The 144,179-nt window shown below is 37.4% G+C and overlaps 1 protein-coding gene and 2 non-coding genes across 3 annotated transcripts; 2 read left to right on the top strand and 1 right to left on the bottom strand.

The window, feature by feature from the left end:
• Positions 1-33,570: 33,570 nt before the first annotated feature.
• ITGB8 (integrin subunit beta 8) lies at positions 33,571-113,680 on the top strand. The gene is made up of 14 exons (XM_064380551.1): positions 33,571-33,697; positions 64,953-65,038; positions 68,322-68,496; positions 80,204-80,450; positions 81,811-81,976; positions 82,565-82,723; positions 92,010-92,105; positions 95,472-95,561; positions 97,047-97,181; positions 99,865-100,270; positions 102,779-103,004; positions 103,917-104,029; positions 107,777-107,940; positions 108,039-113,680. The coding sequence occupies exons 1-14, from the start codon at positions 33,571-33,573 to the stop codon at positions 108,159-108,161; spliced, it is 2,313 nt and encodes a 770-aa protein (XP_064236621.1). The 3' UTR covers positions 108,162-113,680.
• On the top strand, positions 78,496-78,563 carry LOC135276585 (small nucleolar RNA SNORD56). Its single transcript, XR_010344143.1, has one exon. It is a non-coding gene; the product is annotated as a small nucleolar RNA SNORD56 (small nucleolar RNA).
• A 20,490-nt stretch (positions 113,681-134,170) lies between the features above and the next one.
• LOC135276565 (U6 spliceosomal RNA) lies at positions 134,171-134,277 on the bottom strand. Its single transcript, XR_010344126.1, has one exon. It is a non-coding gene; the product is annotated as a U6 spliceosomal RNA (small nuclear RNA).
• Positions 134,278-144,179: the final 9,902 nt, after the last annotated feature.

The following is a 144,179-nucleotide window of genomic DNA, read 5'->3' as shown; positions in this document are numbered from 1 at the left end:
CACTGCACTCCAGCCCGGGCGACAGAGCGAGACTCCATCTCAAAAAGGAAAAGAAAAAGAAAAGAAAATACCATTTAAGACACAGATTAGCCTCAACCTAAGTCTTTCTCCTGAAGTTAATTCGAGGGACATGAGATAATTGAAAAATTTTTTTAATTATGTGACAATATGATTTCATGCTTCATCCTCATATCACCAAATGTTATTTGTAAATGAGTCTCACACTTTGTGAAGCACTAGACTATGGTATACAATTCAAACTCAGTAACCTGATACAATCTTATTTTTTTAATATATGTATATCTGATTGCATTGTAGGTTCTGGGGTACATGTAAAGAACATGTAGGATTGTTGCATAGGTAAATACATGGTAATGTGGTTTGCTGCCTCCATCCCCATCACCTATATCTGGCATTTCTCCCCATGTTATCCCTGCCCAGCTCCCTATCCCCGACTGTCCCTCCCCTAGTCCCCCCACCACAGACCTCAGTGTGTAATGCTGCCCTCCCTGTGTCCATGTGTTCTCATTGTTCAACACCTGCCTATGAATGAGAACATGCGGTATTTGATTTTCTGTTCTTGTGTCAGTTTGCTGAGAATGATGGTTTCCAGATTCATCCATTTCCCTACAAAGGACACAAACTCATCGTTTTTTATGGCTGTATAGTATTCCATGGTGTATATGTGCCACATTTTTTTTGTCCAGTCTATCATTGATGTACATTTGGATTGGTTCCAAGTCTTTGCTATGGTACAGTGCTGCAATGAACATATGTGCCCATGTGTCCTTATAATAGAATGATTTATAATCCTTTGATATATACCCAGTAATGGGATTGCTGGGTCAAATGTAATTTCTATTTCTAGGTCCTTGAGGAATTGCCACACTGTCTTCCACAATGGCTGAACTAATGTACACTCCAACCTACAGTGTAAAAGTGTTCCTATTTCTCCACATCCTCTCCAGCATCTGTTGTCTCCAGATTTTTTAATGATCGCCATTCTAACTGGCGTGAGATGGTATCTCAATGTAGTTTTTATTTGCATTTCTCTAATGACCAGTGATGATGAGAATGTTTTCATATGTTTGTTGGTGTCATATATGTCTTCTTTTGAAAAGTGTCTGTTCATATCCTTTGCCCACTTTTGAACGGGTTTGTTTTTTTCTTACAAATCTATATTAGTTCTTCGTAGATTTTGGATACAAGTCCTTAGTCAGATGGGTAGATTGCAAAAAATTTTTCCCATTCTGCTGGTTGCTGATTCACTCTAATGATTGTTTCTTTTGCTATGCAGAAGCTCTGGAGTTTAGTTAGATCCCATTTGTCTATTCTGGCTTTTGTTGCCAATGCTTTTGGTGTTTTAGTCACGAAGTCCTTGCCTATGCCTATGTCCTGAATGATTTTGCCTAGGTTTTCTTCTAAGGTTTGTATGGTGTTAGGTCTTATGTTTAAGTCTTTAATCCATCTGAAGTTAATTTTAGTGTAAGGTGTCAGGAAGGGGTCCAGTTTCTGCTTTCTGCACATGGCTAGCCAGTTTTCCCAACACCATTAATTAAACAGGGAATCCTTTCCCCATAGCTTGATTTTGTCAGGTTTGTCAAAGATAAGATGGTTGGAGATGTGTGGCATTGCCTCCAAGGCCTCTGTTCTGTTCTATTGATCTATATCTCTGTTTTGGTACCAGTACCATACTGTTTTGATTACTGTAGCCTTGTAGTATAGTTTGAAGTTAGGTAGCATGATGCCTCCAGCTTTGTTCTTTTTGCTTAGAATTGACTTGGCTATGCTAGCTCTCTTTTGGTTCCATATGAAGTTTAAGGTGTTTTTTTCCAGTTATGTGAAGAAGGTCATTGGTAGCTTGATGGGGATAGTGCTGAATCTATAAATTACTTTGGGCAGTATGGCTATTTTCACAGTATTGATTCTTCCTAACCATGAGCATGGAATGTTTCTCCAACTCTTTGTGTCCTCTCTTATTTCGTTGAGCAGCTGTTTGTAGTTCTCCTCGAAGAGGTCCTTTACATCACTTGCTAGTTGTATTCCTAGGTATTTTATTTTCTTTGTAGCAATTGTGAATGGCAGTTAGTTCTTGATTTGGCTCTCTGATAGTCTGTTATTGGTGTATAGGAATGCTTGTGATTTTTGCACACTGATTTTGTAACCTGAGACTTTGCTCAAGTTGCTTATCAGTTTAAGGAGATTTTGGGCTGAGATGATAGGGTCTTCTAAATATACAATGATGTTGTCTGCAAATAGAGACAATCTGACTTCCTACTTTCCTAGTTGAATACACTTTATTTCTTTTTCTTGCCTAATTGCTCTGGTTAGAACTTCCAATACTATATTGAATAGGAGTTGTGAGAGAGGGCTAGATTTAAAAGGGAATGCTTCCAGTTTTTGCCTGTTCAGTATGATATTGGCTGTGGGTTTGTCATAAATAGCTTTTATTATTTTGAGATATGTTCTGTCCATACATAGTTTATTGAGGGTTTTTAGCATAAAGAGCTGCTAAATTTTGTCAAAGGCCTTCTCTGCATCTATTGAGATAATCATGTAGGTTTTGTCTTTGGTTCTGTTTATGTGGTGGATTACGTTTATAGACTTGTGTATGTTGAACCAACCTTGCATCTCCTGGATGAAGCCGACTTGATCATGGTGGATAAGCTTTTTGATGTGCTGTTGGATTCGATTTGCCAGTATTTTATTGAAGATTTTTGGATCAATGTTCATCATGGATATTGGCCTGAAGTTTTCTTTTCTTGTTGAGTCTCTACCGGGTTTTGGTATCAGGATGATGTTGGTCTCATAAAATGATTTCAGGAGGATTCCCTCTTTTTGGATTGTTTGGAATAGTTTCAGAAGGAGTGGTACCAGCTCCTCTTTGTATGTCTGGTAGAATTTGGCTGTGAACCCATCTGGACCTGGGCTTTTTTGGTTGGTAAAGTATTAATTGCCGATTCGACTTCAGCCCTTGTTATTGGTCTATTCAGGGTTTCGACTTCTTCCTGGTTTAGGCTTGGTAGGGTGTAAGTGTCCAGGAATTTATCCATTTCTTCCAGGTTTACTGGTTTATGTGCATAAAGTTGTTTGTAGTAATCTCTGATGGTGGTTTGTGTTTCTGTGGAATCTGTGGTGATATCCCCTTTTTTGTTTTTTATTGCATGTATTTGATTATTCTTTTATTTTTTATTAATCTGGCTAGTGGTCTATTTTGTTGATCTTTTCAAAAAATGAGCTCCTGGGTTTATTGATTTTTTGAAGGGTTTTTAGTGTCTCTATCTCTTTCAGTTCTGCTCTGATCTTAGTTATTTCTTGTCTTCTGCTAGCTTTTCAGTTTTTTTTTTTATCTTCCTCCTCTAGCTCTTTCAATTTTGATGATAGCGTGTCGATTTTAGATCTTCCTTGCTTCTCATGTGGGTATTTATCACTATAAATTTTCCTCTAGACACTGCTTTAAATATGTCCCAGAGATTCTGGTATGTTGTGTCTTCATTCTCGTTGGTTTTGAAGAACATCTTCATTTCTCCCTTCATTTCATTGTTTATCCAGTCAACATTTAAGAGCCAGTTGTTCGGTTTCCATGAAGTGGTGTGGTTCTAAGTTAGTTTCAGAATTCTGAGTTCTAATTTGATTGCACTGTGGTCTGAGAGACTGTTTGTTATGATTTCCATTCTTTTGCATTTGCTGAGGAGTGATTTACTTCCAATTATGTAGTCAATTTTAGAGTAGGTGTGATGTGGTGCTGAGAAGAATGTATATGCTGTGGATTTGGGGTGGAGAGTTCTGTAAATGTCTATTAGGTTTGCTTGGTCCAGGTCTGAGTTCAGGTCCTGGATATTCTTGTTAATTTTCTGTCTCGTTCATCAGTCTAATATTGACAGTGGAGTGTTGAAGTCTCCCAATATTATTTTGTGGGAGTCTAAGTCTCTTTGTAGGTCATTAAGAACTTGCTTCAGGTATCTGGGTGCTCCTGTATTGGGTGCATATATATTTAGGATCATTAGCTCTTCTTGTTGCATTGATCCTTTTACCATTATGTAATACCCTTCTTTGTCTCTTTTGATCTTTGCTAGTTTAAAGTCTATTTTATCAGAGACTAAGATTGCAACTCCTGCTTTTTTTTGCTCTCCATTTGCTTGGTAGATCTTCCTCCATCCCTTTATTTTGAGCCTATGTGTATCCTTGCATGTGAGATGGGTTTCCTGGATACAGCACACCAATAGGTTTTGACTTTTTATCCAATTTGCCAGTCTGTGTCTGTTGATTGGGGCATTTAGCCCATTTACATTTAAGGTTAATATTGTTATGTGTGAATTTGATCCTGCCATTTTGATGCTAGCTGGTTGTTTTGCCTGTTAGTTGATGTAGTTTCTTCATTGTGTCGATACTGTTTACCATTTGGTACATTTTTGGAGTGGCTGGTACTAGTTGTTCCTTTCTATGTTGAATGCTTCTTTCAGGAGCTCTTATAAAGCAGGTCTGGTGGTGATGAAATCTCTGAGCAATTGCTTGTTCGTAAAGGATTTTATTTCTCCTTTGCTTATGAAGCTTAGTTTGGCTGGATATGACATTCTAGGTTGAAAGTTCTTTTATTTAAGGATGTTGAATATTGGCCCTCACTCTCTTCTGGCTTTTAGGATTTCTGCCGAGAGATCCACTGTGAGTCTGATGGGATTCCTATTGTGGGTAACCTGACCTTTCTCTCTGGCCACCCTTCGCATTTTTTCCTTCATTTCAACCCTGGTGAATCTGACAACTATGTGTCTTTGGGTTGCTCTTCTTGAGGAATATCTTTGTGGTGTTCTCTGTATTTCCTGGATTTGAATGTTGGCCTGCCTTGCTAGTTGGGGAAGTTCTCCTGGATAATATCCTGAAGAGTGTTTTCCAGCTTGGATTCATTCTCTCTGTCACATTCAGGTACATCTATCAAACTTAGATTAGGTCTTTTCACATAATCCCGTATTTCTTGGAGGCTTTGTTCATTTCTTTTTACTCTTTTTTCTCTGATCTTGCCTTCTCGTTTTATTTCACTGAGTTGATCTTCAACCTCTGATATCCTTTCTTCTGCTTGGTCGATTCGGCTATTGAAACTTGTGTATGCTTCACGAAGTTCTTGTGTTTTGTTTTTCAGCTCCATCAATTCATTTGTATTCCTCTCTAAGCTGTTTATTCTCATTAGCATTTTGTCAAACCTTTTTTCAATGTTCTTAGTTTCTTTGCATTGGGTTAGTATATGATCTTTTAGCTCAGAGAAGTTGGTTATTGCCTACTTTCTGAAGCCTGTTTCTGTCAATTCATGAGACTCATTCCCCATCCAGCCTTGTTCCCTCGCTGGTGAGGAGTTGTGGTCCCTTGGAGGAGGAGAGGCGTTCTGGTTTTGGGTGTTTTCATCATTTTTGCACTGGTTTCTTCCCATCTTTGTGGATTTATCTACCTGTGGTCTTTGTGGTTGGTGACTTTCAGATGGGGTCTCTGAGTGGACACCCTTTTGTTGCTGATGAAGTTATTTCTTCCTGTTTCTTATTTTTCCTTCTAACAGCCAGGCCTCCCTGCTGTAGGACTGCTGGAGATCCACTCCAGACCCTGCTTGCCTAGGGATCACCTGCAGTGGCTGCAGAACAGTAAGGGTTGTTGCCAGTTTCTTCTTCTGCTATCTTTGTCCTAGAAGGATACCCGGCAGATGTCAGCCTGAGCTCTCCTTTATGAGGTGTCTCTTTGGTTATACAGGGGTCGAGGAGCTGTTTCAGGAGACAGTCTGTCCCTTATAGGAGCTCAAGTACTGAGATGTAAGCTCCGTTGTTCTGTTCAGAGCAGCTGGGCAGGTATGTTTAAGTCTGCTGCAGTGGAACTCATAACCACCTTTTTTTCCCAGGTGCTCTGTCCCGGGAAGGTGGGGCTTTATTTATAAGCTCTTGTCATTCTGCTGCCTTTCTTCAGAGATACCCTGCCCAGTGAGGAGGTACCCTAGTCACAGTCTGCCAGCAGAGGTATTGCTGAGCTGCTGTGGGCTCTGCCCAGCTGCTGTGTGAACTTCCTTCCAGTTTTGTTTATAGAGGTATAGTTAGAACTTCCTTGGTAATGGCAGTCTGCCTCAGTAATGATGGACTGTCTCTGTAATGGTGGACTGCCTCCGTAATGGCAAACTGCCTTGGTAATGGCGGACTGCCTCGATAGTGGTGGATACCCTTCCCCCTGGGATGGTCCAGCTGTGCTTGCTGTGAAACTCTCAATCCAGAGCATTTCAGATTGCTGGTCTTTGTGGGGGTGGGACCAGCAGCACCAGATCACCTGGCTCCCTGTTTCAGCCCCCCTTTTATTCAGCTGAACAGGTGACTGTGTCTCCCAGGCATTCCAGTCACCAGTTGAAAGGGTGCCCGGATTTGTGAGAGTTTTGTGTGAAGACCTGCTGCGCCAGCTGAAACAGTCACACTGGAGACGAGACTCATGGTGCTTTTCTGCCCAGGAATCTCCTGGTCTGTGGGCAATAAAAATCTGTTTGGAAATGCAGTGATCACTTGCCCTCTGCATTTTCCCTAGGAACTGCAATCCAGAGCTGTTCCTATTCGGCCATCTTCGCCTGATACAATCTTACTTCCTTTGATCTTATTTCTTGCCACTATACAAGCCGTATTTACAATTCTATTCCTGCTAAAGGGCGTATCATTTGGCCTCACTCATTTCTCTGTGTCTACTGAGAAACCTATTAGGCCTCTGAAGAGGTTTCTGATGTGAAGTTTTCAGAGGCCTCACCCAGGCACCTTTCTCCTTAGTATGAGCAAAGATTATCACCTTGACTAAGGGTTAGTCAGGCTACTCTGAGTTCTCTTGTTGACTAGGCCTCAAGCTTAGCCTTTCTAGGTTGAACAAACACTAAGACAGTTTCTAACAGCTCAGCGTTGTTTCCTTAGTATCAGCCTACCCCCATCCCTGCTTTAAATGCCAGCCTGATAACATTCAAGGCTGCCAAAAGAATTTCCTGTTGTTCCAGCCAACACCTGAAGACCAGGCCCCTGTTTTCCAGTTTCTGTGGGAGGAGAGGGGCCAAACTTCGATAAACACCAGTGAACAAAGCTAGATGGGTTTCACATAGACTAACCTCTTTTCCTGATTTTTGTGCTTTTTCATTTTCCTGAAAAATTCCATATAGAGTCCCCACTCACCCTTCTCCCTGCTCCTTCATTCTACCCAGTCACCTCTGTACAGGTCAAAGTTGAACTTAGTTCATGTTGCACTCTTTTCCCTATTGTAATCATATATATTAATTCTCACCATTTTATTTAGTGTCCAGCTTTGTTTATCTTTCACAGCATTTCATACCTACTCCTAATGCACTATATTGTCATTATTCATTTAACTATCGCTCTCACCTACTACGTTGTGTTCTGCTTTGTAGTCCGAGTGCTGAGGTCAGCCCCAGTACTGTGCCTCCCATATTAGAACTGACAAAAATTCTCTTTACTCACAAGTTAATAAAGTGAAATAATAAACAATGTATTTTGTCAGATAGGTACCCATCTACCACTGAGGTGGCATTTTGTTAAGAGCAATCTTTGTGCTTAAATAACTCTTAAGAGCAATCTTTATGTTTAAATAACTTATGTTTAAATGTGCTCAGAAAGAGGGAACTAAGTTACCTGACTACTCTGAACAGGGTCATAAGGAGAGAATCTAACACATTGCTTTAGATTTGTTTCAACTTCCAAATCATAAGAGGGACATTACACATTGTATTAAATTCTATACTGTAAAAATAAAATAAAAATATCAGCTTATTTTCCTTCTTTCTTAGTTTGTCTGTATGATTTTTAATTCCAATATTTTCTTAAACCTCACACCTTCCTCTTTTGAATTTCTACTTCCTTTTAAAGTGGCGACTGCCAATTTTTTGTGTGTCCTTTGTCTTATATTAGTAAGCGCATTTCTCTAATTATAACATGGGGAATTTATGTGTGGGTTACAAGGGAAGACTAGATTTTTACATCAAAATTAATTTTGTTTTATTTGCTTCTAATTTATAGGTGAAAATGCTATTTTACATGGAAACCTATTTTATTCCATAAAACTAAATGAACCGTAACCCAGAAGTGCAATGAGACACACACAGCATGACCACATTATTTCTGAAAGCTGAAGAGTTGCCAGTCTGCTGATCTCAGACTTCATGAGCCACACAGTTCAGTTCAAATTGTTTCCCTGCAATAGCTTTGAGCCTCTGCCAAACAGCCACCACAGGACTCTAAAAAATACAAGGTAAGGAGATGGCACCTAAGAACATTTCTTAAAAAGTGTTAGCTCTTTTATTGAAATTTATTTCACTGCTTTTATCAAAGAGACTGATGTCACATCAGACATTTTCTCACCTCAAGGTAATATGCAGTAATTGCTATGATAGCATACTATTGAGAATATGGAACCAAATGTGTGGCCTGCATGGGCATTCTTCCTTTGCCAGTGAATTGCAAATGCTTCTTTTGATGTATAGAAAGTAGATAGTGTAGTCAGTACACTATCTACAAGTGTACCAATGTTAAACGTTAAATGTAGAGGTCTTATTGTGGGTTAAACTTCAGCAAATCAGGTCTTTTTATTTTCAGTTGCTGCCAGCATCACCTATGCTCTGAGTCAAGGTTAATGATGTTAATGCAACCAGGCAATATATTAAAAGCTCTACCCACAATCATTAACTAGAGACTAGAGTAAACCATGCATTCCAGAGCCCAGTATGCAGAGCGTCTGTGGGGTGTCAGCAAGCTGCAGCCACTTCCCTATCCAACAATGCTGTTACCTAAACTTCCCTGTTAGATGCCTGTTCTTGTAGGCATCCACACTCCACACTCTAAGCTAAACCACCACCTGTTGGACAGCGGCCCTGCCTCATGACTAGTATTTGGCCTTGAACTTCACAGTCTGTTCCCTAGACACTGGCTGGAGCTGTGCTTCCAACTAAATGGGTTCTTTCCTTCTCTTGCCTAGCACTAAAGCCCTAGCATTGCCTGCAATTCCTGTTGTCATATCCTCCCCACAAGATTCCAACCCTTGATAAATCATTCCTGACCCAGAAACGCAGTTCCACTACCCTGGGATATAATGATTTGGAATGCTGGTGACTCACCCGACTTTTAGACCCTTAGTCCTAACCCCTTTGTTCTTGCTTACTTCTTTTTCCCTGACTTAAGACCCAGCACATCTCAAAGCCGATATGGTATGTAAGATCCTGTCAGCGTGCAAAAAGTGCTCATCATATGAGGAAACTTAAATGTATTTTTTTAGTCAATGCAAATAATTACCACAATTAATATGTTTTGTGGTTTTTAACATTTTTCATGAAAACAAAACTTTGCATTTTCTCTAATGAGAAAACAGTATAGTTTCCTTTTATTTTTCCAACATTTGATAAGGCATAGGGTCAAGTTATTCTTTTTGAGATGCCATAATAGCTTAGGTATTGGAATGCCCAGCTAGTACTTGCATTACATAGTCAACGTTGTGCTATAAGTGTGGTTCTTCCTAAAAGCTTTCAGTACTGTTTACATTCTGTGCTACCCAGTTCCCATGGTAACGTGTTTGTTCCCATGGAGAAACAAAAGCGAACACCTAACCAGAGTTGAACTTGAAGATTTAAAACTTCACTCAGTAGATAGTTCACTCAGAGGCTATTAAGGAGGAGGAGGAGAAAACAGAAGAACAGAAAATATATCTAGTTTCTAGTTCCACTTCAAAGCTAAGAAACTACTGATTCATTTTGACCTGCTAAGTAACAAATCATTCGTGGTGTCATTAGTTGCAGCTTTAAGCAGACCTTTTTTTTCTTCTCAAAATCAATTTTATAAGTGACTACTTAGTCACAGGGTCCTTTTAAACGGTGACTTGATAGTTTATTTTAGCAATTTGGTCCTTGTAGTTGCGATCTGTATTTCCATACTTTAAGAATTTTTGGAATTTTCATAAAACCATCTAAATTTAAGTAAACGATTTAAAAAAAAAGACAAACTAAGGCAATAAGAATGTAAGCAAATGAGCATAAGATTATCTTTAATGAAAACAGATTCTTTTTCTTTTTTTAATGCCCAGAATTTTTTCAAGCCTAGCTATTGCCAGTTTATGCCATTTGAAAAAGGCTTGCAAGCTGCAAAAGGTTGTAAATTCAGCTGCTTTGGTTTAACGTGAAGGAAAGTTGATAGCTTGTGTTAAGGCTGCCACTACCATGCCAAATTCCTGACAACCTTACAGCAGGACTTTGAACGCCAGTAAAATAATTCACACCCATTTGCAAGCTCCAGTCAAGTGGCATAAACTCCACTTGCAGAAGACAAAGCAAAATGACTGGGCTCCTCCCGCTGCTCTGGCTCCTCACTCTGCTGCCGCCTCCCTCCCCACTGCTGTTGTTTTCTGCCCCACTTTACAATCCAGACACTTGCTCCCTTTCCATTTGATACTACTTCTTTGTTTGCTGTTCTTCAGCCTTCTTTGTGCTTTTCTGACCTCCTTTTTTCCATTTTGTGCCGCTTTCCTTTTCTACGTTCATCTTTTTTTCTCGAGCTTCACTTTTGTGCATTACACTCTTTCCCACTTCAATCTGTAGCATTTTTGTATTGTCCTGACTTTCACTCTTTTTACTTACTTTAGTTTATTTTCATTCTGACCACCTTTTCTACTTCTCTTTGCAACCCCTCTGTTAGAAGTTTGGCATTTTGCTCCAACTTTTTAAAAAAATGCATTGTTCCTGGATGACATTCTTTCCTCACTCCTTCTATGTATTATTTTTCCCTAGTTGTTTAAATCCCAGTCCCACTGACTTCATGCAAAGGTATTAATTAAAGCAATTTCAAGTATTTCTTTAATATAGTAAAAGGTGAAAAGAAAAAGTTGCCTTAGAAAACCGCATTCTAAATAGCAGACTGCCTTTTAAAAAAAAATAATAAATATCTGTCCCATTTATAGGTTCACAGGAAGTAAAATCAGTGAGATCTGCCATCTCCTATACATGTCTACCTCAGGCATCATTCACTAACTCACATCAAGTAGTGAAGAGTGAGACTCAAATCAGCAAGCCCATCCTGCTGAATTGCTGTCACTCATAACTTTCTCACATTGTATGGTCTGCTAGCAAGTGGCAGAACTATGGTGTATCCAAAGATTAATTGTGGTTTCGGAAGCAATTGTAGCAGGAACACGGAACACAAAGGTTTTTTTCTCTTATTTAGTTTTGTGTGGTATGGGAGACAGAAGGCATTTCCATCATTTTATATAGCTTATTTCATATGAAAAACAGAATAATGAAAGTTTTCACAATATGAAGGTTTTCTTTAATTTCTTATCATCAAATAGGCATATGCTTTGAATCGATTTTTTTTAAGTTTTGAGAATTGGATGTTCATCTTTCTTTTATTGACTTTCATCTAATTTTCAAAAGCGTGCATGGTAGATTGCATGTGAAGGTAAACGGTCCACTCAGATTTAAATGAATTGCTTTGAACTAAAGAGATATAAATTCTAATATCTTAATTCTTCATGGCTATATACATATACACTATATATTTTTTGCATAGTGGTAGATTCTTTATGCTTTTGGCATATTTGAAGTTACATTTTAATTCAAATTACATTTATTAAGTGCTAAAAAGACACATCCATTATTTTAGAATTTTTGACAAATTTTCAGTCTCGTAAGTTTATTAAAAAAATATTGACACATTGTAATATATACTGATGTCATAGCACTTACAGCCTTGGTAAATTATGCCTACAAGAAAATCAGTTCTTTGTGTTTTTCTCAGTTTACTGTTTTTGCATTTAACAGTTTTTACCTTGATTAAAGACTCCAGATTTTCTGGGGACAGTGTAGTTGACTCAAAAACTAACTGCAATCATACAAAATTTTATTTGACAGAAACTACGTATATCTTCTTTTTTTATTATTATTGCTATGATTATAGAGCCAACACACACAGTCATGTAGGTTGAGCATTGCTTAGGTACCATTCTCAACTTATGTGTGGGGCTTCATAGACAGTGGGAGTCATTTTGCAATTTTCACTGAAACTACGCCATGAGTTTACTTATCAGATGGAAAACAATTTATGCTTTGACAATGTTGAATAAAGTCTTGCTTTACTCTGTCAAAGCATAAAATGTAACATTTTAGGTTTGAGGGGACACTTAGAGATCTTCCGGTTCTCCTCTTTGGTTTTACAGAGAAGAAAAATGCCTCCAGAGAAATGACTCCTTACCACAATTTTATCACCATATATATTCTAAGAGTCAGGATTAGAGATGGCTCTCCTGATCTCTGGCCTTGGGAATATCATTTTCAAAACATTATGGCAACATAGAAAAATATTACATTTCTGTCACATAATTCCATAGCTGCAAACTTCTAAGATTTTAGCCTAACTTTCTTCCTAGACAATTTTGTATTGTAAATTACTAGAGGGCAGAAATAATTTCTGGATAATTCTGTGAGCAGCTTGCCATGCTATTCAGCAATATTCTAAATAGTTTTTTGTTTTGTTTTGTTTTTTCTCTTTTTGAGAGAGAATGTCACTATCTTCACTGATTAATGTAGTGAAAAATATTTAGAAAAGAAATTGTTCCATGCTGCTCTGGCATCTATATTGTGAAAGTATAATTTTGGAATATTTACATTAAATAACGGAACTAGAGTTTCTTAAGAATTAAAATCTTTACTTCCCATTAATGTATTGGGAAACTTCACTAGTTTATTTATATTCCCTATGGAGCCTTTCTTTATTACTATCAACCCACACTTTCTCATCTCTTTTATTACTCAACACTGACACGTGGTGTGTAATATAGTATTTTGTTTCTATTCTCTTGCTGCATCTAGAGAACTTGTCAACTCTTTGTGTACAGAGTTTGGGGTTTACTTTGTTTTCTCTCCTCTGTGATGCTGGGTATGTATACAGCCAATGCTAAATGTGTACTACTTAAGGTTATAAGAATTGAACTAGAAACACTTCATCAAAAAAGCCCTGACTAATTAGAAGCAACTACCAAATTTAGTCTATGGTGTCACAAACCCTTATCAAAAAGTGTATCATTAATCTAAATGCTAAGAGAATTAATGAAATTTTTACATAAATATTACTATAAAACAATATCTAATAATGATGCCTAATTTTTTAGATTAATGCATACTGATGAAAAAAATAAACAAGGAGTTGAAACTAGTGCATGTCATCACAAAAGCATAATGCCCTTTAAAAAACATTTTAACTTTTTTTTTTTTTTTTTTTTTAGAAATGAAAGGGGCACGTGGCAGATATAATCAAAAACATTCATTTCAAGAGCAATAAATAAGGAAAAGAACATGTTGGTACTCCAACAAGCCATAGCTTCTGCCAGATGTTGCAAAAATGAGTCAGATTACTGACCTTTCTTCTAGGGCCTGTATCGACTTTGAATGGAGCTTTCAATTGCACAATAAGCATCTGGACAGTTTTGACATCTTTATTACACTCTTTGAGTTCTTAAAAGCTACCATTTTGTTTAAAGATGACATATGAAAATTAAAACAATTATTTAAGTGCTGACAGTTATTAATCCTGTAACTCAATATCAATACCATTATCTTCTTAGAACTGGGTCTCTAACTACTATTTATAATCAAGACATCAACTGCCAAATCAAATTAAAATTGAGATTTGATTGATTATTTGATGACATTAACATTCACATCTATTTCCTTCATATGCCTAATTTTGTTCTTGTGTTTGCTTTACACTGAATTATTGTGGTTTAAATAGCCCGTTTTACATGACCACTTTCAAACAAGATCATAAATTTTCATAAAAACAAACTAAGGAATTCATAATCGCAGCTCTTGGCCGCCACCTAAAGGTTTCTTTCTTGTTTTATTTTACATAAGACCTACTATGCATTCCTTTTATAATAAAACTGTCTTGTCATCACGTTTCTACATAAATACAGGGTAAAAAGACTTTTTCAAGTATGTTTTTTCACCTTTACATATTTAAATTAACAGCATATATAATTACATCCACTCTTCAATTCATTCAGCACACACAAAAAATTTAAACAAGGTCCTTTTAAATGGTCTGAAAATTTTTCATGCATTTAAGTAATAGTGTGTTTTTATTATGTATCACCCCACCAGGCCTAGGCCCATCATGAAGAAATTTAATTAAATCATGTTTACTGAACATGGTTGAATGTAATGTAATACAAAACTCCTCAAATTCTACCAAGTACATTAACAGGTTTAACTTCTTCATTACCCTTGAGAGTAAATGAGGTACCATAATTAATAATTCTTGCTCCATATCCTATTCTCATGACCTTTACTCTCTTAAATAGCATTTGATTGAATCAAGCCAAGTATCTTCATTGCCTTACTTGGACTCTGACAAAGTCAACTTTGGAGGATAGAATCATTGCCATTTACAATATCATAGGGGAAATTAGTTATGAACTCTACAAACTTCTCATCTGAAAGCTCATCATGAGCATCTATGAATCACCCAAATTCTTGTTAAACATATAGACAAGTTGTATTAGCACATACACTTTCCAATATATATCCCATGTACTTACCCTTGATTTATTTATAGAACACTATTCATAATTTTATTTTTTTCTTTTCTTTTTTTTTTTTTAAGACAGGGTTTCATCAGGTTGGCCAGGATGGTCTCAATCTCCTGACCTCTCGTGATCCACCCGCTTTGGCCTTCCAAAGTGCTGGGATTTTAGGCATGAGCCACTGCGCCCAGCCCCATGATTCTATTAACTCAAAAATATTTATTAGGTACTAACTATGTGCCAGGCACCCATCATTATCAGTGTTCAATAAAGCAGACTGGTCTTTCCCTTCATAGAGCTCATGAAGAAAACAGAAAAGGAACAAATAAATAAGTAAAACACATTAAGATACTGGCTGCAAGGAACTGAATGCTGTACTATAATAGAGAATAATTCTGGGGAGACACAGACCAGCATTAGGTAGGTAAGTCAAGAAAGGCCTCTCCTAGTAGACAGTTTCTAAACTGGGACCTGAAGAATAAACAGCTAGCTCTGCCAACAAGAGAGAAAGAAGTGGAGGAAATTATGTATGCAAAGGCCCATGTATTAACAGAATGCCAAGGGAACTAAAGTGGAGTGACCCAAGGGGAGTGTCATGGGATGGGATTAGAGAAGTGAGCAGGAATCCAGTCATGCAAGGCCTTGAACATGGTAAGGACTTGGGGTTTTATTTGAAAGAGAATGGAGAGCCATGATAGCAGGTTAAAAAAGGAACTTGATGCATGAAGAAGGAATTAGAGGCAGCCAAGAAAAAAGGGAGACAGAAGTCTATCACGGAAATACAGATGGGAGAGATAATGGTGATGGTAACGTGGACAAGGTGGTAGCAGTGGAGGCAAAAACAAGTGAACACATCTGAGATGCATTTTAGAACGAGGCCTCGGGGGTAGATCAGATGACCCTGTGGTTCTGCTACGCCTTCCCGGCTTGTTAGCGTTTGCTGATATTAACATGACTTTGAAAAGCTGATATCATTTTCCACATAAGATTTTATATCACACCCACACTTTTAATTTAGCTTTTTAAATTTTAAAGACAATATCTTAATAGAATCACCAATTTGTACATCAAGAAATAAATACTTATTATCTAGTATCTTCTGCAAATGCAGTAGTCCACAAAAATTAATTTTATAAATAATGGAAGTTTATCCATTAAAAGCATCAAAGCTTATTTTACTTTAACCACTTTGAAATAATTATTTTCTAAAATTGTTTAATATTTCCTTAATCTTTTAAAATGAATATATTTAAAATAAGTTAGGCTTTTCAAAAACTCAGACTTATTATCAAGAAATATATATATGAAACATACCTCTGTAGTATGTAGCATGGCTAAAAAGAGTGAGATGTAAAATGAGTTTCCCCTACTCTGAAAACGATCTTGCTTTGAAATTATTACATTTTATTTTGTGGCCTCAGTTTTCTATAGCTCTCATTGTGCCTGATTGTAGCTATCAACTTCTGACTCATTCTAACACACTGCTTTACCTTGGCTGTGAGCTGGGAACCCTGCTATCAGAAATGTATGCAAGTTAATAGAAAAAGACTCCAAGTAAAGGGTATGAATTTTTTACTTCTATTTTGATTGCATGGAGGCCTTTTTACACTCTGCTTTCCCAAGTACAGTTTAGGCCCCTGAAGCTGCTTGATCAGCAGCATGTAAGTCAGGGAAATGTCCCTATACTAATTTCCCACAGTTTCATAATGCTCCTTGAAAACTGAATCCACATTAACATATACATCATCATTTTTAAGTTTCTACAAAGAATCCTTCCTTGTGATACATCTTCAACTACATCATTATAAATGTTGGCTTTTCATTTGATGCCTAAAGTACAGTTTTCAAATGTAACATAAAAGCATATAAAATTTGACCCAAAAAGTAAACTAAAAACTAGTTTCAAATTTCTTGACTCAGACTATAATGTTATCTCTTTTCTTTTTTCATTTTGACATGGCATGGAAACAAGAACAGATCAAATGTCCACAGAAACCCAATCAGCAACATTGCTTTCAAAGTGTCTTTTGACAAGTAATATGTGCATTTTACAAATCCAAAGGCAATATTTGAAGTAGCTCTTCAAAAGAGCTGCATTACTCAAAGCTATCTCTGTATCACCACCTTGTCTCATGGAAGAAAATGTGGAAATGTGTTCTAAAAATGTGTAAATGATTAAAGCATCAGTATAAAGAAAAGACATTCTGAACATGAATAAAAATTATAACGAGGGCTTATTGAAAAATCAAACACCAGATGTCCACGGCTGACTTGACAAATGAAAATCCTTGAAAGAAAGGTCCAGAAATTGGCATTTCAAATGAATATACCCCAGCTGATTGACACGGGCATTCCTTTGAGCAATCCCAGATAGCACTATGGTAGACCCCAGGTAAGCAATCTTATGTGATCTGCTTTTTCTACTTTGTGGTAGATTGTATTTTCCAAAGATGACAGCACCAGTACATACCATCCCATATGCTCTTCCTACAAGGTGACATTGACATTTCTCCACCAAATGATAGCATTTACATTACCTCCTCTTGGACCTGGGTGAACTTTTGACTGCAGTAGAAGTGACACTAATGTGACTTCTAAGACCAATTCATAAAATGCAATACAGCTTCCTCCTGGCTCGCTTGGGATGCTTGCCCTAGGAATCCAGCCACTATGCTGTGACAAAGCCAAGCAGCCCACGAAAAGGCCACTTGTAGGTCTTTCAGCCATAGCTCCAGTTGAAACCTCAACTGACAGGCAGCCTTTAACCACCATGTGAGTGAGACTTTAGATAATTCTAGCCCCCAGCTTTTGGGCCACCCCAGTAGACAAAAGACAAGCTCTTTCACCCAATCCTGGTCAAATTTCAGATTAGTGAATAAAATTAATGTTCTCACTGTTCTAAGCCACTAAATGGTATAGTGGTTTGTTACATGACAATAAATAACAGAACAAACTCCAAATACTTCCACATCTTCTCCGGATAAAATGTGAAGCCCCAAGTAAACCTTCATGCATTCCAGTTTGCATTTAAGGATTTCATATTCTGTCCAGCCAGATCCACCCCCAGCCCGGACTGACTTATTGGGTCCTGCTTTAGCGAATTGGCTAAGTCTGTAGTTCTCAATCAGGAGAGATTTTGCTTCGCACAGAACGTTTGGCAATGTCTGGAGACATTTAATGTTTGTCACAACTGCGGTGTAGGATACAATGGTATCTAAGTGGGTAGAAGCTAGAGGTATTGCTAAACATCCCATAATCTACAGCACGACGCCTACCTCTGCAACGAAGAACTATCAAGCCTAAACGGTGCCAAGGTTGAGAGGCTCTGACCTAGCTCTGGCCCCCAGCAGCGAGGTACTCAGTTTTCACCACTGTCTTCATCATTATGTAGGTTGAAGGTTCTCAACCTGCAATTAAAGAAATAGTGTGTAGGGGAAGGTTGAGAAGGGATAACACGGGGAGAAATGCCAGATATAGGTGACAGGGAAGGCAGCAAACCACCTTGCCATGTATGTACCTATGCAACAATCCTGCATGACCTCTACTTGTACCCAAAACCTAAAGCACAATTAAAAAAAAGAAAGAAAGAGTGTGTGCTGGGTTTAGGGGAGGTTAGAATATCATGATTTTCAACCTATGCTATTGCTACAGTCTGGATGTTTGTGTCCCTCCAGAATTCTTATGTTGAAATCTAATCCACAATGTGATGGTATTAAGAGGTGGGGCCTTTTGGAGGAGATTAGGTCATAAGGGCTCCCACGAATGGGATTAGTGCTCTTTTAAAAGAGGCTTTAAGGAGGCTTTTTTCCCCTTCCACCATGCAAAGACAGAGTGAGAGGGCACCATCTATGAGAAGCCAGCTGGCACCAGACTTTGAATCAGCTGGTATGGTCATCTTGCATTTCTCAGGCTCCAGAACTATGGCAAATAAATTCCTACTTTTTATAAATTATCCAGGCCAAGGATTTCTGTTATAGCAGCCTGAATGGACTAAAACAAGTGAGCTCATGGTGCTCAACCACAGTTACAAATTAGAATAAGTTGGCGAGGTTTTTGTCGTTGTTGTTAGTTTGCTTGTGTTTTTTTTTTTTTTTTTTTTTTTTTTTTTTCCCAAATATCACTGCTTAATCCCCAACCTGGAGATTCTGATTTTAAAAATACCGGATGCTAGTATTTTTTTAAAGCTTCTTAGGTTATTTTAATGGGTAGCTAAGCAGGAGAACTGAGGCATTGACCATTTTTCACCAGGAAATTGTGACTCCTAACCTGTTGCAGGTTAGGTCCAAAAGGGGACATTGGGGAAATCTAGAAAATCAAACTGAAAAATCCCAATGGGTGATTCTGTTGGCCCCCAGCCACTTTCCTTACTGAAAACCTCTGCCTTACATAGTCCTCTGCTATTAGTTTGCCATAATCTGGCAAGAAAAAGACCTGAGCCGGACTCTTCCTTCATTCCAGTGCACTCATTCGGGATGGAAGCAAATCTTAAGAGTTATTGTTTTCTGTCAAGCCAGTAAGTAGTACCATTTTTTAGTAAATGCTGAACAACCAATTCTGTCGTAATCGGCTCAGCCAGCTGTGCACTTCTTCACCAATAAAATAAGCCCTGTTTACTAGATTTTCCATTAATTGCCTAAGATGGATATAAAAACATTACTCAATATTCTTAGAATTTTACTATTGGAGTGTCAAGCTAAATCAAATAATTTATATATTTACATAGTTCAAGATGATGACAAAAGTTTACTGATAGTAGGTTATTCTGCTGAGGTTTCTCTCTCTCTGTATAGGACTTAACCTTGCCCCCAAACCAAAAAAAAAAAAAAACTGGCAGTTAGGCAACTGTACTGCCATCTGCCTCAGATGCTAAGCAGATAAAAGTCGGCTCATTAAAAACAAAAATGACTTGGGTGGAGAAGGAAAAATGTGACATAGCCTGTTATTATAATAATTACCTCAGTAAAATGTGTTATTTTATCATGACAGTGACATTTTCTGAGCATGTTATTATTACATTTGTGGTAAAAAGAAAAAAATCAAAACTATGTTTTTCTTTTCAAAATGCAGTCGTCAAAGGAAAACATCAATTTAATAAATTTCTCAATAATTATCAAATTGTAACTTTTTAACTCTTTCCTATTAAAGCCAATACCAGAAAGAATCCTTAATGTCCTATTTATGCTCATTATCTACAACAGAGAAAGCTGAATATCTATAATAGTTTTGAGTGCTAAGTGTACAGAGAAACTGCCCATGTGTGCTGGAAGGCACTCATAATTGTGAGCACAGGTTCTTAAATCATACTGCCTGGGTTTAAATTCTAAGTCCGCCATTTACAATGTGATCTTGTGCATATTATTTTCCATCTTGTAACTTATCTTTCTCCTCTAAAAAACAGTGATAATAATAGTACTGGGATCATAATTACCTTTAAGGACTAAAAGATACAATGAATAGAAAATGCTTTGCCTAGTCCATGGCACACAAGATATACTTAAAGAATGAGCATGTTTTCACTCTCAAATCTATAATGACAGCTTATACTTCCCTTTTTAAGTTTCAGAACCTAGATTTCCAACTGCCTTCTAGATGTCTCCATCTGAATTTCCTTAGGCCACTTGTAAATTATCTTTTCCAGTATGTGTTAGTTTTCCTCCAACACTCCTCAACTTATCACTAATACCATTTTACCAAGACAGAGTAAGGTGTTTGAATGATGTTTCGAGCTCTGGTATCCTTCTAAAGGAAGGCTAGATGGCAATCATGCTTCCAGTTGTTCTTTATCTCCCTTTTCTAGAGACATACTGTTTGTTGTCAATTAAATAATTTTCACTGACACCTTAAGGTCCTCAAAATATTGTTATCTTATAACCTTTTCAATATTCTAAAGAACATTTTTAATAGTTTCTTAAAGTTCCTAGGCCTCATGTCTTACTGAACATTTCATATAAACAACAGAATTTTATTTTGCCCAGTTGTATGTACATCATTTCTTGAGCACCTCTCTGATTCTGCCCTCAGCGTCCATGATGAAAAGCCACATTTTTACTTAGTTTTGAGAACTAAAACCAACTAGGCAACATCTAGGACTTTAGGACCTTTTTGATAAAAGTTGAGGCAATCGATAATGAGCATCAGGAAGATATTGCTAGGCTCAGCCCAAATGGATAAGTTAAAAACAGGTGTCCTAACAGGATTCCGTGAAATTTACTAACTAGAAGCAATGCAAGTTTTTCTCTCAGGTGAACCAATAATTCAATAAATAACACCTGAAAATCAGAAAATGTCAGTCTTATAGAGCTACAATAAGGAGAGTATATTTGGAGGATTCAAAGTCAATTGAACTTCCAGAAAAAGAGAGTTCTCAAAAGACAGGAAACTTTCAGTTTTACAAAAGCCAACTAAAGTAACAGGAGAGAAGCTATTATAACTTGAAATTTCTTTCTGTAGGATGAATAAAAGAGTTAAGAGGTACAATGGAAAGTTGTAGGACACAGATCAGGTAACAGGCAATCACTATTTGGCCAAAGAAATTACAGAGAGTTGGTTAAAAATTTCCGTTATGCCACATTTCATTGACAATAGTAATTCCTGCTGAATTGATACTAAATGCTGAGTTGACCTGAGGAAATAAAGAATCAGAGACTGGGCACTGCTCCCTTTGTCCATGAGCCACTAGAGCAGGGATCACAGGCTTAAATTCCTATGGGACTCAGGCATGTAACATACATCACTGAACTTAGGCTGGGTACATGAAAAGCAGTAACATGAGCATACACACACAAAAAAATGGTACCTGACTCTTGAGGAGACAACAGCGAGTGGTAAGGGTTGTAGCAAACTGAAGAGCTTAGGCCCCTTCTTAAGTGGGTGGAAGATAAACAGCTCTGGCTCATTGTCTTAAAGAAATGCAGTTGTGCCCAATATCCTGATTAAGGGATGCTGAAACTGGGATTTCATGAAACATCCTGATTTTTAAGTTTTAAACAAAATTGATTAATTTTTAAACCACTCTGTGGATTGATGCTAGGAGGGCCAAAATCTACTGGTCACATTTGTTCTGTGGGCTGCCAATTTGCTAGTCTCTGCAACAGGCTTTTAGAACTAAGCAATGGTCTTTGTTTATCTTCCTTCACTTTCATTCTTTGTATTTGATTCTGGGACTTGCGTTTTCCAGTCATTAAAGAAGATCCAAAAAGTCCAAGTGAAAAATTAGGAGTATATTTGGGAGCAAAGAGACCTTAGTTAGCAAAAAAATGCAAACACTTAATAATTAATCAAATATGTAAAATTTAGACTAAGGAGCAATTTTTTTGTATTTCTTTTGCTAACCTTGCCAAGATAGGTTATTGCCATCTTAATGAAAACCAATCTCTTTTCCCTTGGCCATCTGATATCCTTTAAAGCTAAATCTGTTGGATATTTTCCATTTGCTCATCCAGTTTCCTTGTCTACCCACTCTGTGCCCCCAGGAAGCTGGCTGGTATAGATTGCCTTAAAGGACTACTTTACCGCTAGCTTCCATTGAGTTTGGCCCATCTGGGAGCACTGGCAGGAGTTTGGAGGGTGGAGAGAAATGAAAGTCAGGGCATTTATTTGCCCCGCTTTCCCCCTGCTGGTCCATTGATTTAATCTCTTCTTCCTATTTGGAGGTCCTCCTTATACAGTTCACCACCCTCCTATTTGTGAGTGTATGTATGTGTCCCTTGAATACTGTCTTTTACTGTCCCTCCAAGCCAGGGATGCTAAGGTTCCCCACTATTGTTAAGTCCCAGAGGAATACACCATCTCTTGCTCCTTTTCTTAAAACCTTCCCTACAGGCCTCAACTACTCAGTTTGTCTGCTTTCTGTTTCCTGCTGGAAGCCTGACTTAAAAAAACACCTCAAAGTACACAATCCTTCCCCAGCATTGGGATCTTAACTAAACACAGTGTCTCATCAAGTCCTTTAATTGTTATTTCTTGGGTCTTTTGGCTTGCCCTGTCTTCTTCTACCTCCAGAGTAGCAACTCTCCTCCCAACCAAACCAATCACACCCACCCTTTCCTTCTTACTCGTTGTCAGAAAGTTTTTCCCGAAGCTTACAATCCTCAGGGTTTAAACTATAATGAAAAAGTGCTTTCATGGTTTTCTGGTTGCAGGATGAATTTGTACAATCTTTTGGAAAAGCAAAGCCATTTGGCAGTAAGTATTAGGAGCCTTGAGAATATATCTAACTTTTGACCCAGTAACTTTACCTTACAAACTTTTCATAAGAATCCTAAATATTAAAAAATTTGGATAAAGATGAATGCAAGTATGTTTATTAACAAAAAGGGCCAAAAACGATAAACAGAACATACTCCATCAGTGACGTATGCCAGGTGTTTTCTGTTTGCCCCACCTGCTTCTCTCTCCAATTGCCCTCTGAAATGAGAGCCTAGCCTTCCTAAGACTCTGACTATGGCTCCACTACTTTCTAGCTTTGGAATGAAGTTTACTAATGGTAGTTTTGATAGAAAATTGAAGACGAGAAGAATGAAGTAGGAGTAGTTATTTTCCCTGTCCCCTTTCTGCAATAGCCTCAGGCTGGCCACGATTCTTGAACAAAGGTAAAAGAGCCTTTCAGGTGGCCTTCTTACACAACTCAATCTCCTTAAGGTTCAGTAATAAATGCTTTCTCTTGTCCTTTGAAGCCTAAGGATACTGATGCATTCTATTCTGTGCCCTGCCCCCATGCACACTGTTTCTAACTCAGGGATATTGTGCTATCACTAACACCCTATCCCATGTTTATTAGCAACTTCTCCTCGAATTACCCAATTTGAGTACACCAAATATATTTCACTGTCAAGAATCTGGTGCAATCACACAGCATGTTTAAGTATACTAAGCAACACAGTCAGTATGGAATAATACGTAACATAGAAAGATAATCACAGAAAGTACAACAAAAAAGGTAAATCTAGTATGAACACAGGTACATAAAAATAAAGCAAATAACATTCATCATGAAAATGTAATAAGTTTTAAAACATACTACTTTTTAAATGAGAAAATGATTAGTGACTCAAAAGGAAAGACACTGTACATCATACCTAGAGGAATTTGCAAATACCTTGCAGGAGTGGCATTAGAAATGATTCTTCACAAACAAGCAGGACAAACGAGAAAAAAAAAAGTGGCAGGGAGGTGGCGAAACATGTTTGGCTGAGAATGAAGCCTGTGAAAAGGTAAGTGAAAGCGCTTGCAGAAAACCAGGATTCTCTTCTGAAAAGCCTGGGGTAAACAGAGTTGGGAAGGAGCAGGGGATTTCATAGAAAAGGGTACTGGGAATGTGATTTGGGGTCAGAATGTCCAAAGTTTCAAAGTTGATGCTAAAGTTCTCTTCATGGCCTGGGAGAAAGTTTGGGGGGTAGAATTAAATGAACCATAGATGGGTTTAAGGAGAGGATAACAAGTTTAGATTTCTGTCTCCAAATGAAAACTCTCCTCCACTGTGGAGAAAGAAGGGCTAAGAGTTCCTGGGGAAACAAAAAAAGACAAAGCCTGAACTCAGAAGTTTTACTAAGGAGTAAAAAGGGTAAAGAGAATGGAAAAGATGTCAGATGCTTCACTAAGATGGGATTAATATAATTAGTACACTAATGAAAGACAGGGGTTGTCCAGCATACATCTGTAAAAGGGAACAATGATACCTAGGGTACACTTAAAATCTTGATAAACTTCCCTGCCACTTTACCTTGAAAAGGGTTCTAATGGCCAAAAATATTTTCATTTTTTGTTGCAGTTGTATATCATGCTGAAACGCAGATCTTTATAAATAAATTTCTTATATTTCTGAACCTTTAGAGGACTAAATTCCCAGATATGGAATTAGTATGTCAACTATTCTAATGATTTTATTACACAATTCCAACTGATTGCAAAAAAAGTTATAGCCAATTTACAATTCCACCATGAGTTCCTATTTTAACCTAGCTAGCATTAAATACTGTCATTTTTAAAAAGTCTTTGAGCATTTGATGGGTAATAATAGTACCTCATTTCTTAAATTAGTATTTCTTTGATAACTAGTAAAGCTGGACTTTTTCCATGTCTTTAAGCATTTGTATTCCCTGTCCTCTTTTCACGTTTATCTATTGTAGACTAAATGTTTTCTTATACATTTGTATGTGCATATTTTATGGTATGTGTTTTTATCCATTTCTGCAATATTTATAAATACCTAAGGTTTCAAAAAAGTATCATCAAATGTGTTCATTTGTTTTCTTTAAGTTGGATAAATTATTTTTACATATAAAAAGAACTTTTATTGCCAACACCAGAAAATACTGACATATATTGTCTCCTAGTTTTACATGAAGTCCTTTAGTTTATCATGAATATATTTTGATACAAAGTAAGTTTCTAGACTTTTTGTCCAAGTAGCTAATAATTGTCCCAATGCCATTTATTATTTATCCCTTCATCCATTTTTGAAGGATGATTTACATTATATTAGATTGCTATTAATGTTGGGTTCTATTTCTGAGCTATCTTACTTTTAACAATTTACCAAATGAGTCATCTTTTTTATTATTATTACATATTATTTGCAGGTCAGATTATAGTATCTTTCAAAAAAGGGATTGAGTTCTATTGATGCTTGTGTTTTCCAAAGGGCCTATCACTTTGCACATACTAAATGTTCAATAAATATTTACATATTTATTAAATGAATGTTTAAATTGAATATCCTGTGCCTAACATGCAAAGAATTTCCTCACTGTATTAAAAGGTCACATTCTTCAAGGTGAAACATGAAGTAATTTTGAAATTGGAAAAGGGGGCTGAGAATGGCAGCATTCCAAGTATAAAAATTCCATGTGAATTTGATTAGAATAATTTAAATTTTATAGTGACTTCGCTCTCCAGAGGCTATGTGATCATGAGAAAATGCTGAAAGGGAGACTTTTAGTCATGGGCTCACTCTGAGTTGTTGAAGTTCAGAAAGACCTTTAGCTGTGTAATGATGTGCAAATCAGTCCACATTCCATGGTGGCTCAACAGATGAACTATGTCAATGGTGAAATGTTGTCTTTATAATGTCTGCTGATACCTCTATTTGAGAGAACCAGCTGTTGATCCTTCATACTGCTACCCATTTAGAAATCTGAGCAATAAAGCAATACTTAATAATTATTGCATATTCATTTACCCCCCCAACTACATATTAGTGTAAACATGTTAAATTTTAAATAAAAGGCAATATTAAGTATGCATGTCTCTGGCACATACAAGTAAGTGAAGCTTTCATACAGTTATATATCAAACTGTACAGAGATGACTTCAGACTAAAAAGATTGTGGAACAATTTTGTTTGATTAAAGAGACATAAAACTAGATTGTCATAAAGAATGCTAGGATTACAGATTTCTATAAAAAGACATGCTCACTACATCTATTAATGTGGGTAAAGAATAGTATAGTTACCAGAAAAGGAAAAGTTATGTATTCAGCAAAACCAAAGGTATTTGATGTTATTTTTATGACAATATGCAAGTCTCAAAATAAGTATTCATGTATTTTCAGTGTTGTTTATATTATGAAATTAAAATAGTCCTAATTACCATTGCAAAAATCCTTGGGATAATATATGATGAATTCTAACATGTTTTACTCACGACCTCTTTTGATTTCTACAATTATTTTACTGAGAAATTTCATGTGGCATGTGTTTGTATTTTATAGACTTGAAGTTTTAGAGCACTTTTAGATTCACAGCAAAATTAAGGAGCAAGTACAGAGTTCCAATATACTCCTTGCCCCCAAATGGGCTCAGCCACTATCAACATCCCACATCTGTTACAATCGATCAATGAACATTGACATACAATTATCACCCAGAGTCCATAGTTTACATTAGGGTTCACTCAGTATTGTACATTCCATGGGTTTTGATAAATGCATAATGACATGATTCCACCACTGCATTACTATACAGAGTAGTTTCATTGCCCTCGAAATCTTCTATGCTCCACCTATTCATCCCTCTCTCCCTCTCACAATCCCAGGAAACACTATCTTTTACTGTCTCCGTAAGTTTGCCTTTTCCAAAATGTCTGGATTCATACAACATTTAGACTTTTGTGGTTGGCATCCTTCACTTAGTAATATGCATTTAAGCTTCCTTCATGTCTTCCCTAGGCTTGACAATTCGTTTATTTTTAGTCCTGAGTAATATTCCATTGTCTGGATGCACCACAATTTATTTAGCTACTCACCTACTGAAGGACATCTCGGTTACTTCCAAGTTTGGGAAATTATGAATAAAATTGGTACAATATTCATGTACAGGTTTTGGGGTAGACATAGCTTTCAACTCCTTTGGGTAAATACCAAGGAGCACAATTGCCGGATCATTTAGCTTTGTGAGAAACTGCCAAACTGTCTTCCAAAGTGACATTCCCACCAGCAGCGATGATAGTTCCTATTGCCCTATATCCTTGTCAGCATTTGATATTGTCAGTGTTTTGGATTTGGGCTGTTCTAATAGGAGTGTAGTGATATTTCATTTTAATTTGTAATTTGATAGTTGTTTTAATATAGTCATCACAGAAATGAGTTGAGGCTGCAGAAAATTAAGTAAGTTACCTATGATTCTATAGCCACCAGGTAGCAGATTCAAACCTACTTTTTAAGACTCCAAAGTCCATGTGTTAATTTCACTGTGGTTGCATTATAGCTAGAAAAGAAAAGAATTTAAATGCATACATGCAGAACAGCAGAGGTTAGTTTCCAGTCACATTTATTGCTTGTCTTAATTTGGTTTTCTCCAGAAGAAGACCCTGACACTAGGAGATATCAGGGGTCACAAGGAAATGAAGGAAGGAAAGACAGCCAATGATGGATCTATTTGAATATAATTATCACTGTGGTCAAGTACAACTTACTCCTACAGGGGAACTTTGGAAAATGATGCTAAATATTACTCAAAAGGTAATGTGTGTGACAGTACCAGTCCTTCTACTGTTTGAGACTGGCCCAGGACAAAGAATGTATAAAAATTAAAAGTATTAAGAAACTTTTATAGCAGTTTGACATTTTAGTGATACCCAATTTTTCAATAATTAATTTTACTTTCTTTTATTTAATTCTCAACGCATGATAGATTGAAAATTAAAAACTAGTCCAAAAACAGTGTAGCACACAAGGCCTAAAGTGACTCATACAAGAAACGGGGGAGCTGGGGTATTTATACCTCACTTCCCATCTGGTCTGTACATAGTTGAGAAACCATCCAGAAATTTTGTTCATTCCCTAGCACTTCCAGCACACAGATGTCCAGCTGTGTGCGATGAAGTGGTGAGCCAGGGCAGACATCATCTTTCTGATGATGAGTTAAAGGCTAAAAAAGTATTCGTTTACTACATGCTATAAAAGGATAAAACTATGCCCAGGGTCTGTGCACAGGATTAGACTATGTACAAATAAAACGTTTCATTCAAAAGTACCATATTTTCTACCAAGAAAGCAAAAGACAAGAGCCCCTCCTCTTCTTTTCCCACACCCAGAAAGCCAGTGTACTAACACGTGATGAAGATTCTGAAAATTAGATATTCCCAACAAGGATTTTGAATCTTGAGCAAGTGATCCAAAGCAAAGGGAGGATTCAAAGCCGTTCTTAAGAATTAGACACTTTCTGCTACTGCTCATGCCTCCGTGTTTTCTGGCCTTGCTTAGTCTTAGTTTCCCAGCTTCCTGCTGATTCTACGAGCTCCCAATTTTCTTCCAATAATTTATCCCCCCCCTTTTTTTGAGACAGAGTCTCACTTTATCACCCAGGCTGGAGTACAGAGGCACAATTTCAGCTCACCGTAGCCTCCGCCTCCGAGGTTTAAGCAATTCTCATGCCTCACCCTCCCGCATAGCTGGGACTACAGGCACGTGCCACCATGCCAGGCTAATTTTTATACTGTTAATAGAGACGGGGTTTCACCATGTTGACCAGGCTGGTTTTGATCTCCTGAATTTAGGTGATATGCCTTCCTTGGCCTCCCAAAGTTCTGGGATTACAGTTGTGAGCCACTGCACCCAGCCAATAATTTCCCTTTTTACTTAGAACATCCACAAACTGACTCCTTACTTGAAACTAAAAGTCATCACAATATGAGATGATTGAGAAAACTCAGAGCTCTGATTCCTGCCTGCTCATGAATTCCCTTGAAAATGTGAGGTTGGTTTCTTTGGCAATCTTTGTCTCAGTTTCCACACTTGTAAAATGGGGCTAGCTCTCTAGCATACTTTGAAGAAAATTAATCTGTGAGATGTTCGCTGAATAAGGGGTTCTTCCTTTGGAGAATCTAATCACATGCTGGTCTATTGGGTTTCTGGGAATTCCTCTAGTAAAGGATTTAATTTGACTTTAATTCAGCATTTTAAGCTTAATCATGGAAGTCTTGTTTCAGAAAACATTAATATCTTATAGATTGAGTCATCCACAAACTATCTTGGCAAGAGACATTGGCTCCAGCAGTTCATTTTTCTTTGAATTTGCACCTGACACTGGACTTTGTCATTAAAGACTCATGAAGCCTTTGAGGAGTCTCTGTATTAACCCATTAAAGTAGGAGGCTCTTAAACTTCAAAGCATATGAAAACCATTTGAGGACCTTGGTATAATGCAGGTTGCTGAGCACCATACGAAATCTACTAATTCAGAATTTCCTGGAATAGAGACAAGGAATTAAAACTCAGAATTACTCTATGGGGGATTGCGTTATATGTAGTCTTCAGTCTACAGTATGAGAAACACTGTCTCATGTAACAAGTCAGTGAAAAGCATCTTCAAGCAACTTATGCACTTTATCATTAGAAGAAGCTAGAATTCATAGTCACAATAATATATCTCACTGCTTTGACCATTCATCATCTTCTGAGATGTCTCAGGCAAGCTCACAGATAACTTGTGAATATCCACTCAAAACCTACTGAATGGCTCTGATCCCAACTTCAAAAAGACATAACATCAAAATTCAAATGTGTCTTTAGGTGCCACTATAAGATCAATAATTTGGGCAAATCTAGTTAAAGCATGAATAGTCACAGCCGAATGTGGTGTCTTCCACCTATAATACCAGCTGCACAGCAGGCTGAGGTGGGAGGATAGCTTGAGTTCAAGCTTGAACCAGGAGTTCAAGGCCAGTTTGGGCAACATAGTGAGATAGCAAGATCCCATGTCTTAAAAAACAGTCTGGATGTCTCCCTCACTCCTGCTACCTCTCTATGGCTTATTCATTCTCATCGCAAACTAAATTAGTGAGGAATTAAGGTTAAAGGATTAAGGAAGAAATTTAAGTCATCTAATTTTATGACTTTTTAGTAACTCAGCTCAAAGACTCTAATGATAGGAAGCCTGGAATGAACAACCAAAATGCTATTTTTAGACTCTCTGTAAATTTCATTTCCTCTCATTACCACAAATGGTGAAAAAATAACTGTCAGAAATTTCAAAGTAAGATAGCAGAAAATGATAGAAAAACAGAAATTAATCAAGTCACCATCTTCTGAGACATTTTTCCTTTATTAGAATTCTTCAGGTATTACAATGAAGATAACAATATTGCATTTCTTTAAAGTATGCTGTACATTTCCTTATAGGAAAAAGGATGAGTTATGGTGACCAGTGACATTTATTGGAAACAAGCAAACTTTTTGTTCCTGGGCCAGGGCCAATAGTTGTGTTTACTTGAAGAAAACCCTACAGATGATTTGCAGTCTTTCAGGAGAATTTACTTTTATGTTTATAGCCCAAAATATGAGGATAACTTGTTTGTAAATAATTGGCAGAGGTCACAGTCTCACAGCTAGGATGTTTTATCTTATTTCGACAACCAGAGTTACAGCCTCTTTACAACTGAGAAGTGGTACTAAATGGTATTGTGCTTATTCTTCAACAACTCCACAAAACTGGCATCCTGACATATATTTGCATGGGTGTCATGTAACAAAATGTAAAAATCTTTCCTTCTAAAGGGCTTCAAAATTTCCTGAAACAGATTTTTGAACTTCATTTTATTCTTCTTGCTACATGGTTGTTTTGGATTAGTATATACAATATATCAACATCTAAAAATATAGTTACAAAAATTAGTACAGACCTCATCGATTTCATAAAGTTACATCCCTTCTTGTTTGCATACATTTATATTTTATTTATTACTGTAACTGCCACTTACAACCCAGCAACAAGGGTTGTATTTTAGAACACTATGGAATGATGATGTGATAGACATTTTAAAGTGTAAAGTGTAGTGAAATGTCTTTATGGGAATTAGAGATTTAATTTTTTTTTTAATTGGAGCACTGCACTGTCTCAAGGGTGGCTGCATTCAGTAGATCTGGGGCATAACCTCTGAAAAATACACTGGCTGCCCAGTGGAAGAGTCAGCAATCAGATACTGAATATGATACTTCTGTGTTGAAATTTTCAAGTCCTCACACTCATCCTAACTAATTTTTAGGCCTTTGCATTAAGATAACCACAAAACAAAACCATAACTGTTCAAACCTGGAACTAAGAAAATAAAAATTAAAGCTGAGCTGGATTTATTTCTATTTATTTAGAGTACATCACCTATAGTAGAATTATGTTGCTAAGGATTAAATCCTGGCTTTGGTCTCTAAAAAGGACCTGCTTTGTAGATCCACGGCGCTTTTAATTTTCCAGCTGGGTTCCTGGTTTGCTGAACTAATTCTGTGCACTCCATTGTGCAGTCCACACCTGAAAGGGGGAGTTTCGATGTTGTGGTTTATTAACCAGGTACTTTCCATTCACTCAGTCAACAGAAAGAAAAAGAGAGAGAGCGTGCCTCCTACTTTTTTTTTAACTACAAATAAGGAGACGGAAACTATTAAACAAATAAGAATGGGGGAAACTCCCGCATATTTCACCTTGACCTGGCTGGACTGGTCTGATGCCTGTAAGAGGCGGGGGTTGTATTAAAACAAGAGGTCAAACTTCTCAACTGGGAACCACTCCTGCCCCTAGTGGGAAAAGACAACCATCACCGCGTTTCCTTGTTTCCAAAGCGGGGTACTCAGTTCCCACCCTCGACTTAGCGTGGTAGTGACAGGACCCGAGGAGGCACGCTGCTTCGCAGACAGTTGCCCAGCATAACACTCGCTCCCCACTTGCACCTAAATTTCTGAGCTGCAAGCAGGCAGAAATGCCTCCCACCTTCTCTCCTTAGCTCCTCTCTCCCCGCTTTGCTGCTGTCTCTAACTATTTTGTTCCGTTTACTGGGAAGGTGACACTTAAGATCAAAAGACCCACTGTAATTTGCAAAAGCCCAGAGCCACCACCAGACCCTGGGCAAAAACAGGGCTGTCCAGCCCAGGGTTAAGGCTATGAGTAGAGAAGGAGCGGCGAGGAATCTTGGCCAGTCGCTCCAGGAACAGCCCCTGCAGACGGGTCCAACTCTCCAAGGGCTAGGGAGACCCGGGCAGCCTCGTGGCGGTGCAGAGGACGAGCTCCTAACTGCAAAGTGCTGAGTAGAGGGCGTTGGGGGCAGGGGAGGCCCCTGGACTCCACTTTGTATGCAGCAGCTGCGGGGCAGTGAGTATCTCCGAACAAAGCGGCGCGCAGCGCGGGGGTGAGAGATTGGGGTTTGCTCGCAGCTGCCGCTGAGCGAGTCTCCCACCACCCCCGCGAGCGTTAGGGTGGAGGGACTCGGGGGAGGAGGGAGAAGGGAACGAAGCGTGCCATTCCTGTTGCGCCGCTACGCTTCAGGAGTTCTTGTGAACGTTGGGAATGGCCACTATCAGAGCCAAGGGGGAAAAGAAAGAGCTCGAGTGAGCAAAACAAAGAGCGAGTGTGGGCCGCGGTGACTTCATGCCTCACCAATGTCCCGCCCACGCTGCTCAGAGCTGTGACTGCTGCTGCCGCCAGGGCTGCCGCCGCGCCTGCGGGCAGCAGTAACAGCGAGGCGCTCCGGTAGCGTGGGGAGGTTTCCTAGCAACTCTCTGCCCTGAGTGCACCCTGCTACGGGCAGATGTGGAGCCCTCCACCCCTGGGGGCAGAGCAGGACCACCCCTCTCCCGTCCCTCGCCAGCCTCTCTCGCATCCTAGCCGTGTGCACCTCCGAGCGCGCCAGCAACCCGGGCTCTGGACTGTGGGACGCCTGAGCCGCGCACTGAGGCCAAAACGACAAGGGCACGCAGCCCCCGCCCCGCGAAGCCGGGTTCCCGCACCCCGTGGGAACCTCCCCTTCTGCGCTCGCGGCCGCCGGCCTCACTCCCGGCCAGGCAGGGAGAGGCGATGTCTCGCTCTGTGCCTGCGGGTGTCGGCGGGTGCTTCTAGGGCGCTCCCACAGCCGCCTCCCCCTGTTGTTGGCATCCCGAGCTTCCTCCCTCGCCAGCCGGGACGCTGCCGACTTGTCGTTGCCCGCTGCTCCGCAGACGAGGCTGCAAGCCGCCACTAGTGGAGGTGGCCTCCCTGCCCACCTGTGGAAGAAACCGCCCTGATTGATGCGCCATCGACTTTTTCCCCTCGACCTCGCCAGCGTCCCCTCCCACAGATTCAGCATCACCCAGTGAATGTACATTAGGGTGGTTCCCCCCCAACACCAGCTTCGGGCTTTGTTTGGGTTTGATTGTGTTTGGCTCTTCGCTAAGCTGATTTATGCAGCAGAAGCCCCACCGGCTGGAGAGAAACAAAAGCTCTTTTCTTTGTCCCAGAGCAGGCTGCGGAGCCCTTGCGGAGACCTCTCTTCAGTCGCCGCCGGGGCCCTTGGCGGTCGAAGGAGGTGCTTCTCGCGGAGACCCTGGGACCCGCTGTGCCGAGCCAGGAGGGCCGCGAGGGCCCTGAGATGACGAGCGGTGCCCGGGCCCGCTTACCTGCTTCGCTTGCTCCGAGCCGTGGGGTTCGCCTGCTGGGCCTGCGGGAAACGTCCTAGCGACACTCGGCCCCCGAGGTGCGCTCGTGAGGCGCGAGCACGCGACCGGAAAGCAGCCAGGCGGCGGGCGCGAGGCGGGCTGTTTTGCATTATGTGCGGCTCGGCCCTGGCTTTTTTTACCGCTGCTCTTGCCTGCCTGCAAAAGGACCGGCGAGGTTCCGCCTTGTTCCTCTGGGCAGCCTGGGTGTTTTCGCTTGTTCTTGGACTGGGCCAAGGTGGTAAGTTGTTTTGTTTTGTTGTTTTGTTTTCTTCTCTTCCTCAAGGTGTTGGGCTGGCACGAAGAGCTGCCCGGCCAGAGCATCCCGCCCAGGTAAGTTGCAGGCATCAGAGAACTTCAGGAGGGCGGGTGTGTGGCAGGTCCTAAAGCACACATGGTCTCTAGGCCAGGTGTCTTTCTGCCCTGGAGTGAAAGCAAGAACTAAGGATCACAGGAGACACTGTGTGTTATTCCTAGGTGTTGGGGAAGCCGCAATAGAAAGAAATTTTGGAAGAGAGGGTGTCCTGTTTACAGAAGTCATTTAGGGGTCCTGGTCCATTCTTAAGGGCATCGTCTGTACAGAACGTTCTTCCCATCTTTCTAACATTTGGGTCCACTAACAACTAACGTGCCTTGTTAACTCGAGGCTGTAGGTAAGTTGGTTATAATGGGAGTAGTCTTCAATTTTTGAGTCCAGAAAAGGACAACATCCAAGTTTCTATTATCTTTAGTGCTCAGTCTGAATGAATTATACACACTGGAGGGATATTCATGCTTTAAGTCACCATCCTTTCAGCTTTTTTTTTTTTTTTTAATCTATCTAATTGATCACTCACTGAGATCAATCTCTGAGACAGAGAAGCAGAAAGAATGCTGGACCAGGATTGACAACTTTCTATCCAGGCAAGCCATTTATGTCAGAATTACCTTGATGTGGAGAGGTTAATGTTTTATAAAATTCATTGTCCTCATCTGTAAAATGAGGATAGTAATACCTGCCTTCTGAGTTCAAATCACAAAGGAAAGTTCAAGTCAAATACCATATGAGAAGGTGTTCTAGGACTTTTGATTTATGAAACAATCAAATTGGATTGTTGGAAAACTATACAACTAAGTAATAGGACTAACATCAGTTTAGGATAAGTTCTTAATGGTTTTCAATATAGGCCCAATATTTATTTTTGCTAATGCAGTGACTATTGTCATATATTTTTAAAAAGATTTCACTTTTTCTCTGTTTGGTCACCAAGCCCTTAAATTATATTAGAGCCTTTCTCTGACCTCTGGGGCTCAAGGAGAGTTTAAATAATAGTTGTAATTGTTTTGTAGGTTAAAATTTACTCCTATACTTTAATGTGCCAGGTTTTTGCCTGAAGCTAATCAAAACAGATCATAACCTTATAAACAGCTTATACGTATAAACATATGGAAACATCCAGCTATCTTTAATTAATTGTTGCATATATAGTTTTCTAACATTTGTTTCAGGGAGATTTACCTAGTTATCTGAAATGGAGAAATTAGAGTAAATCTCTTTATCTTGTGGTTATTTTTTTACTTGTTTGTTCATTTCAAAATAAGTGAAAAGGAAAAGGAAAAGTAACATTTATTATGAGTTATCTTTTAAATGAAAGAAACCTGTGTTTGTTGCAGCAAATTTTCCACTGAGCACAATTCCATCCTGTTTCAATAATAAAGTGTTTTTCTAGATTTAGTAAACACACACACACACACACACACACACACACGTAAAATGACCAAAATTTGTGTTAACGCAGTATATTTTGTTCCCAACGTATAGGCAAAGGAAAAAGTCCTACTTGCCTCTAAAATGTGCCATTTATAGTAAATTTTTTAAAAACATTAACTGTGCTTATAAACATTAGTCAGGCTTTGGTGAAAAAGCATTGTATTTCCACCCAGCGACTAAAACTGATTTGAAGGAAATATTATGAATGGGCCTCCCTGCACCTGCAGACCTGAAAAGGGAATGCTTATCTGAAATCAGAACAAGGCATCCTTTTCCCAGTCTCTGTCAATATACAAAGGTTTCTGATGTATACTCATTTGCATGGCAGTTAAAAACATGCAAAAAATGTAAATTATAGCCAGTATAACTCAGAAAATTAGAGATCAGCATAAACTGCTGTACTTTTGTGATATAGCTACAAGTCTCAAATTATATGTCTTTACAGCGCAAATTAGATGCTTAACGCAGAATAGAAATTTAGGTATCAGTTACAAAGGAAATCTTGTTCCCTTGCTCAGTAGTTTACACCAGGAAGATGTTGAGGGCAATAGAGCCATACAAAAGAGACCAGAAGCTGGGTAAGACCAACATAACTTTGGGTGTAATTTTTGAAGCAGAATGTATAGGTCTTAAATACATAGTGGACTTTTAATAACAAATATATAGTGAGCAGTGGGGGATGTTATTAATCAAATCCAAAGATTTCTGATGTAGAAAAAATTATTGCAGTTTTTTTTTAACTATCTCTGGTGGAAATTATCCACAGCTGGAGAAACAATAGCACTATAAAGTGGTTAATAAATAACTGGAAGACATAAGGAATATCTAGTGATTAATATTTGAAGAGTTAATGTAGCAATATTGTTTCCACATTTACTTATTTTAAAAGATTAAGAACTTTTGTTACCTAAATTTTTATATAGCAATATAAGTGTAACAAATTTCAGAAACCGCAATTTCCTTTAAAAAAGTGGTAACTATTATTGCAATGAAATTTCACCTTCTGTTTATTCAATTATCAATTATTTATTCTTTTCAACAACGACCAACTAGATTAACATTACTTTGTGACTGCAGCATTACTTCCTCTGAAAACATTGCATAGCATGTGTTTCCAGAATTATTTATGCTTACCTAAAGTGATCTAATATTTAAAAGAACCAAGGTATCATTAACAAAAATTGAGCCTTCTAAATTATTTGCATAATAAGCATCCAAATTAATTCTATCTTGAAGCAATGGAAACACTTTCTGATCAATTAAAAATAATACATGTTTGCCCTCTAAACTGACACCAAAGTAGCTGATTTGGTTTCGAAAATGCCAGAAAAATTCCTGTGCCCCAAAATAACTTCTCTTGTTACCAAATTATTGAAATCTCACTATTTAATGGATTCTTTTTGGTTAAACATGGTATTAACCATGATTTTTTAAGTTTGATTAAACATGGTATTAACCATGATTTTTAAAGTTTTTAACATGGTATAATGTAAATTTTCAAAAGCATACAGAATTAGAGAGAATGGTATAAGGTATACTCATCACCCAGCTTCATTAACTATCAACTCAAAACCAACTTCTTTCATCTCTGTTCCCACCACTACCCAATTCATCCCCTTCTCCCAACTAAATATTTCGAAAGAAATTTTTCATATCATTTTATTTTAAAATATTTCAGTAAATAAAAATACTACTGGAGAAGGAATACACTGTAACTAATCTTAAACCATGAATTTTTTTTAAAACTAAAACTTAGGGCAAGAAGAACGTTCACAATTTTTAAAGGAAGCAATTGCAAAAGAGAAGGACGTGGGAATGACAAAGACATAATTTTAACCATTTACTTTTCTGTTTATTTGTTTTTCGAGACGGAGTCTCGCTCTGTTGCCCAGACTGGAGTGCAGTGGTGCAATCTCGACTCACTGCAACCTCTGCCTCCCAGGTTCAAGTGATTCTCCTGCCTCAGCCTCCCAAGTTGCTGGGACTACAGGCACATGCCACCATGCCCAGCTAATTTTTGTATTTGTAGTAGAGATGGGGTTTTGTCATGTTGGCTAGGCTGGTCTCGAACTCCTGACCTTGTGATCGCCCAAAGTGCTGGGATTACAGGCATGAGCCGCCGCACCCAACCATTTACTTTTCAATAATTCTTTTGTAGTTCCATTAGAAATATTTTTATTTAAAAGGTATGGAGATGTAATAGCTTTTTGATATGCATGTATATGAAGAGGGAAAGACAACATAAATAAATCTCCTTCCCCAGACAAATGTTAATTGTTTTATTCCAGTGGAATCACAGCAGGTATACCTTGTTAAAGTTTCACTTTTAAGGATCCCCCACACTTGCATGATTAGTTTTTCTCCTTTCTACTGTATCATTTAAAGCAATATCCATGAATGTTGCAAAAGCTCTTTATCTCCTATTTTTCACTCTCCTTTTGCTATAAGTCCTTGAAAGAGTTGTCTATAACTCTTGCCTCCGATTCTTCTCCTCACCTTCTCTTTGAATCCATTGCCAGCAGGCTTTCTTTCTCACCTCTACAGTCCACATTGCCAAATCTGATGGCCAGTTGTTAATCTCCATCCTGCCTGATGTATCATCTGTTGGTGAGTTGACACTGTTGACCTTGCCCTCCTTGGAAACAGTTTTGTTGGCTTCTTGGACCCACACTCTCTTGGTTTAAGCTCCTTTTCCATCTCTGATGTTGATTCGTTCACATTTCTTAACATCCAAATGTAGGAGTGGCTCGGGACTCCCAAGAACTGCTCTGATCCAGTCTTAGGTCTTAAATACCATTTCTACACTGGCACCTCCAGAATATGTATCTCTAATCCTAACCTGTCATATGATCTCCAGAATGTGCAGCAAACTGTGTGTTCCACGTCTCCACTACACATCTAAAGGCAAAATCACCCCTAACACATTCAAAACCAAACTCTGTTTTCTTGTCCAGTCTTCGTAATGACACTGTGAGAGAGGTCCCTGTTTTTGAAACGAAGAAACAGAAGCACAGAGGAGATAGGTAACTTGCCCAATGTCACCTATCTAGTAAGTAGGAGAGATGGGATTTGAACATAGTAGACAAAGCCTGAATTAGGTTTCATATCATGAGCTTCCTAAGTCATCTTCATCATCTCAGACCTTTGTCCACATGTTCCTTTCTGCTCAGAACCTTTCCCGTGCTCCCCATTTCCCAGGCTCCTCATACAACTTCCTCCTAGCCTTGCTATGTACACATCCACTGAGACCTCCTTGAGGGGAGAAGCTGCCTATGTTTTTGTATGTCTAATGCCTGAGACACAATAGGTCTTCACAAAGTATTTGGCGTGAATGACCCTATGGATAACTTGAGGATAATAGTGAGCAATCTAAAATTGGGCAGTTAAGCAAATTATCTCTAATCAGTTCTAAGCCTCACCAGAATTTGAAATTAAAGAAATGAAGTTTTCTTTTAAAAGTAGGTTACACCATGAAGGACACTTGTTTCTGCTTTCCCAGCCCACATCAGAAAGCTGTCTCAACCTTCTGGGCAAATCATTAACAAAGATTAAAAGCTGAGACTTAGTAATCTTTAATCTTATTTTTCAAAGACTGTCTTGTTTTGAAAATTTCAGTGACAATTATTTTTATTGTTGATAAAATAGAAAAAGTAATCCTAATTATTTAAGTATTTTCAACCAAATACTTAAAAAATTATATTTAAATATTTAAGTATTTCAACCAAATACTTAAAAAAATTCTAACTCTTTTCATCACTATTCATTCAGACTTTCTTAAAGCACATACAGCTTTATGACAGGCACTATACTGAGTTCTGGAGTTAAAAAATAACATTGTGTATAATTTTCTGTAGGCCAGACACCCTCCTGGACACATTATATGAAAACATAATATATCCTTTAATGCTTACAACCCTCTTAGTTATGTACTGTTATTCCCATTGTATAGGCAAGCAAACTAATTAAAGAGGCATTGTGTGGTTTGAGTCAGCATTCTGAATCATAATTATAGACGTACAGATTGCCTTCCAAAGGTGAGAGAAATCTCTACCTTGAGCCTTGGAAGGTTCAGCTCTAGCCGTCCTCCGGACATGACCTCAACCATGGGCAGGGAGTCCATGGGGCCCGCTTATGTAGGGTCTGTCACCCCCTCTAGATCATCTCCAGAATTCTTAGCCCAAACAGCCTAAGGCTACTTTTATGGCCTGCCTTCTGGGGTAAACTGAGTCACCCCTGTGCCAAATTCTACGTGAAGATGGCCAAGGACACTGATGTAGGAGAAGTAAACAGAGCTTGGACATGCAAGCTGAAGTCTGCAGGCATGTAAACGACAGGCTACTTGTGCTGCAGAATAAATCTAGAGGTGGGAGAGAAGAGGGGACGATCATGGCTGGAGAGGCAATGCTTCACACACTGCCCAGTTCCCAACCAGAAATCTGGAGGTGACTATTCTAAAGTCAGACCTAGCCTTCTGGGTCATTATACATATATATTTATCAAGGAAGGTAGATAGAATTTATTTTACTTGTGGGTTTCTTTGCCTGGTTTGTAGCTGTTAAATATTTAGTCTGTTATGCTCACTGCTATTTGGACTCTTGCTTTTGGCCCTGAAAAAGTTAGGGACAGACTTGTCTACTAGTTTAAATATTACTGGGGGTTGGGGGGGTGGGGTGGGTGCAGTGGCTCACACTTGTAACCCCAGCACTTTGGGAGGCTGAAGTGGGCAGATCACTTGATGTCAGGAGTTCAAGACCTGCTTGGCCAACATGGTGAAACCCCGTCTTTACTAAATATACAAAAATTAACCAGGAGGTGGAAGGTGCAGTGAGCCAAGATCATGCCATAGCACTCCAGCCTGGGCAACAGAGCGAGATTGTGTCTCCAAAACAAACAAATAATAAATAAATAAACAAATATTACTGGGGGCGGGGGAGGGGGATAAACAAAGAAAGCACCAGAAACCATTGCATAAGGTAGTCTGGTAGTCTCGACTACGTCGTGTCAAAGTGCTTTTATATTTTAATAACTATATCCCTTTCGGTAATCTTCGAGATGTGTACAGATTATACAAAATTTTACTCCCTTACAAATCATGTTATAATGAGAGTCAAATGTATGCATGGTCTTAATTTAGTTTTACTTATTTCCCACTATTAATTTTAAAAATGTCTTAGGAAAGAACATTTTACTGACACGAATGACCTAATTTGGCCAAATTATTCAGCTGGCATGTATTTGACGTTTCATATCTGTAAGTGAATGACTATGTAGAAAAGCAGTGCCATACTACATTCATGGAGTAAAAGGATTATTTTTCAACTTAAAGTCAATCTTAATGTGACCTTATTTCCTCTTTTACAGTAAGTAAATTATTTAATTTACGCACCAAAACTATGTATTGAAAGTCAAAATGATTTCCGTTAGGATTTTATAATTTAATTAAAACAGACCCCCCTTTTGACAAAAGTGCTGAGATCAGTTCTTGCTAGGAGACTAATAATATTAACCATATATATTTAAATTATCTTTCTGTAGTTATTGAAAAGAGTCTTGAACTAATATTAGTTTAGGAAATAAAAGTAAGATTATTAACTTAAAATTGCATTGTTAAATTATAGTGTTCTTATCAGATATATACTTTTAAGATGATTTTAAAAGATTCTTCTATTTTGAGTGCTATTATCCAAAGTACTAAAAGTTTATTTTAGGCCAGGTGCAGTTGCTCACACCTTTGCCTCAGCACTTTGGGAGGCTGAGCCAGGTGGATCACCTGAGGTCAGGAGTTCGAGACCAGCCTGGCCAACATGGTGAAACCCCATCTCTACTAAAATACAAATATTAGCTGGGCGTGGTTGTGGGCACCTGTAATCCCAGCTACTAGGGAGGCTGAGGCAGGAGAATCACCTGAACCTGGGAGGTGAAGGTTACAGTGAGCCGAGATTGTGCCACTGCACTCCAGCCTGGGAGAGAAAAGCAAGACTTTGTTTCAAATAAAATAAAATATAAAAGTTCATTTTATAAAATAGCATATAAGATCTCATAAAGTGGCCTTTCATGCTGACCTCATCAACGAGCCAACTATCACTGCTATAATGGCTTTAGACGTGCACTATCTCTGCCAGGTGTTTTGCTGTTGTTTTGCTTTGTTGTAATCAACAAGTGCTGTTACATTTGTTCAAGACAGAATCTGCTGCTATTCCAGATAAATGTTGGTATGGTTTGTTTATTCTAGAGGGTTGCCAGAAAATTCACAGTCTCAGGATAGTACAGGGTAAGAAAGCGGAGTAGCAATCAAGGACTAGTTCGAGTCAAAGTTCACGGGAAAGACTGAGTTTGGAAGTGGAAAGCAGGGCTGGTGATGAAGACAGGAGGATGAAAAATCAGAAATACTCCAGCTCTGAACAATGTACCGAATATGTCTTATTAGGTATGTGGGATGTGTGGTGGATTTGGGCCAGGAATGTTTTGGTGTTTTCCATGGTTTTGGACTCAACTTCCTTTTAGGATGAAAAAGGTTAATATTTCAAGATCTACCCATATTAAATGAAGCCACAGTTAAAAGTACTGCTGTTTCATGTGTACATGTGGTACCAGGGTTCTTTCCTTAGAATTGAACCACAAACAGCCTCCTAGGTAAAAGCATTTTTTTTTTTCTGATTTTAGTAAGGACCATATATTTAGGATAATTCCTTAGTAACTGTTACAGGTACTAGGTAGTGAAGGGGGCTGGGTAAAAAGCTTCATCCTTATGGAATGAGGGATTACCACTGTGCTCTAAAGGGTCATTAGAATATAATGAAGTCAAACAAAGAAAATAATTAAAAGGAAAATTCAAAGTTCTACAAGGACTGGATTGATAGGATTTACATTAAGGAGTACCAAATAGGGAATGTCTTTTCTAATTGCCTGCCGGAGAGGTGGAAAGAGGCCAGGCTGGGTAGGCTTAGTCATGTAAGGTATTCATTGACTGAAATAGAACAAAGGATGCAAAGAAGTTTTGGGGTGGCCAGGACTTGCTGTAGAACTGCCTGTTCTAGCTGGAAACAAAGACGCTATTGTAGCAGAACTGCATTGTTGGCAGGAAAATGACCGGCTGGTCTCTTTCTTAGTACAAGCCATACCTCCCAAGGTATTGCTCCATTGTTTTTTTGTGCATTTGGTTTGGATTTTTATGGGGAATTGAAGACAAGTGGATCATACAGTGCAAAAGAAAATGCTCTAGAAATGACAAATGGGGCCCAATTTCCAGGAAAATTCATCCGGACAGTGTTAACACTGAGAAAAGAAAAGAAACATTCAAGAAGGGAGTCACAGTTCCAGCCATCCTCAGTTTTGGTTAAAAATGTCCCTTTTAATGAGTATGCCAGTCACTACCAGCTAGAACAAGAGCCCTAAGGTGAGGACCAATGTATATAATCAGAGAGCCTGACCTCAAGTTGGTACTGAAAACATGAGAACTAAATGGCATTACCACTGTCTTTAGTTTAGAAGATATAGCATGTTTGATGCCTTGTAAAGAAGGTGTCCAAGGCCACATGATACTTTGTTACATCTGATGGGACTGTGGTCACATGGAAGAAGGGGAGGGGGCTCCTGAGTGCGTGCCTATGGCCCACTGAAGACAGCATAGCCAGCTAGCCAGCTGGAGATTGGTCCCAGCCTGCCCTGCTAGGGCTGTCTGAGGCTGACAGTTGGCTACTTGGGAGTCAGCATAGCACTGATGCCAGAACTCACTGTTGTCTGAGGGTGGATTATCTGGTTATAGACTTGTCTGGGCAGAGACTGACTTATGGGCATTATGAAAAGTCAGACATCTGGTCTTTTTGGACAAATTCTGCCTCCTAGGGATATGTTTGAGATAAAAAAAATGTGTTGCTTCTCACTGGTTTCTACTGGTGGGGTGGAAATGTTGGGTCAGCCAGAACGATCACTGGATGTTACACTTCCTCTCACAGGACAAACGTCTAGGATATTGCCCAGATGGTATGTGATATTTTCTCCTATACTGCATAATTATCAATTCTTTTGGGTTTAATCTTAAAAAAAAAGCCTGTGTGCAGAACCAGAGTATTCTTGACCCTTTGAACAAACTAGATGCTTCTAGCATGATATGAAAGAACATCAAGCTCCAAAGACCCCCAGAATTGGCCTCCAAGTTGTATAATATAAAGCTGCCCTAGTGTGAGAGGAACCACTAACTGGTCAGTCCACTTGACAATCTTTGTTAGGGCTCTTTATTGACAAACAAGGAGCTAAATACTTTGAAAGTCCCAAGAAATACTGAATTACCTCAACGTGTTGGAGCTTACCTTTCCAGCCTAGTGGCACTCTTTTTTTTCTTTTTTGAGACAGAGTCTCACTCTTTCACCCAGACTGAAGTGCAGTGGCATGATCTTAGCTCACTGCAACCTCTGCCTCCTGGGTTCAAGCGATTCTTCTGCCTCAGCCTCCCAAGTAGCTGGGACTACAGGCATGTGCCACCACACCCAGCTAATTTTTTGTATATTTAGTAGAGACGGGGTTTCACTGTGTTAGCCAAGATGGTCTCCATCCCCTGACCTCATGATCCCATGACCTAGTGATCACCCCACCCTCACCTCAGCCTCCCAAAATGCTGAGATTACAGGTATGAGCCACTGCACCTGGCCCCCTAGTGGCACTCTTAATACATGAATGTCCTAGGAGGAATTTGGATTCCCAAAAACATTACCCTTAAAAGTACAAACTCACCTTTCTAGACAGTTGAGGATGCTGTACAATAAGTGCCCCAGGATAGTCTAAATGAGCTGGTTACATAAGACCAGATTGTCGGATCTTGCCCAGATATACAGGAAACCCTTCCATCCAGAATATCACAAGAGATGCCACCTAAACACTGGGAGACTGGCTGGAAATTACAGCATCTGAGAGGACATTACCAATAACTTCTATACCAATGGCATATTTGGTAAAAGATTTTTCATTCATTTTTTTCTAAATCGTTGGTGTGCAAAAGTGAAACATGGTGAAAATCTGGGTACTTTAGGGTTGTCCAGGAGGCAAGGAATCAAGGCCACAGATATTCATGCTGCATGTGAGAGCGCAGAAACCTAGAAACACAGAGTTTGGAGTTTGCTTGCCATTTGTTTGTGAGTAGTGCAGAGCCTTCCAGGCCAGAAGAAACAGATTAACTGAGCTGTCTCTGCATAATCAATGGATATGCAATGTGGGTCTGACAAGGTAGAGACATCCTATCGCCTCAACCATGGTGAAGGAGTAGCTCCTGTATTTCCCATTCAAATACAAATTGATTGTATATTTTGAAAGGCAGCTTGCAGGTCTGTAGTAGACACTGCAGAGTTGAACTTTAAAGGGGTTATTAAGTGTTAAAAGACAAAAGAGATCTGAGGTCCAAGGGAAAGCTAAGCAGGTAACAGAGGTCAAAGTTTAGACCTGGGGGATGTTGGATATTGGCAGATAATTTATGTCTCTGAACAGGTTTGCTGCTGTTTGGCCAGTTTTTATTGATCCGGCTGCATGGGCTGACTCTCAGTAGTAACCTAACAATACTGCGTGGTTTTTAACAGATAGGGTATATTTGGGAGCCAGACAGAATAAAGATGCGATCATGTAATAAAACGGGCCAGAAATTCCTTAAGGAAGTTTTCTCGGGCCCTCCCTCTCTCCCTTGAGGTGACATCGTCCTGTTATCTGCTCCCTGCTGCAGACTGCCTTTTCCTTTTCATAGCACTCTTGTTAAGTTCTGTCTTATGTCAGGTTTTGTTGTTACTCTACAGCAGGAACATAAGCAGGTGCCCTATCCCTAAGACTCTGTACAATGCAGCAACTTAATTGCAGGTATTAAATAATTACCAAAAAAAATTCAGGGATGGAGAAATGCCATCAAAATTATTACAACCTCAAAATTCTTTAAGAAGTGGACTTTTCTGCTCTCCACTCCCACATGATAATGTTCTTTCTCTTGACTAAATCTTTGCCCATTCTCTTCCTCTAATCCAGTAGCTTTTTCTTTTATTTTATTGAGATGGAGTCTCACTCTGTCACCCAGGCTGGAGTGCAGTGGCTCAGTCTGGCTCACTGCAACCTCTGCCTCCCAAGTTTAAGTGATTCCCTGCCTGATACTCCTGAGTAGCTTGGACTACAGGTGTGTGCCACCACACCCAGCTAATTTTTTGTATTTTAGTAGAGCCAAAGTTTCACCATGTTGGCCAGGATAGTCTCAATCTCCTGACCTCATGATCCATCCACCTTGGCCTCCCAAAGTGCTAGGATTACAGGCATGAGCCACTGTGCCCGCCTTCAAGTAGCTTTTGATAATACTAACAGAGCTACCTAACGAGCAGGTAAAAAATAGTAACAGTAAAATCCTGGTCACCTAGAGTGCCTATGAAAGGTGATGTTTCAATTAATTAAATTCTATGGCCATTTATATTCTAACTCTTGCTTTTGAACATCTTTTTAATACGTATGTGTACACTTTCCTTTCTTGGTAAGTACATCATTTAAACTTTCTTTGATTTTTGAAAAAAGTCTTACAGTTATTATTTGATCAGATTTGCAAAGTTTCACAGTTACCATTTAATCAATAAATGAATTCATTGCTTGAGCACCTGCTCAGTGCATTTCACATTGGACTAATTGCTATGGGAACAGAGAGGAAGTAAGGTATCAAGTAGATGGGGTAACTAAGCCTAAGGAACTGTGTGAGCATACAATATGAGATAGTGCTCTGGGGTGAGGTGAGTGGTTTGGGCCATCAGTGCTGTAGAGCTTTAGTCTTCGGATTCAGACAGGAAATAGGTCAAATGTATTCTGATGCAAGAAAGAATCTTGCAGTCTCTTGAAAAGAATAATACTTAGTTTTAGTTTTTCTCATTTTTCAGGAGAGAATTCAAATGTAGTGCCCTGATTAATTGAAGGTTCCAGCTATTTCGATTTTACAATACATATAGTCCACATTTTCTAGGCATAGTGTATTTTGTGAGATGGTCTTAAAATGCATTAGCATAAAGCAAAGTCCAGGCTGTGTCTCCAATAGTACACATAATTATTTGCATTGTTTTTAGCTATTAGAAGAAACTTCTAAGTGTGTGTGTAAAGACAAGAAGAACAGAAGTGTCAGTTTTAATTTATTAGATGAGTAGAGTGAGGATATCAAAGTGGTGAAATTCAGGGACAATGTGTGGGAAACAATAGTGCTTTGTATGTGTGCAGGGAGCAGTGCAGAATGGCCAGAGGAGCAAATGTAGTAGCAGAACAAAGCTTGCCCAGGGAGAGGCATCTCAAGCTGAGTTCCAGAGTTGACCTAGAGAAGGGACAGTGTTGGGAGCAAGTTACCTGAATGTCACAGAAGTAAACGAAAGAGAGAGCACATAGGATGTTTTTGGGCAATGCAGGGGAGACATTCGTTCATCCTTTCCTTCAGTGAATACATACTGAGCTCTTACACTGTGCTCTAAGTGTATAGCTGGTATAGCTCTAAGCCTCAGGGATACGGCAGGGAACCAGATAAAAAGATCTGCTCTCGTGGAGCTTTCGTTCTAATGGAGAGAGACAGATGTTTGACAAATTAAAGAAAGAGAATGTACAGCACACCAGACAGCACTAAGTATCTAGCACCTTCTGTAGAGAGAAAGAACCCCAGATAGGTAGTCAAGAGTGCTGGAGAAGGAGGCATGATATTAAGTAGGATAACTAGAGAATGTCTCACTGAGAAGGTGATATCTGAGCCAAGTACCAGGGCCTCAGGAAGGGAAATATGAACAATATATCATCTGCCTCAATAATATATCACTTTCTAGGAGGATATTGACATTATAATCCAATAAATTCTATAATTTTAACTAAAATATAATATGTGCTAATTGTTTAATAAATATTTTTCAACAACTGTGTGACAAATACCATTCAGAGTATGAAAATCTGAGGAAACTGAAGGACACACGTTCCTGTTCTCATAAATCTTACATTTTTGGGGTGGGCGGACAAAATAAAAAAAAATCTTGGTTATACATAATTATCTAGTCTGCTCAAAGGTGGTAAGTGCTATGGGGAAAAGTGGAGCAGGGTTGGGGGAGGAGAGAGTTGCCATTTCAGGTAGATAAGGTGGGGTAGGCCTCATTAAGAAAGACCAGTGTTTGAGCCAAGCCCTCAAGGCAGTAAGAGAGTTAGCCTTTTCTGTAACTGGAGAAAGGTTAGAGAGATGAGAGGCTATGAAGCAATGTGAGAGATTTTTAATGTGTGGGAGGATTGAAGGACTGGTAGTGGCAGATTGCTGATGTCTGCATGCTAGGCAGAGTGAATTAGCTTGTAAGACAAGAGGTGGTGGTCAAAGAGGGTGATATGTGAAACTGGAATTGTAGAGAAGTTGCAATTACTGGTAATTATGAAGTCTAAGATCTGACCATTGAAGCAAAGTAGCTAAATCAGGGTGGAGTACAAAATAATTGGAAGAGAAGAGAATAAGGAGCTGATGATCTTGTATTGTAAAGATGACGTGTGTATATACAAAAATTGTCCAGAATTGATATAGGAGTTTTGATGGAGAAAATTATAGCAAGCAAGGAGGAAACATTTTCTAGAAATGAGAAAGCATCTCCCTGTGGTTGGTAAATATCAGTGAATGCCTGCAACAATTCAGAATAGTGGGTGTTAAGTTACAAGTGTCAAAGCTGGGGGTGGGATGATTAAGGGATGAGAGAGGGAGAAGTGCCTGTGAGTAGTAGTGAGGACTCAGGATGACACTTACATATCTCCAAGCTCTGCTTGTGAGTAGTAGTGAGGACTCAGGATGACACTTACATATCTCCAAGCTCTGCTTGTGAGTAGTAGTGAGGACGCAGGATGACACTTACGTATCTCCGAGCTCAAGGCCATTAGGGTTCTGGGAGAAACATCAGCCATTACTCATGAGGTCAGGGGAAGACGAGTTCTCAGGGGAAAGCCAGGTTTCTGTTCAAGCAAGACGGTAAAGGGAACATTCAGATAAGGGACTGGGATATGGGCAGTCCTTCTGGAAATGGAGCATGAATTTCAGAGGGCACAGGGGATGGGTTTCTGGAGTTGTAAAGAAGTGGGAGATAAGGAGGAAAGAGGGGTTGTGCAGAGCCTTCTAGGGATTAGAATGTTTTGGGGGAATGAGGGTGAATCTAGGAGTCTTGGGTTTCTTGTAGGAACTGGTGCAATAAACAGGGATAAGTGAGATTAGTCTTTGGGATCTAAACTGGATAGTGGTGATGATACTGTGAGTGGTTGAGGGGCAAGGGTGAGGTTCTGAGATTTGCTCTTGATTCTTTTGAAAGGAAGAGACAAGGTCTCAGGAAGCCTGACTTAGTTCTGGTCTGAGGAAGCCTGACTTATTTCACTCCGCCCCATCTGCCAAAAGAACATGGACTTCCTTCGTGTGTCTTAAGTCACTTTTGACTCCAGGTGATGAAAGTGATTGCCTGAGAAGTATACAACACCTGAGGATTATACCTGACGGTGGCTCTGCAGGCAGAGAGGAGGTGTGTACATTGAACATGACATAGGGCCTTAGGGGAGAAGCAAAAGAGAGCACCTTGGAGTTAAAGGCAGGTAGATTTGTTAGAACTTTGTGCTATGATCTGAATGTTTGTGCCTCTCCAAAATTCATGTGTTGAAATCTAATCATCAATGTACTGGCATTAAAGGTGGGGCCTTTGGGAAATGATTAGGTCATGAAGATGAAAACCTCGTGAATTTGATTAGTGCACTTATGAAAAAGGCCTGTGGGAACTCATCTATCCCTTCTGCCATCTGAAGATACAGCAAGAAGGTGCCACCTATGAGGAAGGCACCCTCACCATACCACCACATCTGTTGCTGCCTTTGTCTTGGACTTGCCAGCCTCCAAAACTATGAGAAATAAATTCTGTTGCTTGTAAATTACCCAGTCTAAGGTATTTTGTTATAGCAGCGTGAATGGACTGAGACACTTTACTACTCAGGTGGTGGGAATAATTCCAGGCATTTTGTTTTGTTTTATTTTAACTTTATTGTTTAGTGGAATACTAATGTGATCACGCTGTATCAGCAAAAGACACTGGCAACAATATATGTAGTGATTTTTAGTGGTAAGTGGTGTTTGTAAGAGACTTTGAGAAAGTTGTTACATTAAAGCAAATGATCAATAAGGAGGGTCTCAACTAGGATCCATAGGAATGGAAAGAGGGAGTGAGAAATACTAAAGACACTAAGGTAAAAGCAAAAGGTTTTGCTGATGGACAGGTTATCGAGGCTGTGGTAGAAAGAGGAGTCAAGGTTGACAACAAAGATTTCAATCAGAATAGATGGGGAAATAATGTAATTAATGGAATAGATCATTCAGGTCAGGAAGAGAAACATAATGTTTGAGACTTGGAGATTTTGAAGTTGTGGCAGGAATCTGAGTGAGTTGCCTAGCAGATTCCTGAAAGTTTAAGACCGAAGCTTGGGTGAGGGTTTGGAACTGAAGCTACTAATTTGGTGGTCATGTTCAAGGAAGTGAGACTTGGATTCTTGTTAGTTCACAGTCATCAAGCTGTAGAGTTGAGAGAGCAATGTGAAAATAGCCAAAGACATAACAAGGGGAGTTGCTTGAGAATGAGAGAAATGACAGAGTGCCCACTCACTGTTGAAAAGCAGTGGACATTTAAATATTGCTAAGTGCTAGTTGCTAAATGTAATTAGGAATTATTATTTGCCTTTGAGTGAGCAATTAACTAGAAAGGTAGAAGAAATAAGACAATTTTGGCTTGAAATAAAGGAATATTATTTCAATATTCTTGATAATATAAAGGTAATGTTAGGGTCATATCTTAAGTGAGAGGACTTGGTATGAGTTCTTGCGGATTTGATGAGAAAGAATTAGAATAATGACTATGAAAACGTAAGATAGAAAGTCAACAAGAAATTAATGAAAGCAGGGTCTAGGAACTAGCTGAGGTGAGAAAGAAATTTGGAGGGAACCCAATCCTTAATAGTCTTCTGGCAGTGCCCCATAAGGCAGCCTCAGATAATCAGATGTTGCTTAGGATGCATTACCCCATTTGTGTCTGACCTCCTGTTTACTTTCAGCTCCATGTTTTAGAGTTCTTGAATCAGTAGCCTGCCTTCTGTCTCATCCTCTGGCTCCTATTGAATTTGTTATTGATTCTGCTTCTCTTTGGTTTTTCATACCTAAGAACTCTTTCATGGTTCCTTTATCCAGTGGCCCCTCTATAGCTCATGAGAATTCTCAGCTACAGCTCCTGGCCCCAGAGATTCCTAATGGCTCTGTCCATGGTGGAGGTAGTGAGGTGTGGAGGTAACTTGGGTAAGAGAAAAACCTTGAGCAAGGAGATGAAGACCTTGTAAATTTAGCCGTTTCTGGTGCTGATAACAAGATCGGAGAGCATATAAATAAGAGCTGTGAGCTTTGAAAGAATAGAGATTGATAAGTGTTGCAAAATGTAAGCTGGGAGAGAATCTCATAAGCAGCCAGTGGGAACAAGGAGAATATGTTTGAAAAGCACTGTTTGAACATTTCCCCAAGGAATGATGAACTCTGCATAAAGCTGACTTTTGATGAAGGAGAAACACTAGCTAGACCATTTGGGGAAATATGGAGAATATGGAAAAAGAATTTTATAGGACAAGATGGACTATAGTTCATAATACAGTATCAATATTAAATTTTCTGAATTTACCACTTCTGTGCTATATTTTTCCAAATTTCTACTGATGAAATTAAACTGAACAAATACTAATTGAAAATTGTAAAATTGTAAGATATTATGGAAGATTATCTATCCTATAAGATATAGTTAGGTTAACACATTTTATAATAATTCAGATTTCCCTTTTGTCTGAGTCTCCAAATAAAATGAATTTTAGAAAAGACAAATATTTAGAGTCATGTTTGGCATTGAGCATAGAAAAGGATTTTCTTTAGAGAACAGAATATAAAGTATAATATTGATGTGCAGCTCAAACTATATTAGTATTACTATTGATCATAATATTAGGTTGGTGCTAAAGTAATTGCGGTTTTTGACATTACTTTCAATGGCAAAAACCACAATTACTTTAGCACCAACCTAATAGTGCTAATTACTAAGATACTTAATCTTACATTGGTATCACTACCTACTCCATTCAATTTGTCAGGCTGCTGAGAGTTGGCAAGAAATTGCAAGCAGAACATAACAAATAAGTTTTGAATTTGAAAAAATATTTTATCTCACAAACAAGTCCAATCCATATGAAGAAGCATTAAAATAAATTAATCTGAATAAAAGATGATATGTAAATCAAATGCCATATAGGGATAAACAATTTTAATTAGCCACTATCTAATCTGTAATTTTAAAAAAAAAAAGAACAACAACAAAATAAAAACATAAGGTGTCACTGACTTTTTTTCTAAAAACACATATACTGTAGTTTAATGTTTTGCTATATACTGGCAGGAAAGAAATACATTTATTCACTGTGCACTGATTGTCTTTTATCTAATAAATACTCCATCTAAGTTAACTTACAATGCTAATTGTGAATAAACTTTATTGAAATAATTTACATCAATGAACTGTATTTATTTAAAATGTCAGTGGATGAGTTTTGCCAGATGTGAAGCTACATACTACTATAGTCAACATACAGAACACCCTTCCACCCACCAAAGTTTTGCTCATGCCTCTCTGCTGACAGTGCTAACACATAAAACAAAGAATAATCAGTCTGCATTACCAGTAACTGTTGTATCAAATATATAGGGATTTTGCTGTCCTTAAAAAAAAAATTTCCTTCATTGAATTAGTTTACTTTTTTTTTTTTTTTTTTTTTTGAGATAGAGTTTCACTCTTGTCGCCCAGTCTGGAGTGCAATGCCTCGATCTCAGCCCACTGCAACCTTTGCCTCCCAGATTCAAGTGATTCTCCTGCCTCAGTCTCCTGAGTAGCTGAAATTATAGGCACCCACCACCACACTCAGCTAATTTTTGTATTTTTAGTAGAGACGAGGTTTTGCCACATTGGCCAGGCTGGTCTTGAACTCCTGATCTCAGGTGATCTGCCTGCCTTAGCCTCCCAAAGTTCTGGGATTACAGGCGTGAGTCACTGCACCCAGCCTTTGGTGGCCTTTTAAAATAAATCTTTTCTATTATAAATTGTATCTTAAGACAGTCCCATAAACTCACAGAACTGTACATGCTATAAAGCAAATGTTTTTCACTAATCATGTCATTGTAAGTCACACTCTACTTTTCAAAATGTTTTCACAGCTCAGTGGAGGAACACAGCACATAATGAGGGGAACATTTTTCCTGCATCATCAATGAGGAAGCAAAGCCTCAGTTCAGCAAAATTAGCTTATGAAGCTGAGGCCAGCGCATAGGCAGGGTTAGGACCACAACACGTTGCCTTCTCCCCTTTTCAAGATTTGATTTTCAGGACAGACCTAGAAATTCACAAATGGAAATAGCAACTGCGAACACCACTTCCTGTGCTACTGCCTAATTAGAATGCAGCTCAGAGCTGTACCGTGACAAGAGGCTGGGGAAATACGGTTGTAAATGGACAGCCTTCCCCCCTGCTGAACAAGTGCCAGCTTATCTGCTTCATGTGCTCAGTGAGGTGTTCAAGCTGGGGCTTTCACGCTAAAACTCAGAGTTTCCCTGTGCATAGAACGTAAATGAATTTTGAAAAGGGTACCAAAGTATTTAGGAGAGTCTTTGACTCCAAGGAAGGAAAATAATCCTAGTAGGGAGAATCTAACATTCTCATCTTTAGAGTGGGAAAATGGGATTACTTTAGCACTGATGATAAAAGTAATGACATACTATGTGTATTAAAGAATTACCTAGAGGTACTTGGGGATTATTGTTGAGTCATCAAGCAAGAACTAATAATAGTACTAAATAGCAAGGGGTTTTCAGTCATACTTTGGAATAATTGTCTTTTTCTGTGTTATTCTCTATTCCACCTAGGACAGTACTTACAAGAAGAGGTTCTGTCATCAGAACTGTGTTCAAACTTAGTCTCTGTATTTACCACCTCTGTGACTTTAGATGAGACTTAGCCTTTCTAAGCTGTAGTTCTCCATCTGTAAAATGGACATAGCAGAACTTTCCTCATGGGAGTTTTATGAAGCTTCAAGTAGATAATTTATATAAAGTGCTTGGCATAGGGCCAACACAGTGTAATCGTGTAACAGATACTTGATTTTTAAAATTTTCTCTAATTTTATTGTACTGTATGTAGAGATTTAATTTTCAAGTGCAGAGTCTTGATATTAAATACATTTTTGAACTTTCAAATGTGATTACAGGAAAGCCAAATGCTAAGTGACCTAAAATTCATGTTGAGTTTTAATTTATCAGTATTTGTTTTTTACTTATAACTAAATATCTTACAATATAGCATGTTGCTTTGTTACTCTAATCAAGTCCACACCTGCAATATGACTTTAAGTTTAAAAGATGTAATATAGAGAATGCATTCCTACTATCCTAGGGCATTTTTTTAAACCTCCTTAACCATGGCATTTGAAGTTTGGACATGAATAACAGAGTACTTTTTTTTTTTCAATTGGAGAAAGGAAATCTATACCTGCCAAGAGTTGGAAATGAAAATAGGAAGAGCCCCTGGAACTCTAGTGTGTTAGACTGAAAACATTATTTAGAAGAACAGAGTGGGAAACCGGTGAATATTTTGGCTTTTATAGAAAGGGAGTGTGCCTCATAAACAGGACAGTTGGAATGTATGGAAAAGTTCCAGTGAAAACAAGACACAAAGCACATGACTAATATTGCTTTTCCAAGTTAGACAAATGCAGCTCTCACCAGAATTTGCCATTGAGGGGCCTTGGGAGCCCTCCTGGAATCTTGAGATTTTGATCCTTTTTTCAAGTTTCAAGTCTAATGTAGGAAAATCTGTACAGAGAGACGATATGGTTTTGACACCCATCTTTCTTCCTGTTTCTGTCATTCTTGAAAATTCCCAGCAGGTGAGTGTCAAAAGACAAATTGAAGTATTCTGGTAAATGAGCAACTGCAAAACTGAATTTATTTCTCTTCAAGAACTACTCTTCTTGTGTGTTGAGTGACCATTTGGCTGCCTAGAGAAACTGCTTTGCCTGGGAAATAATATGGACTACAAAGTCAGTTTCAAATACAAATGACAAATATTCTTTATGTTTGGTCATCTCCTTTCCACATCAAATAATATAGGTCAAGATGTACATAAGTATAATCTGAAGATAATCAAACAGCTCTTAGCCAGATTTCTGCATTTCATCCTTCAAAACCAGCTTCAAGTCTACTTTCATGTTGAGAGAGTGCCTCATTAACTCATGATGTGCTCTTTCTCCTTTTATATCTCCTGCAAACTCAGCATGAATTGCCTTGTTTATCGTTTTGATTTCCCATTCAACAACAAGGAATACTCTGTGTTTAGGATGACCTTAGACTTCTACTTTCCTGAGGAGTTCCAGTTTACACCTCTTGCACTGGTAAAATTAACAGTGCACCTTTCAAGTAAAAAAGTCTCCTAATGTAGATTGTAAATTCTGTAGTCACCCAATGTGTGCTGCAATCACAGCTTTTTCATTGCAAGGTTGATTATGATGGGCATAGATGAATCATAATAAAAAGTTGTGTGATGGTCCCATCTGACCGGGCTTCTCATGATGGCCCATTTCAACACCACGGATGTCATTAGCGGCTTCACAATGGTTCTTGTAAATTCCCTCATGACCTAGAGTTTTGATTTATGCCATCCCAGCCCACTTTGAGCTGTGACTCATGCTGGGATTGCCCTAAACAGGGCAGGGCAGACTAATGGAATGCATTCCATTGCCCTAACATTTCTTAACCTGCCCAAGGTTGAACATGTTTGTTTGTTTTTCTTTTGCTCTCCAAAGATCTTTACAATAGCATAAAACCCTGTTATAATCACATAAATTACTCACTATGTAACAGGAGAAGTTGAAGTTTGTCCCTGAAACATAAAGATTATATATAATAAAAGCCTTAAAAACCTACCTATCGAGAACCAAAGATAACAGTGCTGTTTCCTAATCAGCATTACAAGAAAATTCTGCTCAGTCAGGGATACTCACTTTTCAAGGGACAAGAAACATTTGATGAATTTAAATTTGTTTTAGGTCTGTGCAATAAGGAAAAGTAAGTGAATTTGGGGATACATCCTTGGACCTGAGGATGGCAGCATTAAGAAAGACTATTTTAATTCAGTATCATTTTATTATAACTTCAAAGTTCTTTAAAAATAAGCTAGTTCAGCTGAACTACACAATATCAAAAGACCAAGTTTAAGAAAACAGTAATCTGTTTTTGTCTGTGGAAACATAAAGATGAATTCAGCTAGTTATGTATCATTATGTAAACATAGTTACACTGCCTTTTGCAATAAATAGGTTTTGGAAATGAAGATTACTTAAAAATATATGTAGTTGTTATAAAAACTCAGGAATTAAATGGCCAAACTAATCTCTACTTAGAATACTATTTATTAATTACACATTTATTATTGAGTATATGCTAGTATATTGAGTGTATATACTAGGCTCACATACTGCATATATAAAGAAAATGTATTTAAGCACCTTTCCTCCCAGGAACTGATATTCTGATATTCTTACTTTTCCAAGGGAAAACAAACAAATAAACATTTAGAAATACATCTCTAGTGTGGATGTTCTACTTCAAATAATTTTATGCTTAACATTTCTTTTAAAACATTTACACTTATTCTGTTAGAGTCTCTTATTTATCTTTCAAAACTCAGATTAAAATTTATCAGTTAGGAATTGTGTTTATCTGCAAGTAAGAGGGTCTTTGAAAATAGGATGAAATAAGATTCAAGTAAAATTTCCTTTCACATCAGACACAGTTCTGAGAGTAAACAGGAGCAGATACAGGGTCTCTGTGGTGTTCTGAGAGACCTGGGCTTTTTTCCTCCTGTTGTCTTTAGCCTTGGCTTCTGTAAGACAAATTCCCTCAAGTCTGATATGGCTGCTGAGAGTCTGGACATCACATCCATGTTCCAGGCAGAAAGAAGCAGGATGGGCATAGGGGGATAAAGTCGGTGGGGGGGAACTTTTTTGAAAAACTTTCACAGAAGCCCCATTCCGAAACTTCTGCTTCCACTTAAATCATCATAATTAGTTACACAATCATCATCATTGCAAGAGAAGGTGAGAATTGTGGCATTTCAGTTCCCAATGCCACCTTCAACAGATCTAGGATTCTGTTAGTTAAGAACAGGCAGGCAAACAGCAATGTCTACCACAATACTCTAATCATTTATCACCCTCTGGGGGAGATTATTGCATAGACATTGCTAGTGCCCCACCCATGCTCTTTTTAGAGGGCTGGTGCACCATCTCCAGCTGCTCTGTATTCTGGCAGTTTATGGCTCACAGTTGCCACCTTCTCAAAGGAATTGCCCTCCACCAAAAGGAGTGACTTTGCTCAGAGATGCCTGGAACATCGGCCTACTCCAACCTCACTCCTCCCCGTACCAGGCTGCCTGCAGCCAATGACCATCCCATATGGGGTAGAAAACAGGCCCCAGGCTTCCAGGTGGGACAACGTTGTGTTGTCATTTGGGCTCAAAGCTCTGGGAGGGGTCAGGTTGAAGCCAGACTCCCATCACACCAACATAGATGCTTGCTGCCACGTGTCACTGCCTGTTCCAGTAAATCACTTGCTAACAATCTCTACTCAGGGTCTTTCTCGGGAATTAAAACAATTGTTTTTTTCTTGTAATGTCCTCATTCCCTCAGTGTCCTGCTGAGCTACTATATAAGAATTGAACATTATTATACCACCTCCTTCTCTTCCAAATATATGTTCGGATGATCAAACCTAATCACTGAAGCAGCAAACAGAAAAGACAACAAAGAGGAATCCAAATTGGTCTTCACCAAACATAAATACTGTTATATGTTTTCCCAAGTGAAAGTAGAGACCAAATTATTTAGAGAAAATAGTTTGTCCCATAAAAATGCTATTTTCATTTCCATGGGCTGAATGCTTGTTTGCTACAACTTTGAAACAAATTAAAGACCATGGTGGAGGCAAAGGAGAGGAATGTGCCAGTCTAGGCTGCGTGATACTACCAGAGAGTAGTAATTCCTGAAAGCATAATTCAGGAGCGAACTATAGATATTTTGAATTTCATGAATTTTGTTCAATTAATTCTATAAGACACAGTTTAAATAAGCATTGGTGGAATTCAGGAGCTAAAGTTTTACCACAGATGTGTTATCATTATTTTAATGACATCTGCTTCTTTGTCTATTTCAACAAATAGGTCCTTTCTTCCCCTGTTTTGAGGGATCATCTCAGGCACTAACTTCCTGGTAATATAGCTTCTCTACCTCTTCAGAACCTCCCTACTCAGATCCACCTTGTTCAGAGAGCTTGCTGTGCTTCCTCCTTTTCTCTCATGCCCCTTTACTTAACCCCTGGAAGCATTTAACTGACTTTTGTTTTGTTTTGTTTCCTGTGCCTTATTTTCAAAGAAGTAGGCCTAAGCACCTACTCCTTCCCTTTATTTTTATAGGGGACTTTAGGAAACTTCAAATCAAAACTTGGAATAGGCCGGGCCTTGTGGCTCACGCCTGTAATCCCAGCACTTTGGGAGGTCAAAGTGGGCGGATCACAAGGTCAGGAGATCAAGACCATTCTGGCTAACAGGGTGAAACCCTATCTCTACTAAAAATACAAAAAAAAAAAGATTAGCTGAGTGTGGTGGCACATGCCTGTGTGCCAGCTACTGTGTGGCACATCCCAGCTACTCAGGAGGCTGAGGCAGGAGAATCACTTGAACCCAGGAGGTGGAGGTTGCAGTGACCCGAGACTGTGCCACTGCACTCCAGCCTGGGCAACAGAGCAAGAGTCCAACTCAAAAAAAAAAAAAAACTTGGAATAACTAGGTAATGGCAAGTGATTAGAATGGCAATGTATTTATTTGTTTTAATTTTTATATTAAATGATAGCATATATATTTCCATGTAAAAGAGAGATTCAGTAATCAAGTAATATATATTTAAGGTATATTTACATGACCATGATATGTATATTTAGAAGGAGGAAAACCCAGTTATACTCTAAACTTTACACTCAGTTCCTCTGATTTTGACTGTTATCAAAGTAGAATATATATTCATTAAACAGTGTTTACTTGTTTTTTTAAGGAAGTAGCTTTATATGCTTGTCCAAATTTAATTTAATTTATATAGTAAATGCAATTAGGAAAGGGATATTGCCTGGAAAAAAAATGCATTTCTCACAAATCATTTGTCTAGGAATAACAGAAGAATCTAGAATGATTGATTCTAAATATCAAGTACTACGGTCTTTATCAGTTATAACTGTTCTTTCTGCCAGATAACCATAAATATCCTTTAAATGTTGTTGAAATTTTGTTGACTTCACTGCAGAAAAAAACTAGAAATGTCTTTAAAAACTTTTACTTGATCTGATCACTTGACTTTTGTAAAGCTCCCATTCTAAACACTGAAACTTCTATTGGCCTTTTTAGTTTTGGGGAGCTTGTTTGTCCATTTCTTCCCCCATCACTTCTATCAGTTAAATATTTTCAAAATAATATGAATAAATGGCATCATCAAAAACAAAGAAGACCTAAGTGGGTGTCATAAATATGTAGTTTCCTGATTTTTGTGTACTCTATCCTGTTGATGATGGATATTTATTATACTTTATGACAGACAGCTATAGAGGTCATTTCACATATGTCATAAACATCTAATTCTGGGAAATAATTTAAAAGTTATCCAGCTTAAATCAATGTTCATGTTGCAAAATATGAATAAAATGCAGGTGTTTTAAGAGATTTTCAGTAAGCCAGTTCATAGTCATACCAAAATTGTATTTGTAATAGATTGGATGGATGTGTGTATATTCAGCCTTATTCGTTTTTAAGAATCATTTTTGAACAACTAAAATAAATGCAGTAACTTTTGACTTAATAACTATTTTTATTTTTTAAAAACCTTGTCTTTATGACCCAAGGGACTTTCATTTTAAAGACAGCATGTTACATTTACAACAAATTTGAGGACACATAATAACATCTTTCTTTGTTTTTTTGAACATAGAGTTTAATACACACACGAACATACATGTATGTATATATCCATATATACGTGTGTGTATGTGTATATAGATAATATCAATTATAATAACATTACAATAGTTTCTTTATGGAATACCTGCTGTGCCCTGAGCACTCTGTTTGGCATGCTTTAGCTTACTTCATCCTCACATCAACAATTTGATATGGTTATAGTTAGCCCTGTGCCACAGTGGAGGAAATGGAGGCTTAGAGAATTTAGGTAACTAGACTAGTAAGTAGCTCTGCTATGGAACATTGAAAGTTTCTTCCCAGTAACTATTTAGCAATACTACCCCATCACGCCTGTTATCTACAGTTGTAAGACAAGGAGAAAATGTAAGACACATAGTACATGCTAACAGATTTAGAAATAGAATTACTTAGAATGCACACACATCGACAACATACTATTGATCTTTTTCTGATTTCTGTCAAGTCAGTTTTTGTTTTGTTTTGTTTTGTTTTGTTTTTTGAAATGGAGTCTCGCTCTGTCACCCAGGCTGGACTGCAATGGCATAATCCCGGTTCACCGCAACCTCCGCCTCCCAGGTTCAGGCTATTCTTCTGCCTCAGCCTCCTGAGTAGCTGGGACTACAGGCATGCCCCACCATACCTGGCTAATTTTTGTATTTTTATTAGAGATGGGGTTTCACCATATTGTCCAAGTTGGTCTCGAACTCCTGACCTCAAGTGAGCCACCCGCCTTGGCCTCCCAAAGTGCTGGGATTACAGGCCTGAGCCACAGTGCCCAGCCAGCAGTACACTTTTTTAAACTTTTATTTTAGATACAGAGTGTACATGTGCAGGTTTGTTACCTGGTATATTGCATGATGCTGAGGTTTGGGGTATCAATGATCCCATCTCCCGAGTACTAAGCACAGTACTTGGCAGTTTTTCAACTCTTGCTCCCCTCCCTGTTTTCACCGTCGAGTAGTTGCAGTGTCTACTGTTCTCATGTTTATGTCCACATGTACCCAAAGTTTAGCTCTCATTTGTAACGGGTAACATGTATTTGGTTTTCTGTTCCTCAGTTAATTTGGTTAGGATAATGGCCTCCAGCTGCATCCATTGTGCTGCAAAGGATTTGATTTTGCTCTTTTTTATGGCTGTGTTGTGTTCCAGATTATATATGTAGCACATTTTCTTTATCCAGCCCACCACCGAAGGGCACCTAGGTTGATTCCATGTCTTTGTATCGTAGATAGCACTAAGGCAGTATATTTTTAATAACACTGGCATCGTGAGGCGATGAGAACTAAAACAAATGAGCACAAGAGGAAGATCTGAGGATCTGTGCTTTAGCATATTATAATACTTCTTCCACTGGATTTAAAAAATCACCCTTATTAAAATGCAGTGCTCAAAGAATAAGGTGCATATTGCAACATCACTAGGCAAATAGCTGAACAAGCAGCAACTGCAATTATAAAGTGGGAAAAACCACTCAGGCACACCCTCTAATGAGGTGTCATTGCAGTGCTGAGGGCTGCTAGGAAACCATTGCTGGAAAGTAGTTTTCCTGTAATGTTAGATGGGAGGGCAGATGAACTAGGTAGACCCAGAGGCTGATGACAAACTGCCCCTGTCTGTAAACAGCAGTCATGCATTGTTGTATATGCAGTGTAAAGATTTTTACTTTCACAGAAGGGTGTGTTTGTATATGTGTTGTGGGAGGGGAGGGAAGGAGAAAGAGTGTGTGTGTGTGTGTGTGTGTGTGTGTGTGTGTGTGTGTGACAGAGAGAAGAAATTCCTATCACACACTGACTAATAGCATTCATAATAGTTTGAACATTCAGTGCAAAAAAATTTGCTGTAATTATTGATATTGGTACATTCGGTATTTTACTTACTTGCATATTTTTAAATTAGACAGAAAATTGTTAAAATGCTGCACACCAAAGTGTATCTGGCATGTTTTCTGTGAAGCATAACCATGACACTCTCCAGAAATAATGTTTGACACTCTTCCCATGCAATTCAATTTATGACCTTCCTCCAGTTCTGTAGAACCATGAGGCCACCTCCTCCAGATCCACTTACGGGATCTTTTTCCTGTGGTTATGTAGACCCTGAGAAATGTCAGCCCTGGAACCTGGGAAGTATTGACAGGACCAACATTTCTCTCTCTTTGGGTCATCATTGTTAGGTGTCTGAAATTTGAGAATAGAGATTCTCAAATAGAGACTTTTTAAAGGAAAGAGTCAAATACAAAGAAAACATTTTCACCTATGAATTTGTTTTTACCATGTGTACAATGGAAGTAGGAGCCTTATCTGAGCTTGAAACTGGGTTAACTTAGAACAGAGTCAGACAACTATTAGAAACAAAGACCGGAGTCCTAGACTCTGCAGCTTCCCTTCCATGAGACTACAGTCCTTAATTTTTTTTTTTTTACTTGAATAGCATTAGGGTACAAGTGGTTTTTGATTACATGGATGAACTGTATGGTGATGAAGTCTGGGCTCTTATTGTTCCTATGTGTACATTGTACACAATAGGTAATTTTTCATCCCTCAGCCCCCTCCCAAACCCTTCTTCTGAGTCTCCAGTGTTCATTAAACCACTTTGTATGCCTTTGGATACCTATAGCTTGGCTCTCCCTTGTAAGTAACATGTGCTTTTTGATTTTTTATTCCTGAACTACTTTGCTGAGGATAATGGCCTCCAATTCCACCGAAGTTGCTGCAAAAGGCGTTATTATTTTTTATGCCTGAGTAGTATTCCATGGTATATCCATACCACATTTTCTTTGTTCACTCTTCCACTGATGGGCACTTAGACTGATTCCATATGTTTGCAATTACGAATTGTACTGTGATAAATATGTGCACACAGGTGTCGTCTTGATATAATGACTTCTTTTCCTTTGAATAGATACCCAGTGGTAGGACTGCTGAATCAAATGGTAGATCTACTTTTGAGACTGCAGCTTTTTTTTTTTTTTTTTTTGGAGTTCCTTCAATTATATTATTGTACGTGAACACTTGGAAAAAATGTTTCTTTTTTTCACAACCTCACCAGCATCTGTTGTTTCTTGACTTTTTAATAATCGCCATTCTAATTGGCATGAGATGGTATCTCCTTGTGGTTTTGATTTACATTTCTCTAATTGGTGATCTTGAGCTTTTTCTCACATTGTTAGCCACATGAATGGCTTCTTTTGAGAAGTGTCTGTTCATGTTCTTTGCCCACTTTTTGAGCCTGCAGCTTTAACTGCCAACACAAAAGTTTTCATGTTGAGTGAAAAGCTTGGTCAGGTCTGAACTGAAATAGACTTAATTCCATGTTTTAGTTGAGTCAAGGCTAAGTAAGTTGGCAAAAGTCAAGTTAGATCTGTGTCTTAGTTCATCTGTACTGCTAAAACAAAATACCTGTGACTGGGTAATTTATAAACAATGGAAATTTCCTTCTTACAGTTCTGGAGGGTGGGGAGTCCAGAATTAAGGTGCCAGCATCCATCGTCCTATGAGGGACTTCTTGCTGTGTCCTCACGTGATGAAAGAGCAGAAGGACAAAGACAGCTGAAAGCTTTGGAACATTAATCCCATTCAGAAGGGTGGGGCCCTTATGATCTAATCACCTCCTAAAGGCCCTACCTCTTAATACCATGGCATTAGAGAGGCTAAGGTTCAACATATGAATTTGGGGAGACACACCCAGACTGCAGCAGTTTGCGACTGTGCTTAATGTCTAGTCCTAAATTGGTTTTCTTTCTGTAAACAAAACTAAAAGGGTCACTCACTTTTCCGAACATTTTAGTAGTAAGCAGATTTTACAGTTTGGCAGTCTATACCACATGGAAAATTTTTAGACTAAGGACTTTTCATACTTTGGATAGCCAAGCTGGTGGTAGAGGAAGCCCAAAATTTTAGAGTTACCTTTAGTGCTCTGAGTTCTAGGCCAGGTCTAGAAAGATTAGTGAAGCGAAGAAGTTTTGGTCAATGTATATACAAAGTTGATATAAAGTGAAGGTCAAAGCATAGGAGGTGATACATAGAAGAGTTAATAGAATATTAGAGGTGCTAGGGAAAGATGTTTTCTGCTTACACCATTGAATGTCTGGGAAATACAGGGAAGGGTGCTCCATACCACCCCAGCTAGCACTTCTAACTGTAAACACAGGAGTAAACACAGTTGCTCCCTCTCTTCTCTTCTCCCACTACCTTCCTCTCTCTTCCCCTCCACCTCCAGGTCAGAACTGCTTTTATCTTGTATTTCCAGAATGTTGGGAAAAGTTGAGAGAGAAAGAAAAAAAGAGAAAACTGTTGGAATGTGGCTAGCTAGAGATTTTGTGGTCTCCATTCCCTTTAAAATTACCACATCCATGTGTGATTGTGCACATGCACACAAGTGCATGAATGTGCACACACACATACTTTTCTTTTATATGTAATACATTTTTAAAGTGATAAACATGGATTAGAGGAAAGAAAATGAGATGACAAAGAGAAATACCAAATGTGACTGCCTCTGGGGAGCAATCCTTAAATATGCCCTCTTCCTCCACCCCTATCCATCCTTCTCTAAAGCAGAGTGAGAGGCACCTTCTCCCTTCTCTTCTAGCACTTTGGTGAAATCTTTCTGTGCATCTTATACTATGTGATACTGTTTGCTTATGTGCTTCTCTCCTCATCTGATCTGTGAGCCACCTACATCCAGAATGTCCCTCTTATTTACTGTGAGTGAGACGGACAGATCACACTGTGACTTTCATTGTCCTTAGAACATGTCATGGTAAAGAATAGACTCTAGGAAGTATGTGATTGTTCCACTACAAACTCATGATAAAATGATGTATGACTCATTCTGCATCATATGTTGTGTTTCAACCTATAATAATGAGCCTTATTTTAATTGTTTCAGCAGTTAGTGGATAAAGAGATAAAGGTAAATAATTTCCAGGCACAACTGTGTTATTAAAATACTATGGACATGTGCAGGAATCTATGGAAATATCAATTGTTCATGATCTTAGATCTTAAGTCATCCAATCTGAGAAATTAAATTAACTAAAACAAGTCATTCGGTTTAACCACTTTATTTCTAAAATACTGAATCATGCCAGTATGTCTGATTCTGATATTTCTCAAGCCAAAATAATTAATATTAACACAATTAGAATTCTCAATTACTTTATATATCCATCAAGATTATTTCTCAGAAAATTCATTCACTGTGATTTAATGTGACTGTATATGTTGAGATTTATGTATATAAACAATAAGTTTTATAGGAAAAACTCTAGAACCCAAAGCACCTGCTTGCTCAGAGAATATGAAATACAGTGAAACTTAAATTTACTAAAAAATTTGAAGGATCCTCATCCTCTACTATTGTAGCAGAATTGAAGCGAAACCCCCAATCTGATCCAAATCACATTTTTGTCACTCTTCTTTCTCCCAAACTCATAACCAAATCATAGTTATCCAGGTGTCTATTAATTACAATGAGCAGGCCAACTTCCTCCAATAAATGATATATCTTTGTTGTCAGATTTTTGTAATAAGAGGTCCTCTTGTTTCAGTTTTCAAAATGCATTTTAGTCTAGAATTACATATCCTTTCTATTTTGAGAGTAAATTGTAACTGTTTTCTCCTTCCTTACAGAAGACAATAGATGTGCATCTTCAAATGCAGCATCCTGTGCCAGGTGCCTTGCACTGGGTCCAGAATGTGGATGGTGTGTTCAAGAGGTGTGCCTTTTTCTTTTTTTTTCCTTTTTCTCATGGTTGACTTGAGCTATAGCATGACTTCATTTTCCGAATATTCCATGTCCTAAAGGTGCATCAGGAAAAAGATACTGCTGAACATAAGGAAAATTTTATTGCGTTTTATGCTTGGAAACAGTGTATCCGGCTGACTATAATGTATAACCTTTTTATTAGGAAAATTACGGTAATTTTGAAATGAAGTGCAAACCATTTTATGTTTTCCATCTGTTCTATAGAAAGAATTGGCAACCACAGCTAGTAACTTTTGATAGTTCAGTAGGCTTTAGTGTGGAATTCCTGCTTCAGCTTGAGGCATTAGGTTATGTATCCTATTGTTCAAAATAAGTGTTTTTCTGTTCTACCAAGAGAGACAAATCCTAATAACAAAATTCTTAGTAAAACAATTACAGTGCATTCCTTCTTTCTTGGCTCTAGGGCTGTTTTGTTAGTTTTCTTTTGTCAGTAATCTGCAGTTAGAATTAACTGCCTGTATCTGGTAATTTGCACTGAAGAGGTGATCTGCTAACTTGGAATTTCTTCTTGTATGAGATTGCCTAAATAATTTTACATTCACTTATGTAACTCCTGGGAATTGGAACAAACAAATAGGTCTTTAGTGACCTTTTGCTTGACATGGAGATAAGTCTCTAGTTTTTGTCTCCTCTGACTTAACAACTGTGCCTACCGTTATCTTTCCAACCTCCTTTATTACTTCTTAGAGAAAACAGAAAGCTGAAAGGTAGCAACAGATGGTGGACATCACTTTCTTCTAGGAAGCAAGTCAGAATAGAGGCAGGGGAGAGGTTCAAGAAACAGTAGGTATATCTGAAAGTAAGTCTCCCTACTGATAGACTAAAGGCTTCTCAGATGGACTCTGGGCTCCATCAGTGAGAAAACCAGATGTCATTCATGAACTAGAAAGTGCTTCTTCAGAACTTCAGGAGCCAGAGATGTCACAGAGAGGACAATTTCACAATTTCTGGGTCCAATCCCATCACTTCCTGTGAGTCAAATGACCAAAGGAATTCACTTTATTCTAGCATCTCCCTTTCCTCATCTCTATAACCTCAGATTTGGTGTTTGCTTCCAGGTTTTTCTCTGTCAAGAATGTTTCATGGCTTATTATTTCCTGACCCCAAACCGGTACTTCATTTTAGATTTTCACTGCTTCACTAAGGAAAATCCTTAGAGCCCTGAAGTTTGTGCCAACTTGCTGTCAACTGCTGAATGCTTTAGTGAGGGTAGTTTGGAAGAACCTTCAAAAGACAGAACAGAAGCCCAGTTGTCAGCCACATGTAACATGTTAGCCATAGAAAGTCAGGTTTCAGAGGGACTCCTTCTCCCTCTCACACCTCTGACTAGAAGAAAATAATCTGGAGAGCCACAGCTCTAGGAATAACTGTCCATCCTGCCACAGAAAGAAGAATTTTGCATATTCAGAAAAATCAGTTGTCAGATGAAAGGAGCTAGGTCAAGGAGCAAGGAGAGGGCCACTGGAAGGAAGAAGGAAAACCTGTCACTGTTGGCCACATTCTTCAGATGGGATCTTGGAGAAAACAGAAACTCACTTGGGTGCTCATGTCCCCAAATATTCTATGTAGTACAGTGCAGTCTAGTGTATGTATTGAAAGAGCAGGCTCTGAAGAAAAACTGGGTTGGATTCAAATCCGAGTTCCACCAGTTTCTAACGTTATACACTTGGACATGTTACCTAATCACTTTGAACCTCAGATTTCCATACCTCTAAAATGGAAATACAAATTGTACCCACCTCCCAGTCTTGTGAGGATGAAATGAAGCAATGTGGGAAGCACTGGGCACAGAGGCATGGCTTAAGAAGCTCCAGAGAACTTTGGCAAGTCTCTGGAGCAACTCATTCAGGGTTAGGAAACCAGGAGGATTGCCTGCATTAATAACACAACCTCAGGGGAAGCAGCCAGTTTTAGGACTAAGCCACCATCCACACCATTAGCTGTCCACTCCCTGCAGGCTGCCTGACATCATTGAGAGGAAGAATGGATTATTTAATTTTGGAAGATCCCTCACCCTTTAGGCACAGATGTGACTGACGCCAATGATTTCTCAACCAGCAAGGCTGGAGGGAGAGGCAGGGGTTTTTTTTTTCTTTTTTTTTTCCCTGCTTATGATTAGGATAGATAAATGGTAAGAAAGTAAACCTGGCTTAAATCATTTTCAAAGCTACTCAAAAGTAAAAGGTCTCTGGAAAATTTAGACAGGATGTGTTCAGTTTGCTTGCATTGTTATGTGGCATGTTAATCTGCCATTCCACATACTTTGCTTTCTCTTTCCTTCTACACTACTACGTAAGTAATTGGAAAATAATTAGGATGGAAAAGTCTCCATCAATATGACCTAGTTTAATGCCCCGTGTTCCTTTCTAACATCTAGGAAAGACATGATAAGTTTTGAAGAATTCCCTTCCTCTCCTACCTGATATGTGTGATGCAGGGTGTCATACATAGTGAGAGTTCAGAGGGCAGGCTTGGAGCGTAATTATGCTTTCATAACATATATGATAGGAAAGCTTTCACTGTCAAAGGCAACATGATAGAATTTTCTTGTTTCTCTGCAGGTTGCTATGTTTGGAAGTCGAACAGACTCAGGCATGAATAGGAGAAAAAAAAACCTTCTCTCATATATATATCCCCAGAATATTATATTAAATTGATGAAAATAACAACCAATAAAAAGCCAAACAGGCCAGGTGCAGTGACTTACACCCGTAATTCTAGCACTTTGGGAGGCCAAGGCAGACGGATCACCTGAGGTCAGGAGTTTGAGACCAGCCTGGCCAACATGGCGAAACTCCATCTCTACAAAAAAATACAATAATTCGCTGGGCACGGTGGTGCGCGCCTGTAGTCTCAGCTACTTGGGAGACTGAGGCAAGGTAATTGCTTGAACCCGGGAGGCAGAGGTTGCAGTGAGCAGAGATCGTGCCACTGCACCCCAAGCCTGGATGACAGAGTGAAACACTGTCTCCAAAAAAGAAAAAAAAAGTCAACTAGAGAAACTTCAGTCCGAGCTTTTCCTTCTCAAATAGGTTTTAGATGCAGAAAGTTGGAGTAGGATTTTTCCTTGTGGGTTTTTTCTTTTTTTTGTAGAAAAAGTAAAAACATAAGGATTAGAAGAAATTAAAATGATACAAAATACCAAAAATGCAATATTTGCTATGTCGTTTTCTTTGGATATAATTGAGATGATATACACTAAAAACATCAGTGATTTTCTTTCTTTTAAACAGGATTTCATTTCAGATGGATCAAGAAGTGAACGTTGTGATATTGTTTCCAATTTAATAAGCAAAGGCTGCTCAGTTGATTCAATAGAACACCCATCTGTGCATGTAACAATACCCACTGAAAATGAAATTAATACCCAGGTGACACCAGGAGAAGTGTCTGTCCAGCTACGTCCAGGTTGGTCATTTTCAAATAAATCTATAATGATTCTTAATTTGAAATTGCAATTTATTTTAATTTGCTCATTTTTAATATTATGTGGCAGGCAATATTGTTATTGTAGAAACCACAGTGGACTCAGATTCAAGAAATTAGGATTCTAGTCTTTATAGTGCCTACAGCCAGCTGTGTGACTTTGGACACTGCAAACCTGACCACACTATATTCTAATTATGTGTCTGTTCACATAATCTGATCAGGTTGTGATGTAATTGTGTTTTTCTACTCTACTGCCAGCCCTAGGAGCAAGGGACATGTTTAGTCCACTTTCTTTTTCCAATGCCTAGCAGTGTGCTGGCATGTAGTAAACACTGCATAAATATTTGTTAGGTTGATTGATTACTTGATTAGAAGGAGATGTGAATTAAGCTAAGTTCTTAGAGCCTTTGTAATAAACTTTTAATCACAAGGCTGTAATTCGTGATTATCATAATTACATTGAGCAGTTTTGTGATGGCCTCTGAGATTAATATACACCTTTTCTCCTATACCTTTTTTGTACTTCCCTTCTATCACAGTGTATTCATAGTTTGACCTATGTTGTAGGCCACTGGACATTATTCATGTTTCTCCAGTGCTACAGAATCCCAGTGTAAAAACTACATATAGTAAGGTAAATCAAGGTACACAAGTGTGCACCACTCAATTAGATGAATATAGTTTAACACAGTTTGCAATTGTCTTCAAGCTTGAGTCATTTCAATGTGGGTGGTCCTGCCCTGTCATTAATTTTTAAATAGCCATTCTTGATACAGTCCCTTTTCCATTCCAAAACTGTGCTATTTTTTCCAGACTCTGATTATCAGAAAAACAAAATCCATTACTTTCTTGGCCCTGGGCACAGTCCCAGCTTCCAGTTAAAACTGTGCTCTTTCCCATATTAAATAATGACACAGCCCAGTATGGACAGCCCAGTATGGAGCAACAGTGGGAAAGGAATATATGAAAATGAAAGTAATTAGATTGGTAAGATTGCAGCTCTTCCCACCTTCCATTGCAAAAAATTATTTAGTGTGGTAAATAAATTCTTTTTTAGAAAAAGAGAAAGCGGGATGGAGAAACAAAAATTATATGTTCTTATTCATCTAATTCCAACTCAGTATGTCCACTAAACTCTGCCCTTAGGTATTCCTATAATCACACATGCCTCTCTCTTGCCCATGTTTTCTTTTGCCTTTTTCTTAGTACTAGAAAGTTTGAACATTTTCCCTTAAGCTGTTAACTATCTTTATCTCTCTTTTTTGTGTAATTTGCGTCTCCATACAAATATCCTTATTTTTCTGAGTGTTAATTTTTAGCAGCTTATATATAAAGTATATTATATATCATTTGCCTCTGATAAATATGACTACATTCATCAAAGTGTCTTACTCTTTTTTAAATACTTGAGATTTGAAAATTATAAGCTGCATTTTATTTATTTATTTTTCTTATGCTCCTTCATGCACACTGAATATAAGCTACATTTTAATGTTATAGCCCAACCATCTTTAATAACTTTTTTTTCTTTTCCTATTATCCTAATAGGTTTGTAATCCCAGTTATTCTGATCTACATGAGTCTATCTGAGATTATTTCTAACATCCCCAATTTCTTATCCATTTCCATCCTCAGCAAGACTATAATCCAGGGCCTTTCCCATTGTTAATCTACCTGATTCTTCAGGATCTTAATCCAGGACACTGCCCCTGTCAGCACACATGTAATTCAACAATATTTCAGTTTTCTGACTCACATGAGTCTGGAAATATTTCCTAGTTCACACTTGAATTTAAGAGTAAGTTGTTAATATCATCTTTACTGCAAAACTTTCTTTCAAAATTCTCAATTCCTTCCTCTTCGCTCTTCATTTTCCTTCAACAGGATTTTTAAAACAGCAGAATTGAAAAACCCACCCCTTAATATTTGCACATGAAGTAAATAGCAATTAAATAATACAATAGAAAAATAATTAATAAACAGTCTCTTTGTTTGGCTGCTATAACAAAGTACCATAGATTGGGTGGCATATACAACAGTAATTTATTTCTTAGTGGTTCTAGGGGATGAAAAGTCCAAGATAAAGGTGCTAGTAGATTTGGTTCCTGGTGAGAGGTCTCATTCTGGCTTGCCATATCCACACAGAGGACAGAGAAAGTGATAAAGAGAAAGAGCACACATGCACAAGAGTAAGAGAGTGAAAACTCTCCGATATCTCTTCTTAGAAGGGCACTAATCCCATCATGAGGGCCCCATCCTCATCATTTCATCTAAACCTAATCAAATCTCCCAGAGACCTCCCCTATTCAAATACTGTCTCATTGGAGGTTAGGGCACCAACATATGAATTTTTCAGAACACAATTCAACTGATAGCATTTGATACCTAAAATAATATTTTTTAAAGTCTATGGAATATTTTTAGAAGTGAATTACACTTTAGACAAGAACACAGAAATCTAAAAAAAAAAAAAAAAAAAAAAAACTTCTTATATGCCGATACCTATAAAGCATAGTGCAATAAAATTTTAAATCAATACAAAAGGATAAGTAAATATTAAATAATAGCAAGTTTCAGAGAATCCTCTCCTAAATAATTCTATCTCCAAGAATAAGTTGAAACTCTAGTCATAAACCAATAAGAACAATAACAACACATCAACATATATGGGATGTTACTGAAGTTGTCGTTAGGAACAGTCACAACTTTAAGTGCTTTTATTATTAAAGAAGAATGAATCCAGATGAACAAAATAAGCATCCAAAGATGTAAAAACAAGAGAGACAAGGAAATTCATAAGAAAAACAGAGAAAAGAGGTATTAAATTTAAAAACAAAGCAAAATTAATGAAATGCAAAATAGGAAAAAAAGAATAAAATGGATGTATAAATTTGAGAGCTGGTTCTCTGTAAAGTCTAATAAGGTAGATAAATTGTTGGCAAATCTAACTAAGGAAAGAGGACAAAAATCAAATAACCTAATGTATAAACTATAATTACAGAATAAAATTCAGAAAGAAGCCTTTAAGAAAATATTAAGCACAAAAATATAAGATAAAATGTTTAAATCTTGATAATATAGATATTTTTAGGAAAATATGTCTAAAATTAACAAGATAAAGAACTCTAAGAGACCTAATATATAAGAAGTTTAAAACATTATAAATGATTATAATTATAAAAATTATAATTACCTCCCTTAATAAGAAATACTCCCTAAAGACATTAGATCCAAATGCTTTCATGAGAAAAAATGTTTCATGTTCAAATATTGAAAGAATACATTATCTTTATGGTATATAAACTCTTACATCACTTTATTTATTTATTTATTTTTATATATTTTTTTGAGACAGAGTCTCTCTCTGTTACTCAGGCTGGAGTACAGTGGTGCAATCTGGGCTCACTGCAACCTCCGCCTCCCAAGTTCAAGTGATTTTCATGCCTCTGCCCCTGGAGTAGCTGGGATTACAGGCACCTGCCACCACATCTGGCTAATTTGTGTTGTATTTTTAGTAGACATGGAGTTCCACCATGTTAGCCAGGGTGGTCTCAAACTCCTGAACTCAGGTGATCTGCCCGCCTCAGCCTCCCAAAGTGCTGGGATTACAGGAGTAAGCCATGGCACCTGCCTAAACTGTTACATCACTTTAGAGGATGCCTAGAAGCTACTTAATTATTACAAGATTCCCATAACCCTATTATCAAATTCTTAATAAAATTTTAACTAATCAAATTAACTGCATGTGATAATAAGAACAATATCACCAAACAAATAGGCTTAAGCTAGAAAACCAAAGATAGTTGATTTTTTGGAATTAATGCATTTTTATGACATTACTTTGCCAAGAAGAGATAAAACATATTGTTATCTCAATAGATAATGTAAAAATCATTCAATAAAATTTAGTGCCCATTTCTGGCAAAACCAAAATTGAAGAATACTCCCTTAGGATTTGTTAAAATCCTTCTCAAAAGTATACATAAATATGATTATGGTTTTAAAAATGAAATAAGGGTTACAAACATTTTGAAAAGATAAAGCAAAATTATCATGCTATGGAAAATCCAAGTAAAACTAACTATTGAATTTTTAAAATTTTACTCTGGCAGATTGTTTTTAAAAATATTCAAAAGTCAGTGAATTTCCTTTATAATATTAAATATAATGAAGAAAATGGTTAATTTTATAATTAGTTCATAAAAGCAACCTAGAATGTAAACTGTCTAGGAATAAACTTTTTAAAAAGTATAAGATCCATTGTGCTACCTAATAGAAAATACGAATAAATAGAGAAAAATTTTATGCTCCTGAATGTAGTATCATAACAATGACAGTTCTCTATATAGTCTATAAATATAACAAAGTCTAAGTGAATCAATAAATGTAAGACAATCCCAATCAAATGTGAATGTAGTTTTTTAAAACACATCTTCACTGAAGCTTATTATGCATGTAACTTTGTATATAACCACATATTTCTTTAGCATGCATTCCTGGCAGTAGATCTACTAGGTCAAATATATGACAATATATTTACTTTTTAATGTATTTAAAGTATATTATTCACAAGAAAATCTGATGTTCAGTTTAGCCTTTCATGAGTCAACCATGTCTGCTTTCATTCTTTTTAAAATGTCTTTGATTTGTTTAACTAGTTCATAAGCTGTTTGCTTTTGCCTTTTTCATAGAACTAGAAAGTTTGAACATTTTTCCTAAGCTATTAATCATCTTTATCTCTTTTGTGTGTGTGATTCATGTCTCCATACAAATACAACTATTTTTCTAATTGAATGCTAATTTTTAGCAGCTTATTATAATTTGTCTCTAATAAATATAACTATATTATATAGTTATATTTAACTTGCTCTTTTTTAAATACATAAATTTGAAAATATTAAGTTGCATTTTTCTATTGATATGTTACAAATAATTTATACACTTCAAAGACTTTAGCTTTTTTTTTTTATAGATATAATAATGGTTTAGTCCTTCTGAGACTATAGACGAACAGTTCCAAAGTTTGGGAAATTGTTTCAGTGCTGTAGACAAGCAATGATGGTGGTAATCACATAGGAGAAAAACTAGGTAAACTCGAGAGAATGGAGAGATGGAATCCCCAAGAGATGGTGATTGATGGGCCATGTGGGACTCCCAGGATCTGGCAAGCAACTTAGTGTGGTAGGGAGATCCACTCTTTATGAATGAAGTGATGTTTATTTAAACTGGGACATCTTGAGTTGAGAGAGAGAGACTTAGCTATATGAGGCTGAAACTCAGGAGAGAGATAGGGCTTGGAGATAGCAGAGAAGCAGGAGACATCAGTAGGAGATGGAAAGCGAACACAGTGAGGAAGAGATCATGGGGAGTAGGAGAGTGAAAAAAGAGAAAAAAATTTATGTCAGTCATTGTGGAGCTTGATTTTATTAAATTTCCCATTACCTTTTGAATTTCTTATGTGCAAATTAGCATAATTGTCTGATGTGTGTAAGTCATCTTTCCAACATAACCGTGAGCTCCACGTGGCAGAACTAGTTTATAATTCCCATATATAGTAAATATTTATTAAACCAAAAATAAGTTCTTAAAAAATGTATTTGACATCAAAGACATATCCACCTTGGGGCATAATATATAAAGCTAAATTTTGGCAACCCCAGATATATAGAAATATATATACTCTATGATGTAAAATTCCTTTTCACCATGAGACAAATAAGAGTCAAGGGCTTGATATAATGCATACCTAAGTGGAAAACACATTGGCCTCTTAATATTAACTTTGATTTATCACTTTATTCTTCTCTGATAAAAAATTATGACTTTCAATATAGCATCTGTTAAGAATTTTTCATGGATATATTTATTACATCATATACTGACTAGGTTTCTTAAAGAATGCTAGTAGGACTATGTCTTAATTGAATGTTTTAAATGACATTTAAAAATGACATTTTCTTTTCACTTCTTAAATTATACCTTTTTCTAATTTTCACTTATGAATTTATGTAAAATAATAACAGAAATAGACTACTGATCCTAGTTGATGGTCCCTAAGGAAACTGGATTTTAAATATTTAGGAAAGTAGGAGAGAGAAGGGAATTCTCTAATTCTAATTCAGAAATAATACAACATACATGATAAGGATGAGTTTAACATGTATTTCACTAACAAGAAAATGTTTCAGACTTGGCTCATTTTAATGTGCAAAAAATAATCTTCTAATTTAGTGTAGATTTAGTAAGATTTTCCAGATGTGCCTTACTCTTTCTTAATTTCAAAATTTAGAAAACAAACAGAACTTGCACATTTTCTCTTTACCCCCAGCACACATTCCTCACTTTAGTTCCCACAGAAATTAGAATTGTACTGGAGTCTGTGCCTTGCCACTATAAACTGGTCCCATTTGGGGGCACTTCTCCTTCCCCTGCTGAAGTATAATAAATAGAAATAGGCTTATTATTCTTCCACTTATAGTTTTTCACATTTTCTCATAGTTTTAATATTACATATTTTCCTAGTATGCAGTCATGTTTGTTGTGCCCAGTACATCAGAGATGCTCACACCATTCTCTGAGTAGTTTAAAAACTCATTTTAACCACTTTTTATTCTTTGTATTCAAGCCAGTCACTGGCAATAGCTCTAAGTAGGTCATTAACTCTCCTCCATGTCTTCTTTCTATTTCTGTACAGACTCACTTCTTCCCTTTAAAGTTAATGGAAGGAAATAAGGGTCTGAGTCCTTAGAACCTCAAAAGGACGAGGATAAAGCTTTCCTGGAGATAACATAAGTGGTGGCAGGAACATTTGGGAGCCAGATGATACACTTTTCCTCTTAGAGTAACTCTGTGGAAGCTTTCCCTACACTGTGGGAAATAAATTCTAGATACTGGCTTCTTCCTGTGGTAAATATGTGGGTATGTGAGCCCTTTGAAATGGTGTACCAAAATGTGCTTCAAATATAGTTTAGTTATAAAACATTTATGGGTGACTATGCATATGCTAACCACAGAGGCTTCAGAGATGAAACAGTTCTTACCCTAGTGTTGCTTAGAATCTAGTAGCAGTAAGTAGTAATTACTAACATATGTATTTACTATATGCCCAATACTATGGTAAATATTGTACATAGATTATCATATTTAGTAGCCTTTAGCTGCTAAAAAAAATAAATAAATAAAATAAAGATGCCCAGCCTAGAATCTCATAATTATATGGTAAACACTAAAATGGTGGTATGATCTAGTTGCCATGGAAACACAGGGGCAGGGCCCTCAGCCCACTCTAGGGAGGAGCAGATTACTGAGTGGTGTCTTTAACTGGTAATTACATGAAGAAGAGGTTGTGCACCACAGGCAGAGGAAGGACCACAGCAGGGCATAGGAGTATGCATTTGTAGGGTGTATAAGAAGAATTAAAGCAGATTTGTTTTGCTAGAACTAAAGATGTAGACAAGAGTCAGTACTACGTAGGAACTTTGATCTGATGTTTTTAGCCATTAGGCATTGGCCATCTGGTGGAAAGCTGTTGACAGAACACAAGCAATTTTGAATTTTAAAAAGATAGGCTCCGTGGTATAGATAATGATGGCAGGAAGATGAGATGATAGAGGTAGACAAACGAAGAGGTTATGGAAATAATCCAGGCAAAAAGTCAAGAAGGGCTAGGGTGGATAGGAATATATCCCAGTATTCTGGCATGCTAGAGGGGTTTATTTGAAATGTTTAACTTGATGCATAGTAGGTAAGTGAGTGAAAACTAAACTACCAGATTCTCAACTCTCAAACCCATTACTGGGTCAACAGTACTAAGTTTGAACTACAGTGTTGAAATTAACCTGATTCTACCTCATGTTAGAAATTCTACATTCATAAAGGAAAAAAAAGAAGGAAATGTTACAGTCAGCCCCAAATTATAGTCAATTATAACTATTTTCCTCAAAATTGGTCTTACCTATGTTTAGTGGTAAGAACTAATTGTTTAATATAGGGAAAAAAGACCTAAAATTGGTGAGATAATTTGATTTGAATTCCAGAAAAAAGGGAAAATTAGATAGTTCTGCATTCAGAAGAATTGACAGTATTTTAAAGACATTCACATAAACACACACCCAAATAGATTCTTCACATTTACTTATACTCCAAAAACAGAAAATTATTGAAAAGAATGAAATATGTCAACAAAGTACATTTAAAAAAAAAAAAAAACTAAAACATCACCAGAATTTCATCTGCTGTTGTAGAAATTTACTTAGGTTACTTTCTGAGACTGGCATTTCAAGAAAGATACCAGAAATGTAAATAAAGTAATCATTATCCTTTATCTTCAACACCCCAAAGCCCTAAAGTGACAAGAGCAGCTATGATTAACTTTGTGTGAAATTAAAAAGGGAACATTGACATATCATCTATTAATATTCAATATAAATATTAACCCATGGTAATTTACAACTAAAAGTATTTGGAGAGCACACGCCTGGTTAATATTTGTATGACAAATCCAGTTGCACATAACTGTTTAATAATATCTGATAGTTGGAATAGCCAAGGTAATTTTAAAGTATGAATAGAAATACATTCAACATGGCTTGAGCAAAATTAATAAAATCCTTTAGGTAAAATAGCTTTGAAAATCATATATTATGCTTGAGAAGGAGTGAATGTAGGGCTTGTCCTACATGGGAGGAAGGAGGAAAAGTGAGGAGCAATAATTCCTCTTCCCTTCCTTCCCCTCCCTAACATTCCCCGGCTCTTTGTTTAAAACCACTGGATATTGTCATTAAGCATGTGATGAAACTGAGGTTGCTGTCCCTGTCAGGGCAGGGATCCATGGTCTATCAGGACATTTCTGCTGTCATTTTCATATAGCCACGCCCCCATGCCAACTAGAATCCTTTGGTAATAATTCTGAAACCACTGATGGGAAGTGGAAATTTCCTGGAAACCCTGAAATGGGTCATAGCACTTCATTAATTAAATAATTTCCAAGGTCACTCTAAGCGCATGTTTTGTACCCTATTCTATTTCTCCTCCAAAATTATGCCCAGGCATCTTGTCCAAAATAGTTTATAAGTGGCTCTATGATGAGATCATGTACAAAGGGTAAGTGGGGAAGTTAACTAGGAGCATAATATCCACAGTGCCACAAAAAAGTATTTCTAGGTCCTCTTACTATGGAATACTGATGCCTAGGACACCTGCCCCCAAGAGTTTTCACCTTTATTTATAATTATACAATCCAAAGCCAACTTGAGAGCATCTTATCAGGAACATCTCAAACTCATGACATGGTAATCCAACCCCTTCAGTTTCCTCCTTATCTAGCAGAGCAGGATTTGGGGTCAGCCTAGCTAGGTCTATTTACCTTGAATTGACTACTTAAAGCTAGACCTTCACAGAAAGCTCAAGGGTCTTGCAGTGTAAAAGTGTTGATTATTGTTCTTGCCAGCAATTACTAAAAGGCCTGTGTATGGAAATATTCTCTTTTCCTTTTCATTGGAAACTTCTCTACTGAGGCCTCAGGTGACTGCGGTATATGTGCTAAGGTCAGACTCTATAGAATCCAAAATCAAGCCACAGCAACTCACTCTCAAACCCTGACCATTTGGCAGTCCTCTCTCACAGACACCTTCTTTGCTGAGGCCAGTGAGACCAGAATTTGCTTGCTAGGCTATGAGCATCTGGTTTCAGCTGAGGGCCTTGTGTGGCTAGCATTTGGTTAGAGGGCCCTGAATAGCTTACCTCCAAGGACTGTGCCTTTGCTGATGCTACGCAGGCTCTGCTTGTTTGCTGAGGTGACCAACCCATACCTTTGCTGGGTCCCTGGCACAGTATGCTGACTATCTAGTAAATCTAGCAATACCTCTGAAAGCAGCCATTCATTTTTAAACAGAGCCACCATTAACTGCAATGATTCACCAACATAAAAATACCATGATACCATGTGGCCAGTTTAGAAAAACAATTTTTTTTTTTAATCTAAAAAGATGACAGTACTTTTCATCAACAGCAGTTCTAGAGAGAGTTGACACTTTGGGTCTGAGTGAAAAACGAAAACAAAAAATGCTGATCCATACATGAAGGTTCAAGTCCCTGCATGAGAACCGCCCTCCCCACTAGTGCTGAATTTCTGCTTCTCATGGATCTGGCCCAGTGTACTAGTGTCTAACATTCTCTTTAATTTAATTTCTCCACTCAAATTGCAGAACACTGCCACAGGGAATGGTTCTTTCTGTCAACAGAAGACTAGGAGCAGAGCCGAATGTAGGATATGGTCTCTGGAAGCAGCCTAGCTTCTGAAGGCAAGGGATGAGAGAATGGACTGGGCTGGGCCACACATGCCCAGTTTCTCCCCTCAAATAGGGGCCAAAACCTAGGAGCATTACACTAAAAGGGCTGCCTGGACATAAAAGCAAATTCAGAATGAGTAGTTCCTTTCTCCCATAATTATTATTATATATCAGCAAAACCGTATTATTTTGAATACAGTAAGTAATTTGGCTGAAAAACATCTGATTTGTGAAATAATTGAAAAGAAAAGATTGCTATTTTATACTAACACCAAAAATATGATTTGATAAATTAGAAGATTCCTTAAATAAGTAACTTATGTATACAAATCAATGTTTATTTTAAAAATGTTTTCCATTCAGAATATTCTTATGAAAAAATAATGACTTACAAAGCATTTGCTTATTTGTTTAAAAAAGTAAAATTCATAATGTAAATTGCCTATATTTAAATAGTTGCCTTTTCACCATGCACTTTAAATGAAAAGTAGAGGTACCAACTCTATAGAGGGTTAGGGGGATAACCCAGGTCCTTTATCAAATAGTAATATAACAGAGAACTAAATAAAACTGTAGTTCCCGGTGGAGACTACTGATGTTTGTCCTTGTGGCAGCCCCCTCTTCTCATCCAGTTGTTGTGCCCAGGGTGGGTACCTTGCCCATGGGACCCTCTCCAGTGTGTGTTCATTGAACACCCACCGTGTGTTGGACAAATGCTGACCCTTCCCTTCCCCAGGTCCTCCATATGGTACTGCAGGGTACAGTTCTTTAGCCCACTGTCTCATTCCTTCTGTCAGCCAACTGATGAGAGGAATCTTATCAACTAACTAGTGACGAGATAGTAATTATTTTGAATAGCTTGTTGTACTGTGCAGTACCAGAGTTTTCTCTTCTCGTGTGTAAATACACTTTAACCCAAAAGAATGAATTTATGCCTTTATTCAATAAGAGATCTTTTTTTAAGATACATTCCCAGTTTTCCTCAACTCATTCTACAAGTAGAGCCCCCTCACTGTCTTGAGATAGAATGCTGCTGGCTGGTTTGCACTGTGTTTTCCAACTACTAAGGCACGGGAGGTTCATATAATGATACGATACCCTGTTACATTTATATGGAGCTGGCCCATTTGTTATCATCCCTATTCAGCCTATAGAACTGTGGGAAATGTACTGTAGGATTTGGAGACTAATTAATTGGTACAGTTTTCAAATTGCCTTATAATTATACTAGAATAGTAATTATAGTATACTTGTCATAATTATACCAGAATATTCCAAAATTTATGCACAAATTTGTGATGATTGTGTCTGGTGCTAGAATGTGACTAATTTATTGAGATCTTATCCTGAAATGTTTAAAATGAAGACTACATGATGTTTTTCTTCTGTTGAACTAGGAGCTGAAGCTAATTTTATGCTGAAAATTCATCCTCTGAAGAAATATCCTGTGGATCTTTATTATCTGGTTGATGTCTCAGCATCAATGCACAATAATATAGAAAAATTAAATTATATTGGAAATGATTTATCTAGAAAAATGCAATTTTTCACCACTGACTTTCGTCTTGGATTTGGCTCGTACGTTGATAAGACAGTTTCACCATACATCAGCATCCACCCTGAAAGGATTCATAATCAATGCAGGTATCTAGGGTTTGATGTGGATATACACAATTAATTGTTTGCTCATAAAATCTCACTTTGTTTTTAATGTAAAGAACATACCAAATTTTATATTTTTGTATAAAATAGGAATTAAAATATTTGGTGAGGTGGGGAGGTTTGTTCATATGTGAAAACGTCTGAGATGACCTGTAGATTAGGGGTTTTTTTTATATTTCTTCAAATATTTAGTCAGTTTTTTTCATCAAAAAAAAAAAAAAAAAAAATCCTACCTAATGTTAGTAACTTTGAATAAACCTTCAATAATTAGTCTGCAATGTATATAAATACCTCTTCGGAAATTCTGTATTTTTATTTTTTGATTGCTCCAAAATTATTGAATTATGGTTTGATACACTTTAAAGAGTTTGTGCCAGTGTTTCATCTGTCTCTCCATCACTGTGTTGTGACTGTGGATAATGACGTCGCCTATAATGTGACTACAAAGCAAACTCAGCTGTCACAAAGAAAGTGGGTCAAAAGATGAGAATTTGACTGCTTAGAAAGAGCCTTTTTTCTTACCGTTTTAGAATTCTGATTCTAAATAACATACATCCCACTATGAAAGAAGAATTAACCTTAAAAATACAATCTCACACAATATTGCCACTAGCCTGTAGAATTTTCAGAAAAGCAAATCTGTATGGATCTTTTTTTCATAAAAGACTTTATCTTTCTTGCTCCTAGAAATTGCTTAGATTACCTTACAATATGTATTCCAATTTACTGAAACTACTCTGTCATCTGTTGTACCAGAACAGGATTGACACATCCACTAATGGAGTTTCATAAGCCTTCTTGAGGTGAATGTGCCAGAGGAATCATTCTTACTTTCTGGATATCATGGATTCTCAAAATAACTTTCATGAATTTTGATTGTTCATCAGTAATTCCACCAAGCATCATTTTAAAAATTAGTGCAGTATTAAAAACAAAACAGTAATATGATATTTCAACTAAATTTCCCAAAAACCTTTTTCCAAAAGGGTTTCTCAGCTGTTCAATGATAAGAAATCACTGCACATTCTTATATTCACCTTAAAAATTCACAGTGCAGATTAAATATTGAAAGCCCTTAATTGTACTGTATTTAAAAACACATTTAATCATCTTCATTTTCTGAATAGCAAATGCTTAACAGTTTTATTTCCTACTTGTACAGAAATTATTACCAATATCAAACTTCTAATTTTATAAGCACAGATTTTTGTCTTATAATATTTCCCTGGCACAAAAGAAGTACTCCCTTTTCACACAACTGCAATTTTACTGTTTAGTATTCTAGAATGCTTAAGAAAAGCAAAATTTTACAAAATTTTACACTTCTTCTTTTCCCATATAGTGACTACAATTTAGACTGTATGCCTCCACATGGATACATTCATGTGCTGTCTTTGACAGAGAACATCACTGACTTTGAGAAAGCAGTTCACAGACAGAAGATCTCTGGAAACATAGATACACCAGAAGGAAGTTTTGATGCCATGCTTCAGGCAGCTGTGTGTGAAGTAAGACGTGTTCACATTATTGAGTGTTTGCTAAGATGCAAAACTTTCAAAGAATTTAGAATTTTTATTTTCTCTTTGATTTGTGAAGTAAAAACATAGTGTAAAATACATATCTTACTATCTCTTACTCCTCACCAAGGTGATTCATTTTGGTGTGTATTTGGGACAGAGGGGCTAAATTTGGGGAGGGATTTAAATAGGAAAAGATAAAAGGGAAAGAATAGGTTATGCACAAGAAAATTCTTTCCAAAAACGTTGCTTTTCTCATGCACCACACTCCAAAGAACTAGAAGTAGACGGTTGTCCTCCTCACTTCAGCTTGTTCCCCTACTTTTTAATCTATCTGGTTCTTCCTCCACTGGAACACTAGAAATCTCTAACGAGGAACTAGTGTGGTCACATGGCTGTGGGAAAACAGAGGATATGCAAATAAAAGTTAAAGCTATTTATGCAGCAGCGTTATATCCATGCACATGGTTCTAGCCTGACTTAATGTTCCTCAACTCAAACATAATGTTTACTTGAAGTAAAAACCACAGTACAGATCTATGTTATTGTACAAAGTCTAATTACATGTTTATTTTTAAGAGTCATATTGGATGGCGAAAAGAAGCTAAAAGATTGCTGCTGGTGATGACAGATCAGACATCTCATCTTGCTCTTGATAGCAAATTGGCAGGCATAGTGGTGCCCAATGACGGAAACTGCCATCTGAAAAACAACGTCTACGTCAAATCGACAACCATGGTAATGTAGCTGTTGCCTCTTGGTAGATATGAATCTTTTGGTTAAAGAACAATTTTTAATTGGCAACTCAACTATTTTCGTACCAGGAAATTAACTAAAAAAGAAAAATACAGAACAAGGATAAGCCATGAGAGAGAGTTTATGGAGCAGTGCAATCTATGAACACTGATCAATAAAATATATCACTAAAATACTTTGACAGTTTTTAGTAGCTGACTCTTTGATGAATGAGAAAGCACTGTGTACTTTTTGAAAATAAAAATGATACAAGATTTTACTTTTTACATAATTCAAGGACGGGGAAAAAGCATACCTTTGCTTTATAGAAATAGACCAATTCTACAGGGTCGGTATCTACAGACATTTTAAGGAGAAAATCTCACAGTACAATAGGTAGAAACTAAAAAGAAACCAGGGAAAAAAGATAAGAGAGAAAGAGAGTAAAACAAGGCAGGTTTTCTCTACTTTGTACCTTACTTCTCTCTGCAGCTTAGCTATTTAAGGACACTTTAAATCAGTGAATATCTGGCTTGCTTCCTGAGGGTTAGTATAAGCCCTGAATCATGTATTTTTAATATAATCACCTAGAACCACACCTCCCCTGGCATTAGCTAATTCTAATTGTGAAGAATCAACAGCCCAAAGCATCATTTACTTTTGATGTTGACATTTATATATTCTTGCAAATGTTAAGACAGTGCTCTTAAACTTTCTCAGTTCGTAAGTCCCTAGTGTCTCAGTGATCTTTTTCCATGGCACCCATCGGCCAAAAGAAATACCTAATAGTTCTGTTTTTTGAGTGGTTAAGTCAAAATAACTCAACTATTTATGTCTTAACAACTTAGTAGCTCCTTAAAAATAATACAAATGTATCAAGTATAGATAGACGTGTTTCGATTTTAGTAAGTAACTTATTAAGAGAAATTTTCAAATCCTGTAGTTAGATTGGACATTATTACCCTCATTTCTTCTTCCATGTTGATTTTCAGGTTGACCAACTTGGCAAAAAATTAATGTCATTTAAAGGAATAGGACCAAATGTAATCTGAAAACTATGAACTCCCTCCAATCAGGTTGTTCATTGGTACCTGATACATGCTGAATGTCACTGTGTTTCTCTTGAAGATTTAAATTACTTCCTGCCACCCTTGGGAGTGTGCTGCAGTGCACCAAGACACCTCACACACAGTTTGGGAATCACAGTATCAGAAGGTTATGCTGAAATGTGTGTGGTTCCCATGGGTAAATTTTAAATAGATCACCAGTTCATCTGCAACACCCTACCAGATTTGTTGAAAGTCTAGAGGGGCAATTGTATTACCATATAAAACGAGTTCAACTCTTGGTCATTTTAGTTTCTTGCAAGTAGTATGAAAATATAAAGATTTTAAAAGGTAACTAGAGATTGAATTCAAAAATTCAAGAATTGGAGTTATTCCAGTAGTGTCTTTCCATTTACTAATTGTCTTCTATTCAGCCTTATTTCACTTTGACAGACCCACCTACTTCTACTTAGTCATTTCTTATCTATCCTTCCTTCTATTTAACCTCTTTTGATCAGTGGTAGAGTTCTAATTTATTTATTGGGGAATAGAAGAGGGTACAGGAAGAATTATTCTATTGTAAAACAAAGAGAAGATTTTTATTTTTTAAAGAAGAAATAACAATGACATTAGTCTTAAATTATATTATTCTTTTGAAGTTTTTCCAAGTCGCTGAAGTCATTTCTCTATAATTGTATTTGAAACGATACTATTGTTCATCTAGGGAGGATTTCCTAGGCAAAGAAATGCTGTCATACTTTTAGGCAGATACCATGTTATAGAACCTTATGGAAATAAGTTATAATTCCAGTGGAATTTTAGATAGGGCTTGGATTCTTATGACATCAGGAAATTGGATGATTACATCAAAAACTTTTTTTTACCGTCTTGGTCATTGTTTCCAGCATGTAAAGGAATGACCCTCCCACATGTCACTGCTGTTGTATATTGAGTAATCCAAGGAATGATGTGTTTGTTAACACCTTAGAAGGATACTGTTATTTTATTTACCCCAGGTCTTTGTTTTAAGGGATTATCTTCCTAAAAATTCTCATTCCCTTCATTTGTAGGGTCACTTCCTACATATTAGGCCAAAGAAGCTGAAGCATTTTGATCAATCCCTTGGCCAGAAATTTATATATTCAAGATGTACTGCTGCTTTGGAAACTTCTATATCTAAAGCTACCTTGACCTTGACTCTAGGCATATTTATTTGCACATTTTAAAATGACCTCTATCCTCTCCTATTTGGCCATTATGGAGGGATTTTAAATTTTGTATAAGACAAGTAATCAAACACTTTGCTTCCTGGCTTTATCTCCAGCAGCCGATACCAGTAGTGTTGAATGGTGTCTGAGCTTCTTGGTTCAAGGCTCTGAACCAAGATTCCTGAGTTTTTTATTTATAAAAGTAAATAATCGATTTTTTAAAAACCCTTTATATGTCTAAATTATGTGGGACAGAGTTCTGTTGCTTGTACAAGTAGTTGTTTCCTGGAGGTCAGTGTGAACCCTAGACAAATAACAACTGCCATTTTATTGAATATGTATTCAACTGAAAGCGCCGTAGCAATCACTTTGCATACAGTTACAAATCAATCCTTACAGCAACTCTACAATGTAGTCATAATTAGCCTCCTTTTACAAACAGAAGGACTGAGGGTCAGAAACGCTAAGTATGTTGCCTGAGGATAAACAGCTAAAACATTAATAAATTGCAGAGCTGGTCCCAATCCATCTCAATCTTATATTAAAATCTGCGTTCTTTACTTTGCCACAGTCTATTGACCGAAACATAGAAGAAAAAAATAATAATGTTCCTGTTGTTGTTCCTTCTCTTTCTGGTTGCAGTCTTACTTACGAAAGTATAACCCAGATGATTTGACTTACATAAGTTATGAAACAATATATAAAATAATTTATATTTACACATTGCGATATTTGTCTATGGTTGCTGGCAAATGATGTTACACTTTTGAATAAATTCCATTTTCCACTGATTTTTCTTCAAGATCAAGTGCCAGAATAAAAAAATACTTTAGCAGTAGTATAGTTTCATAATTTACCCAGTAATAATGACAATTTGAGGTGTGACATTCTATTTTAAATGGCAGATGTTAATACAAAAATTACTAATGGCATAGAAGATAGATTATTAATACTGAGGGTCTGGAATTTCACCCTGTCTCCCCACCCAGCTTCTCCAGGGCTATTTCCACCCTGAGTCAGAGCCCTCCCAGAAACTGTTCACCCAGCCCTTGGCAGAGGCCAAGAATAGCATCAGGATTTTCAGTAACAATGAAAGGAGACCAAGGAACAACTAGGTGGAGGTCATCCAATGAAGCTTATCAATGGGATTTTCAGATGTTGATGTGACTCACAGTTTTAAATAGAGAGAATCAAAGTGGCAAGATCCTACCACATTCCTATTTTATGTACTAGTGCACACCATATATTCACTAGTAATTACTAGTTTAGGCTTGGTGTTTTTCTATGCAGCCTTTTATATATGCCTCATCATATTATGGCCAGTGATTTCTTTTATCCCTTCTATCATGTAACTTCTCAGAATCCCCTTACTGCTGGCTTCGTAGTTCATTCCTTTCCCTGAAGGCTCATTTGGGTAGACTAGCTGCCGAATAGATCAGCATCGTATAGTGTCTAAGCAGAATGCAGAAGGCATACTAGGCATTACTCAACAGTTTTGCTTTCTCATGGGCAAAAACAGTCAACACCGTGCCTCTCCTCATGCAACTTTAACATGTACTTGACTTTTAAGTATACCATTGAGGAAGCTTTCTTTTTGCTGTGAATCCTAACTATTTGGAATTACACTTAATTTTTCCAGGACTACAGATGAATAAAGAGAGCTTAAGAAGCTAGTTTAATAATGTAATCTGTAACTTTGCTACCCAAGTTAACAAATGTTCAAAAAAAAAAATCCCTTTTTTCTGAAAGGGATATTTCTGACATATTCAAAGTCTGCAAGACATTTATAATGCTGAGATCAGACAGAATTCCATGCAAGGAGATAACTATGATCTTTTAGTAAAGAGATCTGTTAATTTTGTTTGCTGTTCCCTGACAGAGACATGACCTTTTCAGCTTCAGAATATGTTAAATCTCTCTCTTGCTGCTTCTCAGCTTCTTTGTCTTAGGCACACACTAATAAAAATGCAAATTCATTTTACACTTATTTTGTGCCAGGTATGGAATACAACTAGAAAGTTTTAAGCACATGTGCAGCTTTTTAAAACTATCGTTACATCTTTTGGGGCATTTAAAAACTATAAAGTGCCTGAGTTCAGCTTGTTGAATGACGTGCTTCAAATTGTAAACACCATGAGAACATTTCAATAATAATTTTATAGGCGAACTAATTTGAATGTTTCTCATATTCTCAAAAAAGGTGGCCTGGAAAGGATCTCTGCAAACAATATTTAGTTGGAATTGTCTTAATTGAAGGCAAAATTGCATGTAGAAATCACCTGTGCCAGACTCAAAGTGGCCCAGCTCTGCTTGCGTAATACCTTTTAAATGGTATTGCAAAAGTGACACGATAAAATTCAAATTTGATAAAAGTGTTAATGGAATGGAATATTCTCATTAAATTAGATGTTTTAGGTAAGTCATACTGAAGCAGAAAGCTTTTTGTTGCATTATTGAAAAACTTACAAAAATCAATGCATGCCCTTCTTCAGTAAATAGAGTATCGTGATTACAACTGATGTCAACTTTGGCAGGGGCCACAAACTCAAACATCTCCAGGGCCAGGTAAGAGAGACGAGCAAGTGACATAGGTCAAGCAAAGCACATCCAAGAGCGTATCTTGCCTTTAGGAACGGCCTCCAAATGTCTGTTATGAAGCAGTCTTTTGGTGAAAACTGTCTTTCTTGAGCAGACCTATGGTGTTTGTCTCTTCATGTTCATTTAACACCATTCAACATTCCAGTGAAATGTAGATATTCCTTTGCTTCTATTTTATAAATGAGGAGGAAAAGAGATGCTAAAGGGATCAGAATCTTGTCTGGAGTCACACACCCCTACATAGCAGTGCCCATAGTAGACACTAAGCATTGTGACATGAACCGCTACTCATCATTGGTCTTAATAATTACAGAATGATAAGTGAAAGGCTTTACACAAGTTAACCTATTTAATTTTCACCATCTGAATGGTAGATACTAGTTTTTATACCTGCTTTATACCTATGGAAACTGGATTCCAGAAAGGTTCAGACAGCCGCCCAGTGTCACATAGCTAGTAATTGCAGAGCCAGCAGTTGACGACCAGGTGATCTGTCTCCAGAGCCCCTGCTGGTGGTGTGGTTCTCAGCTGCAGCAATTTTACCCTTCAGAGGACATTTTCATGTCCCAAGACATTTTGGCTGTCATAACTAGGGAAAGAGGGTGCTACTGGCAACTATTGGGTAGAGTCCAGGACCCTGTTAAACATCCTACAATGCACAGGACAGCCCCTTTGTCAAATAAAAATATATCCAGCCCTAACTGTCAATAGCACCACTCTTGAGAAACCCTGGTCCGTGCAGTTATCATGGCACAACTATGTAGATAAAAGATTAACTATCAGGACAGATGTTGACTGACACGTCATTTAAAGTTTCATCTCTAAATAAATCTCTATTTGATTACTTCTATGCTGTTTGCCTCTTTCCTCTAAATAATAATGCAGATAATTGAGGTTGTTATTTAAGTTCTTTGGTTTTTATATCTTATTATAATATTCCATATTAAAATTCTATATTCTATTCTAAAAATTTATATTTTGAATCTCACTTGTATAAAGAGAAACTTAAATGCTTTTTTTAATCCATCTAGATATGCACATTATTAAAATTCTACCATACATCCATACACAGTTATCTCTACCCAAAATTGTTCCCAAAGAATCTTTCTTACCTCTTTTTGCCTTCTGACATTTATAAGTTACTTCCCACAGCTTTAATTACTTAACAGCTGTCTTGGCATATTGCTTTCCTTCTCCCTTTTACCCCTGACATGCTTGTTATCTCTATTAATTATTTTCAGAGTTAAGAGAAACAATGTGTAATGGGTTAGACAGAGAGGGAGTTGGAGTCCAGGAACAGTGAAATCACCAAAACAGGAGAGTTGGCTGAGAGGGAGTGTGTCTCCTGCTAGTGAAATAAAAGACATAAGAGATAAAATACTTTTTTGAAGACAGGCTGTTTCATGAAGGAAAGGGGAAGGGGCTTAGGCAATGGCCATTAGTCCACAGGTCTCCTGTCAACAGTGGTTTATTTAAACATCTGTTATAGATTTGTAATTTTTAAAAATCTGCCTTGAGGTACTTGGAATTTTCTTTTCAAAGAGGTATCTCTCTAGGATTCAAAAAAATCTGTTTTTGTAAGCTTGAAAAATCGACTTATCTTCTTAATAAGCTTCTGACCAAACTAGAACTTTCTAGATTTAAATGTTGTATACATTTGGTCAAAGTGACTTCCTGTTTTTGGAGAGGGGGAAGAGATTAAGAAGTCTTCAAAAGCTGCTTACATCTTAGAGTGTCATTTAAATATTGATTTTACATGAGTTAAGGAAAAGCTGGTTAAAAACATGAATTACATTTTCCTTAAAATACAAATGTTTCTAAAAACTAAGAAGGGTGAATGGTTGGCAAGATGTGACTATCTTTTGTCAAAGCAAAAATACTTGAAAAGTAGTTGTTACCATTTAAAAAATTTTCCAATACAGCTAGATTTACCTTGCCTCTAACTTGTTCTCTCTATTCACTAGCATTATGCAAACTGCCATAAATATATTTTAAGATTATGCTTTTTATTAGGAACAAGGAATAAGAATTTGCTGGCAGAATTTGGATTTTTGCAGCTTTTTTCAATTACTTTAAAATAATATTCTTAAGAATTGCTGTGAGAAAACTTTTCTTATGCAGACCCACATGTTAATACTTTTTTTTTTTTTTTTTTTTTTTGAGAAAGAGAGAGAGAGAATAGGAAGGAGGAAAAAGGAAGAGAAAGAGAGAGAGAGAATGGGGAGGAGGGAGAAGGAAAAGAAAGAGGGAGAGAGAATGGGAGTATTGCTTTCTTGCCCAGGCTAGAATGCAATTTAGTAATGGGTATTGAAAACCTCTTTTATACTGATAATTATACTTAATGATGTAGTCAGGAAGGAATAAGGGAAGAAGATAACAAACAAACAGCCAACCAATATTTAATTTAAACCTATGAAATGCTATGCGATTACTGAGGAGTAATTTACTTCCAATTATGTAGTCACCTTTGGAATAGGTGTGAGGTGGTAATGTATGTTTTGTGTATTTGAAGTGGAGAGTTCTATAAATGTTTATTAAGTTTACTTGTTCCGGGTCTGAGTTCAAGTTCTGAATATCCTTGTTAATTTTCTATCTCGTTGATCTATAGAATCGTTAGCTCTTCTTGTTGCATTGATCCTTTTGCCATTATGTAATGTCATTCCTCGCCTCTTTTGATCTTTGTTGCTTTAAAGTCTACTTTATCAGAGGCGAGAATTGCATCTCCTGCTTTTTGTTTATTAGTTTATTTTTACTCTCTGTTTGATTGGTAAATCTTCCTCCTTCTCTCTGAGTCTTTGTGTATTGTTGCATGTAAGATGGGTCTGGATGCAACATACCGATGGGTTTTGGCTTTTTATGCAATTAAAATATATATAAGTTTAATACCGGCGTTTGATGCTAGCTGGCTGTTTTGCCCATTAGTTGATGTAAATTTTTTATTGTGTTAAAGTTCTTTGCTTTTTGATATATTTTTGGAAAAGCTGATATTGTATACTTTTTAAGCTTCTTCATAAGTTGGTGTCATATCACATGTAAAGCCAACTCATGAAAATTTGATTTGTTTCTATCACAACAATTATAGGTGACAGAGAAATAAAGTGTTATTTGTTACTTAGAACTTATAAGTGAAACTAGTTAATTTAGCTCTTTTACCAAGTTCACATGGTTGCCACAATACAGAAATGTTTACCAAGATAGTTTAACCAGATTTTCCCTTAAATAAAATACAGTTAATATTGGAGAGTTCAGTGGGAAACAAAAACTATGGAGTAATTTGAACCTAAATGTTATGATGCTAGTTGGGCTCAGTTACATACTAATTTGGCTTATGCCAAAAGGCACCGATGAATGAGGAGAGACTACCAGTGAACTTCTACATCATCTCTCTGTGAGGTAGCTAGTTATAAACTTGTTATTGGAGATAATCATCTTAATTTCTGGAAGACTATTTATAGAAAAAAAATACCAATAGTATATCTAACTATATAACTGTAGATAGCAATTTATGTAATCATCAGATTTCTCATGTTCGCTAAATTCCATTCTCATTTTCCTACTCTTCTCTAACTTTCTCATTACCACAAAGAATGGCACAGTTGGCACTACATAAATTTTATTTGTCAAAGTAAAGCAGGTATAAAAGATAGCATACAACAAAAATATTGAATATAATAAGTTGAGAAATCTGTAATCTATACCTTGTATAAGCAGTTGGAAATAAGAATCAGAATTGATATTAGTTTTGAGCACTTACTGCCTGCAAGAAAACACACTAAATAGTTCACATACTATTGTCATCTTTTTAATCTTGCCAGCAATCGTGGAAGGCAGGTATCATTCATGCGTTACCGAGGATGGAACTGAGAACTTTTGTTGTAAGGTGACAAACCTAGGACTTGCGTAGAGGATTTTCTGCTTCTAAAGAGAGTTTATACTATATCGTGTTATATATCAAATGTGTATATATAGGTATACGTGGAAGTTTGAAGGTGTATGTGTATATATATGTTTATAGGTATACACACATACATGCGTATATATTTACAGTTCAATATTTGTTACTGAATTTCACCTTAGAATGTGATTGTCAGTAATGTGTCTCTATTTCTGAATATTAAATTCTCTGTCAGTTACATCACTTGGAGTCCAGTGTTAATCTACAGAGATGCTGATTACTCTTTGTTAGTTATGTTGAATTCAGCTTTCTTCATCTTTTTAAGTCATGGGTTTTTATGGGACTTTTGTATATAAGATATTTTAATACATGGATATTGACGTTATGCTTTTTAAAAATGTCAATGTCTGTAGTAAAACCATAACGCTTCCCAGGTACATTTTTAGGTAAGTCATACAGTTTTCTTCATAATAGATGTTTGAATATGCATAGAATGGAGCTGTGAAATTTCACTCCCTTCTTTATTTCATTATTCATTACAGGAACATCCCTCACTAGGCCAACTTTCGGAAAAATTAATAGACAACAACATTAATGTCATTTTTGCAGTTCAAGGACAACAATTTTATTGGTATAAGGTATGTTAACTCCAAAAATGTGAAAATTACAATTTTTTCATTGGTAATTGAAATTAAGAGCTTTCTTTAGAGCCACAGATAAGGACTCTGGAATTATTATACTTTGTACAATCTAAATTCTATATTGTATTACTAAAGTATCATTTACAATGTCCTAACTTAGCATTTCAGTATAATTTCTATTTAGGTTTGTAACATCTAGAACTAAATTTGAGAATTGTATTTGATACACTTGAGGTCAGCCTGATGCTTAGGGTGTTCTCAAATGTGACAACAGTAGAGAAGACTTCACAGGCAAAAAGTAGTTCACAATCTATCTCTGCATCTTGCATGTCCAGATTCCTTCTTATTTTGGTCCATGAGCATATCCTCATGACAGGTTAAAGCTGGAGAATATCAGCTTAATTCTCAATAGCACTGACCCACCTAGCTTTGGTCTAGGTCATTCAATAATGGACCAAAAGGGTCCACTGAAGTGGCTGAGCCAGTCAAAGCCTTCACACATAAGAATAATCTTGGTGGTGTCCAGAGTCCTTTGGACCAGGTGAGACCCTCAAGCAAAATTAGCAGCTGTGTCACACTGGAGGTGCCACGGATACCCCAGCATAGACTGTTTCTCTATGACCCTGCTGTAGCTTTCTTTTCATAGTCTTTAAGGCTCTTTTTTCCTAGAAACTCTCTTGTTTTCCTTTTCATGAAGCTATGACACCCTAATTTTCATTGTGCATCTCTGTTCACTTGGTCTCCTTCATCTGCCTTGCTATCTTTGCTTCTACCATCTACTCCCTAATTGTACATCCTCCCTCACTGGCCAGTCCCAGTGCCCTCTACTGATGTTTTAAAACTGCAGAGAAATTACATTTTCATTTGGCTTCAGTAAATACTTGAACTCATTTGCATATGCCACAGCTGGTGTTCCTTCTACCAGTTTCCCTATTACCTCCCTACTTTATCATCTGAAAGTACTACTTTAATCATACCGCTTCTTCCCTTAAAATCTATGGTGAAACTTTGCTTATTTCTTTATTCATTTTGTGTAAATTTACGGAGTGCAAGTGCAAGTTTGTTACAGGCATAGATTGTATAGTGGTGAAGTCAGGGCTTTTAGGGTAGCTATCACTCAAATAGCACACATTGTACCCATTAAGTGATTTCTTATCATCCATTCCCCGTCCCAGGCCCTCACCCTTCTGAGTCTCCATTATCTATCATTCCACATCATGTATACACATTATTTAGCTCCCACTTATAGGTGAGAACATGTGCTATTTTTCTTTCTGTGTCTGACTTAGTGAAACTTTATTTAATTTCCTGTTTTCTCAAATTTATATACCATGGAACCACTGTTTAAGGTAACAACAAACTAACATCTGCAGAAGTAGGACTCTGGCCAAAGTTAACCAGCTCAAACCACTTTATTAACCACAGTAACAGCTCCCACTTACTGGGTACTTAACTATTGTCAGGCATTGAGTTCTTAGACATTTATTAATCTAATCCTCTTAGTAACTCATAAAAATGAGGGCAGACATCTTAATATGCCCATTTGAAAGATGAGGAATCATATTTAGGGAGGTTAAATATTTTCCCAAGGATTTCTAACAACCCAAATCCTGTGCTCTTAATGGCTAAGCTTCATAGTTGACTTCGAAACACTGTGCAGCTTTTTATAGCTTTTGCGTCCTCTTTGCTGTTCCTCTAACATTATTTTTTGATAGCATTATTGGCTTTAGCAGTTTCTTCCTATTCTTTTTAAAATGTGCCACTAACTGAAAAACCATAAAACCAAGTTTATTAATTGAATTATGTGCAAAGTCAGAATCAACTGACTCCAAAGCGTGGGAAGCTCAAGTGTGAGCCCCATGCATGCCCCTGTAGTCATCTCTTTTGACTACCTAGATAACTTTTTTTTATCAATCACCTTTCACTTGGGTTCTAACAACCTGATAGCTGATCTCTGTAATCCATCCTCCATCTGGCTGCCAGGATGATCTATTGAAATCACAAGTGTGACCACAGTACTCCCTTGAGTAAAATGTTTAAGTGGTGCCCTCTGAATCAGAGGACCAAGTCTCGAAGTTGGCACATGAAGCCACGTGGTCTCTGCCTGCCTTTTTGGCCTTACTGCCCCACTGTTCCTTGCCTTGCAGGAATGCTTCTCATCCTCCTGCGCACAAGCATTCAATCGGGCTGTTTCTTTCCTCTGTGCCTTTGTTCTTGCTGCCTACCCTAGCTTCTCATGTCTGGAAGCCCCCTTCCCTCATTACTTTATTAACTCCTACCCATTCTTTAAGATATGGCTTATAAGTTACCTCCTCCAAGAGACAGTCCTTGGCAACCTTCCCCAGCTCTGAAATGCTTGCCAAGTATCCCTCTCATTAGGGTCTGTGCATATCACTATTGTTTCTCATGTTCAAATGTACAGGGTTTAGTGAAATTGTCATTTATATACTGTGAGATTATTAAGGGTACAACTATGTGACCTAGTGATTTAGCATCTCCAAAGTGGTATACAACAGGAGCTCAATAAAAGGCTAATAAATGAATTTTTTAAATCTATAAATGATAGAGTTTTCCCTATGACTTGTACCAAATTATTAATGTCTAAGTAATGGCTGGCATACAGCAGGAACTTAATGATACTCATGAATAGAATAAAATGCAAGAATTAGTGGATTTCAAAACTTTTTACTGTCTGATTTCCTACAAATAAGTGCCATTTAGTCAGATTGGCCTTTTTTCTATTTTTGCTTCATCTACAATTCTAGTAGACCTTTAAGCCTTCATTCATTCTCCCTAAAAATGCCTACGGTCTTCTCCGTAATTAATAAGCAACATCTATCAAGAACACATACTCCATGAAGTTTCCACTTGTGACTATGAGTTTTCCTAACTAAAGGGGTTTTGGGAAATGCTGCATTAAACAGTGTTAAATCATTTCCAAACTGCAGGCCTACTCTGAACCTTTTAATTTGCAAATGTGCACTTTATGTTTTTAAGTGGAAGAAACCATATGCAAAACTTCTCAAACTTTTTTTTGTATGTTTAAAATCTTTTGGGGTTACAGTCCATGGAAGCCACTTGGAAGATGCTCATCTACACTTTGACTGGATTTTTAGTTGTCATGTACAGTGATTTCAGATGCACACACACAGTCGTGCACATGTACAGACACACACAACCACTATACGGGTATATGTTCCCGCTGCTCTATTAGGATGCTTATATTTTTCTTGTGTCTTATATGTTTTCATTCATGTAATCATTCACCTTCAATGGATAACTACAAAAATATTTAATATGTGTTGGTTGCTAAACCATTGCATACTATTGTCATTGTTTAAATGCTACTGATATGTTTTATAGGATCTTCTACCCCTCTTGCCGGGCACCGTTGCTGGTGAAATAGAAGCAAAGTCTGCAAACCTCAATAATTTGGTAGTGGAAGCCTATAAGGTATGTATATATTATATACAATTTTTAAAATAAACTGTTTACCCCAATTTATGTGGCAAGGTACAAAGCAGTGCCATGTCACCTTGAGAGAAGTAGAAAGCATATTAGATTAGGAATTAGGAATCTGAAGTTCATCCCTGGCCCTACCACTAACTAGCTTTCTGCTTTGGGAAAGTCATTTCTGCTTTCTGTGCCTCACTTGTCTCATTGATAATCAGCTAAGATTGGGCTAGAGGCTATCTAAATTTCCTTCTACATCCAATGCTCAGTGAATCATCAAATCATGGCTATAGACTGTACTTTATTACCATGAAATTACATCATTTCCTATGCCATAATGATAAAGTAGAAGTCCACAGTTACGTAAAGCAATAATCTGCCAGGGAAGTTGAACTATCTGGGATATAACAATTATTAAGAGGACTCTGTTGGAGTCTTTATGATCAACCACTTGATTGTTCAACAATTATTTTAGCAGTTTTATCAAAAGAGTTTGATGAAAAGAATCACCTTAGTAGATATTCTATTTTCTTGAGTTGATGGTTGTGTGCTGTCGTCAGTCCTATGAAGAGTGAATGCTTCAATGCAAAGAATTTAAAGAAACATCTGTTCTTTCCACCTGGGTCATTCCTAGATAGAACAACCTCTGTTAAAATGCTGCGATAATAGTGACTGCTACTTTTTTACCACTAATATCCAGTCACTTTCCATACATGATCTCATTCAGTTCTCACACCTGACCTGTAAGGCAGGTGGTTAGTACTCCCATCGTATATCAGTAGAAACCAAGACTCAGGAAAGTGAAACAAATTCATCAAAGGTTCCTCAACTAATAAGCAGAAGAAAGTGGAATCAGAATCCAGGTGTTCCTCTACTTCCAGCCTCAGGTGCTTCCTCCTGTGCAATACCACCTGTTTTTCATTGTTTTACAGGGTGTCAAAAGATATGCTTTATGCTACCTCGACTTTACCAGCCAACTATAAAGTCTCATTTTCCCAAATTCTCTGACTCCCTTCCTGACACATAAAGTTTAATAGCTAAATTGTAGCACAAAAATATTTCTTTAGCAGCTTTATATGACAGAAGCATTTTCCATATTTTAAGTGTCAAGATTTACCCTTTGTGATGATATATGTGTTCTCAATGTTTAGTTAAACTTTATCATAAAATATAAGTATTACTGGATTAAAAATGACTATTTTGTTAACAGACAGAAATATCTTTGAAGGGCTCAAAATGCAGTCATGGAAATATGTTAAAAAAAACAGAAGGATTTGAATGAAAATAATCTAATCCTTCAGTATTTCTTATTTCAAATATAATTGGGTCATTATGTGGAAACACTGTTTTTATTCATCATTTTATAGAAAGAGACTCTTTGATCTAGTTAAAATTAAATCTATGATTTAATAAGCTTGACTCTGCTTTGTTGCTTACATTTGAAACTACTATCATATGTAATTTAAAAAAATAATGTCTCTGCAGAAACTCATTTCAGAAGTGAAAGTTCAGGTGGAAAACCAGGTACAAGGCGTCTATTTTAACGTTACCGCCATCTGTCCAGATGGGTCCAGAAAGCCAGGCATGGATGGATGCAGAAACGTAACAAGCAATGATGAAGTATGTGGGTGTGCATTTTTCCCTTTTAAAATAAACTAAGTTGTCTGGCATACTTTCTTACAGAAAAATCAAACCATTCTGAAAAATTTTACTTACTATTGACTCTAAGTATCATATTTATACTTCAAGGTAACTTTTATTGTTCCTCCTCAAATTTCCTATTTTAGTTCAGTTGATCTCTCCAACTCTCAGGTTTTAATATGTGTATGTGTGTGTGATATTAAACAATTATTTATCAATAGTAACTTTAAACTTAGGTGTCATGACCTGTATAAATTAGGAAATCACATATCCTCACATCAGTAGTGTCTATGTTTATAATAATGGTAATGCCTTTTCGGTTACATATTCACAAATTCTCAAAATAAATGTGAAATTGAAAGTCATATAACATAGAAAAGAATGGGAATGATAGAGCAGTTGAAAAAGGCTAAGAATTCCAAAATCTTTCACTTTGTGATTTCCCCAAAACACTCATAATTATCTAAATTATCTAAAAAGAAGTAGAGAAATTTGTTAAGACCAATACAAAATGAGAAAAGTCATGATTTACCAAAAAAGGATTGGGATGTAAAGAAGACAGACCCAGATTGTAACAGTATCAGCAAACAGCAGCAGAGGAGATAGAGATTCCCCAAGGACTGGCACAATAGAGACAGTAACACGGAGAAATATACCCTTTAAGGGACTCATTGCTGGGTGAAGTGATTTTGGGTGAGTCACTGACCTCATGACATTCCTTGTCTCATTTTTAAATGAATGACTTGGACTAGAAGATTTCTAACCCCTTTTCCGCTAAGGTTTTATGATGATTAATTATGTAATATCATGCTATGAAAAGAAAAAGTTGTTGAAAGTGATAGAAGATTCTAAAATTGAATAAAAGAGAATCCTCTCTGCTTTTTAGTAAGAATATGTTTTTTTAATCTTAGGAATTTTAGAGCTGTATATTTTAAATTAATTATTGCAAGTTTCAAATTCTGTAGTTTCTTCTATAATCACTTTCCTTGGATTTTGTTCAAAAGACATCACACACTAGTGTGCAAAATGCACTTTTGCTTTTCATTAAAACTACAGAGAAAACTTTTTACTAGCAAATGTAGCACTAAGTTACTTTATGAAAAAATGGTTACTCTCTAAGAAATAGTTATTTTCTTCAAAATCTCATTTTGGAAGAATGGTTTTTCTTACCTTTTACATTTTTTTCTTTTCATTTGCTTATATATCATCTTTCCTTCACTTTCAATTGAGTGGTATAAATAGTTTAACTCTCAGGAATAATCATATGACCTCTTAATTACAGAAACCCCAGAGTTTGATCTACTGTTAGAGATGGCAATGACCACATTAACTTACATATCTGTTAATCCTCAGCATTCTCAAAAACAAAAGCATTTTAAGTATAACACCAATTGTATTGATTTTAACATTATGGAACCAATTCTAATTTTTCATGTATATATAAGCCTAAATTTAGATATTTTATATTATATCATCATATACATATATCCCAACCAAAAAGCTCAGCACAAATTAGTTTTAAATTGTAATGGATCTCAGTCCAACATGAAAGAAACATACCCTCTTATTTACCAAAGTACCTAAAGATGGTAAGATGATCCAACAAATATAAGTAGACATATTAAATAATTGTGTTGTGCAAAAAGAAGAAATAGAGAAAAAGAAAACATTTGACCAGTTCCTGCCAGCGCAGTTCCTGAGTTCTGGGCCAACTTCTTCCACTGAGACAAATCAATGACCTGTGTTGATGTCTTAAGATTTGAAAATGAGAGTCCTAAACATTTTTCTTTTGCATAACATCAGAGAAAGCCAATGTGTTCCTCCACTGACACCCTTTATAAACTAAAATTTAACTCTGAAACTTTACTTGGGCTCCTAGAAAATAGGAACAAAATTAAAATGGTTTGTTTGAACATCTCATCTCAGGGTTTTGATTTTTTTTTTTTTTCTCTGATACGGAGTCTTGCTGTGTCGCCCAGGATGGAGTACAGTGGTGTTATCTCAGCTCACTGCAACCTCCGTCTCCCAGGTTCAAGCGATTCTCCTGCCTCAGCTTCCCTCCAAGTACCTGGGACTATGGGTGCAGGCCACCGCAACCAGCTAATTTTTGAATTTTTAGTAGAGAAGGGGTTTCACCATGTTGTCCAGGTTGGTCTCAAACTCCTGACCTCAGGTGATCCAACTGCCTCACCTTCCCAAAGTGCTGGGATTACAGGCATGAGCCACCTCGCCTGGCCTCATCTGAGTTTTAAACCAGTAGAGCAGAAGCCTTTTACTTTGGTTTATGTGCTCTATTCCTAGTATCAAATATTCAATAACCCCACATTTTAATGACTGAACTTAGAAAATGGTCTATTCTTTCTCATGTTTGCTAAGAAATTAATCATCAGTGGTGGGGTAGATGCTTCAAATAGGCTTGCACTCAAGTCTATTTAGTGGTGCAATATAGACATTATTCTTTAGCTCTCAAGTTTGTTAATTGGGAAACAAGTGACATTAAAAAGAGATGTTGCATATATGTGAAAGAGATTACATGTGTTTAACAAATATTGTTAATTTCTCCAAGATGGTTTCTTATCAATTCAGTTATTAACAGATATAATATTGGTAATAAAAATAATCAAGGTATATAAATATATTTCCTTTTTCCTCCTAAATTTAGGTTCTTTTCAATGTAACAGTTACAATGAAAAAATGTGATGTCACAGGAGGAAAAAGCTATGCAATAATCAAACCTATTGGTTTTAATGAAACCACTAAAATTCATATACACAGAAACTGCAGTTGTCAGTGTGAGGACAACAGAGAACCTAAAGGAAAGTGTGTAGATGAAACTCTTCTGGATTCCAAGTGTTTCCAGTGTGATGAGAATAAATGCCATTTTGATGAAGATCAGTTTTCTTCTGAGAGTTGCAAGTCACATGAGGATCAACCTGTTTGCAGTGGTCGAGGAGTTTGTGTTTGTGGGGAATGTTTATGTGACAAAATTAAGCTTGGAAAAGTGTATGGAAAATACTGTGAAAAGGATGACTTTTCTTGCCCATATCACCATGGAAATCTGTGTGCTGGTGAGTATAAACATATACGGGCAACTTTTACTTGTCACTATTATACTAGCATAGATATTAAAGTATCTTTAAATCACATCTTTATAAATTACCAAAACTGAATCTGAATTTGTTAAAGTTTCATAGACCATGAAATTAGGGCATGACAATAGATTTATAGCATGTGATTTTGATATTTATATTTTAACCTATTTTTTTTTACAGGAAATGCTTCAAAATAAAATCCTAAAATTAATTGTTAGTCTCATGCATTTTTTGATCTTGGGAAAAAAATATACAAGAAAAGGAAATGCTGATGATGTCTGACACATTTTCTAGAAGAATCAGAGTATTCTTCTAGAAGGATCTGATTCATTCTGGTAAATGGTCACTCCCTCCAACTTGCTCAGAGGATTTTATTTCTGTCAGGATGATGGGGAGTGAGTTATAAGAGTATACTTTTCATTCATCTGAAAATCCTTAATGCATTATTATAAATGGTATTCTAAGCTGGCAGTAATTTAAGCCTCGGCAGTTTATTTTGGGCCACCACCAGCAACAAAACTGCCAAAGGACAGCATTCTTCAAGAAAACGCTGCTTGACTAAGTAATCTAAAAGACTTGTCCTTGAGGCCACACACAGACCAAATTTTAAAAATGGAACAAATTAAAATAAAAATCCCAGGATTACTCTTGGGCCATTCAATTTACTGCCACCTACAGGTTAGAGTCCAGAAAATCTAATCAACATTTGCAAACTAAAACAAAATACTGTTTTAAAATGAATTAAATAAACTACTCGTTATCTGAGTTCTGTGATAATTTTCCTGTGACAATGTGCTGAATTTATTCAATGCGAAAAACATCTTTTTAGTATTTGCATTTTAGTAAATAAGTATTTGTTAAATTATTGATGAATGGAAACATGTCATCATAAGTATATGGGAAGTAACAAACCTATAAAAAAAAGTTATAATCTAGTCTAAGCCGAAAATTTGGCCTGTATCACCTAAATGTGTAATGGAAAATTATCTTCCTATTCTATTACACACATAGACTATTTTAATATACAAGCATTTATTCAACTGTAACTGACATCATGGGTAGGATGGTTTATAGGTGACTTTAGAATGAACCAGCAGTTGTCTACCATATTTTCCAAGGAGGAAAAATATTATTTTATAGTAAAGAGAAAGAATTTTCTGAGGTCACATCCCACAGCTGTCAATCTCTCAAGAAAGTTTCAAATACATTTGAGTATTTGTCCCAGTCTCTGCAGTAGAATATCAAAAAATTAATGTACTAGTTTTTCTATATGATTATACTACTGATCTACAAGCAGTTGATAATCTGTTTTGAATTGTTTCTGTATAAGTACAGACTGTAACTGACATGTACTTTCTCCACTAGTCTCCGTTGGGAATAAAAACACATGTTCACAGGCCTACTGGCTAGGATTCAGCATAAGCCTGCACAGCAGAGAGGGTCTGGCCAACATTTGTCTGGCCTGGACCTCATTAGTTTTACACTTAGCAAATAAAGCTGGTCCTACAGTAGAATCTGTGGAACGATTACCCTGTGATGTGCTCAGCCATAAAAGAACAGAGAGAGGGAGCTAAGAAAGGAAAGAAGGAAAGAAAGAGGGAAGGAAAGGAGGGAGGGAGAAAGGAAAGGAGGAACAGAGGGAGAGAGAGAGAGAAAAGAGGAAGGTTGGTTTGTGGCTAGATAAGCTTCAGAAATCTTATATAATCATATAAAATGTACCGCCTCTTGACTATTTCTAGTGCACATTGGCATATTAAGTTTTGGACACTTTTTGCTGTCTAAAATCCATTTAACTATGTGTAACTGTGCTTTCTTCACCCCACATGCATAAGTGTCCCCCCACCACACACACACCATCTTTCTTTCTTTTTTTCATTTTCCATCTAAGAAGAGCTCACAGCATAGAGGCGGATCTGCCCTGCTAACTTACTAAATAATGCACTGAGGACATGAAAGCATCAACTTCTCAAGGGATCTGATCTTTAAACATGGCACCAGCAGTACTGAAGCACTAGAAAGGTTTGCCTCACAGTCCTGCAAAGTTATCCTAGGCCTTCAGCAATATCAGAAGACAGAAAATAGATTATGGAAACCATTAATCAAATACCCCTATTTTTCTCATTTCAAGTCAGACAGTTAACGTTACTTCGGCCTTTGCAGTTTATTTATATGTATGTGTTTTAAATTTAAAACTGAATATGCAATGATATTCAAGTAGTCTGGGAGCCACTGAAGCAGGGGTGCCTTCGTGCTTGTTAGCAGAGTTCATTAGCATGGGGAGATTATCTACAGTACAACAGCTTTGAAAATAGATCCTCCTAAATCCAGCACTGTTTGTGTCGGACCAACAAAAAAGTGTTGCTGTTTCCATTCATTGGACTGTTATGTGTGTTTCCATGGAGATGATACAGGAATCTATGGTTGAAAACTCTTTACAAAGTCAGTGATCCGGATAACATAGGTTCTGTGGTGTCTTCCTCACAGGGCATGGAGAGTGTGAAGCAGGCAGATGCCAATGCTTCAGTGGCTGGGAAGGAGATCGGTGCCAGTGCCCTTCAGCATCAGCCCAGCACTGCGTCAATTCACAGGGCCAAGTGTGCAGCGGAAGAGGCACGTGTGTGTGTGGAAGGTGTGAGTGCACCGATCCCAGGAGCATCGGCCGCTTCTGTGAACACTGCCCCACCTGTCATGAGGCCTGCAAGGAAAACTGGTATGATTTCTCTGACTCCAAACATACATAAAGAATACCTACTTTTGTCCTTTTTTGTTCTGCCTTCCTTAATCTTAAAAGTTGCCGGATATATTGTTACCATCATGCCACAAAAGAATTAAATGAGAAATGCTCTGAATAAGAAGACTTGGATTCAAATCTTTGACTGCTGGATAGCTGTGGAAGCATCAGAATAAATCTAGACACTCATGACCTTACCTTTTTTGAAATAGGTTTTTGAAATCAGAAGTTGCCTGCTACCCAGCTTACTATTTAGTTATAGTGGGATCAATCTAGAACAAGTTGTTATAATTTTCTGTGCCTCAGTTTCCTGATATCAAAAGTCAGGATAGTAATAACAATAATATCTTGCTATATTTCTGTGAGATAATCAAATGATTCATATTTAAAAAAACTCAGCTTTGCACTTTGACATGATTGATGCATGTCAATCATAGGATAAATGTTAGCTGTTACTGCTATGTTTTATTTTTAATATTTTAATGATAAGGAACAATGGTGTCTGTGACACATCCTAGAAATAAGTGATATGTTAAATGAAGGTTACGTTACTGTTTTGTGTCAACAAATTTTTCAGTAGCAATTTGAGATCGGCACAGAGACTACTAATCTAAACATCACTGTAACTTCTAGTTTGTTTTATTCAACATTTTAAACCATTGACTTTCTCAGATTAGTAGCTCAAGTAAGTTTTTTAGACTTATGCATGGTAATTTATTTTAATCATTTGGTAATGCAATCCTTCAACATAATGATGGAGTTCTTTCTAATAAACCTAATCAAAATTTGAATTGTCTCTGCATTGTTATTTTGTCTTTTTTTTCTTGCAGAAAATGATAGTCTACCACCTTTTTAAAAAATGAATACTTTCACTTCTGTTTTCCCTTGCAGGAATTGTGTGCAATGCCCTCACCCTCACAATTTGTCTCAGGCTATACTTGATCAGTGCAAAACCTCATGTGCTCTCATGGAACAACAACAGCATTTTGTCGACCAAACATCAGGTAGGCCAAAGCTTAATAATCAAAGCACAAAGAGTGTCTGTAGAGGATGCTGTTCCCCAAAGACCCATACTAAAGAAAGGACTGGGCCGGACATGATGGCTCATGCCTGTGATCCCAGCACTTTGGGAGGCCATGGTGGGTGGATCACCTGAGGTCAGGAGTTCAAGACCAGCCTGGCCAACATAGTGAAATCCCATCTCTACTAAAAATACAAAATTAGCCAGGCATGGTGGTGGGTGCCTGTAATTCCAGCTACTCAGGAGGCTTAGGCAGGAGAATCTCTTGAACCTGGGGGGCAGAGGTTGCAGTGAGCCGAGGTCGTGCCACTGCACTCCAGCCCAGACAACAAGAGCAAAATCCCGTCTCAAAAAAAAAAAGGACTGAGGGCTTCATTTTTAAATTATGAAATATTGCTTTATTCTTTATAACATTGTTTTATTTTTAAACAGCTTTATCATTGATATAGAAAAACTGCACATATTAATGTATACAATATGAGTTTGTGATTCAGTTTTTTAAATCTTCCAGAGATGGTACTCTATAACCAACTGAGTATGCTTACCATAGTGTGGCTGAGTGGTTAGGTTTCCTGCTCATCTATACAGCTGAATCTCCATGCAATGTACTTCCATGGAAGGGCATCCAAATAAATTGGCTAGCAAGGCCTCAGTAAACCAGAAATACGATTTCCCCATGTAGACTCATTTCACTAAGAGACAAAGTCTGCGGAGCAATAATTTTCCTTCATAATCCAAACTTGCTTCCATTTCTGAATATCCTCTTGTCTATTCAATATTTGCTTTCATGTTTTAGGTGAAGCCAAAAAACTCTAAGTAACAATGACCTGCTTTTGCAAAATACATAATTCAGAAGGGCCATTCCTTCCTAGTACTTTTCATTCTGATAAAAATATAGCTTAGGGGTGAATGATTATAAATGTGACATAATGCAAAGGGTATGGAAGTTTTAGTTTGAAGACCTTGGTCTAAGACATGTCTCTTAACATTACTAGTTAAGAGATAGCAGCCTTCCTACAAAAATTTCCCTGAGCCTCAGTTTCCCCATCTGTAAAATGGAGATAATGCCAATCTCAGAGCTGTATGACATTAAATGAGCCAGTGACCACAAAGGGAGTATCTAAGGTAAAAGATGACACATAAAATGGGGGACACATGAGAGCTATACTCGAAGACTATTTTTAAACAAAAGTTAATTAGAACTTGCCGGCCGATGGCTCTCGCCTGTAATCCCAGCACTTTGAGAGGCCAAGGCGGGTGGATCACCTGAAGTCAGGGGTTTGAGATCAGCCTGAGCAACATGGTGAAACCCTGTCTCTAATAAAAATACAAAACTGGCCAGGTATGGTGGCGCATGCCTGTAATCCCAACTACTCGGAGGCTGAGGCAGGAGAATTGCTTGAACCTGGGAGGCAAAAGTTGCAGTGAGCCGAGATCACACTATTGCACTCCAGCCTGAGCAACAAGAACAAAACTTTGTCTCAGAAAAACAACAACAAAAGCAGAACAAAACAAAAAATAGTGTATTTAGAACCCAGAACCTTATTCTGTACAGGGGTAAGGTGTGGAACTCCACATGCATTAGAAACTAACCTTGAAATTCTATCTTTATTAAAAACATTCGTATTGCAACTATTATTTCAAGTCTCTCCAACCTGTAAGAAAAATTCCATCTCTTAGGAAGACTGCACAAAAGAATACACTTTCTCCAGAGTTTTGCTTCCTTTTTCCCTCCCATCCACACTGATCTTAGCCCATAATGAACTTGGCTCTGAAAAGAGCCCCATGTGCTGCCAGCTGGAGCTGCAGCAATCACTCCAGAAAGCCAAGTGCCTTTCTAATAAATAGGGACTTACTATCAACATGTCATTTATTATGTTAAGTAAACACTACTCTGACTTAAGTGTTGTTACAAAAAGTATTCCCTTAAAGCTTCTTAGGAAAAGCCCTAGTCTGACCTAAACTAAAGAAAGCATAGGCTAGGCATGAATGTTTGACCACTCATGGTATTTAAATATGCATACAGATTTGAGCTCTGAAAATGCCCTCTGTCCTAACCTATTAGAAATATTTCTAAAATGTCAGTAGCTAGGGGGCCCCCCTCCCCTTCACAACTATTGTGCAAGGAGAGGGAAAGGGCATTTGTTAGGCACCTCTATTATCTGTCCACTCGGTCACACTTAAAGGCTGTTCTTTCAGTCTCTCTGGCTGAGCTTCCACCAGGCGAGAAGCCAGTAAGTGGGATCAAGCCACCTGCCCCCTCTGAGGATCTGCCTTAGCTGACTGAGTAGTCCTAAATTAACCAAAGGAAATGACAATTCATCAGAACGAAAGGCATGTGTGTTATGAGCCTGAAAAGTCACTGTGGAAGCCTCAAAAGACACCACCTTTGAGTAGAATATTTTGGATTCCCTCTCTGTGAGACCTGTAGCAACAGGGACCTGCAGTGGCATTTGGTATCTCCATTCCAATTGGAGTAGCCTTTGACTTTTCTTTCAAAGCATCTTATTACCAAAAAAAAAAATTAGGCTTAATTAAGTCTTCTCCCTTGAGAGAAACCCTTGCCCTTGTCACTCAGTTTTGCCTTATTCACGAACATGCTTGGTCCTCACTGGAAATCCAGACCCAAATCCCCTATATTGGGTGGTGTACTATTCTAAGCCTTGGTAGGTCACCTCCCTAGTGGCCCTCTCAGGGAGACCTTGGAGCTTGGATGAGGTCCACAAAGTCTGGAGAATGGGTAGAAGAACACATGCCTGTCTAGCTACAAAGTGCTTTTCTGAATCTGGGGCAGCTGGAGTGTTCCATGGAATACTTGGCTATTGTGCAACCATCTTCCTCTTAGATTAGGGTCATGCCTCTGGCAACAACAGAGCCAGTAGATATTTTAGCACCAGCTCTTTGGCAATGAAGGTTTGCTAACGATCTGGTGCTAAAATGAGATCTAGCATGTCCCTCATCTTAACACAGCATTTCTTTTTCCAGTTAGTAATTATTTGTTCTAAGTATTTGTTCTTAAAATACACATTGCATTTTTAGAGGCAAATGGAATAGGTGTAGTTACCAGACAAGTAAAAGGTAAATTAATGAAAAATGAAGAAAGATATTTTCATGTTGTCCCTTATTGAACACTCCTATTTCCTGGAGAAGCCATGTATAATAATAATGAAAAGTTATACTTCAATTTCTGAATAAATATTTATTTACCTATTAGTTTTGATTTTAGCTTCTGCAGATGTTTATTTTCCATTACTGGCATGGAACAAAATGAAGACCAAGCATAGCAACAGAAACATATGCTTAGGTCCAGAACTGTTCAATAGTTTTTTAAAATCCTATTTTCCATTTAGTGATCAACAGTACACACCACAAAAACTATTCCTCTTTCTGTCATGAATAAAATTATGCTTGGTTACAGGACATGGACATATTCCAGTTAATACAATTAAAGAATCAAGCTGCAAAGAAGTTATATGATTGAATATCTCAATCGTGGCTATTCTCTAAAGGAGGATTTTCTATTGAAAATATTTTAATAGTAAATGTGTAAGAAAAGTTAGAGAGCTTACTGTTTTTGAGTCAAAAGTAATTTCAGTGCCCTGTTTTGAAAATGTATATTTACAAATATCTCTGACACTGTTAATTGAGGTGTGAACATCATTTACTTGATGGACTCTTTTGATTTACTTATTCTAATTTTTAATCCATTTATTTGTTTGCTTCATTACAGAATGTTTCTCCAGCCCAAGCTACTTGAGAATATTTTTCATCATTTTCATAGTTACATTCCTGATTGGGTTGCTTAAAGTCCTTATCATTAGACAAGTGATACTACAATGGAATAGTAATAAAACGAAGTCCTCGTCAGATTACAGAGTGTCAGCCTCAAAAAAGGTCAGTGAATTCTAAAAAAAAAAAAAAATTCTCACAGTATGTTATTGTGTAGTTAAAATATCTAGGCTCATAACTAATAATATTTCTTCTCCATTAAGGATAAGTTGATTCTGCAAGGTGTCTGCACAAGAGCAGTAACCTACCGACGTGAGAAGCCTGAAGAAATAAAAATGGATATGAGCAAATTAAATGCTCATGAAACTTTCAGGTGCAACTTCTAAAAAACAATTTTTAAATACTTAATGGGAAACTGGAATTTTTAATAATTGCTCCTAAAGATTATAATTCTAAAAGTCACAGGAGGAGACAAATTGCTCACGGTCACGCCAGTTGCTGGTTGTACACTCGAACAAAGACTGACAAGCATCCTCATCATCGTGTGACTCACATAGCTGCTGAGTTTTTCAGAGAAAAATGTGTCTTACTACTGTTGGAGACTAGTGTCATTGTAGCACTTTACTGTAACATATAACTTATTTAGATCAGCATAGAATGTAGATCATCTGAAGAGCACTGATTACACTTTACAGGTACCTGCTGTCCCTATACTTCCCAGAGAGACCTGCTGTGAGAGAGTTTAGCATTGTGTCACTACAAAGGTACAGTAATCCCTGCACTGCACATGAGGGAAAAATAATCCGCCAAGTATATTCTAAGGTTGCCAAACACTTCAACAGTTGGTGGTTGAATAGACAAGAACAGCTAGATGAATAAATAATTCGTGTTTCACTCTTTCAAATGGTGAACAGATAAAACCTTAATCTTAAGAGATTACTGCTTTTTAAAGTGTGTAGTTTTATGCATGTGTGTTTATGGTTTGCTTCTTTTTACAAGATAGATACTAATTCCAGCATTCTCTCCTCTTTGCCTTTATGTTTTGTTTTTCTTCCTTACAGGATAAGTTTATATATGTCACAGATGACTGGATTAATTAAGTGCTAAGTTACTACTGCCATCAAAACCTAATAATACAATGTCACTTTATTAGAATTCTGGTTTTAAGAGCTGAATGTTAATAGGGAACACATTAAGTATCATCAAAACCTGAATAGCTTCATTGTGCACAGGTGTGGAGTTTTGTATCCTCTTACCTGGTAAACTGAAGGGATTGGCCATTGCATTTGTCTGATCATTAATTCACAAGATATTCAGAAACTCTGCCTCAAGCAAAGTACCACATTTTGAATGTTTTCTTAGATTTTGACTCAAGTAGATATCACTATTTTCAAATGAAAAGCTATGTTATCTTTTCCCTTCAATGCAGCCTAAGGATGTTCTTTCCCTGAATCACTCCAACCCTTCTTGCCAGAATTTATATATAAAAAAAAAAAAAAACAAAATTGGAGGAGAATAGATGATATCTTAGAAATAAGCTATTTTTTCTTTTTTTTTTTTTTTTCGTCTTTTTTCTTTTTTGAGACAGAGTTTCACTCTTGTCACCCAGGCTGGAGTGCAATGGCTCAATCTGGGCTCACTGTTACCTCCGCCTCCCAGGTTCAAGCTATTCTCCTGCGTCAGCCTCCTGAGTAGCTGGGATTATAGGCACCCGCTGGCATGCCCAGTGAATTTTTGTATTTTTAGTAGAGACATGGTTTTGCCATGCTGGCCAGGCTGATTTCAAACTCCTGACATCAGGTGAGCCACATGCCTCGGCCTCCCAAAGTGCTGGGATTACAGACGTGAGCCACCGTGCCCGGCCGCTAATTCTCCTTTTTAGTGAGTTAGGGAACTGAGCCTCAGAAAACTGAAATGATTTCTAAAAAAACACTCGTGATAAAGTGGCCACGTTAGAGAGGAGTTTCTGTCTTCTCATTGCCAGGCCAGTGTTCATTGCACAATATCATGCTACCTCTTGGATCTTTACAATATTCAATTGGCAAATGTTTTCCAATGTGATTTACTCGAGTCTTAAGTGTTTGAGAAAAGTTCAAAGCAAAAGAGAAAGAATAATTCAGCTTGCAGTCTTTCATGCTAATCAGCTTCTGAAGAGACTGAAGCATGGCATACGTACAGGCGAATTCCCTTGCACCAAAGCCTGCATGAACAGTGTTCCCTGGAGTTCTCCAGTGCTCAGCTTGAGACCTTGACACATGGGCTATGAGCCCTGTCTTCCCCAGTGGAAATTTCTTTAGACTTACCTTATCCCTATGGACTTAGTCTGATTTTATTGGCTAGCAGTCTAACAGTCCTGTGTGGAGTACACAGTTTTGCCCATGACAACAAAGGACTCTAGTTGAAATATCTTTTTATAATTAACTTCTATGATTTGCTGTCTTCCAGCACTTTAAAGTACCAGATATTTGCATTTTGATGAAGACTAACCCCATCCTATATTCTACCCTAAAGAGAACTGAAAAACCTATAATAAGCTGTTCAGCAGCTCCACTGGATGTCCTCTACAGCCAAGCAATTATAATGCTAATTTGAACCATATTTCCTTCCTCAAATGGGAGGCTGACATAATTCAGTACTATGAGTCACTTGCATAAGAAACCTTTGATCACTAAAAATAATGTAAAAATTGCATTTAGTAGCCTAATACACATAACATTCTTTTTAAAAAGGAAAATGGATGGATGCCTGACAACTCTCTGAAAGAAAAAAGTGTAAGATAGCCATTAATTAAGACGATGACAATGTTTGAAAGGAACATGATGATGTGTGTGAACAATAAACAAATTTCTGTATGTAATGAATTATCCAAAAGTTTTACAAAATGAAAGCCTTAAAAATCAAGGGTTTATATATGTTTTACACCGTAACTAGTTTGTACTAACTTTATAATGGACTAAGCTGTAACCATAGGAAGGGACAAACTTCCTTGTAGGCAACTCAGTGTTAGATGATCGTGGTTATGCTTGCAAAGTCTTGTGCTTACTTTTTTTTTAAAAAAAAAACTTTAAAAGTTAATTTTTAAAGATTGTAGGGCTTATATTTTACTTGAATAATTGATATTTTCCTGTGTAATGCTTTGTGGGATGAGAATAGTTGACTAATTAGAATTAATTAAATGGTAAGGGAACACAGGGTATTCTTAAGTTAAATAATTTATGTAAATAGACTGTTTTCAACTAATATGGCCACAGGAGCCTTTTGAGATTCATTGATATTAAACACAATTAATGAAATTTTACATTGTTAACAGAATTGAGAACTTGAACAACACTTTTAGTACAGCAGCATTTTTGTGCCCTAAAGTAATGATTTATAAATGTGCCATACATACACTACAACATAACTTCTGCTTTGTAATGCATTTTATTTCTCTGGGGACACCATTGCACTGCAGTGCACATGTATTTATAGACATTTGTTATATTTTTGGAAACTTAGTAATATTTATTAAGTCATAGACTTTTCTGGAAGACTTAAAATTTTCACTAAAATCTGATTATGTCTTAAATGTTCAGTTTAGCTTTGGTTTATAAAAATAACAAAAAAAATCTAAGGTTAAACACAATAGATATTTCTGGAGGCAATTTTTCAAAACTCAAAATTAAAATTTGTGGATTCATGATATGCAATACTTCAAATAAATCTGAAATATATTTTTAATATTTACTTAATATCCATTGAAGAGATCCTTCCTTATGTAAGACAACAGGCAGCCATCAGACACTGAAATATGTTATGACAGACTATGAAGAATTTTCTCTGTAGAATTATATTCCTCCTGGAACCTGGTCAAGTAGATTAGACTCAAAGGCTTTTTCTTTCTTTTCTGACTCCTGCTTTTTCCACTCACTCTTCCCAAGATATTTTCTAAAGCTTCAAGCTTAGTAAGCCTAGTAGTGAAAAATAACTGAATTTAATAATTAAGTTCTTCATTTCCAGACATCTTTAATTGATCTTAAAGCTCATTTGAATCTATGCCCCTGAACAAAGACAGACCTATTAAAATCTAAGAATTCTAAATTTTCACAACTGTTTGAGCTTCTTTTCATTTTGAAGGATTTGGAATACATATACTTTCTTAAAAGTATCAAGTGAAATACAGTTACATGGGAGCTCAATCATGTGCATGTTGTATTCTGATTTGTTGACTCTCAATAATTAATTTACAACTATCCTCATTTATATTGACCTTAAGAATTCCATTTTATGCAATGCAGACACTGAGATATATTTTCAAATAAATATAAAGCTAATGTTATTTCAGGTAATTTTCCTTCCCTAATTCCTCTATGGCAAATTTTTATGTATAACTGATTATACATATCCATACTTATATTTCAAAAGACATCACTTTTTCAAATTAAAATCTCTGCAATTGTGACATCTTGCCATTGTTGGCACTTCAGATGCAGTGTTTTAAATTATGCTTGAATAAATATTACACTAATTCCACTTTAATGTTCACGAGTCTAGAGGAACTTTGTTTTCTTATAAATATTTGAGAGCCCATTTATGATAACATGTGAAGCCAAAATTTCAGGACAACTGAGTCACGTACAACTCAACATGGAGCCGAACTGATTATCAGCTCAGATCCCACATATCTTGAGTTTACAAAAGTTCTTTCAGGCCCCGGCTTATACTTTACGTGAGTGCAAATAATTTCAGCAAACCCTAACTTAACCAACAAGAGTGGGTGGGTTTGTTTCATTAACACATTTTTATTCTTTTTATTCTATTCTATAAGATCCTTTCATATTATCATCTCATTTTTAAACAAAATTAACTGGAAAGATATTACATGGAACTATCATAATTAGATTTTGCAGCATCTTGTATGTCTTGTATCAATGGCAGAAAATACGATAAAACCAATCAGTGCTGTGAAAACCAACTTTCTTCTAGAGTCTTCTTACTTTTTATTCTTCTTTATCATTTGTGTTTTTTTTTTCTCCTTGGCTCTGATCACTTTAACTTCAAGTTATAACAGTAACGACTGTTATAAAACTGCATATTTAAATTATTTCAACTACATGAAATAATTGTTCAGCTATCTGGGCAGCTATTAATGTGAGCCTGAGAGTAAGAACACTACTCTTTTATCTACCTGTAATACCTTTCTGCATAAAATTTATCTTTGTAAGCTAACGCTATTAATCAGGTTTCTTCTAGCCTCTACAACCTACTTCAGTTAAAATTGTCTAATACAATAATAATTTTTTTAAAAAAAACTGCAATTGTCAAGGACGGAAAATGTGTGACTTGTGTAAAGAATTTTTACGAACTTTACACTTTCCTGCAGATAAATGTGAAATTCTGATAAGAATCCTACACAATGACAAATATGGTACATAAATTTTATTAAGAATATTGAGTATAAAATACTTTAATTCTAAATTATAAGAAAATAAAAATTTGCTCATATTAATATAGAATTTCATTTTGTGTACATTTAACATAGCTCTTAAACTATCTTACATTTATTAGCTACTTCATTATGGTGTTTTGAACTTCTGAAAAAAATTAGAACTGTTTTAAGGTTATCAGTAACATAAAAACTTATTTTGTTTCACCTAACAAGTACTGCATTTGTAAAAGGAAATTCAATACAGTATATTTAAATTAAAATATTTGAATATAAAATAGCACTAAGAAATAAGCAAATTATCACTGAATGTATTTCTTATTATTTCTGGCTTTGAATTATACCTAACTTAAATTGTCTAAATGATACAGAATATTGGAGAATATGATACTTTTACATAATATATTATGAACCCGTTCATATAACTCTGATTGACCACTAACCTCTGTTTTACGTATTTATTAAATAGCTGACACTGTAGTTTGTTGTGAGATGTTTATTTTTCTAACAGAGCTTATAACAGGACAAGGCATTTAATTAATGCACCATTCTGTTTAAAAGTAGGTGTTAATATGAAATTGTTTTAAAATAAAAATGTAAAAATCTAAAACACAAAATGCTTCTTTATTTCCTGTGTGTTACATCACTCTCAAAGTTCCAGACAACAGTACATTGTACCACAAGGAAATGTAATAGCATCTATACACTGTCACCAGCAAAGGACATTACATAATTCCAAAAAGATACTACTTCTAGAAAATTGTAGGGCCAATGATGAACAAGGGAGGATATCCTAGCTGTTCTTTTCTTTTTTGATAGTTATTTGTGGTTGAAACAGAAAAAATATTCTAATGACAAAAACCTGAAAAAATAGCTAAAAGTTAAAATAGGCATTTTCTACATGCCAGAGGCTTCTACCACCTTGAGTATAACATATTCATAACCTTCAATTGCACATTCTCAAGAATCATACTTGAATTAATTGAATTTTATTGACTATCCATGTATTGTGATTTTCCTTTATTTACCCTACAGGAGAGAATAAAGCAGAATGTGGTAGATATATTAAAAATAAGGCATTTAGACTGATCATCTGTTCTTAAGGAGCTTTTAATAGTTTCAAGGAAAAGATAAAGTGTAATGCACCTGATATGGTTTGGCTGTGTCCCCACCCAAATCTCATCTAGAGTTCCCACATGTTGTAGGAGGGACCTAGTGGGAGGTAATGAATCATGAGGACAGATACTTCTGGTGCTATTCCTGTGACAGTGAATAAGTCTCACAAGATCTGAAGGTTTTAAAAAGGGGAGTTTCCCTGCACAAGCTCTCTTTTCTTGTCTGCCACCATTTGAGATGTGCCTTTTACCTTCTGCCATGATTGTGAGGTCTCCCCAGCCACATGGAACTGTAAGTCCAATAAACCTCTTTATTTTTGTAAATTGCCTAGTCTTGGTTATGTCTTTATCAGCAGTATGAAAACTACTACAGCACCTTTCAATAGAAGATCTGTGTTAGAGATACCACATGGACACTTAGCGGTAAGTTTCACAAGGCCTTTAGACTTGAAAACTCATCTCAGTTGTGTTTGGACTACAGTCTTTCAAGCATAGAATCCTGATTTTTTTTTGATGAGTATTAATTGACCCATTTCTTCCTTTCTTCTTTAGTAAGAGAACCTACCTTTTGAGTTGCAGCAGAGCACAGTTGAGACTCCCAGACTATTATGTAGCTGAATGTAGAGACAGAACTTAATGTGGGTCAGTGGGATGGAAGAGGAAGTGATATGTGCAGCCATGGGGCTCACTTCCTCTTCTTCTTTTTTGTTGTCTGGGACAACTGGAGCAGCTGTCCCAGCAAAGGAAGCCTTGTGCTGAAATCGTTAGAGCTTCCCCTTTAGCTATTGACTGTTCACCTCTAGACATCTCTATTGGAAAACAATCTTAGCTGAACCATTGCATTTGATATTATAGCAGATAATCTGTACTATAACCAATGAAGTTTTCTTTATGTAATTGTCTCACTGAATAATCAGGAGCAAAAAGTATCATTTTCCTTAATTTTTCAAATAGGGAAAATACGTCACAGAAAGGTTAAGGATCTTGTACGAATGCATGCAGCCAGTAAGTGGCACTTACTGCAGGATTCATACCCAGATCTATTTTGCTTTCCATAGGTAACTGATCATATGAATTGTGAGCACAGACTTTACTAGTTCAACAATCAGAAGTCAACCTTTGTCCCCACACCCCATAAAACATATGCAATAAATAAAGCTGAGGAGTGGATATACGTGTACAAATGCTACACAGGAAAACATTAACATTCTTTACAAAGACAAACAAAATGTGAAGTGTACTCAGATGCCAGAGTTAGAAGAGTCAGGAGAATAAGAGGAAGCCCATGGAAGACAGCATCTGGCCTAGTCTTGCAAGAAAGGTATGAACATGCAGAAAGAGAAGGTAAACTGGAAGAATTTAGAAATGATAAAGTATAACCAAATGCAGGAAACAGTGTGGACTCCATCCATGAGCACTGAAATCGTATTAAGAGATGGCATTACATAATGAAAGGCAATAACCAACAGGTCCTAAGTTATGGACAGCTTGATTCCCAGGCTAAGAATTTTGAGCTTTGGTTACTGGGGCAAACTGTAAAAGTTTTGCACAGAAAAGTGGTATTACTGGAGTTAAAACATGGTTGACATATAATTACATAAACTGAATATAATTTTAAGCATTAATTTTTATTCTCTAATACTAAATGCAAATAGTAGTTGACACTATTAAACATTTAATGCTATTAAATGCTATCTAATACTAGATTTAAATGCAATTTAATACTAGTGTAAAAGAATTCGAAGCAAAGTATTCAAAAGAAAAAAAGATATGAAATCTAACCTCCTAGTGGCAATCACTTTTATATGTAGGCATATTTTCATTTTATTTTTCTATGCACTTTATAACTGCTATTATACAGAAAATGCATATTTACTCTTAAATGTATTTATACGCATTATATAGATAATGCATAGTTATTGTAATATCTAGGTTAAAAATACATAGAAATTGAAATTAAAGGAAATAATGCTCTAATCCAACCACCCAGAGTTGGTGATCGCCATATATTTTTCAGGAAAAAAGTACATATATATATGTAACAATATATGTAATTACATATATTATATATTAAATATATAACAAATACATATTACAAATATATTAATATATTTGTGACTAAGAACTAAATGTGCTATATACAGTCCAGTATAAAGAGATTTCTTTCCAAAAATGTATCAACATTTATGTCAAGATTTATAGCTGTTTTAATAGGTGAATATTGCCCCATAAATGTGCTACAATCATATTCACTGAGAGCCCTTACATTCACTGAAAAAAGAATGAGCAGGATATGATACAAAATATCAAACAATATTCAACAAGAAGGGACTAGTTAAATTACTTTTGACTGGGGAGACTTGCACATTTTTAATGCAGAGGAGGAGGAGCCAGGGTAGAAACAAATGTTTATGTTCTTATGTTGAGAAGGTTTGGATGCATCTGATGTACAATAGGAGGGCATTTCAAATTGTGACAAAGAAAAGTCAGTGAGGCCAGGCACAGCGGTTCACTCCTGTAATTCCAGCACTTTGTGGGTGGATTATCACTTGAGCTCAGTAGATCGAGATCTGGGCAAAATGGTGAAACCCTGTCTCTGCTACCAATACAAAAACTAGCTGGGCATGGTGGTGTCCACCTGAAGTCCCAGCTACTCAGGAGGATGAAGTGGGACATCACCTGAGCCCAGGAGGTTGAGGCTGCAGTGAGATGTGATCACACCATTGCACTCCAGCCTGGGTGACAGAGTGAGACTTTGTCCCAAAAATAGAAAAGAAAAGAAAGAAAATAAAAGTCAGTGAAATGGGCATAAAGGCTTTTTATGAAGAAGTAAAGCAGAAAGGCAGGAAATAAGTGCTATTGCTAAAAGGAAGATTTGAAAGAACTTGGGGACTGACTAGATATAGGTGGTAAGGAAAGGAGTTAGTGGAAGCACCACCTCCAAAAGACACTACAGGCTCCTATTCAAACTGGATAAAACTCCCAATCTGGTCTCACAAACTACACTGGTCTTGCCAATCCATGTCTTTTAGACTAAATTCTAACTTTATCAAAATATTAGATAAGATAAAGCTGAGAAATTTTAAACCATGTCAATGATCATGCTTTCAAATATAAAAATAAACCTAATTGAAACATAATCACTTATGATATAATGACTTACAATGAATATTTTTGTCATAATTAGAAGCAGTGGTGGGCTGCACAAGAAAAACAAGTAATACTTTGTCTTTCAACACTGCTATTCTTTAGCACTGATGTGGGCTGGTGCATTATTTCATACTCAGGGCCCAGTGCTGTTAGACTTCAATGAGTTATACCTTAATATCCAAAAAAAAATTTCAGACTAGATTGGTGAGAGGAAAACTCTTTCTTTATTGGGCTTTGTCATGCTCTTGCTGTTTTACTTTGTTATGAGTACAAAATTCATTCTAACCATAATTAATGAGAGATAATTATTCACTTAAAAAATCTTAATTTGCCATTTAATATTTTTCCCATTAAATACAGGATAATCTATAAGTTCACAGTTATCAAAGGCTAGTTCCCAGACCGGGAGCATCAGCTTCATCTAGAAACTTGTAGAAATGCAGATTTGTTGGTCTCCATCCAGACCTTCTGAATCAGAAACTCTGGGACTGTGGCCCAGCAATGTGTTTTGTTTTGTTTATTTTTTCCCCTGGAAGCTTAATAGAAACCAGCAATGTGTTTTAACATGCTAAGTGACCCTAATGCCCACTGATGCTTGAGAACCACCCCCAAAGAGTAAAAACTAGCATCAGATGACCAACAAGGTACAGATTATGCTCACCCCAGACAAAACTTTATCTGATCTTGAGGGGGAGGAAAATGTTCTAGGACACACAGCAAGACTCTGTCTTTTTTTTTCTAAATTAGCCAGGCCTGGTGGCACATGCCTGTAATCTCAGCCACTCTTGAGGCTGGGGCAGGAGGATTACTTGAGCCCAGGAGATCAAAGCTTCAATGGGCTATGATTACTCTGATGCACTTCAGCCTGAGTGACACAGTAAGATCCTGTCTCAGAAAAAAATAATATTGTTCTATAAGCACACATCCAATTTTCCTCTATGTCACTAATTTTGCTCTTATTCTGGTAGGATGCCTGCTTTATTGAGGGCCTGGAAAAGGGAAAATGTCCCTCTGAGTGAGAATCACTAGCACATATACACATGTCTCTATATTTTGTTTCCCTTTTGCTAGTCATTGGCACTCATATGTATAAGGGTCAGTCAGACCCAAAGAGTAAGTGAAACAGCAGGGATAAAAACATGTGCCTCGTCATTGGAAAAATAAAGGCTGGGCAAAAGATGAGAGATCATCAGTCAATAATTGCAGGGAGGAGGCAGAGGGGACTTGGATTAATGGAAAGTGTAAATCTAGAAAGTATAACTTCGTCTAACATAATTTTCCATGATACTCCAACTAGAATGTAAGTATCTAGGACTTCTTTGAGCCATGATGTCTGTATGTGTTCCATTTTTCTAGAAATATACTAAATGGAAATAGGCCAAAGCGTAATTTAGGATATAAATTTTTTCGATGAGTGTTCCATCTTCTCTTACAAATGTTTACGATTTTAGCTAGAGAGAGTAACTAGCTCTCATTTTGGATAGCAGTCTAAGTGGGTCTACTAGTAAGAGGGTGCTAAAAAGTTAGCTCCAGGATCTCACCTCAAAGAATGTTATTAAGAAAAGATTTACGGACTAAGATCACAGTGTTCATCTAAGAACTGTCCATTAATAAGCCACAGAGATTAAGCAGTAGGTGCTTTCTGTTCTTTCTGAATATTGTTAGGTTTTACCAGGGATAATAGAATAGTATTAGCAGGAAATAAAAATTCCCCTTTTGTTTATTTAATACCTTATTCATTTGTTAACTTGCTTGGTCTCTGTTTAGAATATTAGTTAGCAAGGAACAAATATTTTGTCTACAGTTTCCCAAAAAGTTTTCTTTTTTCAAGAAAACACAGTCCTATATGTTTTGGATGGGGCATTGAATAGACCTGAAAGAGCTTAGCAGGATAGAAATTTGCCATGAAAATTTACTTTTAATCCCTTCCTCATCCAGTAATCAGGTGGGAAATCAAAAGCACAGATGCTAGAATGGGCCTCTACCTACATCACTTTCAACTTGGGCACCTACTAATTGTTATATCAAGATACCAAGGTGAGGTGTGCCTTCCCTCCCACAATTTCAAATTTTCAAAGGAAATGGTACTAAGAAACTGCTATAGAACTCTGGACCCCTACCATGGAGGATGTAAAGAGGGAAGAGCTGGGAGGAAAGGAAGATGGTTAAAAAAAATTTTTGAGACCTCTCTGCTGTGAGTCTCTACTCCACTTCTCTTTGGGGATAGTCTGAAGATGTTCCATCTAACCTTCAGCTTGGTGGGGCTTCAAGGGAACCATGAGGAACTTTGAAATGTATTCCTTACTTTTAAGAGACAGAGAAGTCTGATGCTTGGCTTGTGCCAGAAAAAGCCATCATTGTAGATTAATGCTAATAACACACAAGGCTATGGCCTGGGTCCTATCTCCTCCCAGGAAAACTAAAAAAAAAAAAATGTCTAGTACTAGTTTTGTTATGTCCATTCTAACTCTAAGAGTTCTTAATTAGAACTCTTATTAACTTAATTAGAAATCTTATCTACTCTCACTCTACAAGTTAGTTTAATTTGAAATATATAAGTACCATTTTCTTTCCTTTCAAATATCAAAACAATAATATCAGACTCTTTTCAAGAGTGAATTTGGATATAACTAATAACTCCCTCTCCCCTGACCAGAGAATCTGAAAAGAACAAAAAAAAAGTTTTAAAAACATTTTCGATTAAGCTGTTTATCATGTTTTCTTAAAATTGGAGTTTATATTTTGATACATCTGAAATTTATGAGATTACTTTGCACAAAGTAGATTGCCTTTTTTAAAAAGTGGATTACCAGCTGGGCACGATGGCTCATGCCTGTAATCCCAGCATTCTGGGAGACCAAGGCAGGTGGATTACCTGAGATCAAGAGTTCGAGATCAGCCTGGCCGACATGGTGAAACTCTGCCTCTACTAAAAGTACAAAAAATTAGCCAGGCGTGGTGGCAGTGCCTATAATCCCAGCTACTCAGGAGGCTAAGGGAAGAGGATTGCTTGAACTTGGGAGGCAGAGGTAGCAGTGAGCTAAGATTGCTAAGATTGCACCATTGTACTCCAGCCTGGGTGACAAGAGCGAGACTACATCTCAAACAAAACAAAACAAAACAAAACAAAACAAAACAAAACAAAACAGTGGATTACCTTAATCTACAAATTAATTCTTGAAATGCAGTTGTCCCTTGATATCTATGGGAGATTAGAACCAGGAACCCTGAGGATACCAAAATCCAAGGACGCTAAGGCTCCGTATATAAAATAGTGTAGTATTTGCATATAACATATGCACATCCTCTTGTACACTTTAGATCACCTCTAGATTATTTATAATGTCTAAGACACTGTAATGCTATGTAAATATTTGTTATACTGTATTGCTTTTTATTTGTGCTTTTTTGTTGTATTGTTATTTTTAATTGTTTTTAAAAAATATTTTCAATCTGCCATTGGTTGGATCTGCTGATGTGGAACCCCAGGATCTGGAAGGCCAACTGTTATTGTTTACATCTTACTTAGCAATTTCCTAGAATTCCTTTTGTTTCACAACTTTTATTTTTTTTTAATGTAAAATGTTTTCCAGTGCTTAAAACAACCACCCTGTTTTCCTTTTGACCTGAATAAATTGTAAAAAAAAAAATCAATTACTAAGTTTTGAGGTTTCATTGTCTTGTCTTCTGATGAGAATAACTCTATTTGGAGAAAAAGATTATATAAAACTTTGAGTCATAATTAAATGACTAGAATGGTGGCTATATATGCCATCTTTACAATTTTTCTTAGTAATAATGGATAAATATGCAATTTAAGTTTCTTCCTAGATTCTCAGTCATTTAGTAAGAATAAGCATACATTTTATATCTATTCTGGTAATGGGGAGATAATGGTCTAATTAGTCAGCAATCACTTGGAAAAAATGGCAGAATAGAGGAAGAAATCCACATACTTCCAAAGAATTGGAGAGAAAATAAATGCAGTCTTAAATATGTTAATGAAGGCGTCAATGAGTTTCACAATTGTTGTGGTTGGTTCAAGAATAAGGGAGATGCAAACGGAGAAAAATGTTACAGGAGGGAAACTCTCCATCACTTATCTACCATCCTTAACACACACACACACACACATTGTATAATATATCACATCAGTGATAACATGGCTCCCCAGGACCACTTCACAAACCATGTAACACACAGATCTTAAGTTACAGCTTGAGGAGTTTTGATAAGTGTATACATCTATGTAACCATCACAACTATATTTTAAATATCTGTCACTTTAGAAGGTTCTTTATGCCCCTTCTAGCCAATCAATTCCATCATGTGATATTTAATTTTATGTGTCAACTTGACTGGGCCACAGCACCCAGATATGTGGACAAACATTCTGGATGTTTCAGTGAGAGTGGTTTTTGGATGAGATATATGTTTGAATATTGGAGTTTGAGTAAATCAGACCGGCCTCCATAATGTGAGTAGGCCTCATCTAATAAGTTGAAGGCCTGTGTAGAACAAAAAGCTGAGTTTGCAGAGAAACAGGGATTTCTCCAGCGACTACCTTTGGGTTGCATCTGCCTTGGCTGTTCTTATTTTGCAAGCAGATTGCCTTTGGACTCAAACTGCTACTCTCCTAGGTTTCCAGCCTGCCAGCTGCCTCCATCAAAATTTGGACTTGCCAAGACTCGAGAATTACATAGCTAATTCCTTAAATAGATATCTTTCTCTAGAAGTACACATACTGTTGGTTCTGTTTTTCTGAAGAACCGTAACACACCTCCCTTTCTATGAAATCACTGATTTCTCTTACAACAGCCAACAGCTTTTCTTACTTTAATTACCCTTAGAAAAATAGCCTTTTTCCTAATATTTACCCAAACCTAATCTTTTCATAGCAACATTAAAATATGGAAGCTAGCATAATATTTAGATTACATTTCCTTTTCTGAAGTCAGATTTACTGTAGCATAATTTACTCTATAGAAAAATTCATTCTTTTTAGGTGTATAGTTAGATAGATCTTGACAAATATGCCTATATAGTTGTGAAACCACTACCACAATCAAGATACAGAATATTTCCATCAATATTCCAATGCCTCTTCATAATCAATCCTCTCTCTATTCTCAGCTCCTGGCAACCCCTGATCCGATTTCTCTCCCTATAGTTTCTCTATTCCAGAATGTCACATAAATGGAATTTTATCATATGTAATCTTTTGTGTATGGCTTCTTTCATTTTGCATAATGCTACTGACTCAACCATGTTTGCATGTACAAATAGTTATTTTTATTGCTGAGTTTTAAGATTCCACTGTATGGATGTACTGAAATTTAATTATCCACTCACTGGTTGATGGCCATTTGCAGTTTTCCAATATTTAGTGATGATGAGTAAAGGCTCTATAAGCATTCTCAGACAGCTCACTGTCGTTTACATACCTAGGTGTAGGATTATTATGTTGAATGGTAAGTGTATGGCAACTTTATCAGAAACCACCAAACTGTTTTTGTAAAGTGCCTGTACCATTTCATGTTCCCAGCTACATGAGTGGGATGTCTGAGTGTTCCAGTTTCTCAGCATCCATGGTAGGACTTCATATAGTTATGTTTTAAATAGCCATCTGATATGATTTGGTTGTGTCCCCACCCAAATCTCATCTTGAGTTGTAGTTCCCATAATCCCCACATGTCATAGGAAGAATCCCATGGCAGGTAATTGAATCATAGGGGTGCTTACCATGCTGCTGTTCTTATGATAGTAAGTTCTCATGAGACCTAATGGTTTTATAAAGGGCTTTTCCCCCTTTTGCTTGGCACTTCTCCTTCCTGCCATCATGTGAAGAAGGATGTGTTTGCTTCCCCTTCTACCATGACTGTAAGTTTCCTGCGGGCTCCCCAACCATAAAGAACTGTGAGTCAATTAAACCTCTTTCCTTTATATATTACCCAGCTTAGACAGTTCTTTATAGTAGTATGAGAATGGACTAATACAGCATCCTAGCAGGTATGTAGGTGTGCACTACTATATCTTTGAGGTTTTAATTTGTACTTCCCTAATGACTAAAGGTGCTGAGCTTCTTTTTATGTGCTTTGTTATCTGCAGCAGCCAGCCTCTAAAATGAATCCCTAGATACTGATATTCACAGTTCTATGGAGTTTTTTCCTAAATTTAATAGGCTGTGTAACAAATAGTATATGCAGGAATGATGGTGTGTGACTTCTGAGATCAGTCATAAAAGCCACTGCTGCTTCCTCCTTGATGTCTCTTGGCTCACTCATTTTGATGAAAGCCAGCTGCCATGTTATGAGGGTATTCAAAAACTCTATAGAGAGATCCATGTGACAAAGCACACAGGCCTCCTGAAAATAGCCAGCATCCACCTCCAAGTAAGCCATTTTGAAAGCAGATCCTCAAGCCCCAGTTAAGGCTCAAATGACTTGCTGCCCTGACCAACATATTGACTACGACGTCAATCAAAATCAGAACAACAAGCAAGGTTGTTCCTCTTTTACTGAGCTGCAAAAACTGTGAGATAAAAAATGTTTATCATAATTTTATGACACCAAGTTTTGTAGTAAATTGTTATGAAATAATAGATAACACAGCATTCATATCTTCTCTTAGGAAAAATATCTGTTCAAATCTTCAGTCTGCATTTTAAATTAGGTTATTTGTTTTTTTGTTACTTCAGATAAAAGAGTTATTTGTATATTTTGAATTTAAGTCCTACATAAGTTTTTATAAATATTTTCTCCCAGTTCTTGGCATTTAAAAAAGTTTTCTTAAGCACATCTTTCTAGAGAAGTATTATATTTTGATGAAATTCAATTTGTCTATTTTTTCTCTAGTTCATGCTTTTGGTGTCATATTTAAGAAATCTTTGCAGAGTAAAAGGTCACCAGTTATTTTCCTATATTTTTCTTCAAAAGTTTTCTAAATTTAGGTTTTACATTGAGATATATGATCCATTTTGAGGTTTTTTTTTTTTTTTAAATATGGTTTGAGTTCATTTTTTGAAAGTCTAATTGTTCCAGCATCATTTCTTAGGAAGACTATTCTTTCTCTGTGAAATAACTTTGACACTTTTGTCAAAAATCACTTAGCTACATGTGCATGTTTTTATATCTAGGCTCTCTTCTATTCCACTGTTCTACATGTCTACTCTTCTACAAATATTCATTGGCTTTATTACTCCAGTTTTATAGTAAATCTTGAAATAATATAATATGAATCATCTAACTTTGTTTTGCTTTTTCAAATTTCTCTTGCTATGCTAGGTAATTTGCTTTTCCATATACATTTCTAAATACATTTTTTCAGTTTCTATTTTAAAAGGCTGCTGAGCCACACACCTACAACTGTCTAATCTTTGACAAGGTTTACAATAACAAGCAATGAGGAAAGGACTCCCTATTCAATAAACGATGCTGGAATAACTGGCTAGCCTTATGCAGAACATTGAAACTGGACCCCTCCTTTACACCATATACAAAAATCATCTCAAGATAGATTAGACTTAAATGTATAAACTAAAACTATAAAAACTCCAGAAGAAAACCTAGGAAAAAGCAATTGCAACAAAAACAAAAAAGGACAAATAGGACCTAGTTAAACTAAAGAACTTCTGAACAGAAATAAACAAACCCTCAAACTATCAACAGAGTAAACAACCAACCTACAAAATGAGAGAAAATATTTGTAAACTGTGTACCTGACAAAGGTCTAATATCCAAAATCTATAAGGAACTTAAACAAATCAATAAGCAGAAAACAAACAACCCCATTAGGGCAAAGGACATGAACAGACACTTCTTAAAAGAACACATACGAGTGGTCAAGAAGCACAGAAAAAAAAAATGCTCAACATCACAAACCATTAGAGAAATGCAAATCAAAACCACAATGAGATACAATATCACACCAATCAGAATGGCTACAGATGACATAATTTTTTCACTAAATGTTTAAAAATAATACATGCTAGTGAGATTGTGGAGAAAAAGGAACAGTTATACGCTGCTGGGGGGAATGTAAATTAGTTCAGCCATCGTGGAAAGCAGTTTGGAGATTTCTCAAAGAACTTTAAAAAACTACTATTTTGGGCCGGGCGCGGTGGCTCAAGCCTGTAATCCCAGCACTTTGGGAGGCCGAGGCGGGTGGATCACGAGGTCAAGAGATCGAGACCATCCTGGTCAACATGGTGAAACCCCGTCTCTACTAAAAATACATAAAATTAGCTGGGCACGGTGGTGCGTGCCTGTAATCCCAGCTACTCAGGAGGCTGAGGCAGGAGAATTGCCTGAACCCAGGAGGCGGAGGTTGCGGTGAGCCGAGATCGCGCCATTGCACTCCAGCCTGGGTAATGAGCGAAACTCCGTCTCAAAAAAAAAAAAAAAAAAACTACTATTTTGATCCTCATCCTCCTCACAGCAATCCTATTCCTGGGTATATATACCAAAGGAATATAAATCATTCTACCATAACAACACAGGCACATATATATTCATCGCGGCACTATTCACAATAGAAAAGACATAGAATCAGCCTAGGTGCCCATCAATGGTGGACTGGATAAAGAGAATGTGGTACATTTTCACCAAGGAATACTATGCAGCCATAAAAAGAGAATGAAGTCATGTCCTTTGCAGCAACATGGGTACAACATAGGTATAAGCTGAAGACCATTATCATAAGCAAATTAACACAGGAACAGAAAACCAAGTACTGTGTGTTCTCACTTATAAGTGGGAGCTAAACACTGAGTACCTATGGATACAAAAAGAGGAACAATAGATACCAGGGCCTACTTGAGAGTGGAGGGTGGGAGGAAGGTGGAGATAAAAAAAAAAACTACCTATTAGGTACTATGCTCATTACCTGAGTGATAAAATTATTTCTATATCAAATCCCAGCAACACATAATTTGTCCATGTAACAAACATACACATGTATACCCTGAACCTATTATTACTAATTTTACATAACTTTCAACATATATATCTTACATACACTTTTAATTATCTCTAAGTATGTTATATTTGGGTGCTATTTTAATGGGTTTTATCTATTCTTTTTATTGTCACTATGGAGAATTACAATTAATTTTCATGCATCGATCTTTTGCCCTGTGACCTTACTAAAATCACTGATTAATTTTAGTAACTTTAAGAGTTTTGGGGATTTTTTTTTGTATAGATAATCATCTGTCCTAGCCATCCTCTGGGGCTAGGACCTCCAATGTTGAATAGGAATGATGAAAGCAGAGATCTTTCATCTTTGCATTGTCTTCAACTGTAAGATGAAAGTATTCAGACTTTTACTATTAGGTTACCAGCTCCAGGTTTTTTATATATTCCTTTCATTATCGAGTTAAGGAAACTATCTTCTGTTTTTAATTTGCTGAGAGATCTTTCACAATAGATGCTAAATTTTGTCAAATGCCTTTACTACCTCTGTTGACATGATCATATGGCTTTTGTCCTTTTTTTAGCTTGTTGATATTATGATTTACATTTATTGATTATTCTGAATGCTAATCCAACCCACCTTGTTTAAAAACCCTCCATGGTGTAACCTCATTCTACCTATGCATCCATATTTTGCAGAAGGTGCAATCACAATCCCTAAGTTGTGGTTTCTCGCTATGCTGCTTAACAAGTTTGACCTGCAGTGCTCTTTTTCCTTCAGATTCTATCTGAATCCCCATCTCTTTAATTCCACCTCCTCCATGAGGTTCTCTCCAATTACTTAAACTCTGTCTCCATGGGCCAATCATTTGCACATGAACACCTTCCAATCCATTTTTCAGTAGCAAGAAGCTGTGTCAAGAAGTGGGAGAAATTACTAGGTTAAGAGAGGCCTGGAGTGAGGACAAGAGTCAGTGGGGGAGAGGACTGAGGAGGCAGGGGAGAATGATATTTGAGGATCACAGTTGGTATTTTGCTCCCAGGACAACATCACAGGGAATTGCTTTAGTTCTGGGGAGATTCCAGTAATGTATAATCACAGATAATACTCCTCCCTCCCTTACTATTCTTGGAATAATTCTGGAAGACTGTGATTTTTTTTTTCCTTGTGTGGGACTGCAGAGAAAAACAGAACCTCTTGTTTCACCCAAAACTCTTTGCAAAAATATGGATACAATAATAAGGCAAAATGTTACATTTATTTATTCAACAAATGCACAGTATCACCTTGTATGAGCCACTTTGCTAAGCTTTTATACTATATGGGATCCAAAAATAAAACCTATTTGACATCTCTAAATTTAACTATATATATTATCTTGTATATACTTATTCTTCCCGTTGCATCTTCACCTCTTTGTAATTTCCCATCCCAGAAACACTCAACTTCCTTTCACTCAAGGAAAAATGCTATTCGGATACAAAAACTAAAATATATGGTCACAAAACAATATCAATTTAGCACTATTTTGCATCACTTTACACAGCCAGGTTCATTATCAAATAATCATAAAAAATAAACGATAATTTTTAAAAACTGAGTATTTCCTCATACTCTTCCTCATAATTTCTCTAAACAGAAAAATTTATCTAAAATATAGAAAACTGGTTCCCATTAAAAATTAAGCATAAAATTCACCTTGGTTAAAACCAACTTTTAGAATTAAAACAGTATGTAACTCTGAACAGTACAGCTTTTGGCAGTCAGGATTTCCTGTGATGAAACTGGCATCTGTTTTCATGGAAGTATTTTGTTACTTATGCCTTCTGGACAGTTTCAGCTTTCAACCTTAATAACAGTCTTCAGACAATTACTAAATTACCTGGGTAAGAAACTTCAAATTGCAAAGTATTTATTTTCAAAATGTATTTGTCTTAGTGTGGCAGATATACTACAGAGTAACTGCCTGGTAAAATAGAAATTACCAAATATATTGGATTAGCACTTACCCGCCCCCTCAGATCAGAATCTTAAGACACAACAGTAAAACTTTGGTGATTTCCATGACCCAAGATGAAAAACAAAGAAGAAAGTCTTATACTGTAAGTGATAGTGGGGATTTTTCTCTCTTATATTAGAACTTAGCTAAAGTTCAGCTGGAATTTACAGGGCTGAATGGTCAGAATCAAATGTATGGCTTGAACGGAAAACACAAATGAGTTGTAGTAGGAATTACAGACTAGGATACTTGAGGAATTCCAGCTTTATGTATTACTCACAATCAAAACACTGTGTCTGAATTCTACCTCAAACAATTTAGGAGTCATCTGCCTGGGAAAGTCTGTATTCCCCTTTTTTCAATCCTTGGACACTCTGATTTTTGATATGTTTTTCTAGTTAAGCCTTGTGGATGCAAAGTAAATAATTTATTAGTTCTACGGAAAGATGTAATGGTAGAAGAATGAACAACATAATACAGTTTATAAAAGGACTGTTTTTAAAGTATACAGCTATGTAGAGAGTATTCTTCAGTGCCTGCCTATAAATCATGTGTGAAAACCAATAGGGACAGTCCAGAGCGTTAGGGCTGAGAGGGAATATAGGAAGGACCGAGAGGGAAGAGGAATACCTTGCCCATTCCTTGTCAGCTCCCAGAAGGCAACACCATATTGTGGAACTAATCTCCACAGACACACAGAAGTCCACGCTCTGCATATCCCCAAGCTCTCTTTCTCTGTTCATACCCTTCTCCTTGTAAGGGGTGTCTGCTGTGTTATCTAAGAATATTCAATTCTTTTGTAAAAGATAAGAAAAGCAAGTAAAATTGACAAAACTCTTAAGAAATCTTAAATATAAATAGTAAGTATAAAAGGAACTTTTGAGACACAGAAGCACATAGTAGATATTAAGCCTAGATGGCAAGTGAATGACCTAAGAACTATGTCAGACATAGGGAAAGAAAGAAGCATGTGTGTTAAACAAAGGTGGGGATGGAAAGACCAAAGGCAGCAAAAATTCATGGTCTGTTAAATGTTGATGAGTTAAGAGAGAAGCCAAATATAATACTCACGGGACACTGAATAGGCATGAGAGTTTAAATTGCCTCAACTCACTGTTGACACCTATTCTGGCTCGGTATCCTCTGCCTGAGATATGCAGATAGAATCTACAGCTGCTCAGTGAGTTAATGTGGAAGCTACCACTGAGACCCTGTGTCTCTTCTACAGTCCAATTATGTATTGACTCCCGACACTGTCCTTGTAATCATGTAGACAATAGAGAGAGTTGATAAGGTGAAGAGAGGGATAAGACCTAGAAATATTTTGTGATGCAGAAGTCATATAGCATGCTCCTTTTAACCCTCTACCCTCTCTGGGGTCTTCACCTATACCAAATCTTTTTTCTTGCATCTCACTCTGTTTTATGTTGATTCAATCACCACAAGCTTTGACAATTTTAGTCTCTGAGCCTTTCTATTCTGTGATCTCTGGGATAGTTCTCCTGATTGTATACTAGAAGGTTACCATTGCATCAAGGTTATTTTCTTAAAACATCCTGCTTCTCCATCTCCAGTGTGGATTCTCAGCCTTGCTGTTCTGCCTGGGGAAGAATGGCGACAGGTATGTAAGGATCCCAGCAGGCTCCAGATACTACTGTTGAGCTCCTCACGCTTAGAACTTCTTATTGTCATCTGAATCCAAACTATGAAGTGCCTCCCCATACTTCAGACTTTTTAGTTGAGTGGGCTAATTTTCTTTTCTTTTTGAGATGGAGTCTCATTCTGTTGCCCAGACTGGAGTACAGTGGCACGATCTTGGCTCACTGCAATCTCTGCCTACCAGGTTCAAGTGACCCTCCCACCTCAGCCTCCCAAGTAGCTGGAACTACAGGTGCCCACCACCACACCAGGCTAGTTTTTGCATTTTTAATAGAGACATGCTTTCACCATGCTAGCCAGGCTGGTCTCCAGCTCCTGACTTCAAGTGATCCAGCTGCTTCGGCCTCCCTAAGTGCTGAGATTACAGGCGTGAGCCACAGTGCCCAGGCCGAGTTGGCTAATTTTCTACACATAATCTCCTATTTTTTTTTTTTTTTACTATCTTTAGGTTGCCAGGTTTACATTTTATTATTTTGTTTTAGTTTCCTTACTTTACTTATTTTCATTTGTTTTATCATTATCAAACTCTATTAATGGAATTAAATTAGTTGTTAGCTCTCTAATAAAAGAATATGACAAAGAGTGCATAATTTTTTGCATCATCAGTGTCACTTGACTGGGTACATGTAGTTCATCAGAAGGAAATTCACATGCCCAACAAGGAGAAGCTGTGAAAGGCAAAGGATTCTTACATATTTAATATTTTTAAGTGTTTTCTTCTGTCGGGAAAAAGAATGGCATTTTTATAATATTGTATGTCATGGATTCTTTAGTCATAAAAATTAAGAGTGGGATATAAGTCATTATCAATCCTAATCCAAATAGTGAAACTTAACTTTACAAAGGGATTTTCTTCTCTTTTGTATAAACTAAAAGTTGATTGTAACTTACGAAATAAACTCATAATCCTGATCCCAAAGCTTGTTTATTTAATACTATTTTTATCACTAGTAATTTTGCTATTTTAGACCATTACTGAAAAGATTTAAGTTTCTGTAAGTGTTCCTCCTAATCCTATCCCCAGCCACCCAGTTCCCTTCTCCACAAGCACCAAATGTTTTTAGTTTCTTTAGTAGGAGAAATTAGATAAAAGAGAATGACTCAAGTCACTCAATAAAATTTAGTGTTTACACTATTCTTAAGTTTGGTAAGTATGAGAAGAAATAATTTAATCAATTTTCATCAAAATACATTTTAATATTTTATTAATAATAAAGTAATTAAAAGTTTAAATGTTTTTTGATACTTTACAATATGCAAATGAATTTTCAAATTATATTTTTATATTCACTGAAACAGCTTGAGAAATCATTATACTATTGTGTGATTATACCCAAGTTTCTTAGTCTCTCTGTGCCTCCATTTCCTTATCTCATAAAAATGAAAATAATAATAGTGCCTACCTCATAGAGCTATTATAAGGATTAAAACAATGAATACATGTAAGGTGCTTAGAATAAATGCCTGACAATCATTTGAATTTCTTCTTTTGTGAACTGTTCATGCTTTTTGTTGATTTCTGTGTGACGTGTTTATCCCTTTAAAAAAAAATAATACTCTGCATTCACTATTTATAACAGTTACAAACCAGTTGTAAGACAATACTTTACTATACTGAATTCTTACCATGTTTCAGGCATTCTGAAAAGCATTTTGCCTACATCATCTCATTTAATACTCCAAACAGGCTTAGGAGGAGATATCATTATTATCCTCATTTGATAGATGAGGAATAGATTAGAATGATTTTTTTTTTTTTTAATTTTCTAGCTAGGTGATCTTGGGGAAATTGATTTAAAGGAATAAATGCCTCATAGAGAAATCAAGAAAGAACATGAACAATTCACAAAAGGAGAAATTCAAATGATTAAGTGCCAGGCATTCTTCTAAGCATCTGACATGCATTCAATATTTTAATCACCGCTCAAAAATGGGTAGTTATGTTAGGATTTCAAAAATTAATTTAGCAAGAATTGACTTCTTTAAAAACAAAATTAGATTTCCTGTACAAGTTTATCTTATATGACTCTGCATATTCAACTCTTCTTTTATAACTCTCAATATATTATTGTATTCATAGGCCATGTACATACTTTGGAAGATAATTCCTGGATTTGTTATATACTTTCCATTTTTCTATTCAATACAATATATACCCACCCTCTCTCATCATTATTTATTTTCACTAGATATAAATTATATCTAAGAAAGTTATTGATTTTTATTAATCTCTTATTATATCTTATCTATTTCTTTTAGTTCTAATCTTTTTCTATTATTTTCTCATGTTGGCTAGGTTATAATCAAATCATCTACAAAATGACCATCATCCCTTCTGCCTTCTTAAAATTCTATTGTTAAACCTTTATTCCTTTGAACCAAAGTGTCATCTCTGAGGTGTAATATCCTTTGGGAAGATAAGGAGATGATTGGCTTTTATCAGACACTTTAACTTAATGTGAATTCACTAATCACATTCTTTATAGGAGGATATTTAGTTAAGATGATGCCTTAACTGGGAAAGCAGAGAATGTACTGGGAGAAAGAAAAGGTTGAGAATTGTTTCTAGGCCTGTGGAGGTCACATATGAGCAAAGCTGCTAAGCTTGGCTGGAGAAATAGCAGAGTGTCTTTTCTTTTGCAATGATGATTAGGGGAGGCCCTGATCTCAAGTGACCTTTCCACTCGTCACCCTGGCCCTGTCCCAGGTCTTGATCTGGCTACTGCTTCCACTTCACTTGATGACAAGAACTGAATGAGAAATGCTTTTACAGGGAGCTTGGCTCAATACCCGCACATTTCCTGAATTGCCCAGGGCTTCATGCTCAAGATATGAATAGTAGAATACTGTGGATTTCATTATTACCCAACCAAATTATTAAGCATTATCCTGCTTCTGGAACTTAGCACAAACAAAAATAAAGAGCTTTATTACTTTTCATTCTAGTGATCTAAGATTTTTGAATGTTTCTTTTTTCAAACTCAAAACTTCTCTCTTGCTAAGCATCATATAAGGAGAGGGAAAGAGAGGAAGAGAGGAAGAGAGGAAGGAAAGAAAAGTGGAAGAAACTCTTACATGCTATGCATTTAAGTGATTTTTCCAATCACATTTAACTCTCATATCTGCATTCTTTTTCTTTAGTCAATATACCCTTCTGCAAGCCATCTTTCCAAATACCCTTGAGGAAAAATTATTTTGGGGGTTTTCCAGATGGAAGTACATTTCTGAAATGTAAAAATGTCTAATAAAATGATTACCTTTAGACTTAGGTACTACTTAGACTAAAGCTGAAAAACTTGCTTTCGCGCTCAAAGAGCTAAGACTTTACAAAGTCATCCAGGAATACCTTTTGTGATTATCGTTTAGGAAAATGAAATAAGATTAACACCACCTGTTTTGGAAATCTTTCAGCAGAAAATTAAAAATCATAAAATATAAAGCTAGAAGTATTTATTTCATAATTGGATCCATGTGAAAAACATCCTGGTTCGATTATTCAGCAGCAAGCCCCTTAAAATTCCTTATGTTGTAAAGTATGTTGTTAGAAAAAAAGATTGCCAGGCACAGTGGCTCACACCTGTAATCCCAGCACTTTGGGAGGCCGAGGCGGGCAGATATGAGATTGGGAGGTCAAGATCAGCCTGGCCAACATGGTGAAACCCCGTCTCTACTAAAAATATAAAAAATTAGCCAGACGTGGTGGTGCCCACCTGTAATCCCAGCTACTTGGGAAACTGAGACAGTAGAATCACTTGAACCCAGGAGGCGGAGGATGCAGTGAGCCAAGATTGCACCACTGGAACTCCAGCCTGGGTGACAGAGAGAGACTCCATCTCAAAAATAAATAAATAAATAAAATTAGCATTATTTAATTGTAAACATTTAAATATAAGACTCAGTGAATTATCATCACTGTCTTAATCATAGATTAGAAAATATTGCTTTTTAAGAATCTTTCAATGGACCATATTTCTTGCACAAGATGCTGATTAACACAAAATAAGTCAAAATAAATCTTGATTTATTTTCAAAAATTAATTTATACAATGAAGTATATTTTGAATCAAAATAAAACCTTTTTTTTTACATTTTACCAAAAATAATCATCATATTTTCTTTTTTTTTTTTTTTCTCTTTTTTCCGGAATGCTTCACAAATTTGTATGTCATCCTTGCGCAGGGGCCATGCTAATCTTCTCTGTATCATTCCAATTTTAGTATATGTGCTGCCGAAGCGAGCACAATAATCATCATATTTTCTATCACATAAAGCCATCTAATACCTTCCATAATTTTGTGCTGTCCTGGTAATTCAAGCCACTCTTGTTATGAATGTTGGATTCTTGAAACTCTCAGAAATAAAAACACCCTTCAAAATGCAATTTGCTACCATTTGGGGCAATGAATGCCTAGCCATACCTTCACCTTAAAGTTTGCTCATTAAACACAGACACAATTTGCGTCCCAGAATTATTTATGTATTCATAATTACAAAACTACTCTAAACATTTAAGTGTTATGTCAAACTTCTATGTTCCTTTATTTATGAGGCAACTCTTCTATATTTTGGTTTCCTTTTGTCAAGTGAAGAATTTGACTGGCTTTTCTGTGGTTACTGGAAGTTATCTTCTAAATCCTTAAAATTGCCAGAGTGTTAGAAGTGTCTTTGATATTTACGGTGGGACTCTGGGACCATACTTGAGCTTACACTAATGAGGTAACACCTTGTAGGTTCTTTGACAGTTTATGCTAATTCAATGATTCACAGTGTTGGTCAAGCCAGACAAAAGGAAAGACCGACCACGTGATTAGAGAGCTGAGGTTTTAAGCTAGGTGATACCAGTCCATCCTCTGGAAAGGAGAGCCAGGTTGGAGACTTAATTCAACCACATGGCCAATGATTCAATCAATCAAGCTTTTGTAATGAAACCCCAGGGAAAACTCTGGACACCAAAATTTGGATGAACTTTTCCTGGTTGGCGATAAGTACTGTTACATATTGATGTGCTGGAAGTTAACACGAGCTGACTCCTTGTGTACAGGACAACTGAGGCTTTGTGTTTAGGACCCTCTCAGATCTTGCTCTATGCAGCTTTCCCATTGGCTGCTTCTGATTGGTATGTCTTTTGCTATAATAGAACTATAATCCTAAGTATAATGCTTTCCTAAATTCTGTGAGTCACTCTAGCAAATTATCACACTGGAAGGGGTAATGTGAACCCCTGATTTGGAGCCAGATGGTCAGAAGTGAGGATGACCTAGGGTCCCCTGAACCTTCAACTGGTGTCTATGATGAGGACAGTCATGGGAGACTATCCCCTTAACATGTGATGTTTGACCAAGTTAGTGTCAGAACCCATTGCAGTTTCTTTTTAATGACAATGATATCATGTCCTAAAAACATTCTTCTAAGTTTTAAAAATCTTTTTTTTCCTTTTCATTCTCTACTTAGTGATGTTATAGGCAAACTGGGAGAAGGAGATAGGGCTTTAAAAAAATGTAATTGGGTCAAAACTTTCATTATCACTTTTTCCTGTTACTTTCCTAGGGGCTGGGGTGATGTTCTTGCATCAGGATTCATTTCTGCAAGCCACATTCCAGAACACCATCTTAACTTTGCTAAGTAATTACCTTAATCTCTCAAGTTTGTTTGTTTGTTTTTAAATACTTTACTTCTAAAAGAAGCCACATTTCTTAGGATCATTATCAGAATAAACTGATTTAAAAGCAAATTTTTATTATGATTTAGCTCTCTTTGCTAACTTAAATTATTAAATTAGTTCTAGTTTATGGAGGAAAAATCTATAGAATCACTCCAACTCTTTTCTCTGCTAGGATACACAGACATTACCCAGGTAAGTGTGCTGGTTATCATGGTCTCTGAAGTCTACATTGAATACCATATGAGGACTCCTAGCTGTAAGAAGTTTTAATGAGTAATGCACCAGATTAAATGCGCCTTAGGCTATGTAAACTCTTCTCTTATCAAAGGATTTAGTGTTCTGAAGATCTGAACTGTAAGGGGGGAAAAAAGATCTCTGCATTTCCCTTACCATTATCAAGAAAGTTCATGTTTCTGATTTTACTTTATAAAATTAAATTTCAAATGAGGAAACAAGATCAAAAAATATAAGTGTCTTTGATAGGGGATTAAGAAGCAGTCTATTGGGTATGTTAGCAGATCATATAATTCCCCTACTCCAGTCACAATACAGTATCAAAAGCTTTGTTTTCTCCTTGTTAAAAATGGTGAACCTATGAGATTTATGTAAACGAACTGAACAGTATCAAGAAATGTTTCTATCTAATCCTCATGCTATTTTTATGTCTGGTAATTTTGGTTACAAGGGTTTGAAAAATGAGGAACTGACAGAGTCATACCCACTTTATAAGAGCAATTCAACACAGCATTCTGCTTCATTTCTCACGAGATACACGGCTTGAATTGGTGCAGAATGGAAATCACGATGAGGGTTATTTACAGGCAACTGTGTAAGAGGGAGAAGATGTGGAAGATTGACTCAGCCATGGACCATCTGCCTCTTGAATTTCCCATTTTATAGCTAGCTTTTTATTTTTTTTCCTCCCAACTTGCTTGTTAGGCAAGAGGCAAATTTCAAGAAAAAGACAAGTGCATTCACATCCTTTTTCTGTCTGGGTTTTACTTCAAGCAGTCATAACCATACTCTCAGGCCACTGGAGAAAGAAGAATCAGGATGTCTAGTATCATGCAGATCTACCTCCCTTTAGTGCTAGGATTTTCTATATGCCCAAAGTAAACCCAAACCTCTGGGGCTCAATGGGTTTTTTTGGCATTCTGACCAGATTACACTCCTAATTATTTGGTTTGTTTGTCTTTATTAAAATTCTGCCTTCTCCCTCTGACTTGAGGTATCAATAAAACAAAGGTACAATATAAATAAAAAGAGCATCTGAACAAACAGATATACCAACAGACAACCTAGACCACATGCACGAATATGTAGATCATATGAGCCATCGAGCTTCTTTAGCCTGGTTTCTTATCCCCCGGGAAAAATAAAAGGGGGCTATTGATACAGAAGGGCTGGGCTCCTGGCTAAACCCCACCCTTAAGCCTAGAACTGCAGCCCTAAGTGAAAACAGCTAACACCGTCTTTCTGCCCAAATATTGCCTTTTTGGCCTAACACGCCCCTATCCTGTGCCCATAAAAGACTTCAGCTGGCAGAGCAATGCACGCAGCTGACCAGCGAGCAGAGAAGCAACTGAGCATCAGAGACTAAAGACAGACGTGGGTAACTTCAGACAGTGTGTCTTCCGAAAGGGGCCTGGCCAGAGATGGCCAGGCTTCAGGGAAAGATCACCTTCCCATCCTCTTTCCAGCCTTCCTTTCCACTGAGAGCCACCCACCGTTCAATAACGTTTTCCACATTCATTACCTTGCAAACAGTGCGTGTGACTTGACTCTTCCTGGATGCCAGACAAGAACCCTGCTGTCTAGAGCGGGGAAGCTGCCACCCTGACCCCCTAGTGAGCTGGTAGCTGTCCCTGGATGGCAGAGCTGACAAAGAGCATTGGTTGTACTAAGCTTGGACACCGCTGCAGGGCCTGCATAGAGCCTGCTCCCTCCAGAAAGGAGTGACCAGCCAGTTTCAGCGTTTGTTTGCTCTGGTTCCTAAATTTGCTCACTCGCACACTCCCTCCCGCAATTGAGTGGCTAGCGACAGGCCGAGTGTAATGAGCTACTCCAGTTCCTGCCCGCAAAGGGGTCAAGGGAACTATCCCGACTCATCCGCGGGCTCAACCAGGTTATGTCAGACAAGTGAGAGTCCGTGTGGAAATGTCTTTCTTTGGGGGTCTGTTTCCCTTCACAGGTCTGGCTGTTGCCTAGGACCGGAATAAGGTACTGGGGAACTAAAGGAATTTGGCTGAGGCCACTCCTCGGTGTTGCTGGAAGGTCCCAAGACTAAACTGTCCCCGACCACCCTAACAGGCATCCGCCAAGACTTCCAGACTTTGCTGTGTTATCTTTGTATCTTTTCTTCTTTCACGGTTTCAAATGGCTCCTATCTCTTCTTTAATAATGTTAAGGGTTTTGCTACAAACTGCAGAGATGTTGGCATACTGATGCCGGCAAAGCTTTTCCTCCCATGGCTAAGGGGTCCTTATCGGGGGATGGATACAGTGATGAAAGGAACCCATTTCTATAGAGCAAGAGGCTCTTCCGCCAGGCCCCCTTCCCTTATGCACTTTAAGCTGGTTCTTTTTTTTCTTTTCCAGGAGAGAGGATTCCTTTCCTACCTCAGCATTCTGTGATTGGGTGGCAACAGAGGAGCGACCCCTGCTGGCTGATAACTGCAAATCTGGCAAGACCCATCGGCATCTAAATGAATTGGTGCAGCCCCTGAAATACCTTTTTGTCTCAAACTAAATTCCGAGCCTCAGATCGAGGCCCTAGAAAGGAAAACCACATCTAAGGGATCCAAAGCCAGGGACAGGCAAGTGTAAATTGGTGGAACTAATTTCTGCCAATTAAACCCCTGCTTCATGGAAGGAGGTCATGCTCCATGGCATAAATGAGGCCCGGGGAACTCAAAGGTTGTTAAGAGTATTCCGGAAGGTAGAGGCATAGATGAGTGTGCATAATTCCTATTCCCTAGGCCCTCCCTGCTTCATGGGTGCAAGCCACACTGGCATCCATGTGTGACCAACGTTGCTGGGACTTGGGGATAAAAAGATGGAAGAGAAAGGGGGATGCCTGCTTTCTCTCACTCTTTTCCCGGGTTATTGCCAAAAGAAGGAAGGGAATTGAAGGACGCCCAATTCCCTGGCTTTCAGAATAGGCAGCCAGCTATCTTTACCACCCCTTCAAAGCTAGGTTTGTCACCTTTGAAATGACGGCCTTTTCTCACCAATGATCTTTTGCTAGACCAACAGATGTCTGACTTAATTAAACAAATAACCTCTTTGGCTCACTTCCATCAGAGGTTTAAACAACTATCGTAGGCCCAGTCCCACGAACTAGGGCCCCCTCTGTTCAACCCAGGGGACCTGGTACTAGTAAAAGCACCTTTTTCCTTTTCTCCTTCTCTGGCCCAGACTCGGAGAGACCTTATGCTGTACTTTATACTCCTATGGCAGTAAAGATCACTGAAGTAGATTCTTGGATTCATTATACCCAAATAAAGGCCTGGGAAGCTGATAGAGTTACCTCTATCAACCCAGAAGGGCACCCTAACTCCTAATGTGAAGAGATTGGGGACCCCAAGCTAAAAATATCAAAAGGGAAGTGTTAATAATTAACCTTCCATGGATATCCTCTTTATAGTTTTGCCTGTGCTTGCCGTTCCTACCTTTGCTCTGTTCTATACCATGAGGCACAATATTGTTTTCAGAATGATTAGTATATTTTGCTTATTTCTGTAATCTTTGGCACTAGATTCTTCTGTATAATACACATATTTGACCCATGCACACTGTACCTTGTAAAACTTGTTTCTCTTGCCTAGAGGCCATCAAACTCCAGACGAGCAGGCAGCTGGAGCCTCAGACGGTGACTTTCTTTTGCCGGGGACCTTTGGGTAGACCACTGGGAGGAAATCTGGCTGTCCTCTTCCCCAAACAGTGCCCCTTTTCAGCAGGAAGTAGCCAAGACTGGTCATTGTCCATATTCTAATGGCAGTTAGCGGTGCCTCTTCAGAGGAGAGAAATGATACAGAAGGGCTGGGCTCCTAGCTAAACCCCACCCTTAAGCCTGGATCCATGGCCCTAAGTGAAAACAGCTGACCCTGTTTTTCCACCCAAACGTTGCCTTTTTGGCCTGCCCCACCCCCATCCTATGCCCATAAAAGACTTCAGCTGGCAGAGCATCTCAAGTGGTCGAGTGTTAAGGATATAAGTAGCTGAGCAGTGAGCAGACAAGCAACTAACTGAGCATCAGAGACTACAGACAGACATGGCTAACTTCAGACGGTGCAGCATCAGAGAGGGCCTGGCTGAGACGGCCAGGCTTCATGGAAAGATTATCTTCCCATTCTGTTCCCAACCTTCCTTTCTGCAGTGTTCCACATTCATCATCTTTCAAACAGTTCATGTGACCTGATTCTTCCTAGACAACATACAAGGGTTCAGGTGCCAAAAGGGCAGGGGCTGCCATCCTGACCCTCCACTGAGCTGGTTTGCATTTGGCCATCCCCAGACGGCAGATCTGAAGGAGCATTGGTTGTAACATACTTGGATGCTGCTGCAGGGTTCACACAGAGCCTGCTCCCTCCATAGAGGAGTGACCAGCCAGCTTCCGTCTTCCTTTACTCAGATTCCCACACTCATTCATCCACACACTCCCTCCCACGAGGAGTGGCCAGCGATGGGCTGAGTGAAATGAACCACTCCATTTCCCACACATGAAGGGGGTCAAGGGAACTATCTGAGCCTTTTTAGCTGGTTCCTATATGCCAGGAAAAATAAAAGGATGATCACTCAATGATCGTTTTGGAGAAAGAGAAGATTATAAGCTGGTTCTCTAGGAAATCTCTGTCTTTGTATTGACAGGGTACTGAGACCAGGTTGGCCATAGAGACCCCCACCGAGGCAGCGCTGATGGAATTAAGCAGACAACCAGATAGAACAGCAAAGTGGAACTATCCAGGGGCCAAGAGCCTTCTCAGCTGAAAGCCTCAGGGAGCTGACAGCATAGCCTAGAGCCTTGGGCAGACTCTGACCTGCGTATTTATTCTCTGAACAGGTGCTTATGATTAACAGACAGGTGTTCTGTGTTTTCTCATAGAACAAAGATAAACTAGGCAGACAGCTGGTGCCTGCTTAGCACTGATGAAGGATAAACCAGAAAGTATTCTCCACGAGGGAGCCACGGGGGCAGGGTCACATAACCCGTGCTTAAAGAATTGCTTTAACCGGTGTATGATATGCATATACTGTTTTGCTACTTTAGAATACCCCAAGCAGTATTCCACTTTTGGGGGTGTGGGGGGGCAGCCGGCTAGATTTTCCTTGCCACTGTTTTTAGCAAACAATATAATTTATCATACACTCAGCATTTCTCGGCAATCATATAATCAGCATTTCTCAGCAATGGCGTTTCCTGGTGAGTGCTCTGGGGAATAGCACCTGTGGGAGAGAGAGGAAAACCAGATGGGTAGAGACGGGGTGGGGCTGTGAAGCCAGCAAATAAAGGCTCCCTGGTGGGTAGCACTGAAGCAGGGATGGCTCTGCAGAGCTGTTCTCATTTGAATAACACAAACCTTTATGCCCCTCACCCCACTGCCCAGATTGTGCGGTCACTGGATGCAAGCTGTTCCTAGAGTGGAGTGAGTCCTATTGAGCCAGGTGGCTCTCTTTATGAGAGGGCAATGGAGGCATGGATGGGAGAAGGCCTTAGCTACAAATCATCAGCTCTCAATTCTTCCAGCAGCTGGGTTATGAGTGCTTTGGTCCTGAAGGTTGTGGATTTGTGCTGCTCCTCCAGTTGTCCACTATAAAAGAAAGAAAACAGATTACTCTCTCTCTGGGAAAGCAAAGTTATTCCAAAACAGAACTGAGTAACATGATGGAAAAATTCTCACCAAAAATCCCACAGGAAACACAGTTAACAGATTTCGTGGAGCTATTTTCTAGCATATCCTTTGATCAGAGAATAACATTAAAATTCCTCTCTCCCTCAGCGTGATTCTGTAAGGGATTAAACCAAAACAACTCTGGGATTCAGTCTTCTGGAGATCCAGCTACATTCATTCATTCCTTTATTCAACAAATATTTACTGAACGTTTGCTGCTTGCCAGGAATAATGTTGAGCATAATAAACACGATGAAGTAAGAAGGAAAGGCCCCACAAATGAGAGCACCTCCACAACAGTGAGAGAAGCCTAGCATGGCTGACTTCACCTTGCTTCTGGTCTCACAGGCAAGCTGCCCTCCCTAATTCCTGAGCATAGGCCAAGCTAACCATAGGAGGAATTTAGTTTATAGTTTAACTTTGAAGCAAGGATAATAGTCCCTCCCTAAAACTAACCCCCTCCTTTCCTCCTTTGTGAAATTAATGATAGGCCATGAGATAAAGATTATGAGAGAGGCCTGAATTCTGCTAAAATGTAGGCACAGTTTAACAAAAACCAGCCATTGTCCCCTAGCTTCCTTTTATATCATTCCTTGCTGTTTGGGAGTCATGTAGCCAGAGGTCACAAAATTGGTGACTTTTCCAATTGCTCCAGTAGTTAACTTGTTATACAACCTAAAAATTGGTCTTTTGAGATGTTTTTCAGACTTTCGCATTCTGCCCTCTGACTGACTCCATCCAGACCCATGACTCACGACAACTGGTCCTGTGACCACCACCCAGAGGCAGACTCAGTGCATGAGGACTGTTTTCCACACCCCTATGATTTCATCCCAAACCAATCAGTAGCACCCATTTCCTAGTTCCTTGCCCTCCAAATTATATCCACAAAAACCCTAGCCTCTAAGTTCTAGGGGAAGCTGATTTGAGTAATAAACTCTTGTTCTTTTCAGCCAGCTCTGTGTTTATTAAACTCTTTCTCTACTGTAATATCACTGTCTCAGTGAATTGGTTTTATCTGTGCAGCAAGCAAGAAGAACCCACTGGGCAATAACATAAAGGTTGTGGATTTTAATCAAAGAACCACATGAACAAACGTGAAATCATACCTTTGATAACTGTTTGCAAGAGAGGCTCATTATCCAGTGTTATCACAGGTTTGAATCGAAAACTGATTTGTTATAAAGGTCAGAGATGCCTTCTTGACAAAGTCAGGTTTCATCTGAGGGTTGCAAGGAGAGCAGGAGCTAACCAATTGAAAAGAAAATGGGCAACAGACTCTGTGTTAGAAGGAACCATAGGATATCATGAAGGCTGGTGTGGCTGGAGTGTAGACAAGCATTGAAGGTGAGCTTGGAAGATGTGACTGTAGAGTTAGGGAAGGGAAGTTGAGGCAGAGCCTTGTAGATAGATCCTATCAAGCAATTTGGTCTTCACTCTAAAAGGAACAGCAAAATCGTTCAAGTGTTTTACAGGGAAGTTCTGGATGGGAAAGTATTGCTGATGAGATTCATTTGGAGGATATGTTACTGTTCTATGGCTACTATAACAAATTAACACAAACTTAGTGGCTTAAATCACATAAATTAATTATCTTAAAGATCTCACTAGGTTAAAAACAAGTTGCTGGCAGGGGTGCATTCCTTTCTGGAGGCTCTAGGAGAAAATTTATTTTCTTATCTTTTCCAGCTCCCAGAGGTTACCCACATTCCTTGGCTCATCGTCCCCTTCCATCTTCAAAGCCAACAATGGCCAGTCAAGTCTTTCTTATATCATATCACTCTAACACTAACTCTTTTCCTTCCCTCTTTCACATCTGACACTTGACATTATAGTGGGCCCACCCAAATAATCCAGAATAATCTCCCCTATCTCAAGGTTACTTGATTAGCAACCTTAATTCCATCTGCAACCTTAATTACCCTTTGCCATGTAATCTAACATATTCACGGGTTCTGGAGATTAGGACATAGGCATCTTTGGGGTCTGCCTACCATAGAGAGGACTTGAGTGGAGGCAAGGAGACCAAGTACAGAGGCGACTGCAACTGGTAGTGGTGAATATGCAGAGCTGTGGACAGATTTGGGAGTCACTTAGGACCAAGAGGACTGGGTCATGGTTCTCCTGAGGGTGAAATCTATGCAAGGAGCAATATAGGGTATCTGAATTTATTCATTAATTCAGAATATTTCTTTGTGTTCAGATACTTGTGAATAGATACTGTTCTAGTTTCTTGGGTAACACACCGGGCAAGTCATAAAAGCCCCTGTTCTCATGGCGCTTACCCTCAAGGTAAGCTATTTTAATATACATCAAGAATGATTGTCCATAAACATTATTTTTCTCTGGCAGATGTTAGATGCATGTTCCATTTCTGACACTCCTTTCTGATCAGGACACATTTGAAGCCTTGTTGTGGTGTGTCCCAGGTTGCTGACACAGGCTACGTGAATTTTAATTTCAGTTTTGATAAAGGTTATACTTTCATGTTGAAACAGGAAATTATGTAACTTAGGCAAATATTCTCCTCAATTTGCCACAGTTGGATTCATTTTTCCAATAGATAGGGAAATTTGCCGTAAACTTGCTTC

The sequence above is a fragment of the Aotus nancymaae genome, unplaced genomic scaffold (assembly GCF_030222135.1).
Source record: "Aotus nancymaae isolate 86718 unplaced genomic scaffold, 86718_ANA_hifiasm-v0.15.2.pri h1tg000025l, whole genome shotgun sequence".
In the NCBI taxonomy this organism is placed as follows: domain Eukaryota; kingdom Metazoa; phylum Chordata; class Mammalia; order Primates; family Aotidae; genus Aotus; species Aotus nancymaae.
Note: the sequence above shows the minus strand (reverse complement) of the source record. Positions and strands in the feature narration are given on the sequence as shown.

Excerpts from the sequence above, each read along its gene's own strand:
- ITGB8 (XM_064380551.1), top strand. The coding sequence starts at position 33,571 with ATGTGCGGCTCGGCCCTGGCTTTTTTTACCGCTGCTCTTGCCTGCCTG. Across the intron at positions 65,039-68,321 it reads GTGGATGGTGTGTTCAAGAG|GATTTCATTTCAGATGGATC; the intron begins GTGTGCCTTTTT and ends TCTTTTAAACAG. Across the intron at positions 107,941-108,038 it reads GAGTGTCAGCCTCAAAAAAG|GATAAGTTGATTCTGCAAGG; the intron begins GTCAGTGAATTC and ends TTCTCCATTAAG.